The sequence below is a fragment of the Perca flavescens genome, chromosome 1 (genome assembly GCF_004354835.1).
Source record: "Perca flavescens isolate YP-PL-M2 chromosome 1, PFLA_1.0, whole genome shotgun sequence".
In the NCBI taxonomy this organism is placed as follows: domain Eukaryota; kingdom Metazoa; phylum Chordata; class Actinopteri; order Perciformes; family Percidae; genus Perca; species Perca flavescens.
The window spans coordinates 38421422-38526829 of NC_041331.1; the positions used below are offsets into that span (position 1 = coordinate 38421422).

Below are 105408 nucleotides of genomic sequence, written 5' to 3' on the forward strand. Positions count from 1 at the left end.
TGAAGTCTCTTTTATATAGACCTTAGTGGTCCCCTAATACTGTATCTGAAGTCTCTTTTATATAGACCTTAGTGGTCCCCTAATACTGTATCTGAAGTCTCTTTTATATAGACCTTAGTGGTCCCCTAATACTGTATCTGAAGTCTCTTTTATATAGACCTTAGTGGTCCCCTAATACTGTATCTGAAGTCTCTTTTTTATAGACCTTAGTGGTCCCCTAATACTGTATCTGAAGTCTCTTTTATATAGACCTTAGTGGTCCCTTAATACTGTATCTGAAGTCTCTTTTATATAGACCTTAGTGGTCCCCTAATACTGTATCTGAAGTCTCTTTTATATAGACCTTAGTGGTCCCCTAATTCAGCCTTGGTGCAGAATTACAGCCACTAGAGCCAGTCCCATAATGAGCTTTCCTTAGGATGTGCCATTTCTGTGTCTGTACGTATTGAGGAGGAGAGAGGGGGGGGGCAAGGTGGAGGGTGGGGGTGTGGTCTTGACCAACTGCCACTTTGCTCGTTTGAAAGCCATGATCTCTCTCTCTCTCTCATGGGTGGGCCAAATTCTCTGGGCGGGCAAAGCAGAGAAAGGGGAGGTAACCTTGCTCCTTATGACCTCATAAGGAGAGGATTCCAGATCGGCCCATCTGAGCTTTCATTTTCTCAGAGGCAGAGCAGGATACCCAGGGCTCGGTTTACACATATCGCCATTTCTAGCCACTGGGGGACAGTAGGAAGGCTGGGGGAACTCCTATTAATGTTAAAAAACCTCATAAAGTGACATTTTCATGCCATGGGACCTTTTAAACGATGCAGTCAAATCATTGTGTATGTATTGTTCGATTTCCTTGTGATTTGCTTCTTTGTCTTTCTCTCATCATCAGACTCAGGGATTAGGAACAGCGCTAAAGATTTTGTTTTCAGAGCGCCAGATTGAAGCTCTGCCTACGTCCAGCAGCAAGCGACCCAGTTTTCAGCTCAGCCGACAGGAGATCTCCTCCCTGCTCAACGCCTTTGGAAGGTGATACATTTCACACGATATCCTCCGACAAAACAGCCGGTAACGGCAGTGAGCATATATACCGGAGCCTCTAATTACATTTCTGTTACTGTACTCTTTGTATATAACATGTTTTCGTACACCCCAGGAGATACTGTAACTCTTTTCTGCCTGAATCGTCCCGCAGGATTTCCACAAGCATCCGAGAGCTGAAGAACTTCAGATCGCTGCTCGCAGAGGAGCGGTGATGATGGAGAGACCGAATCTGTCCTGCCTCACTTCTGATAAAATGTCTTTTAAACTTCCATCAGGGTTTAACATGAAGATCAGCTTTCAAGGTGAAGCAGTGGTGGAGGAACAATGAAAATACTCCATTCCAAGTAAAAGTTCTGCATTCAAAATCTTACTCAAGTAAAAATCAGCATCAGGTTTGGTATAGGAGAAGGCTTCTTGTAAACTTTTGTATACTTTATGAGAGTAACGTTAACGTTACCGATAGGTTTTTAAAACTTTTTGATAATAGCATATTTTAGCACATTTTCCTCATATCGTGCAGCCAACTGTCAGTAACGTTATTTGTCAGTTTTTTTTCGGTGTTTAAAGCACAGTTTGGTTCATGGAGCACAGCTCATACTCCTATTCAAGATCCTACTCAAGTAAAAGTCCAAAGGAATCAGCATCAAAATACTTAAAGCACCAAAAGTAAAAATATTCATTATGAAGAATGGCGCATTTCAGAATATATTATATTACTGGATTATGATTATTGATGCGTTAATGTGTTCATCGCTTTAATGTTGCAGCTGGTAAAGGTGGAGCTCATTGTTATTACTTTATCCCTTGTGTTGTCTTTCTGGGTCAAAATTGAAAATGAACACTGTTTTTTGACATCTTTGCTGTTTTTTATCGTTTATTTTGCTGTTTTTAAAAAAATATTTTTGTAACATTGTTCGACATTTTAAGTGTTTTTTTACCTACTACCACCAGTACTAACTTGGAATTTCTGGTCACTAAACCTGATATAGCCTATGAAATTATATCTAACTTTTGAGTTAAAAAAGCAGAAAGTATGAATTATTTTAAATAATATTTAAGATCAGAGGATGTTGATGGATAATCGCAGACTGTCAAAGTTTATTCAGAATAATGCTATAAAATTAAATAAAACACCCAAGAGTCACTGATAGTAGTGAACTGATCCTTAATCAGTCCTTCCGGAAAAACGCGATTATGCGATTGCATAATTCAATTGATTTTGTTATGTCACTGAAAAACCAATAAACAAATGTTTAAAAAAAATAATAATAATAATATGTGGGGCTTGCATGATTTCATAATCCCTGCATTTTTGTTGCAAATATATCTTAGCAGAAAGTTGAAAAATGTTGCTGCCATCTCAGTCTTTAAGCATCATCCATATTTACAAAATCAATATCTGTTTATGTCTTACTAGACAAGCATCACGCTGTTCACAGTAAAAAGGACCATGTAGGAAACAAAAAGCTAACTCATGTTCTATATCATTTAAATTACACATCGGACACTTTTCTTCTTCTATATTAAGATATCGTCCAGTTTCAATATATAATTTATTTGTGGATTATATTTCTGTTAATAAGTCTGAATCTGCAGAGTAATTAAAGCTGTAAAATAAATGTAGTGCAGTAAAAAGTACAAGATTTGTCTCTGAAATGTAGTGGAGCACAAGTAAAAAAGTAGCATCAAATGAAAATACTTAAGTACAATACAAGTACCTCCAAATAGTACTTGAGCACAACATAAATGTAGCCTTCTTTGTTACATTCCACCACTGCTGAGTGGAGACTCTGAGTTTTGTGTTTTTGGAAAGAATATAGTCAGTATTCTAAAATTAGATTTGAAGTCTCGAACTTCTGATAATATTTAATACATACAATTATATGAATGTGGCTTAAAGTATTTGTTGAGTGAAACTGTAAAAAAGTCAGCGATTTAGAAAAAACTGATTTTTTTTATATGGAAATGTGCTTTAAGTGGCCAGTTGCGCAGTGTTTTTGTGATTGTGCTGGTGTCCTGAGGATGGCGCTGTTTATAAAGCAAACTGATTTTTGATGAATATATATATATGTAATAGCTTTGCAAAATCTTCTTTTAATTTAAACAAGAAACATTTGTGTTAAGGTAAGGAAAAGTTTGAGAATGAAAATAATATATTTTTATCTATGTGTGTGTGTGTGTGTGTGTGTGTGTGTGTGTGTGTGTGTGTGTGTGTGTGTGTGTGTGTGTGTGTGTGTGTGTGTGTTTAACCCAGTTATATCAGTAGGTCTGTGTTAATGGTGCCTTCAGGTACACTTCGAGAACTCATTCCTCCATGTTTAGTTTGTTGGTGGACATGTATTCAAGATTTCTTTCCTACGAATAATACCAAAACTTGTTTGTGTGCTGGTGGTAAATTTTTTGAAATGTGACGGATACACAGATCACAAAAACCTTTGTCTAAATTAATATAATAAACAGTTTTGACACAGATTGTTGTTTGCGTTATAGATAGCTGGCCAATTTTCATAAGTAAATACACATAAATATTGTTTTAAATAATATAAACTATACTCTTTTTTGGTCTGGAGGTAAACAAAGTTAAGTTTTCCTACCGATTTAACAAGCCAATTTATCATACAAGCATATGATGATATCGGTTTGTGAAATAAATTTATTTTGAAATATCAACCTTTTAATAATATTGTTAACTATACTATGTTTGGTTTGGAGGTATAAAGGTATTTTTCTATTTATTTTCTATGTATTTTCTATTTATTTATTTCAAGCTTATTAACAGGCATGAGATGAAATGGTTTGTAAAATAAAATTCTTCCGTTTTTCAAATCCAAGTTTGTAAATATGTCAAGATTATGTGTGTTTTGTTTGTACAATTTTAAAATTAAATTTGTCTTACATGAAAAACAATAAATTTGCTTTTAAAATACATCTATTTTTTAAATATCCACAATTATTAATATATAATTAACTACCATTAGTCTTTGTTTGGACTGGAGATAAAGAGATATAACGTTTTTTGTTGGTTGGTTTCTTTTTCTTTTTGGACTATTTACAATTGAATTAATCTGACAGGGTTTTCCACTAGTCTATTAAGATTGTTTTTAACTGTAGGCCTACTGTACGTAGGTACAGTAAAGGGAGATTTTTATTTTTTATTATTATTTTTTTAGTTGATAAGAATTCTCATTCATGTATTAAATGAATTCATCGCTATGCTCATGTGAGGAGATGGATGTTTTTTCCAACATGTAGTAGCGGTTTTCCCGACAGCCCTTTAAGGCAGCATAAAGCCGGGCAGCAAACAGTGAAGGGTTAAACTGTGTAATAGGATGAATGGATATTGTGGCGAGCAGCATCTGATTACACAGACACGCCAGTAGGCATCGGAGGGGGGAAGACACTGTTTATCCACCAGCCGAAACTGTTCCTCAGTCCCCTCCGAAGAAGAAACACTTTTTATTTTTTTAAATTTCACTCCGGAACTTTACTTTTTAACCGAGGAGAGAAACCCCGAAGCCACGGTTATCTAGTGGTACATTTTTCGGATCTTCCCACCGTAAAAATGGCTGAGGGGGGACCGACGGGTGACTGCGGAGTAAACTTGAAAGATGTCGCAGTTTGTGGAGGTTTGAAAGAGGACTAGCTAAACGTTGTGTTTTTTAACGAGGAAATCCATCAGGAGAGGCGGTCAGACCCGGAGAAGAGAGCGGCTGCAGCTCCGAGAGGATTTTGGTTTGCTCCTCGGAGAGAAACAGGTAAGAGACCTCACCTGTTTGCACACAGCACATGCTGACACTGCGGTCACATAATCCTGTTTTATATGTACTAAAAAAAAAAAAAATATAAATATAAATAATAAATATAAATATATATATATATATATATATATATATATATATATATATATATATATATATATATATATATATATATATATATATTAGGGCTGTCAATCGATTAAAAAAATTAACTAATTAATTGCACAATTTGCTGTAATTAATCGCGATTAATCGCTTTTTTTAAATTGAGACTGAAGCTTGTAATAATGGATATTTAAATGCTAAATCACTTAACTTTGCAAATATGAAGAAAAAAACAAACAAGGAAAGGTTCTGCTAAGTTCAGAATGTTTAATATCTTTCAGAACAACAGCAGCAACAATTTGGCTTATTTAGTCCTGCTGAAGGCTGCTGGAAACGGCTAGAAACTGTCTGACTTGAGAGCAGATTTTTGTCACCGCCCCCGGCTGCTGTCGCCTGCTCTCGTCTACTTTACAGGCGAGGAGCAGTTCATCTCCAACGAGCCGAGAGTTCAGTCGGCGGCAGGGCAGTCGGGACTCACCCGAAAATGGCGAGCGGAATGAGGTGACTAGTCTCTCAAAATCTGACCAAAATCTTCTAAACTGACCTTTGTTGAGCTGAAATGAAGACAGATTCAGCAACTGCACGGCATATTTCTCGCTTAAAATCTTTTCAGAAACATGTTTCAGTGAACTATTTTAGTACAATATGAGATCGTATTCTGAACGGCCGCCATGACAGTCTGGCTTTGGATTTCCGGAGAAAACAAACCCATGTGACGCATTCGTCCAATCAGCTGCCGGTTTTCATTACTTGGGCAACAATACAGAGTAGCGCCGCCTGGTGTTATGGAAACATATTACGTTTCTCAGCCACCACATGGAGTAAACAAACACAGCTGCGTTAATTTCGTTAATTTTTTTTAATGAGTTAAATATTAAAAAATTAACGCAAAATTAACGTGTTAATTTTGACAGCCCTAATATATATATATATATATATATATATATATATATATATATATATATATATATATATATATATATATATAAACATAAACATATATATATAAACATATATAAACATACATGTATTAACCAAACTGTGTTTTTAAAAGGGTAGCTAGCTAACATTATCGAAAACTGACATAGCTAGCTGTTATTGACAGTTGACTGCATGATATAAGGAAAATAAAATCTCTAAAAACCTAGCTAGCTATCAGTTACGTTACTCTTATAAAGTATACAAAGGTTTACAGGGATAATTCTTCTTCACCAAACAGTCTAAACTCACATTTTAAAGCTGAATTAAATGGTTTTTGACCAGTAGGGGGCAGAAAATCTAAAAGACATCGTTAATTTATCAAGTTGTTATTGCTGACATGTTGGCCGACAGTTGTCTGTTTACAAATCCAGCAGACATGGAACAACATCTTTGAAGCTCAGGGGTTGCTAATGCTAGTGTAGTACCTGCACTAAGTGTTAGCTAGCTTTAAAGATGCTGCTGCTAGCTTAGCTTAGTCGAAGATACTAAGTTGCTCCAATGCCATTAACTTTCTATTATCAAAATACGCCCAAATATGGACACACTAATAATAATAATAATAATAATAATAATGATAATACATTTTATTTGTACTTGCATAAAGTAAACACTAGTTTGCAAGGGTCATTCTCCTTTACCTAGTTTCTAAGTTTTTTTACCAGTAGGGGGGCAGAAAAACTAAAAGATATCGTTAGCTTATCAGGTTGTTTGCTAACATGTTAGCCGACAGTGGTCTGTTCACAGATACAGCAGACACGGAGCAATATTATTTTAGCCAGGTGTTGCTAATGCTAATAACATTACCAGCACATTGTTATTAGGCCAACATATGGACACATCAGTACTCAAATAAATTATTTAAAACAATTACAGGGATATTCATTCTCATTTTTCAGATGTTGGATTTACTAAACTTTTAAGTCTTGTTGTTTTTTGTTTTTTTTTAAAGCTGCTTTAAGTACATTTGATCAGTAGAAAACACAAAACAAACTGACACAGCATACTGTTATCTTAACAAGTTGTTATGGCTAATTGCTCGGCACTGGGATGATAATGTTCTGTGTCTGTCTGCTTGGCAATATTCACCCTCATCTTAGCTCTGTTTTGGTCTCCACCAACTCCTGAGCAAAAAAACCATCTGACTCATCAGCTGCTGGATGATTACTTCACCAGCTGGTCACTAGATGTGTCATTCTGCTGCAGGGTGCTGTGGAGCCAACAGTCAACTTGTTTGTTTGTTTGCATCATGCAAATAATCATGCAAATAAACACACAGCACCCAAGTCGACTGTATGAAAACCGAAAATGTGAATAGTCTAAACAACCTTGAAACAGGTTATAACAAAATAAAGGAGTAATACAGAATCAATAGCCTAAATGTAGTGACATATTTAAGAAGCCAAGAGGCTTTTCATGTGGCTCCCTTTTGAATACACATATAATGTACAAACAATGTGCAGAACATATACTGCAGTACTAGATGTCAATTTTTTTTTTTAAGATGTTTTTTTTAAAGGTAGTAGTACTTGACTTTCAGATAAAAGGATATCTGAAGTTGTGTTTTTGAAATAAAAAATGTATACACTAACAAACTGGAGTTTATGTGGGAAATATTAAGAATGGCAGAACTTAAAATGTGCCATAATTTACCAAAACATTGAGTCGAAAGAGGCTGAAAAGCTTTCTAGAGTTGAAGGGAATCAGAAGATTTGTCATTGTGCAAAATGAGCAATAAAATTTTTAGCAGCAGTTCACCCAGTATTATAAATCTAAATCTGAAAGACAAGAAATAAATAGTAAAACAACAAATTAGAAAGAAATATACACAGTAGAAGTACTGGTTATTGGTTATTGCACGTGGTCCGTATGTGTGTGCGTGCGTGCTAGTGAGTGTGTGTGTTCAGTGTGGTGGCTCGTGGAAAGAAGCTGTTGGGTGATAATTCTGTTTGACACTACAAGTTTTTTTTTTACAGACCTTAAACCTAAAAATGTTTTTAAAATGCTTTGTGACTCTGACACCTCATGATGGTTAAGGAGTGAGTGTTGAGTGGACACATTCTCTTCTAAATAATTTCTACCCACTAAAGGTTTCATCAGATGAGACCAGTAGTCAGGTGGTTAATAGAAAGCCATGTATGGGGGTTTGGGGAATCCCTGACAGGCAGCAGTATTATAGTAGGATCCACGGAGGGGTGGGACAGGCAGGCTGAAACTTTCCCCAAGCTTCAGGCTGCAAATCCTGCCAAGCAATTGGAATTCCATGGAGACATGAATTATGTCAATGCAGAACGTGAACTCCCACCCAGTCTGTAAGCTCTCTTCTGATTGGCTCCCTTATGTGCTCGTTTTTTAAAACTTAAAGTGACGCAAGAAGTCCAAAACTGAAGAGTGCAGGTCAGGGCAATGTCACTTTTGAGTTTCTGTTTAAATTTCATCACATATAGACACATTTTAAACAAAACAGACTCCATGTTAGCTTTGTTCCCCATCTGTTAAACAACAGTATAAAGTATTAATTATTTCTCTTTAGGCAGGTCTTAAGGACATAAAAGATTACCTAAATAAAAAGGTCAAAAGGAATAAATAAAAAGCAAAGACAACTAGAATGAAACAAACAAGTTTTAAAAAGTTAGTAGTCTTTTTTTTCAGCCGCCTTTTTAATTTGGGCTACTGATTTTTTTTCTATTAATGATTAGCCTGACCTATTCATTTGTCAACATAGTCGCCGATTGTCAGCTCTATTTTTAATTAACCTGCAGTCAGGGTCTTTTCATTAAAGCAGTATTTTTGTCAGAGAATTTAAGTCCTGCCCCGTTCTGTGTGGAATTTTCTAGACAGCGAGGCTTCATACAGTCGCACTGAAGTCAAATGTGAACAGCGGGCAAAGCAGGTTCTTCTTAAATCTTTGCAACATGCAACCGATTGTGCCAAGCCAGCCCCAGCCAGCATCCTGGCGCTCGCAGGCTTGTTGCAGAGCTAAAAGGGAGCTGGCATGGAAACGGTTCCGGCCCAGCATGGCCTCACTGATGTGGTTCTGGTTAGAAATAAGCTGGGAGAGTGTGTGTGTGTGTGTGTGTGTGTGTGTGTGTGTGTGTGTGTGTGTGTGTGTGTGTGTGTGTGTGTGTGTGTGTGTGTGTGTGTGTGTGTGTGTGTGTGTGTGTGTGTGTGTGTGTGTGTGGAGTCCAGCATACTTGTGGGGCCAAAATGCTGGACCCCACAAGTTTAAAGGGCTGTTTGATGGTTAAGACTTGGTTTTAGGATTAGGGATATAATTAGGTTATGGTTAGGGTGAGGATAGGGTTAAGGTTAGCATTCAGTTGTGATGGTTAGGGTAAGGGGCTAGGGAATGCTTTATGTGAATGACGGGTCCCCACAAAGAGTGTGTGTGTGTGGCTGAGTTGTCCTTTTCTTTCAGTCTGCTGTACTCCGCCTCACTGAGATCCGCTTTCGTTGAGTTTTCTGCCCTGGCCTCGACCAGAGAGCCGTGACGTGGTTTGTTGTGAGTTCCTCGCAGAGCCTCGGACTGTCGGACGTTAACAGGAATGAGATCACCACATGCGCGGGGGTGTGAAATGTTGAATTAATTGCTTAAAAGACCTCCAATTACATTTGATTCCCAACTTGGAGATCAAATGTTGCTGCATTGTTTCATAAACATGAGAAAAGTTCAGGGACAATTACGTGTTGATATCACAGGATATTGACATGGATTTTTTTTTTTTTTTTTTTCAATATTTCCCTGCGAACTGTCCCTGTCCCAAACCCACAACAAAATTTCTCTCTCAACCTTGGCCGTATTACAACAATAAAAAAAAAAAGCACAGTATCACAGTAGCAGCGCTCCTATATCTTCTCCTTTTTACAAACCGGTCAAATGGCCTTCAGATTTTCTCTAAATATTTCTCTCCGTGGACATACATTGCGCCATATTTTTGATCAAAGCACCAATTGTAGGTGCCTCCATTTTCTCAAGACACTTTACAGATAGAGTATGTCTAGACCACACTATAATTTACAAAGACCCAACAATTCCAGTAATTCAAGAGCAAGCATTCAGTGCTACAGTGGCGAGGAAAAACTCCCTCTCAGGAAGAAACCTGGGACAGACCCAGGCTCTTGGTAGGCGGTGTCCGTTGGTGCCGGTTGGGGGTGTGATGAACAGTGGTGATAATAGTCACAATAAAGATAATGGATCAGTGACTAGAAATAGTAGTCGTAGTAGTTCATGGCATAGCAGGGCACTGCAGGGCATTACAGGATGTAGCAGAGCACTGCAGAGCGTAGCAGGGTGTAACAGGGCACAGCAGGGCGTGCAGCAGGACCACGGCAACAGGCTGCAACCATGATTTAGGGGCCCACTCCCTAACTATAGGCTTTATCGAAGAGGAGAGTTTTAAGTTTACTCTTAAATGTGATGAGGGTGTCTACCCCCCGGACCCAGACTGGGAACTGGTTCCACAGGAGAGGAGCCTGATAGCTAAAGGCTCTGGCTCCCATTCTACTTCTAGTTTGAGCTTTTATTTAAATTGACATATTGTTTAATTTTGAAGCAAGAATCATGAATCACCAGCATTTACAAAGCATTCAAATGAAGTTCTGCTTTTGGTTCTCTTGGAACAGGTCTGTCTTTGTCTGCACCTCCCGCTGCTCTCTAATATCTCGTGTCATGAAGCAGCTTGTACTGTATGTGGTTTTGCATTGTTTGATCTTTGTTGCTAACCATTGGCATTCCTTGTTTGTGTTCTGGGGAAAGAGGGTGGGGCTCTGGCTTGTGGAACATTCAAAAGTGAAACTGGTGTCAAATTAGAACAGTTATGCACATTGCCTAACCTAAAACCGAAGTGATATATACAGTGGGGGAAATAAGTATTTGACCCCTTGCTGATTTTGCAGGTTTGCCCACTTACAAAGAATGCAAAAATCTACAATTGTAATCATATGTACATTCTAACAGTGAAAGACAGAATCCCAAAGAAAATTACAGAAAATCACATCATATGAATTTATTAAAATTGATAACCATCTGATGAGGAAAAACAAGTATTTGACCCCCTGGACAAACAGCAAGTATTCTGGCTCCTACAAGCCAGTTAGTCTTTCTTTAAGACACAGCCCCAATCCGAACCAATTATCTACATCAAATACACCTGCCTCACCTCGTTACCTGTATAAAAGACACCTGTCAACACCCAAACAACCAGCATCCAACATCACCACCATGGGCAAGACCAAAGAGCTTTCTATGGACATCAGGGACAAGATTGTTGATCTGCACAAGGCTGGGATGGGCTACAAGAGAATCGGAAAGCAACTTGAGAGAAAAGATCAACTGTCGGTGCAGTTATCAGGAAATGGAAGAAGCACCACACCACCGCCAACCTCCCTCGGTCTGGGCCTCCACACAAGATCTTGCCTCGTGGGGTGTCCCTGATCATGCGAACGGTGAGGAATCATCCCAAAACCACAAGGGGGGAACTGATGAATCAACTGAAGGCAGCTGGGACCACAGTTACAAAAGAAACGGTTGGTAACACACTACGCCGTCATGGATTGAAATCCTGCAGCGCAGGCAAGGTCCCCCTGCTCAAGAAGAAACATGTACAGGCCCGCATGAAGTTCGCCATTCACCACCTGGACGACTCAGAAGAGGCCTGGAAGAAGGTGATGTGGTCAGATGAGACCAAAATAGAACTTTTTGGCCTCAACTCAACTCGTCGTGTTTGGAGGGCAAAGAACACCATCCCCACCGTCAAGCATGGTGGTGGCAACATCATGCTTTGGGGGTGCTTTTCAGCCAAGGGGACGGGACAACTCCATCGTATTGAGGGGAGGATGGACGGGGCCATGTATCGTGGAATTCTGGACCGACATCTCCTTCCCTCAGTGAGAGAGCTGAAGATGGGTCGAGGATGGGTGTTTCAGCACGACAACGACCCTAAGCACACCGCCAAAGCAACAAAAGAGTGGCTGAAGAAGAAGCACATCAAGGTTCTGGAGTGGCCTAGCCAGTCTCCAGACCTGAATCCGATTGAAAATCTTTGGAGGGAGCTTAAAATTCGAGTTGCCAGGCGACAACCTCGGAACCTGAATGATTTGGAGGCTGTCTGCAGGGAGGAGTGGGCCAACATCCCTGCTGAAATGTGCACAAACCTTGTCACCAACTATAAAAACCGTTTGACATCTGTGCTGGCCAATAATGGCTTTTCTACAAAATATTAACATGCTGTTTGTCCAGGGGGTCAAATACTTGTTTTTCCTCATCAGATGGTTATCAATTTTAATAAATTCATATGATGTGATTTTCTGTAATTTTCTTTGGGATTCTGTCTTTCACTGTTATTATGTACATATGATTAAAATTGTAGATTTTTGCATTCTTTGTAAGTGGGCAAACCTGCAAAATCAGCAAGGGGTCAAATACTTATTTCCCCCACTGTATCCCAACCAAATTCTTCATCCTGATGGTAAGGCGAGACTGCCTTTGTACATGAATATCTGAAAAAAAAACTTTATTTCAGTAGTTGTAAATTTAAATATAGTATATTGTTTCTGTTGGACAAAAACCTTGTATGCCCAAAACGGTTACTTTTCAGGAAATGAAAAAGGCTCATTTGAAAACACAATATTGAGCTATTTACTTTCAGCAAAGTCCGATGAAATCGCCTCGTCACTGTTTAGATATTTGTAAAACCCAAAGACAGACGTAAAGGGTGACCAACCGAGTGGAATTATGGTAAGAAATCAAAATGACGAAATATAGAGAGACAAGGTTTCTGCCCGACAGCAACAACTAAGTCTGGATCACTACCAAAACAAGTGCTCCTCAAACCAAAGTTTATTTTCACGTTAAGGCTTTTTTTATTTTATTTTATGTGTCAATATTCTTTTACAATATGATGTAGGCCGATCATATTTTGCATCATCATGACTGTGTTGTACATTTTTGAAACATGTATAACAATCAGAAGTATACTGCTACTACAACTACTGAGATTAAAAAAGTAAGTGAAGAAATTTGAGACAAAAGAGGAATACGCCTTTTTCTTTGATTTACTTCTTAGTTGCGTGCCGATGTTAATGTTGATTCAGGTTCCCAAGATATGAAAGACCAATTTAAAGAAAACTGTTGTTATGCACATTTTAGTCCTGTTTACTGCAAACACTTCAACCAAGGCTTGAACTACAGTTGAATACAATGGTACTGATATTGGTTTTACCCCAAACTGAAATAAAAGTTAAATTACCTTGCAGAGACTTTAAAGTGCTCATATTATGCTTTTGGGCTTTTCCCCTTTCCTTTATTGTGTTATATATCTTTTTGTGCACGTTATAGGTTTACAAAGTGAAAAAGCCCAAAGTCCCCCCCCAAAGGGACTTACCATCTCCAACAGAAAACACTGTTCACCAACTGCTCCAAACAGCTCTATTGTAGTCCAGCCTTTACTTCAGAGACCAACGTGGTCACTTTGTAACACACGTTATAATGCTCGCCTAGCTGCTAGCGTAGCACGCCCTCATACTCTGCTTCTGACTGGCTAGTAGTCCTTACCTAGGTACTGCACATGTGCGACTCCCAACAACTCTGTAGCTAAAACAGAGAGCTCAACACACAGGGTGAAAAGAGGAGCTGCAGCAATGTGCTGTACAACAAATACATGGTGTTTTCTGAAAATTAAACCACATAAACCTATTCTGATATAACCTCTAAATACAGTTAGGAACCTGAAAATGAGCATAATATGAGCACTTTAAACTTATTGGAAATGGGTAAATCATTGTTAAAGTTACCTTATCATTGTGTGGCAATGTAGTTGTAGTAGGGACTCGTTTGAAAGCTTTTCCCCTAAAGGAAGATTTAAATGCCTAAATAAATAAAAATAAATCAAACGAGAAAAAACACTTAGATAATTGTGTCATAATTCAATAAAAATATGTCAAAAGAACAGGTATTTAGCTAAAAAGAAATAAAAACATAATTGTGTGTATTATATTTCATCTTCTAATCTGAAACAAAACTTCACAATGAAAGCAGATATGAGGCTTACTCTGATAGATGACCTATATTAAAAATGTTTTTGAGTCTGTGCAAGGGGGGGGGGACATTCAGTAATCTTTAAAAAAAACCACAATATGTCTGAATATGATCAGAAGTACTTCAAAGTGATTTGTAGTAAATCGGTTAATGAAAATTCCTGGTGTGGTCTTTTTTAAAAACCTGACACTCCCTTCCCAACTCCTTGCAATGCCCAGGCAGGTAATTTTAGAGGTGTGATCTAACTGCTGTGACCTCCTCTTATGGGGGGCCGGTGCTCCTCTGGCTGTTTCATTATCCGTCCACTACAGGCTCCATGTGTGGCATTTCACCGCGACCCCCAGAATGTGCCACCTTCCAGCCAGCACCGAGCCATATAACGGCCCGCGCATCCAGCCCCGTCTGAACGCTGCTGGGATCTAACCGCATGCTGCTCCGCTGACTAACAAACCTCTCTGTGTCTTTTCCCTTTGCTATCGCATCTGCTTCTGAGGGATCTTCCTCTCTCCGTCTGTCCCCTTTTTTTGTCTCTCAGGCCCGCGGAGACAAAGACTGTCTTCTGTTTGGACGTCTGTCCATCTATATATTCATCTCTGATAAGGTAAGTCCTGCTGTCACTCTGGACTCTATGCTTCAACAGTGCCTGCATTGTTTGGGTCCAGTACATCATGTTGTTGGTGTTCTGTTTCTGTTCATAATCATGCTTATTGTGCTCCTGTCATCAGTGGTTGAAAGTAACTAAGTACATTTACTCTCTTTACTTGAATATAATGATACTTTTTACTTCTAATCCACTACATATCAGAGGGAAATGAGACTAAGATTAGAAGATTGACACCTCTTTCATGTCGGTATGGTAAAATGAAGCTACCGCTTGCTGCCAGTTAGCTTAGCTTAGAATAAAGACTTGAAACAGGATGAAATACTGTTTCACAACCGCCCTGTAGAGCCAAAACATTTTCTTTTTACACCTTGTTTGTTTTTTTACGGATTATGAGGTGCTGGTAGGTGAATTTTGTTACCTTAGACGGAAGTGTCAAACTCAGTTTCCCAGAGGGCCACACCGGAAAATGAGAATCCCATCAAGGGCCAGACATGTAGATTATGGACATGCTTTTATTTAAGAGAAAAAGTCAAATATTTTGACTGTATTATTGCATGTCTCATATACTGTAGTCTTCTCACTTACATTTTGGGCCTAATAAAGCCCCAAACAAGTTCCTCAGCCAGCTACAAATACGTTGAAAAAAGCTTGAAAATTGTCTGGAAAAAGTGACAAAAATATCAGAAAGTGACAAAAATTTCCATAAAAGTGGCAAAACATTGAGTAAAGCGTCGAAAACGTTAAATCAAAGTGCCTAAAGCATTGAAAAAAATGCATAAACCGCCGGAAAAAGCAACAAAAATGTAAAAAAGAAAAGAAAAAAAGCACCAACATTTTTTGAAAAAGCGACAAAAACAACGTAGGCCTGAATTTATTGTGAACCTAAATTGAAATGCGGGCCGGATCAAAACCTGCGAGGGTTAACAGTTGTGACGGCACTGAGGCCAGAGGAGCAGTGAGAATCAAGTAATCCTGTAACATGGAAACTAGGCTAATAAAACAGCCTGCGGGCAAGCTCATCCAAGAAGTCATTCACTCCAAAACACTACATTTACAAACTTCAGTTGCCACGTCAAGTGAGGGACAGTGCAGCATGCAGGCTTTCAAACAAACCCATAATGTGCTTTAGTTTTTGCCAACATCATTTTGTAATCATCGTGAGCTTGGTTATCATTTTCTTCCTTTAAACAGTGAGTCTCTCATTTGGTAAAGAGACACAGCAGTGCTCTGGCACACCGCTGTTGCTGTTGGCAGAGTAGCTGGAGCAAAAAAAAAAAAAAAAAAAAAAAGTATCTGTAAACGCTTCTGTTTTTTTTTTTTTTTTTTTATAGATGTTTTGAAGCCTCCGGGCCCTGATGTGTGTTCCTCCCGATGTGTACCTACAGTACATACACTCGCAAACTCTGCTGGAATGCAGACATAGCAGAGGAGCTTATAGACTAACACTCGTACAGGCCTCCAAGTGCTCGATGTGTAGAAGCATATAGGCAGAGCCTGGCTGCAGGGAAACTGTTGGTGTGTACATTAATCAGATTAATGGCCGTGAGTTTTTCCAGTGGAGCTTATGAGGTCTGGACCTGCTTCTCTATCCGTCACTCCCTCATCCCTCCCTCAGCTGGTCTCTCCCCTCCTCCTCCTCTTCACTGGCCTGACCCATTTCTCTATAAACCAACAACTAGAATCCTCTTTCTCTCTCTCTCTCTCTCTCTCTCTCTCTCTCTCTCTCTCTGCTACCATCACCCACCTCTTTAGCAGGCCTGTATAGATGCAGATATCTCCATATTGTCTATTGAATGACACAGTTGACAGGATTCCATGTCTCTGATCCTCTTTGTGCTTCTGAACTGAGAAAAGAAATTGAACTAAGATATCAGTAGTGAAGTAAATCGTACTGCGCTTTGAATGGGAAATGCCTGAACCAGCTTGTGTTTTTGACAGGTTTATTGTAATTTAACTGACAGGAGATCAATCCAGCCAGTGGCTTTTTAGTGTATTAGGAACAGAAATAGTGGTGTTTGCTGTGGTAGTTTGGGCTACAGATCTGCAGCTGTAAAGGTCTTTTTAAAAAGTGTCTTCACTTCACAAAATGTTTTTTGCAATCAGAACTCTGATGCAAAACCACAGATGACAAATGCAAACCACAACATTTAAAGGAATACTGCAAAAATATATCTTTGGAGTATCAAAACTCTCATTCTGTAGGCGTTAAAGGTGGTCATGAAAGTTTTGTGTCTTGTCAGCTTTGCTGCCAACAAAGCATCACGACTTCAATAGAAACTTCTCAAACCACTCCTGCAGCATAATCCACTTCTCCAATGTTCAACTGTATGTTCCCTGACTTTTCATCTAGTGCCGAGCCTGGTTGACACCAGACCCACTCTCAGTTGTATATACAGTACATATTATTTCTACAAGTAAAGTTTTGTAAATCAACTTGTCCAGCTGCTTGCCATTTTCGTAGCACTTTTTTCTGTCCACATTTTTCTAGCGAAGATGGAACTTGGAAGATTATGTCTTTTATGTTTTTTATCCCGCCTTTAAGGCTCTGATTTGCTCAATTGTTTTTCCCAACCGGGAGAAATTTGAAGCAGTGATCAGAGGTCTGGAACCAGGATAAATGATACTCTAAAGACAGATTTCTTTGCGAGTATGTCCTTAAAATACAAACGTACACGATAAAATGACTGTTTAAGTCTTTGTGGTGAGGCAGCCACACCTTAGCATCACACAAGCACAAAGGGAAGTAGAGGTGTAGAATTCCGTTGTTTATGTCATTTGATACGTGATTAATGTATTTGGTTGCATCTGTAGTAAGTGCGCACTTTTCCTTCGTTTATTTGAGCTCGACAAACCAGCTCCACATGTCCTTTTATGCTGTTGCTGTGTTACAGAAACCGCGTGAGAAGATGCTTGTGTGTTGCTGTGTTATAAGACCTGCTCTTTCTTTTCCTCACTCTGTCTCTTAGGCTTGTAAATGTTTCTATTTCACGTTCCTTTTTCCACACAGCGGTGGCAAGCAACACTTATCTCATCCCGGACAGAGTTTGTTTTCTCCTGCACTTCCCTCGTCTCATCGCTTGTACGTCGCCAGCTTCGCTCTCTCATTGCTCTCGTCTTTCAGCGTTCCTTCCATCTCTCTTGCCCTCTTTCAACGGCACTCCTGTTCTCTGTCGGTCAGGCCTGACACTCTGCTGTCCAGATTTGGATCAAAGACCAACCTGTAGCTTTTGGATGGCTTCAGGATGGTTAATGGAGTGAATGAAAATTAAACCAGGGGCTAAATTGACACAAACATTCTTGAGACAAAAACAGAGCTGTGATGGATGACAGTTTTTTTAAGTTTTTAATGATTCCTGGGTATTTCCGTAAGATCATAGAAATCCCCATAAGTTGTAACAAGAAAACGGGTCTTATAAAACAGCTTGCGGGCCTCAGTCACTATTTCAAGTGACAGCTTTTATGTATAATCCAAACAGTACGTTTTGTTTATGTCTCGAGGAGAGAGATGATTTATAACCTGGGTGGTTGAAAACCTGGTATGCAGATGCTTTTAAAGGAAAAGTTCAATATTTTGTAAAGTATAGTGGCTTTCTTTGAGATGGTTATATGAAAAGATTGATATTACTAACCAGGTTTAGGTCTTTAACCTAACGTAAGTGAAAGTGTTGAAATATGAAAACATCAAACATGCATTTAATATAAATGAGATGAGAGTATGTCACGTTATCCCTCACCACTGTTTGCTCAGCCCTGTTAAATTGTATGTAAGGGAGGCTTGGGGTTTTCTACCCGGAAGTTATGGTAACAAACATTGTGATTGGGTCTATAGTAAAGGGAAAAAAACTATGTGGAACTATGCAACAGTGCAATACTTAATCATCAAGGGGTCATCTGTGAGTTTTTAGAAATGATGGCCTGTCAAACAGACGCGTCATCTTCCAGATCGCTGATAATTGATCGCCTTTAGATCATCACATTGGCTCTAATGGTGACAATGGTCTGGTACATAGTCTCCTACAGCTACCACGCTCTGCCTTCTGACTATACTTATCTACAGCTCCAGCTGGTCCCTGGCCTCCAGAATGGTCGAGTGTGTGTAAGGCTGAGTTGTCCTTTTCTTTCAGTCTGCTGTACTCCGCCTCGCTGTGATCCGCTTTTCCGCCGAGTTTTCTGCCCTGGCCTCGACCAGAGAGCCGTGACGTGGTTTGTTGTGAGTTCCTCTCAGAGCCTCGGGCTGTCGGACGTTAACAGGAGTGAGATCACCACATGCGCGGGGGTGTGAAATGTTGAATTAATTGCTTAAAAGACCTCCAATTACATTTGATTCCCAACTTGGAGATCAAATGTTGCTGCATTGTTTCATGGACATGAGAAAAGTTTTCAGTATGTCATACTTTAGTGACAGTTACGTGTTGATATCACAGGATATTGACAAGGAGTTTTTTCGAACAATGTTTTTATTATTTCCTTGTGACCCCGTCCCAAACCCACAACAAAATTTCTCTCTCAACCTCGGCCGTATTACAACAATCAAAAAAACAAAAAGCTTATGATATGACAGTATTACAGTAGCAGCGCTCCTATGTCTTCTCCTTTTACAAACCGGTCAAACGGCCTTCAGATTTTATCATACACCCTCTAAATATGTCAGTCTCTCCGTGGACATACATTGCGCCATATTTTTGATTGTAGGTGCCTCCATTTTCTTCCAAATGAGAGCGATAGTCCTTTGTGTAAACTGAGGGGATTGAACCCAAGTTTAGGCTCAGGGGTCGAGGAATGTAAACATCCTCAAGGAACACGCACGCACGCACAGAGAAAACTCCCCAGAAATACCGTACGGTTTAAACCGTGTGAAATGCTCGCTGTTTAGTTAGGTTTTTGGCATCTAAAGTACTTGGTTAAGTTTAGAATAACATCCTGGTTAGTTTGAGAAACCTGAGACCGCCATCTCGATGTAATTGCTCCTAACTTCTATCATCCCTCTGATACTTTTTTAGTTGCTTATCTCATTTAAGTATTCATTTATGTATGTACTTTGGTTGTTATTCTGGACTCTTCTACGTTGATACTAATAAATAAACTATGGAGGAAAAAACAGAAAAACATCGTGGTTAGGGTTAAAATCATGGACGTTTGTTACGTTACTTCACCGGTTTCGTACGTGACGTAATTCCGCCTCCAGAACGCTGCGCAGGCGCGCCCGGGGGAAAATAGGGGTTATCCTTCATCCCCTTACTTTCTTTGCTCCCGTCAGAATTAATGCAGCCGCTAGAGGGCGGCGCCACTATAAAAGTCAATATGAGTCATATTTGTTGCTTGAACAAACGACTTATGGGAGCGTTTTTCAGGGGAGGAGAGGCTCAGAGGACTTCATTTTGATGATTTGATACTATAAATAAAATGTAATTGAATTTGATTTAGAAATTACCCCCCCACGTCTGTGTTGCGCGCGGCGCATTTACATGGGATAAGTGAAGTCTGTTTTTTTTACTCAAATTTACCGACATCCCTCGGTTTGAGGTGAAGTCTCTGTCAAAACTTTTATTTTCAATCGTCAAAACAGCCAGTACAAACCCAAATCACAGAGATGCTACTTGTACTGGACTAATATTGTCACACAACCTGGCGAAATATGCCAGGTAATTATTACAAATTACTAGAGGTCCCCAGGTAATACAAGTCCCATGCAAATAGGGCTTTAGTGATTTTATATATATATATATATATATATATATATATATATATATATATATATATATATATATATATATATATATATATATATATATATATATGGAGCTGCTCCCCCCGCGACCCGACACCGGATAAGCGGACGAAGATGGATGGATGTGTATATATATATATATATATATATATATATCTCTATCTATCCAGAGATAATATCTTGGTAACGAACATGAACCTAGATCAGTGTGCAGTCTTGTGGTCACTCTACCCCTCTCAATCACTACTTTAGTTATCCAGAGCCAGCTGAGTCATGCCAGTCTAGTAAAGTGTGGCGGGTACACTTAAACTTAAACTATACACGTCACAGTTTATGGGACTGTCGTGACTCAAGACAAGTCATGTATCATGTAGTATGTGTTACTATTTACTTGGAGCTCTGTGTGTACGTTGTTACAACTCAGTTTATCAGGCAGAAACAAGGCCAGAGCTGGCCTCTCTTTACACTTTACCCATTTCTGATCCTGAGTTTTGTGCCAGGTAGAGAGGTGGGTCAGTACCGTGTTACTATGGAATCCACGCAACTTCTAGGCAAGACACGACAAGACGATTTGTACAGGTCCTATCCCCTGACCAATCAGCTATCCTAACCTTAGCCACTCGAGGTAAATTCCTAACCCCAAACAATCGAGCTGCTTCATAGGGCGGGACTTGCCTAGAAGTTACGTTGGGTCCATAATAGACCAGGACCAGGATAGTTTATCTTGGCTTGTACACCTGCGCCAAGGCAGATCCTGCTTTATGCTAATAAAGTGCTATGTGTCGGTGTGAAAACTAAAGCACCAGATACAATTAAAAAGTCTGGGCCCTTCCAGTCCTTCCCAACCTTCCAACTGTATTGTAAACAAACATAAAAGCATTAACATAAAAGGGGCTTTGTCTCTCTCTCGTTTTAGAAACTAATTGATGAAAAACGATAATGCCGGTCTTAAATACAGCTGTAGTTTTTGTTAGAATGAGGCCCCGGCTCTTGTAACAGAGATCGATTTGTGTTTGAATGTTGCGTATGGGAAATTCATGGCTGAGTGGCTGTTTTTCTATGAAGGGAACGTGTTGCATTAAGTTCTTTTGTGGTGAATGGTAACTCGCTGTTGACATTTTAACAGTTGTATTTATTCTGACAGCAGGTATAGTTAATAATACAAGTGCAAGCAGCCAAACCTCCTTGCTTTCCATGAGCCGCACCCTGATACTCACACTCACGCACGCGCGCAAACAAACACCCTTCTGTCCTGTAGGATATAGGAGCAGTAATTAGCAATCCATGGCAAAGTCATTTTTCTCATACTCACTCATGTTCCAGCATGCTGGTGGCAGATACCTCCGCTGCTAGCATACTTACCATTCACCTGTGACACACACACAAACACACACACGCGCTCGGCCGACCTTCTGTTGCCTCCACCTGTGCTGCACAGTCTCTACAGTGTGGAGAGAAAATTATAACTCCGCTGTATCGTCTGGGAGTTGTGATGTTTGATTTTGTGTTGTTAAACGTCTTAGCGTTTGGCTAATCTTGAATGCCACTTGTCTCCTTAGACACAACACACACACACCTACAGATGCATATTAAATCTTTTATTAAAGGCTCAGCCGGGTGTAAGCACGTCACACGAGTAAGTACAAGTCCTTGTTCTGTCGTTGCAGTCTAATAGTCTGGGCTAACTGTAGATTTACTTATTTAGACTCCCTCCCACATTGTTCCCTGCGGAGCTCACCAAGGCTACTGTTGTACACTGCATCTAATTTAGCACCAGCCTGCTGCCAGTGCACATCTACATCCACTGCTGTTATTCTGGGAGTCAACTAGTCATTTACATTGAGAGAGAAAGTTGTGAAGTACAGGGAGGTGGAAAAATAACCAGGAACGTCTCACAGTCTTGTCAAGTTGAGCCTGTTGTTGGAGAGCAACAACAACCGTTTATAACATATAGTTATAGTATATAGAGAGACTATAGTTATAGAGCATAGTCTACTCTGTTTGACACTCTTCTACAGTAATAACATAATTAAATAAACCCTCTTGGTGTGTTTTTGATCACTTAAATCACATAGTATATTCACAAAGTAATCAGTTTAGATTTGAGATTTTGACTTATAGATGCAAATAAACATTACTGGTCATAAAAGGAAATGCTGTATACAGCAGTTGTTCCAGTTGATCTACAACATTGACGTTAATGTCAAGTTTGGGGGTCAAATACATAAAAATCTATCCCATACAACATTAATATACTGCAAATTTGTTTTGCACATATGCCAACATAATCAAAAAGTGTGTGGGGCTTTTATTGACTTCAACTTACAGGAGAACTAGACCTTTATTTTGAAACAAGCTCTTATTAGAGACCTTTTATTTTTTAAATTTAAAAGTTTAAAAATATAGTAATTTTATTATTTTTAAGTGAGACGTATCCCTGTTTTCCAATCTGCCCTCACTAATTGTGTTAATTTTGAACTTTTTAACTTAACATTTCCTCAATCTGTTTCAAATTAAAAGCCTCCCAGCATTTCAGGGGACAGAAAAGCTGCAGGAATGTTTTGGTCATCGAGAAAGCATGGCTAAGTAGAGTAGAGAATCATTAATTTATCACAGTCAATCAATGAGTAAAAACAGTATTTGTGCTAAAAATAGAAACTCAGAGCAACACAGAGGGCCCTATCTTGCACCCGGCACAGTGCGGCGCCAGGCCCGACGCAAGTGTCTTTGCTATTTTAAGACCGTCCGGCGCCCACGTCGTTTAAATAGCAAATGCACCTGTGCCCATCTCTGCGCCCATGGGCGTGCTGGTCTTACAGGGAGGTGTGTTCAGGTGCATTCTCAACGTATTGCTATCTTGAGGCAGCAGGAAGTGAATGCGCCATTGACTAACAAAAACCTGGTCTAAAGTCAATAGCGCAGCATTTCGTTGTTATTTTAACAGTAAAATGTGCCTAGGCACAGCGCGCACACACTATGCTTGTTAAACACACAGGGTGAGTCAGCGCTTGGCTTTTAAAGGGAATGGGAGATGACATGTTACATCCAAAACACACCTATGAATTAATTAAGAAAACTAAGTACAACCCTTTTGAACCATGCGCCTGGCGCACAGACCCTTTTTTTTTCTGCCGTCAAACTAGCAAAAGTGGATTTGGACTCACCCCAAACACAACTGCGCCGTGCGCTTCTGGCCTTGAGACAGGGTTTTGTCCAATGGGAGCACAGCATGGAGGAAGGCAATGTATAGAGAAGTCAGGTCACAGTGAACTGTTGACAGGGTTCATCGGCAGAGTCCCTGCAGAGCTGAAGAAGTCCTCTCAGGTCATGTTGGAGTGCAGTAGCCAGAAGGGAGAAATTTATATTAAACTGATATGTTTTAGTTTAATGACCATGGCCTCTTTCTGTGCAGTTGGTTATCGCTCTGTAGAATTTCTTTGCTTATAGGTAATCTGTAAAACTTTACTTTAATTCCCCCCCAGACTAAGAAAAGAACTAAGAAAGGTTAGAAATACTAATCATAATTTTGTCCAACATAAATATTTGTATTTATTTTTCATCTTGCGACCACTTAGATTTATCTCGGGAACCCCTCCTTTATTTAAAAACATATCATTAATATTATGAATGTGTTAATAATGATTTCTTGTTGGAGTGTGACTTTAAAGGTTACCTGTGGAGTTTTTATTTTATATTTTTTTTACCTCTAGTAGCACTATGGATCTGATTTTCTTCTTTTTTTAAAGATTATTTTTGGGGCATTTTAGGCCTTTATTTGACAGGACAGCTGAAGACATGAAAGGGGAAAGAGAGGGGGAATGTCATCCAGCAAAGGGCCACAGGTCGGAGTCTAACCCGGGCCCGCTGCATCAAGAAGTTAACCTCTATATATGGGTGCCCGCTCTACCAACTGAGCTATCTGGGCGCCCATGGAGCTGATTTTTTTTTTTGAACATTTTTATTTAAGTAAATGCACATCTTAATTGACTTTTGTTTTTTACAAACATAGAAGAACAATGGCACACTCGGCAGTGTCTTACACAAAAAAAAAAAAAAAAAATTAAGTAATCATAAAATGTCAATGGGTATCTAAAGTAACAATTACATCTTTTCAGCAGTATTCTTTATCTACATATTATTGCAAAGAATTATCTGACAATTGTGTCTGAATGAGATTATATAAATTTGAAACTGTTTTTTTCTGTGATATTTTTGATCAAATAGGATTCCATTAAGGTAGGCAATTTTTTCAAAGCTTCCCATTCCCCACTCGACCTTATATAGTCCCGTATCTGCAAATATCTGACCATTTTTTGGGGGGAAAGTCCATGTTTGTCTTGTAATTGTTTGAAGGATTTTAGGATTTCCCCATCAAACATCTGGTGTACAGTTATCAGTCCCTTCCCTGCCCAATTCAAGAAACCAGGATCTGTTTTACTTGGAGGAAAGTCACTCAATTTGGCTATTTGAAGTGCACGTGAAGTTGTTAGAGGAATACCCAATCTCTTCCTCAACATTGACCCTATACGATGAGTACAGGCAATCCATTCATTTTGTATTTTAAGTTCTCTCCATTTCTTTTGTTCCAAAAATAATGCCGTCTCCAAGGGAACCAATGGGCTCGAGAAGTTCTCCAACCACAACCAATTTGTATCCACATCCTGAATCACCCATTCTACTATTGCTCGTAACTGTGCTTCCCCATAATACAGCTTAAAATTGGATAGACTCAAGCCACCAACTCCCTTAGAGCTGCACAGTAATCTCTTCCGGATCCTGGGTTTTTTCCCCTGCCACACAAATGTAGAAATCCTCTTATCCAGATTTTTAAACACAGATGTAGGTATCCATATAGGCAAGGCCTGGAAAAGATACCAGAGACGAGGGAAAATGTTCATCTTTATCACTTCTATTCTGCCTATTAAAGACAGGGGGAGAATATCCCAACGCCCCACATCTGCTTTGATTTTGGACATTAGTTTACCATAATTCTCATTATACAATTGGGAAGCATGAGGCGTAATAACCACACCCAAATATCTGAAGCCCCGGGTGGGCCAGTTAAATGGAGCCATTTTGTCCAATTCATTTGGTTTGTCCCCTACCAACCACAAAGCTTGTGACTTGGTTTCATTGACCTTTATAGCCCGAAACTAATCCAAATTCTCTCAGAAGTCAATGGGTTAGAAATATATAAAATAACGTCATCGGCATACGGTGACAGTTTGAACTCTGTGTCTCCGACAGTTACTCCTTGTACTCTATGATCTTCCCTAATCAACTCTGCCAATGGTTCTATACTAATTGCAAACAACAGGGGACTGAGCGGACAACCCTGCCTGGTTCCTCTTTTAAGCACAAATTTGTCCGAGATATAGCCATTCACCCTAACTTTGGAGGTAGGATTCAAATACATCACCCCAATCCAGTTGATAAATTTAGAATGGAATCCCAATTTCTTTTAAAGTATACTCTAAAAACAACCAGTCCACCCTATCGAATGCTTTCTCAGCATCAAGGCTGAGAAGTATTGATGGGTCTGTTTTTTTCCTAGCTATTGTCATTATATTTAATGTTCTCCTAATGTTATTAATTCCCAATCGACCTGGTATGAAGCCAGTTTGGTCAGTACCAATTACATGTTTTATACACTCCTGTTCAATTGATGAACAAATCTTTATAAACTTCCAGAAAACCAGTGGTTAGCCCTTGAAATAAGAACAACTGAAGAACAAGTAAAGGGCATCCCACTCCCGGTGTCCATTGGGCAGAGAGCACTTGCTCTCCTGGTAAAGTGCACATTGTGCAGTGGAGACGATCTTCCAGGCAAACCTGTGGTTGCATTCAGACCGTCCCAAGGCCAAGATCAAATACACGCCCACCCCCCATCCAGACAGACCCAGTACCAATGTACTTCAGTGCAAAAATGTTAAGCCTAACCTGTCCAGTTTTAATCATCTACGTCCCTTCCATAAATGAACTACCTTATATCTGATGTCTTCAGGTGTTGCCGTTTTTTTTCCCTCCCGTTGGGCTGCGTTGTCCAGGCTTCATGCGCCCTCTCCATCTCAAGGACATCTCTGTCCTCCAAGGCGATGTCCACCCTCAAATCTTTCAGTGTAGGTTGTGCTTCAAGCAATGTTGCAAAAATGCGGGTACCTGATTCCAGGGAAACCTTCAGCTGGGCAGGGTACAGTGTCTGGGCCTTGATGTTCTTCTCTTTGAGCTTTTTTATCGCCTGCCGGACCTTTTTCCTCTTCCTCTGCACTTCAGACGAATAATCGTGGTCAAAATAGATTGTGTGGCCTTCAAACTGGACATTGCGTTGTTTCCATGCTTGTTGTAGCACTGTCTGCTTCACCTGAAAGTCCAAAAAGCGGACTATGATAGACCGTGGCGGTGCCGCGCCTCGGGGTTTTGGCCCAAGGGCTCGGTGTGCTCTTTCCACTTTAGGTTCAAGACCCTCTGGCAGTTTCACCATAATCCTCAGAAAGTGTATCATAAAGTCAACCATGCCATCTTTCTCTGATTCCTCCGGGATCCCATATAAACGGATATTGTTGCGGCGCAGTCGGTTCTCCATATAGTCGCATTTACTCGTGAGATCAGCTTCCCTGCGCAACCGGTATCTTGGCACCCTCCCGTGTTTAACATGACTGTCTTCTGTAACACTCTGTTCTCAGCTTCGGTCATTCTTTGTTCCAAGTCGTCTGTGCGTGTTGCTATCTCGGTCAACTTGGTCTCCATTCTGGTGAGAGAGGATTTTAGATCTCGAAACGAGTCCGTGTTTTTTTGTCGGAGTTTTCGTAACTCCGCTAGCGCATCGTTCGCCCCCGTGTTAGCCATGTTGTTAGCATCCCCGCTGGTTTTCACTGGAGTAGCTTCAGCTAACGTTAGCTGTTTGGGGCCTGGTCTTCCCTCCTCCATTTTACTCCCTTTTCCTACTTCTTTCCTGCTCGGATTTTGGATCGGCATATCCACTGAGTTTTCTCTTTCACGTAGTCTCGTATTCATTTATCAATAAACTCTTTTAATGGCTATTTTTAATGGTAATTTTATCTAGTTTCTCCTTTTGGCTGTTTGAGTCTTAGTTTTGTTGAGCATGACGAGGCAGAGACATAACACACTTAAATATGATTTTGTATTTGAGTTATTATCAGAGACGAGTCTGTACAAATGTTTGTGCGTCTTCTTTCCGATGAGTGAGAGCCATTGTGGACGAACGGGACTGGCTGACAGATTCCTGCCTCAGTAACTGTGTGTGTGTGTGTGTGTGTGTGTGTGTGTGTGTGTGTGTGTGTGTGTGTGAGAGAGAGAGAGAGAGAGACACACACAGTTGTGTGTGTGTAGAAGAAAAAAATTGGGCAGCGGTGTGGAGAAATTAGGCAGTGACGATGAAAACTCTGATACTCGAAACGGAGGACGTGTATTCTTTTACAGATGTCTTTTATGGAAATCATAAAAGCCTCCTGACCCCTCGACATACAGTGCATTATTTATATTTTATTTTGCGTTTATTAATTCTATTGTTTCACTCTTTTTAGTTATGTTAAAATTTTCAGTTTCAATCAGTTTGGAGACCTTTGAACTACACCTAACTGTGTAAAAGTTGCTATGAAACCAATGTGATTGGTAGATGTCTTGATTTTTGTGTCCTCTATGTGTTGAGATAAGTCTGATTTGATAAATACAAAATTGTACGATTGTCAATGAGTAACTAGGCTGATGACCTAGCTTGTGAAACCTGATACCATCTCTCTCTCTCTCTCTCTCTCTCTCTCTCTCTCTCTCTCTCTCTCTCTCTCTCTCTCTCTCTCTCTCTCTCTGTGTGTGTGTGTGCAGTCTTTTCTGTAGCCGCAACCATTCTGTGCTGTAAGGCCAACCCCAATATGTCTTCCAATGGAGACCTCAGCGACCTGGGGAGCTCGGACAGCTTCTGGGAGGTACAGTGGGAACACACACACACACACACACACTTCATACATGCAGACTTATTACTAACGTTAGGAGAAAACTCTAATGGGAGGGATGAATTATTAAATTATGCACTGGACTGGTAGTGCTTGCTCACACAATGTTCACACACCCAGTGATCTACCATGGTGCTAAGCTGCAACATTCTGGTAGCAATTAGGGGTTTAGGATCTTACCCAAGGAAGCTTCGACGTGTGGGCAGGAGGAGCTGGGGAAAATGAACCACCAGCCCTGTGATTACAGGACAACCCGGGTTCGGTTTACTGAGCCACAGAATTACAAAATCAGTTACTTAGTTAACAAACAGCAGACATTACGATCTTTGCATGTGAATTATTACACCAGCACAGGTACAGTATTAGTCAATAGTAGGCTACCCTCACTATATTTTGTACTGGTCCGGAAACGATACTACTATACCACCATGTGTTGCGTACTTGTTGAGGCTATTGGAGCAGCTGAGAGGAGCAGCCGTAGGTGGTGTTTAGATAGAGACACAGACACATAATGAGTCCCTGCTGACTGACTGCCAGCTTCACAGCCCTCCATCTGGAAAAACCACATACCTTCCACTCACTCTCTGTTCGGTCTGTCCTCTTTCACTATTAGCAGTTTGTATGTATTTTAGTCTGTGTACATCATCGCTAGTCTACTAAGTATTGAACTGACAAGACCAACTGATAGAACCGTAGAGAAGCATTTCAATGCCCAAGTTCAGTCTTGTTTCTGTTTCCTCACTTACTGTGTGTGTGTGTGTGTGTGTGTGTGTGTGTGTGTGTGTGTGTGTGTGTGTGTGTGTGTCCCTCCCTCTGCAGCCTGGAAACTACAAAAGGACAGTGAAGCGGATAGACGATGGCCACCGGCTGTGTAATGAAATAGTCAGTTGCTTCCAGGAGAGGGCAAAGATAGAGAAGAGTTACTCTCTGCAGCTGAGCGACTGGGCCAAGAGGTGGAGGGGTGTCGTGGAGAAAGGTGAGTCAAAAAACCCAGATCATATGGGCTTGCAGGCTGCAGCAGACAATGAAAAATGAAAAAAAGCATTGCTAGGAATACCCAACTATGTCATGGCAGGTGTAATGTAACCTGACTCCGCCAGATGGATTGCTTCCCATTTTCTCGGCATATCCATCTGGGAACTTTCCGTTGGAGAACTTTTGGGAAGGGGCGGAATACTGGTTATTTGATTGGATGAACCATCTGTCTATCACCTATGTTGGTGATAGACGGGCCAAATCAACCAATCAGATCCACGAAGAGTATGAAAATACAACCACAAGCCCGCCCCTGCTGCTGCAGGCAAAGCATAGCTCGTAAGCTCAGCATGCAAGCAACATGTCGGTAAAGGAGATTTGCCATTTGTGTAACGAGAATTTAGGAATAAAAGGCACCATTTCAGGTTCCTGGACCATATTCCAAAAGAAGGATCCAAGAGAAAAAAAGCATTAGCGAGCGGCTAACAGAATTAGGGCTACCGCTGGTTGATAATACTGGTTAGCTGATTGGATAAACCATCTGTCTATCACCACCTAACCCACCTCAAAACCAACGCCGATTGGCCCGGTCATTTCGGCTAACGGCTCCAAATTTTGTCTGCCTCAAGATGCCAGACTGATCTGCGAGTGGAAAACTGGAGCTCGCGAGATCAGGACGGTCTCACGAGGCTAGGTGTAATGCTCAGGACCCAAGAAAGCACAGTGTTGAGTGTGAAGTTACTTGGATGAGCCGATTCTTGAGAAAGCTTGAGCAGTTGGTCCATCCCAAACAAGCACATTTTGAACGGGCATTGCAATAGTTAAACATTTCAGTGAGTCAGTTCACGTTCTTGACGTTATATACACAAACGAGCCAACCAACAAGAGCGATTGGTCGGTCTCTCTTTTTTTTTTTTTCTTCCGTTTCAAGCTAAATGGGATGGTAAGAGTGTGTCTCCTCTCCCCACTCTCGCCCCTCAGGTCCTCAGTATGGTACGCTGGAGAAAGCGTGGCACGCCTTCATGCAGGCGGCAGACCGACTCAGTGAGATGCATCTGGAGATGCGGGAACGGCTGGCGGGCGAGGACAGCGAGAAGGTGCGCATCTGGCAGAAGGATGCCTTCCACAAGCAGATGATCGGAGGCTTCAGGGAGACCAAGGATGCAGATGACGGCTTCCGCAAAGCACAGAAACCCTGGGTCCGCAAACTGAAAGAGGTGAGGGCTGTCTGAGTGGTTTGTTTTTTATAACACTAGACGCCTGTGTTGTATATGATCAGGCGATTGATATTCCCCGGTAGTAACTGTGTTTACATTCTTTCATTTACTTTATGATACAGAGTGACTGTGAGCTACACACAGAGATTTATAGCAGTTTATAACATAATTTTGCTCTATCTCATTCCCGAATAGGAGACTACCACCTTGCAACTGATGTGTTTACATTCATTCATTCATTCATACATACAGAGCGGTGAATGCGGTGGGCAGGAGGTCTGCAGTGTAATTGCTTTTTTCGATGCTTGTTACTGTAAAGAAGAAGACTTCTGACAATATTTCTTTAACTTCTTTAATGTCGTCTTCACTCTCAACAAATTCCATCAGCATCAGAAACATGTAGGGGAAAACACAAGCAGCCAATCGCAGTTCTTTCCATACTTACATGGTATCTCCACTGTCGGCGTATTCCTGACCTGCGCAGTTACATTTTACATTAGCTTGGTGCACAAACCTTGGAGCATTTCAAAAGGTCTTTTTTTTTTTTTTTTTTTTTTACCTCTTCAGAACTCTTCAGATTGTTTAAAACAGGACGTAAAGATTATTAAATTGTAGCAAGATCAAACGCTGAAAATTTGTTGATGACATTTCTAGGAGGAGATTGCAAGAGCACTTACTCATTTAACCTCCAACTTACAGTTACAGTGGCATTTTACCATATATTTAATAATCTAATATGTTAATGTTATGTTTGTACAAATAAAATTTAACATAATTGTTGTATCTGACCTTGTTCACTATCATCATTTTTCTCTGCACTGCAAAGTATGAGATAGCTTTGTGATTGGGAAGAGATGCTACTTTGAGAGGAGCCACTTTGTTCAAGGCTCTTTATTATCATGCGCTCAACAATAACCGAAGTAGTCGTTGGCAATGAAAGTCTTTAGTCTCAGGCACCGCCACTAATGCTTGTTTAATAACTAAAAGAAAATCACACAACTAAAAGCAAAATCTGTATCTAAGACCAAACGAAATAGGGCAAGTTAAGATATAGTGTCATCTAAACAAAAAATATAAATGAAATAATACAACTTGCAGACAGCATTGCCAAATTAATAAAACAATGTGAAAAGAAAAGTAAAAAGGAATGTAGTAATGTGTATATGCAAAATTAGGAGAGAATTAAAAAACTATATTATGTACATACATATATCCATGTATATACATACATATACAGTACAGGCCAAAAGTTTGGACACACCTTCTCATTCAATGTTTCTTTATTTTCAACATTGTAGATTCTCACTGAAGGCATCAAAACTATGAATGAACACATACGGAATTATGTACTTAACAAAATAACTGAAGAAGAAGAAGATTTATTTATTTATATTAGGACAATGCACATTAATCAACATTTCTGTCAATGCGCCAGTGTTAGCCAGTCGGCTAATTTTCAACTGTAGTCCTAGTTGCATGCATGTCTTTATGGTGGGAAGAAACCGGAGCACCCGGAGGAAACCCACACAAGCACGGGGAGAACATGCAAACTCCACACAGAAAGGCCTGGGACAACCTGGGTTCGAACCCAGAATCTTCTTCCTGTGAAGCAGAAGTGCTAACCACTGAGCTTCCTCAAAGTAGCCACCTTTTGCTTTTTTTGATAACTCTGCAAACCCTTGGTGTTCTCTCAATGAGCTTCATGAGGTAGTCACCTGAAATGGTTTTACCTTCACAGGTGTGCCTTGTCAGGGTTAATTAGTGGAATTTTTTCCTTTATTAATAAAAAAGCAAAGGGTGGCTACTTTGAAGAATCTAAAATATAAGACATGTTTTCAGTTATTTCACACTTTTTTGTTAAGAACATAATTCCATATGTGTTCATTCATAGTTTTGATGCCTTCAGTGAGAATCTACAATGTAAATAGTCATGAAAATAAAAAGGAAACGCATTGAATGAGAAGGTGTGTCCAAACTTTTGGCCTGTACTGTATGTATAAAAGCTAATTATATTTGACATTATGAGTGTCGACGGTGAGTGAGTCATGTTTGTAATGTTCGACTATTCAAATGTGTCAATGAGGAAACAAGACTGCATTTTGAGAAACATAATAAGATGTGGTGAATGTCATCAGAGCTCTATTGATTGCAACAGCAAATCAAAGTGTGTGTGTGTGTGTGTGTGTGTGTGTGTGTGTGTGTGTGTGTGTGTGTGTGTGTGTGTGTGTGTGTGTGTGTGTGTGTGTGTGTGTGTGTGTGTGTGTGTGTGTGTGTGTGTGTGTGTGTGTGTGTGTGTGTGTGTGTGTGTGTGTTAAGGTGGAGGTCTGTAAGAAGAGCTACCATCAGGCCAGGAAGGAGGAGTGGACGGCGTTTACCAGGGAAACGCACGCCAAGGCCGACCCGACCAAGTCGCAGGAGGAAGTCCGCAAATACACGACCCGGGCGGAGCGCTGCACCGAGGAGGCTGAGAAGGTACAAAACGCATACAGTACATGCATATAGTCCCATGTGTAGCTCCACTTGTACCAGTCTGGGTGTGTCAGTGAGTCCAGAAAAAAACATACCCGTGTGTGTTTTTGAGTTATGAAACGTGACCGGGCTTGTCTCCACTGTTCTCTGCTCAAAAAAAAAAAAAAAAAAAAAAAAAACAGCAGAGAAAAAACTCCAGGTCCCGAAAAGGGAAATTGTCAATAGAAAACAGGGAAATCCTGAGACAAATTCAAGGTCAGCAAGTACACAAAGAGCTGCGTCAGAAACGTTTCTGACTTCTGTCATTAAATGTCATTTGGTTTTTGTCATGACAAGTTGACATTGTTTGGGTTGTCTTGATTATGACAACTTCACATTAATCAAAGTGACATTACCAGAAGTTGTCTTAGTCATGACAAGTTGACATTAAATATGTTTGGGATGTCTTTGTAATGACAACTTGACATTAACCAGGATGACATTACTAGAGGATGTCTTGGTCATGACATCTTGACATAATGTCATCCTGTTTACTGTCAAGTTGTTTTAATAAGGACACTCCAAAGAAATGTAATGTCGAGTTGTCGTGATCTTCTGGCAGTGTGGTACAAGTGTCCCAATCCTGAAAAGGGATAATATGTTTCTTAGGTACTTGGCATCAAGCATTCTTTTTGAAACTTACAGGAGTTGAGAGGATTGACACATGAAAAACTGAAAACTGAAAAAAAGCTGTAACTTTGGAAGAAAACCAACTTCATTTGTCTAACTCAAACTGCTCAAGTTTTCTCATTTTAGCTACAGCTGAACTTTTAGGATGAATTTTTACACCGAACAAAGATGGGTGATATTGTCCACCATCACTTACTTTTGAAATCACCCAAGTAAGGAACTCTTCATGGTCAGCTATAATTGGGGGGAGGGAGGGGGGTGATTACAGTGAACAAAACTGATTTGTACGGATAGTATTGTTTGTACGACGATTATGCATCTAAATACTTTACATTAAACATTCTTTTTAAAATTTACAGGAGTTGAGAGGAGTAAAACAAAATAAAACATTTGTCTCACTGAGAAGGAGATTGGTCTGGACTTGGGTTGGGTTGAAATTATTTTTTATTTTGAATACTTTTGTATTAAAGGAAAGGTACATGTTGTTCTTTAACATTATTGTGGTTTGGAGAAGGCGTCGGCCCACGTGGACAAGCAGGAGCACATATGCAAAAAATGCAGTTTTCTTCCTATATGAAACATTTAGCAAAGAGTCGTGCTAAATACTAAGATATTAATTCCTCATATTCAACACCTCACAGCTGAAGACCATTCCATACAGTAGATACAGCCACAGCTTCTCACCAGCAATAGACCTGAACTAAGTGTGTACGCTGCCCGCGTAGCTCAGTGTGTGCTCTGTGTGTGTTTCAGGGGAAGGAGCGCTACACGAAGGCCCTGGAGGAGCTGAACCGCTGTAACCCTCGCTACATGGAGGACATGGAGCAGGTGTTCGACCTCACCCAGGAGGCCGAGCGCAAGAGGCTACGCTTCTTTAAAGACGTCCTGCAGGACATCCACACACACCTCGACCTGTCCGTGAAAGAAGGGTAGGAGAGACACACACACACACACACACACACACACACACACACACACACAGTGATTAGGTGATGGTGAAGGCATGCAGAACGTCAAGGTTTGAATGTGTGTGTGACCATGTGTCTATGTACACAGGGCTTAATAGAAAACTCATGGAGTTGTCCATTAACTATTGACCTCTCATTCTATTTGAACAAGCCAGTGTTACCACGGTAACCACGATTGGTAAAGTCCGACCAGATCTTTGTTCAAATATTGAACAAAAACTTCATCCTTAATTAACTCTTTGAACAGGAAGTGATGAGATTTGATAGGAATGTACTTGGAAAAAGACTTGTTTGTCTTTTGTTTCTTACAGGTTTACATTACAGTAAAATGTTGAAAATCAAAGTCAACCGTAAAGTTGAAATATAGAAGAGACTGTTCAGGTTCCTAATGAAAGACCACCTGTTCTCCTAGAGTGACCTCGGTCTAAACCCAAACTCCAGACTCACAGACTGAGCTCTGTCATTACCTGAAGTGAATTACGAGGGCACTTATGAGCGGTGGTTCCCAACCTTTTTAGTTTGTGATGCCAGTGGCCAGAGGCCTTATGTTTTTGGGTTGTCCGTCTGTCCCAATACAAGAAAAAGTCAAAATTCCTCAACTGTGAAGCATACAGTTAGTGGAATATTGAGTTTGAAGGTTTTGACCCTGGAGTAGTTTGACAAAGAACTGAGCCGTCACAATTTACAAAATTCATCCACTTGGAAGTTTGTGAGATGTGGCTGAAAGCTCCACATAAAAAGCTAGTGAGTGGACCTTAATGAGGTAAAAAAAACAATTGGTGGAATATTTCTATAAACTTGCAATTTTACTCTTAGATTTGCATTTGGACAAACTATTCATATAACTTCCAGACCGGCCTGTTTTCTGTTGAATACAGTCAACAGGCTTTAAGAGGAAGTCCAGTCATCAGTCATTTACCTGCAGCTCCTGGGAAGGTTGGATGTAGATGAATAGATGCAAGTTTTTCCTTTATATCACCTCTGAGTGTAAACAAGCCAGCAAGGAGCTGATACGTCGGACTAGAAAATATGCACATACAATAGCCTTATCTGGAATTCCACCTTTTTAAATAGAGGCTTGAGGATTTTAAAGGCCCAGCCCCCGGAATACACAGTATAATCAGTAACGCTAACATTCAGTGTAATTGTGTGTACAGTACAGTGTATTCCTGGTATACTGCATATTTTGCTTTGTTTGCATTCTACATGCCACATTTTGGCCAAATCAGTACGTTCTGCTAATATAGTAGGTGGTCTTGAATACAGCCATTGTCTTGGTTTTACAGCAACCTAATTGTTTTGATTCACTCTCTGTGGTCTCATCAAACTTGATTTCAGCAGTAGCATGCAGCTGTTTTTAGAAAAAAACATTCTGATAAACCCACTGAACATTACCTGCTCAGCAGCAAACAGCAGACAGACCCAGTTAGAGACGAGCTGGTGAACATAGTACATTTTTAGCAGCTTTTACCAGCTAAAGAGACCTCAGGAGTTGGGAGGAGACCAAAACTGCTGAGCTAAAGCTAAAAGTAGAATGAACATTGAACTCCCATTCGTCAGATGGACAGAAACAAATTAATGTTAATTTTGCTCTGTGTCTGCTGATGTGTAAATAAGGGCTGCAACTAATTAATCACACTATAATTTTCTCGATTTAATCGTTTAGCCTATAATATGACGGAAAATAGTGAATAAAGTGCCCAACAATTTATGTAAGGTCTGAGATGAAGTCATCAAATGTCTTGTTTTGTCAAACCAACAATCCAAAACTCAATTACATTCAGTTTACTATCATATAAGACAGGGAAAATCAGCTTTAAATTAGTTGGGGAACATACTGTAGTGGAGCATTTAATAGCTATAGAAAGAGCTGTGTCCCTTAGAAGTTAATGGATACCATTGAGAATATTGGACTTCATCATCACATTCCTCAAGTGAACACAAACGTGACTTCACAATAATGCTAATGTTGCTCCATGTCAGTCTAATGTGTAAATGAAATGCGTTCAATACAACCATACACCTCTCCAAAAGAGGATAATATGTCAATGTTGTTTACAGCTTGTTCTGCTGCCACAAAGTGACCAAAAAATCAATGAATGCAGCTTTTAACTAAATAACACAGCAGTCACGTTGATGAGATAACCAAAGGCTGAACTGTTCTCTACTAGTGGCTCTGTCAGTAATTTTTAGATACCATCTGTGTTTTTTGGCCACTTAGGGGCAGAGGAAAGTAGTAAACGCAACACTGACATTTTGTCACCTTGATAAACTTGTTGGCAAACAGTTTTCCTATTTACACTGTCAACAGTGCACCTGATGGGCGCCCGGAAAGCTCATTTGGTAGAGCGAGCGCCCCTATATATAGAGGTTTACTCCTCATCACAGCGGGTCCGGGTTCGACTCTGACCTGCGGCCCTTTGCTGGATGTCATTCCCCCCCTCTCTCTCCCCTTTCATGTCTTCCGCTGTCCTGTAAAAATAAAGGCTGAAATTGCCCCAAAAAATGATCTTTTATCTTTTTTTTTGCTCTCTACCAACTCCTCAGGGAAATATCTGTCACTTAAGCTGCTTAATACGACACTACAGTTTGTTCACAAGCTCGTCTATAACTGTGTCTGGTATTTGCTAGTCTATAGCCTTCGTGTTCCACTTCCGGGATTGCTCCGGTGCTGCAGGAAATTCCACCAGATGCATGTATTTTCCGTTTCCTTCCGCTTTCTTTGTGTTGGAATTTCAAATTTGGTGGATTTCTGAGTACTACTGTTGACTGCTTCTCATATCGCTGAATGGTGAATTGAGACCGCTAGCTAGACTATCTGTCCAATGTACGACTATTTCGCAGCGGCTCTGTGTAGAGTTTAACACCACCCATGACGATTCTGATTGGTTTATAGAAATGCCATTAAACCAGAGCACGTTTTCCCTCCCATCCCCAAATGCAGTGTGGAGTAGCCAGACCCTTTGCTCATGCAGGTATTGTGTACGGTGTGTGTTTGGAGCGTTTTTGACGCTATGAGAGCAATGAGGGTGAACCAGAACAATTAAGTTGCAACCAGTCAGATAAACAAAAGCTGAAACTATAAATCTCCATAAAGCCGAGGGAAGCTGCCGATTCAGGTGATTATTCTTTGTATCTTCATCACGGTGAGCGAACCCTTTCACATTGTTGCATTATCTGATAATTCATCAGGGAAATTAAAATGTGACCCATTGAATTTTTAAAGCCCAGTTCAGTCGAGACTATATATATATATATATATATATGTAGTGATGAAACCGCCAAAATCTGATTTACTGCTTTGGTCTAACACCGCTCCCTCTCTTCAGTCTTGCTCACATTCGCTGAGCCTCCACCCAAAACTATGCCAATTTCGATCAGGTGAGAGTTTGTAACGGACTTGACCAGCTGACTTCGCTGTGAGTTGATTGGCTGTCGAAACAAGTGATGTCCCACACGCTGTAAAACCAGCCACTGGCCATCAGCTGCCTTGAATCGAGCTGGTTCAGACCGCTGCAACTTTTCGTTATAAAACGGTTTTGTCTCGTCGTGAATCTTTGGTCTGAACTGCGCTTAAGACCCCAAAAAAGTTATTTAAAAGATCTACATGAAAGAACTAGTTGATTCCTAATTTAAACAAGAGTGATTAGAAAAAATCATCATGACAAACTTTATAGGACACCAAGTCCGACAAAAGAATGTTAAACTTGAATTTAAAATCTCTATTGACAGAACTAAATGAGGAGGAGGAGGAGGAGGAGGAGGGGTTACAGTAGATGTGATGATTGACAGTCCCTTTGCCCAATAGGTTCAAAGGCCTGCACCGAGACCTGGGTCAGACCATCCAAGCAGCCAATGACACCGAAGATCTCAGATGGTGGAGGAACACCCACGGACCGGGCATGAGCATGAACTGGCCACAGTTTGAGGTGTGGAGACACGCACACACACTCACACACACTCACACACACACACACACACACACACACACACACTCACACTCACACTCACACACACACACACACACACACACACACACACACACACACACTCACACTCACACGCATACACTCACTCACACACACACTCTCACACTCACACACACTCTTTAATTCACTCTTGGGATTATTCATACAACTTCATTCATTGATTTAGTTTTTCTTCAAACATCTAGTACTGCACAGTACTAACTATCGTTGTGTGTGTGTCCGAGAGACCAACTGAATATTAAACAGGCTACCAGTGAAAGCCTTGTTGTGTGACTGAGACCTCTGAGTGGGGTCAGGAATGTCTGAACACACACACGCAGATATATTTCATGTAGATGTTTGTGGAAATCTACAGATTTTACTACAGTTCTGCAGACCTGCAGGCCACCGAGGACAAACAAATATTTACAGATAAGACAAAACAGAAGTACAAATGACTGTTTCTTCACAGACTTTAAAGGAACAGTTCTACATTTTGAGATAGACGCTGGTTTGCTTTTGATTAAACCACTCTCATATCTGCACATTAGGTTAAATATGAAGCCGCACTTGCGTAAATTACTTGCCACAAAATCAGCCTTCCAACTCCAGTAAAGCTCAATAACTGACATGTTATATCTCATTTGTTTAATCTGTACGTAACTAAAGCGTAAAACATCTTACGTAACTAAAGCGTAAAAAACATCTTATTCTTGTATGTACATCTCGACAGAGCCAGGCTACGTTATGCTAAGCTAAGAAAACAATTTCAAATATACCTTTAGCACAGTTTTAAGCGAATACTTCAAATCTATTGGGGTTACTTTTGCTTTCAAGAAGCCCTTTTAATCCCAAAGTAAAAACTGGAAGAAAGTCTCAGTTTTTTTATTTCCTGAGAGGTTTTGTGAATTCCGCCTGAGGATGAAATAACAGATTGTAAGTTACACACAGGTTTTTACCACACCCTCTTCACTCTTTGTTTCTGATTCACAATGACTGAATCGTTGTATTGTCCTATTTTCTGTCTGCAGACTTAATTGTCAAGTCATAATAGAGATACAATCATCAGGATTCCTGCCCTCCACTTTAACTTTGGCAGCGCCACACTGACTGTGTGTGTGCGTGTGTGCGCTGTCCACACCTGGATCCTTTTCAATTTCGAATCATACAAAAGAGTTGACATATAACACTCAAAAATGCAGCAGCTGGACCCCCAGAAAGTCTGTTTGAAGGTTTCAGATTTCAGTTTTCAAATCCATTTTGTCTGTTCTCAGCATGTAATGTGTGTGAGTAAAGATTACTTTGGCCATGTTCAAACTAAGCCTGTCAAGTGGTCGCACGATGCTGAACAAAATTCTGTCAGTTCAGAGCCTGCAGTGTTGTTCATTTATGCTTACAAAGAAGTACATAAAATAAGAGTAATATTATTAAAAGATGGTAAAATAAAAATAAAAAACAAAGTACATAAAAACAGTGTGCAAACTAGAGATGTACTTTCAGAATTTAAAGTGTAGTAGGAATAGAGTGCAAGTTTTAGAGCTCAATCATAGGCGCATGGAAAGACAAATGTTTTTAACTTTTTTTCATTTCATTTGCTACATTTGGCTCACATGTAAGTTTTTCTTTGTTCTATATGCATGCGGCATAACAGCCAAATGCTGCTTCACCATGTTTAGTTTAGACTAGTGCTGTCAAACGATTAAAATATTTAATCGCGATTAATCGCATTAATATCATAGTTAACTCGCAATTAATCGCACATTTTTATCTATTCTAAATGTCCCTTGATTTTTTTTTGTCCAATTATTTATTTATTTATTTTTTTCATTTTAATGCTCTCATCAACATGGAAAAGTGGATCGGCTTGCTTTGTGCTTTTGCCGCCTGGCTTTGACGAGGGGGCGGAGAATTGGCATCAGCTGTGTGCTCGGCCATCAGCTGTGTGCTCGGCCATCAGCTGTGTGCTCGGCCATCAGCTGTGTGCTCGGCCATCAGCTGTGTGCTCGGCCATCAGCTGTGTGCTCGGCCATCAGCTGTGTGCTCGGCCATCAGCTGTGTGCTCGGCCATCAGCTGTGTGCTCGGCCATCAGCTGTGTGCTCGGCCATCGAGTGGTATTTCAGACTGGACGTGCTGCGATGACAGCTCAGTTCACAACGACAAAACGCACAGATCACTTTGCTCTTGTCAAAGGAACCATTTGACAACTTTTTAAAAGTAAACTTTCCATTCAGAATCTTATTGGCATCCATTTTGGCGTCTCGCGCTCGCCATCCACTCAAAACGTAACGTTAGCATCCTGCTCTTTGGCCGGCTCACAAGCTCAAACAAGTGTGTGCAGCGTGCCTGTTGTTGTGTTTCCGGTCTAGCTAGATCCGGTGTGGTGTTGTAGTTTTTCTAACGTTGTTGCAACAGCATGTGAAAAAAAACTGTGTTTAACTGACAGCACTAGTTTAGACTCTTGGCTGTTGTCCTGAACCAGCTCAAATGTATGACAAAAAATGGACACCACACATAATTACGGATTCAATTAACTATTAACTAAACGTGTATTTCAGTTTAATCAGTGTTTTAGTGGGTGTAGGGGATTTTGTGGAAAGCAAAGCTAATAGAACTCAAAGGGCAAACAAACCAAAACCAGTCCTTGCTGGCTGTGAGGACAGAGAGAGAGAACTGCATATCCAGCCCTCTTCTGTAGGAATCAGGAGGAGTGGATTCCAGTGTGGCTCATCCTCCTGCCACACCTCCGCCACTCGGACTGCCTCCTAAACAGCTGACTGGGAAAATACCAGGCCCCCGCGAACAGCTCTCGGCCTTTCCGCTGATTTTGTCCAGTGGCCACTGGCGGTAATGCAACGAGGATTTTCCCCACAGGCCACCTTTGTAAAAGAGACATAAAACTGCTGCTAGGAAACCTCAAACTGCAAACGGGGACGGTCACGGTTATGACTCTTTTTTTATTCTGAATTTTTAAATCCATGGACTTTTTATATTTGAAAAGTGGGCCGGACGGAAGGAAACTTAGCTTTTTTGTTGAATAGGAATAGAAATGAACGAGGCTTCGCCGTGAATGTTGTATCCAGGTCTTATAATACATCCATGGAAAATACCAAAGAGACACCCACAGAGTTGGTCATCACAGCTGTACTTGTTGACCTGAGTCCATGGCTCTAAGAGCCCTACTTGGTTTGTATTCTTTTAGCTTATCACATACATTCTCTGGGCGCAAACCACTGAGTGATTTATAGATTAGTAGCAGCACTTTAATATAGTTTATTTAACCAGAAGAAACTTTTATTATTGGTCACACACAATCGTACAGTACAATGTAGTGAAATTCTGAGCCATGCCATCCTAAGCATTAGGAGCAGCGGACAGCCACATAGCGTCCGGGGAGGAACTTCAGGTTCAGTCTCTTGTGGAACCGCCAACCTTGTGGTTGAGGGCCGACCCTCTCTACCTCGGAGTCACAGCCAGCTAACTGTGAGCCAGTGCAAAGACCTCAGAAGTGGAGTAATGTGCTCGGTTTTTCCTGGTTAAAATTCTAGCAGCAGAATTCTAAACGAGCTGTAGCTGCTAATGGTTTCTTTGAGGAGACCAGTTAAGAGAAAGTAGTCCACCCTACTGGAAATATAAGCATGGATGAGCTTCTCTCGGTCATGTTTGGACATCCAAACCCATACTTCTTGCTAAAACCCTTGATTCTGGCTATATTTTAAGATGATAGAATGCTGTTTTAGTAATTGCTTCGATAAGGCTGGTGCAAGGGAGATCGGAGTCTATTAGAACGCCAAGATTTTGGACTTGGTCTTTGGTGTGTCATGTGCTGTTTTACACTTGTTTTTTCTTGAGTAACATTAGCCGATTCAGGGCTGCAGGAAATTGTTATTGAAATGTTATATGGACTTTCCCCAGCTTCAAAGTGTTTTAATGTGGTGGTTGCATTATGCCATATCACTCGGTCTGATTGGCCACATTGTAAGCACACGTGTACATTGACCTGTGTGTGTGTGTGTGTGTGTGTGTGTGTGTGTGTGTGTGTGTGTGTGTGTGTGTGTGTGTGTGTGTGTGTGTGTGTGTGTGTGTGTGTGTGTGTGTGTGTGTGTGTGTGTGTGTGTGTGTGTGTGTGTGTGTGTGTGTGTGTGTGTGTGTGTGTGTGTGTGTGTGTGTGTGTGTCAGTCTGATCTTTGCCTTCAGTAATCTATAAGCTGATTTGAAAAGTTTCTTAATGAATCTTAGAATCAGTAACTGGTAACCCTACTCCTCAGTTTTCCCCTTTTAACACACTATTATGTAGTTTGCAAGCAGTTATAAGGAAATGTTTTTTAGTGTTCATTAATGTACTGTATTTGTCAACATTCATAACTATTTAGCTTCCACAGGTTTTCCAAAATTGAAAAATAAGAGTAGAGAAAGAAAGGGGGAGATGTTGGCAGAAAGAAATGAGTCTCTTCTGTTCTCTGAGGAATCTCCTGGCATTCCCACAGCGCTGCTCACACGCAAACAGAGAGCCATTGTCCCAACACATACACTTGTCTTTCTGTACTTCTGTACTTTCTGTTAACTACATTCATTCATAACTCCAACCTGAACTCCTCTGCTGCATACTTATACCTTCAAAATGTAAGGCTTTTAAAGAGAGAGGAGCAGTAAAATGACCTCACTTTGTCTCCTCTTTGTGTGTGGTGTCATTTTATGCTTGTGAGGCCATTTGGTACACACACACACCCACACACATATAAGCGCAAACCTCCTGTAGTGCTGATAGCTTGGAGGTTGTTCTGTGTTCCACTGAGACTGTAAATAACAGTAACTGTATCCCAGCCACCTACTTGTGTCAGCAGCCTGTTATTATGGCCAAAGTCTGTGTGTGTGTGTGTGTGTGTGTGTGTGTGTGTGTGTGTGTGTGTGTTTGTTTTGTTTTTGTTTTTGTTTTTGTTTTTGTTTTTGTTTTTGTTTGGCTGTGATCCAATCAGACTCCATTGATTATCTACCACAGGACAGGAGTGATCATTAAATGGCCAATAAGACAGAAAAACACGTGGATGCAAATTCACTTTTTTGCTAACTCCGGCATTCTATTTTATACTGACGGATGTTCATTAATCATTCATTGCTCTACCCCTATCAAATAAATAAATAAATAAATATTCTTATTGTATTTGCAACATATTTTGTCACAGCAGGTGTTTTTGTTTTGTTGTCATTGTAATTTTAATTTATCATTTTTCAATAATAAGCTTAATGTATATCCGATTATTTTCTTCTATATTAGAAAATGTTGCAGTGTACAATATGATTATAAATCCTCTGAATGGAATATAAATTAAACTAAACCAACTACAACTGGCTACTAGCTGTAACATATCACGATATTTATCAATCGACAGTGTTTAACTCTTCTCTTGTCTCTGTACGTTTATGTAGTAACTTGTTCAACTCGCGCAGTCGTGTCTTTCCATTCACTTTATATGCAATCACGCTGCATCTGTCTGTACATGCAGTTAAAAAATGTATATGGCCTATTGTAATTAATTGATAGGACAGCTAGGTGAGTAAAGGGAGAGAGAGGGGGAAGACATACAGGAAATCGTCATAGGTCGGATTCAAACCCTGGACCTCTGCGTCGAGGCATAAACCTCTCAGTATATGTGCGCCTGCTCTACCCACTGAGCCAACCCGGCCACGGGTCAAAATTTTAAAACAAAACTACACAGCTGAACAGCAGCAAAATCCCTGAGAGTATTCAATTGAGCAATGTTTCATTTTATTGTGTGTGTAGGAGTGGTCTCCGGAGGCGAGTCGCTCCATCAGCAGGAAGGAGCGAGGCGGACAGTCTGAGGACAGCGTGGTCACCCTCACCAACATCGTCTCCTCGGGTGGAACTGAGGTCCCGCCGAGTCCCATCACCCTGGACAGCCGGTAGGAGGACATCTCCACGTCCGCCGCAGACTATAACCCTCATTATTTCATTATTGGATTCGATCCAACACCTAGTTTTATTTGCTCTGTTTATCGGAGTAAGCCGTGAAGTATAAACCTGAGCTGTATCACCCTTTCCCAGTGTACATACACACACACAGATGTACAATATATACATGTGGGTTTGAGTCTGTGTGTGTGTTACAGACGGATATAGAGGCAGGGTTTAGCATATAGAGCATGTAGTTTAGTTTGTTTGTCGTCACCCTGAGGAGTTACATCCTGTACATAATGCACTCTAATTAGCAGCTAGAAAGGTGTGGGTGTGTTGTGTGTTAGAGACTTTGTTACTGGATTTAGCCTCCGTACAAACTCACATCCCAGCAGTACGTTTTCTCAAAAGCAAAAGATATTTGACAGGAAGTCATCGGCTCTACTTCTTCATCTAATCCCATCACGCTGCTGCTGGCGGTGCTCCATGAACACACCGTCCTTCAACTGTAGCAAATCTCTAAAAAGTCTTAGAAAACATCCACATTTTGAATTTTAAAGACTGGAAGAATGGGAGTAGGAGTCTCAAATAACCTGGGGGGGGGCCACTGGACTGGTTGTCTCGGGGGCGGGGGGGGGGGGGGCAACCTAAACCCGCTGCAAAGCTGCCATACCGGTTCATATGTGTGTGTTCTTGGAAAACAACAGGTTTCTTTTGCGATTGTGGCAGGAAGCAATCACATTAAACTCAGAATAAATAGAAATAATGGAGGTGTGACGAGATCTCATCCCATGACATCTATTGTGACTTTCTGTGCCGCCATTAGCAGCTTCCTGCTCGTCGGTTATTTTGTCCTGGTTTCCAGACTAAGACTGGTCTTCCTCTGTGAGCTCGCTGTCGTTCCATAAACTCACTGTGGTGCCTGAACGTCTACCACTCAGACGTTTTCACACACTCGCTTCTCCGCGGGACATCCGTGATGACAACGGCTGTGGTTGCCAGGAGATGTGTGACGTCGCTACAGAGCCTCTCTTAGTTTATTTACAACACCTCAGTTGGGGCACGTTGAGTTTAAAGGGGTACACGTGATGCACGGTAACCCAGGGAGATGGTCGAGGAACTAAAAACCTGAGAAAACCATGCTGCAGCCAAACTAATTTAACTTTTATTATATGTTGTGCTTAAAAAGAGTGTATAGAATATACTTTATAGTCATTGCACAAGCTTGTTTACAATGACATTTGCTGTGCCCTACCTGAATATAAAAGTAATAAATATACACAAAAATACTCATTCACAACATAAACTCATTCACAGTCCTCCCAATCAATAAATACATGAATAAGCATTTTAAAAGCATGGAAACAGTATTGCACGCCTAGTTCATGACACAAAGGTGGGGAAGTGTTTGATTTTCTTCACTTCAGTGATGGCTCTTAGATAAAAACTGTTCCTCAGTCTGGAGGTGTGAGCTTTGAGTGCACCATGTGTTGAGCAATGATTGTATGTTTCTCTAACTTGTGATGCTGCATTCAGGTGCTGGTGAAACCGGGAACAACATGATTTTTATGTCATAGAAACGTAACTAACATTTGGCAGAAATTTCGGACTCTGTGTCTTTGCGTCTGCCTGACTTTGTGTGACTCCTCTCTCAGGGTGAAAGATTATTCGTCGGACTGGTCAGACGAGGAGATTCCTAAGAAGGGGCTGGCGCAGAACGGCGTGGGGGAGGCGGAGGACGAGGAGGATCAGGTAGAGGCGGTGCGAGTCAGAGCGCTCTATGATTACGTGGGCCAGGAGGCCGATGAGCTCAGCTTTAAAGCAGGTATTAACACTTACTAATGCTTATAGAAGGGGAGGCATCACAGCGGGGGTTTTTGATTTTTGGTTTTAGTGTTATGACGTCTGTGTTATGACTTCTGTCGTTTCATTAAATGTGCAAAGCGAAAAGTTTTTTAGCTGCATTAAAAAACCATGAAGGATAAAACTTGCTAAAATGTGATGGAAGAAGTATTCAGATGTTTTGCTTAAGTAAAACTAGCAATACCACTGAGTAGAAATACTCTGCTACAAGTAAAAGTTCAACATGCAATACTTGAGTAAAAGACGAAAAGTACGGACATCAAAATATACTTAATGTACTAAAAGAACTCACAGACAGTAGTCTGTGTCTTTGATGTTTTACAGAAGCAGCGAGGGTTGTAGTAGGATATTGACTAGGCCCATTATCTCAATATCACAACTTAATCACAAGATAGGGATTTGATATGGTAAGATAAAGAGATAAAAAAACTTCAAACTATCACAAAAACGTTATACTAAAAGTTATGATCTGGTGAAAACATGTTACGTAGTCATAATGAGATGATTCAGTTGTGATCTTGAGTTAAAATAAAAAACATACAGCAATAAAATTCACTACAATACCTCTTAAAACAAGTGCAAACATTACAGGCCATTTAAAAGTCAATTTAGTATCTATTAAAGGGTTACTATATTGTGTCTACCCCCACACCCGAAACATTTAATGTCAAAACATCTTTTTCTCATTGACTAAGTAGTTTGTTTTCCCCTAAAGATGGCCCAAAGATATTTATTGGAGTTAAATGCGAAAATGAATTCCTTTTATCTATCAACCTTAAAGGACAATTCCGGCGCAAAACGAACCTAGGGGTGAATGACACGTGTACCGAGTCGACCGTTCTCTGGGATCTGTTTTCATGCTAATCAAATGTGTCTCTAGCTTGAAACTTGCATTCAGGGCCCTGGGAAAGTAAAAAGAAATCACTATTTCTATACCACTAACAAGGCTCAAAATAGCACCACACTTCAATGGTGGCATAATGAGGGTCCCTACATGGAAACCAAGAACGTTTGGCATTTTTCCATACATTTTTACATGGTACCTGCTCGACTCACCTCGACTCGTGTCTGTTTTCCATTACAGATTTTAGTTCGGCCTCCGCGTGGCTGGTCATCATAGCGGCGCCGCAGTAAACTGCCGTGACCTAACGCAGCACACACACACACACACACACACACACACACACAGAACGTCGAAGGTGTGTTGTTGTTGCCACAGCCAGAAGACACATTTTGTTTCAAAAGAAAAACCCAGCTGGCTAAACTATTTAAAAATGGCGGGTTTGTTCTGGACTTGTATACAGGCAGGCGCCATCTTGGGACAACAGTCATGACCAGTAGAACCCCGAACGCCTTCTAACCAGTAACTGAGCTCAAGTAGGGCTTTCAATTAGCATGAAAACATGTCCCAGAGAACCGGCGACTGGGTACACGTGTTATCAACCCCTAGGTTCATTTTGCGTCAGAATATTCCTTTAACAACTGATTTGCAGATGTTCATTAAATTACATCTTCACGAACATAAATGCGTTTACGTCCCTAGTAGAAAAATAAGTTTATATTTTAGAGCCTGAAAATGTCCGAAAAGATACTTCTTAATTTTTTCTAATTTCTTTTTGTTCACCTGTGATGCCTCTCGTCTTGACACATACGCACGCACGCACACACACACACACACACACACACACACACACACACACACACACACACACACACACACACACACACGCACACACACACACGCACACACGCACACACTCATGTCAAACACATTGTTTCAGACATGAGTGCTGATGATCAGATGCAGTAAAGCTATGATGTGGTTGGGGACAGCGTTTACATCTTTCCTCTGCATGTCAGTCAGCGCTGTGACCGGTCGAGTTCATGGATCTGGCTTTTAATGATTCTGAGTCACAGAAACGTCTCATCTTTGGTAAACGAAATATAAAAAAAAAATTGAAGTAAAACTTTGAACGTTGCAGCTGTAGTGGATTAATACAAAGTTTTTGAAAAAGCTGGACATGAAAGCTGATTCGTCATTGGCCTGCCGTCTGTGTTTAGTGTGACAAGAAATGGAGAAAAAAAAAAACTTCTTGTCATGAAACAAGTTTGACTTTTTTGAACACAAGACAAAAGTTCTCATCTTATGAAAATATATTTCATAATTAAGACATGAAACTGTCTTATTTCTGCGATCGGATTGGATCATTTTTATTTTAAGTTTCAAATGAAGTTTCACTTCTTTGAACACAAAGTATTTCTCTTCATCTCTAAATGATATATCATTTTTCATAATTAAGATAGACAATTTATTTTTTCTGTGACTTCAAAAGTATCATTATTGGCAACGTTTCAAATGTAAAGTGGCTGATAACCGGAGAACTGTGTGTTTCTGCTGTAACTCTCTGCATGATGTGTGACAGATGTGAAGCGTGAGCAGCTTCACATCATCTGGTCGGTTCTGGAGGAAAAAAAAATCATTTTATAACGTGTTTCAGAACCGACAGTCAGAGCGTTAATGCTTTTATTTTGATGGAACAATCTGCTGCTCTAGTTTTCTCTTTTAGTGTGGAATGAAAAAACTAAAGCTTTATTAAATACTCACACAGGTGTTCTTGTTGGAAAGAAACCCTTCTCGGAGAGGTTTTCTCTTCCTGATCCACTGGATGGTTGATATATCAAGAACGCTAATTGAATGCTAATATAATAAAGAAACAAGTGTTCAAAAGGAAGAAAGTTTGGTGAAAACACACACATCAACTCTTCTTTGTTGTTTGATGAATCGGTGTCATCAGACATACAGTATTCACCATGTAGACATGAAAGTATTAACAGTCAAATATGCAGATTTGTTTTTCTTTTCAGAGCAAATGAGCTCTTTTAGCAAAAGATCTTTATGACAACCGTTTCTCTGTGTGTACTGTGTTTTTCTGATGCTTGGAAGATTATTATTCCCATATTCTCCTATACTCCACACAGCTGCCTTTTGGCAAAGTTCCATACAACATACAGTACAGGCCAAAAGTTTGGACACACCTTCTCATTCAATGTGTTTCTTTATTTTCATGACTATTTACATTGTAGATTCTCACTGAAGGCATCAAAACTATGAATGAACACATATGGAATTATGTATTTAACAAAAAAGTGTGAAATAACTGAAAACATGTCTTATATTTTAGATTCTTCAAAGTAGCCACCCTTTGCTTTTTTTTGGTAACTCTGCAAACCCTTGGTGTTCTCTCAATGATCTTCATGAGGTAGTCACCTGAAATGGTTTTCACTTCACAGGTGTTCCTTGTCAGGGTTAATTAGTGGAATTTTGTCCCTTATTAATAAAAAAGCAAAGGGTGGCTACTTTGAAGAATCTAAAATATTAGACATGTTTTCAGTTATTTCACACTTTTTTGTTAAGTACATAATTCCATATGTGTTCCTTCATAGTTTTGATGCCTTCAGTGAGAATCTACAATGTAAATAGTCATGAAAATAAAAAAACGGGAAAAAAGAAACTCATTGAATGAGAAAGGGTGTCCAAACTTTTGGCCTGTACTGTATATGAACCATATTGTGCTGTAAAACGATAAACATTTAGCTGAAAGAGGCTAAAGGCTAAAACTCTCAGGTCTTTAGAGGGGTGGGGGGGGGTGTCTGAGGGACACTGAGGTAATGAAAGCTGATGGGACCACAGAGGGGGAGACCTTAGTTTGGAAAAGCTTACCCGAGCTCAGCTAGCTTATCCTGAACCAGGACCAGGTCACTGATGAACTGAGACAGTTTAGTTCTACTTTATCTTTTTGGTTTGTGTACCGGTCTAAAGACTGAGGGTAGGACTTGACAAGCCTAGACTTTTTCCCCAAACCTTTTCCGAACGGGTCTAGTGTGTGTTATGTTGATTTTTTTTAATATTTTTTTACTGTTTATTCTTTTATTAATTTCTTTTAAACCCTTGTGTTGTCTTCAACCATGGAAAAAATAGACCCGGTCTGTTTTGCCTGTTTTATTAAGCATAAAGTATAAATTATCACCGAATTCTGTGTTTACATCCTCTTAGCCAACTTCATTCCAACTTATCACTGCTAGTTTTACTTTTTTTTTTTTTTTTTTTTTTTTTTTTTTTGGAAGTCATGGTCAAAAAAACTAATTTATATTAAATTCTGCCTACATTTTTTGTTAAAAAGAAATAATGAATTATTTTAGCTACTAGTTAAGATCAGACGAAATGTTGATGCATAATTACTGGCCGTTTCGTGTACGGAATTATCCGTGTTATTTTTGGGCAATTTGGTTGAAAGAAACCCATATTTTTGATGTAGACAATTTGAAAAGGGATCAAAATTGGCCCGAGGACAACACATGGGTTAAAGCGTGTGTTCAAAATAAAGGTGAAGAGAGAGATAACGGATAGTTTTCATAGGTATTTATCACAAATGAATGCTTCCTCTCACTTCCAGTGTTTTAATAATTTAAACCATTGCTTTGATTTAACGTTGGTGGCCACCATCTTCCCTCCAGGCGAGGAGCTGCTGAAGATGGGTGAGGAAGATGAGCAGGGCTGGTGTAAAGGACAGCTGTGCAACGGCAAAGTGGGCCTCTACCCCGCCAACTACGTCCAGGCCGTGGCATCCTGATGGCCCGCCCTCTCTGCTGGTCACCCAGCCAACGGTACAACTCCACTCAAGATGCCAGGACCAATCAAAAGCTATTAGTGCTGACATGTAGACCGTGAACCCAGACCGTTTTTGAACTCGTCACTGAGTTAGATTTTATTTAGTTTTTTTTTTTGTTGTTGTTGTTTTGAGCTGCATTTTTTGGAACTCAGCCAAGTGGGGAAAAGTCCACTGGTTGTGAAAGGCTGTCGACTCAGCATGAGGTCAACGACATTGTTGTTTGAAAGAAGCTCTACGGGCGAAGAGAAGTCTGTCGGAGGCCGGCCAACACGAACAGACGCCGTAGAGAAACATGGATCCAAGTTCTCTGACGGGACGTTTGATCAGAAACTCTGGATTTTTGGTTTTCTGCTCGCTGCCATCAGTTTCAGTTACTAGTCAGAAAATCCACATTTAATCAAAGAGGACAAAAACCTGGGCGATGCAGCAGTGAGAGCAACCACGACGGCTGGCTGTGATTGGCTGAAACATCTGTCAATCAATCACAACTTTTTTTTCTTCTTTTTTTTGGCTTCTTTTTATTATAGACAATTGTTTGACATTTTGGGAAATAGGCATATTCATTTTCTTGCATAGTTGGATGAGAAGATGCATGCAACTCTCATATCTCATATTAGGGTAAGACTAGCAGCCTCTTAGCTTAGCATAACGACCGGGAGTTTTACAGACTTTCTTTTGGAGGTAAAAGTCCCATTGGTTTTGTTTTTTCGCACAGACAACGTTAACGTGAGCTGTTTCCAGTTGTTATGCTAAGCTAACCTAACCGGCTGTAGCCTTCTATGAGATATGATAGAGGTTTTGATCTTCACATGTAACTCTGGGCAGAGAGAGAGCGAAAGAAAGAAAGAAATTTGTTTCCCAAAATGTCAAACTATTATTACGAAAGCCTTAGTATTCTCATCATTGAATAAAATCAACTTCTTGTGGGGTGAAACAAATATTTGAATAGATAATTGGGCACTTTTATTTCCAGTAGAAGTCAGTGCAGTCTTTGATCCAGCATTTAGTGGTTGTTAGAGGAACTGCAGCTGGATAAATCGAAATATAATAATAATAAATCTAACAAAAGACTGTCGGTGCCTTAGTCAGCGAGGCCAGAAACGTAGAAACCAGTAGAATGTCCTGTTACCTTTAAAACCTTTTAACTTCTGATTGGATCATTTAGCTCCACAACGGTATGCTTCGGTTACTTTGTAGTTTTTATTTTTTATTTTAGGTGCAACACTGAATTAACTTTCTTTCCTTTTATTGATTTCTTTTTTTTTTATGTGATAGCTGTATGTTCGTGTTAAGTCAACTGATTTTGACTATGGACGGTGTAAACTGCTACCGGTTTCTTTTTTAAGAGTAGCATTTTTACAGTCGACTTATGTACTTTCTAATTTATTCTTCTCTTTAACTTAGCAATCATTCTTCATGGTTGGGCAGACTCCAGGCGGGGGAGAGTACGGTCGACTGTTTAGATTTGGGTCATTTAACCTGCAGAAGGTGGCGTGTTGCTAGTTTTCTGTCGCTGTGCTGTGATCATGAAGCATGCGCACCTCAAACACCTGAAATAAGTGTCAGCGTTTTAGGTTTTTTGTTTTAAGTTTGCGGTTAGTGTGTGAGGGAGCCTCCTCTGTCTCTGCTGAGCATCGCTTCAGCTAACCCACGTATGAATCTGAATAATAATCTGAGCGATAATAGAGATGATTAATACTTCTGTGCTGCTGCTTTTGTTCTTTCCCTTTCTTTCCAGAATTATAACATGTACAGAACATAAAGTGGGAAGCAACAATAAAGCACTTTCTGCAGTTGGAGGTTTAACAGACTCTTTTATCCTCTCGCTTTCATACTGTGCAATGGTAATTAATGTAGTATCTGTAGAGATTACAGGTAAGAACATTATAGAGATGGTAACTGGGAGGAAATATTTTAGTCGCCATTTGTTCTGGAAGGGTTAGGGAACGCCCTAACCCATTCAGTTTTTTCCACAGAGAGTGCTACGTTACTCACCGTTGGAGCACTTCTACGGCTCGGAACGGCAATAAACTTGCACGGTGGAATCATCAGATTAACAACTGTGCTCTAAAATATTCTATAATCTGACTTTAAAGTGCTCATATTATGCTTTTTGTCTTTTTATCTTATCTTTTTTTGTGCACGTTTATAGGGTTACAAAGTGAAAAAGCCCAAAGGGACTTATATGGAGCTAAATCAGGGCCAAATGTTTTGTTCATTTGAAAAAAATATATATAGTTGAAAAAATAAAGCTTGAAATTGAAAATTTAAGTTTTGGTCAAAACTTGGAAAAAATAAAACCATGTATTCAAACTTAAAATAATTGTACCAATTTTTCTTTCAGTTTGAATAAAATATAGATTAAATTCTGGAATTATTTTGAATAAATTATAAATTTTCATTTTTCACTTTAATATTTGTTTTCAGTTCCACATTTCATGTTTTCAGATTCAAAACTTATTTTTTTTACGCCTTCAAATCTTTTTTTTTTCGGTTTCAAATCTTTTTTTTTCGTTTTCAGATCTGTTTTTCACTTTCAGATAATTTTTTTCGGTTTCAGACTTTTGGCCCTGATTTTGCGTAGGGGCGTGGCTTCAACTCAGAGGGGCGTGGTATTATGAGTGACAGCCTAACAACGAAGGCAGAAGACTCCTCTGTCATGTTGACTTCAGGAAATGGTGTACTGTGTGAGAACTATGACTGAATGCTTTCTATCCACTATATACATGTGATGTTTACTTAATAAACTGATGCAAGTGACAAAGTTCCATTTAAAAAATTGTATTGGACAACACATGGTACCAATTACATTATAAGAGCAATAAACTGATTGTGCAGTTCGGCAGGAACAATGACTTCTCCCACTTCCATGTATGACATTGAATGTAGCACCACAGTATTCACTCGTCAGTCAGCATAGCGTCCGCTCCGCCAAGGCAACCTGCTGGCGCAGCCCACAGGTAAGACATGTGAAAGATATTAGCCTTTTTGAATAAATACTTTGGGACATTATCCCCGCAGTGGCATTTTTTTTGTCATTAACACATAAAGGGAAAATAGGTGGACAGCTGGAAATGAAGCATCGCTAGCACAAAAGTTAGCATTAACTAACGTTAGCTTCACACTAGCTGGTGTTTTTACACCAATTTTAGTGTCCAGCTCAAGTTTTTTGACTTTAACGTGTAGTGGTATTTGTTAACCTCTGTTTGTCAGAATGACCATAACTCGACAGTGGCTGCCTGCAGCCGTACAGCATTATAAATGTAAAACATTATAGATAACTAACATTGCTAGTGTTACCTTTTCATGGTTAGTTTAAACAACATAACTTGTCCTGGTCCGCTTTGTTAATCAATCAATCAATCAAAGCTTTTATTACGGACACACACCGTCCAGAAAACAGACAGTAAGACATACAAATACAAAAAGACAAGTTAGTGTATTGTGATACATCAGTTAGGCTGTGGTAGAAGCCTTCAAAGTTTGCCCACTTGGCATATTTTCTAAGGCATAACTGTCATGCTGTTACATGTAACGTTATAGTGTAAAACGTAATTTATCAGGCCAGAGCATTAATGTAAAGTTTTATTTGTCTACTCTATAAAAGGAGACCTTCTTCACTGCAGCCAGTGTCAAGTTATGGTCATTCTGACAAACGGAGGTTAACAAAGACCAATACACGTTAAAGTAAAAAAAACTTGAGCTGGACACTGAAATTAGTGTAAAAACACCAGCTAGTGTGAAGCTAACGTTAGTTAATGCTAACTTTAGTGCTAGCGATGCTTGATTGCCAGCTTTGTCCAGCTGTCCACCTATTTTCCTTTTATGTGTTAATCACAAAAAAAATGCCACTGAGGGGATAACGTCGCAAAGTATCTATTAAAAAATGCTAATATCTTTCACATGTCCTACCTGTGGGCTGGTGCCAGTGAATACTGTGGTGCTATAAGTCATACATGGAAGTGGGAGAAGTCATTGTTCCTGCTGAACTGCACAATCTGGCACAGTTTACTGCTCTTATAATGTAATTGGTACCATTTGTTGTCCAAAACATTTTTTTAAATGGAACTTTGTCACTGGCATCAGTTTAAGTAAAAATCACATGTATATAGTGGATAGAAAGCATTCAGTCATAGTTCTCACAGTAACACCATTTCCTGAAGTCAACATGACAGAGGAGTCTTCTGCCTTCTTTGATAGGCTGTCACTCATAATACCACGCCCTCTGAGTTGAAGCCACGCCCCCACGCCAAATCAGGGCCAAAAGTCTCAAACCGAAAAAAAAAATATCTGAAAGTGAAAAACAGATCTGAAACCGAAAAAAAAGATTTGAAGCCGTAAAAAAAGATTTGAAGCCGTAAAAAAATAACTTTTGAATCTGAAAACATGAAATGTGGAACTGAAAACAAATATAAAAGTGAAAAATGAAAATTTATAATTTATTCAAAATAATTCCAGAATTGAATCTATATTTTATTCAAACTGAAAGAAAAATTGGTACACTTATTTTTAGTTCAAATACATGGTTTTATTTTTTCCAAGTTTTGACCAAAACTTAAATTTTCAATTTCAAGCTTTATTTTTTCAACTATATATATTTTTTTCGAATGAACAAAACATTTGGCCCCGATTTAGCTCCATAGACTTACCATCTCCAACAGAAAACACTGTTCACCAACTGCTCCAAACAGCTCTGTTGTAGTCCAGCCTTTACTTCAGAGACCAACGTGGTCACTTTGGAACACACGTTATAATCAGGGTCAGCACTTTCAAGGTCCATTTTAAAGCTTTTTCCAGCACCTTACACCACTGTAAATTACATACCAATACATAGTAAAACTTATTTAGTGTTTTTAATCACATTAAGAGATAATGCTATAAACAGCCAAAATTGTGTTTGTATAAATTGTTTATTCTCAGTAAAATGCTGAAAATGATAGTTGTCAGTTAACTATGTTGCTTTATAAATCCTGAATTTGACTCTGGCTGCAAATTGCATTTGCTCCCGCTAGGGTGCGTCTAGATCACCTCTAACCATGCTCTGTATTTTCCGACCCACGGTATCGGCGTATATGAAATAGTTACAATTTCAAGCATTTTATCCAAAATGTAAGCACTTTTCAAACCTTGAAAACGCATCAAAATTCAAGAATTTAAGGATTTCAAGTATCCGTACGAACCCTGTATAATGCACACCAAGCTGCTAGCGTGGCACGCCCTCATACTCTGCTTCTGACTGGCTAGTAGTCCTTACCTAGCTACTGCAGCATGTGTGACTCCCAACAAAGATGGCACAGAAGTGAGATGTCTCACTCTGTAGCTAAAACGGAGAGCTCAACACACAGGGTGAACAGAGGAGCGGCAGCAATGTGCAGTACAACAAAAATGTGTTTTTTGAAAATGAAGCCACGTAAACCTATCCTGATATAACCTCTAAATACAATTATGAACCTGAAAATGAGCATAATATGAGCACTTTAAATTTAACACGTAACCATGGGGCGAATGTCATAATTTGATACTGAAAAGGGAGCTTTGAAAGGTTAAAACTCAGTGTTTGAACACTTGAAATGTAATAAACCCCTGGGGGGCGGGGGGAATCACTGGTTTAGTGTGATGAGGTGACCCCCTGGTCCAGACAGTTTCCCATCTTCTTAGTGCCATCTGGTGGTTCAACCTGCACTCTGATAACAGCATATGCTGGTTTTACCATTTTCACCCCCTCTAAAACTTATTTAACAGCAGGCGTGGAAGAAGTACTCCCATGTTTTACTTAAGTAAAAGTGGCCGCAATACTACAGTAGAAATACTGTTGAAAATCTGTTGTCTTGCACTCAAAATGTAACAAGTAAAATATAATTTAAGTATCAAAAGTAAAAGTACTCAATATGCAAAATGGCACTTTTTCAGAATAACAAATATTAGATTATCATCATTGTGTTCATTACTTTAATGTTGCAGCTGGTAAATGTGGAGCTCATTGTGTGTATATAAATTTAGCACAGAAAGTAAGTACATTTGTGTTTGGTAGATTATTTCTGTGGTAACAATGCTTTTTGGCAATAAATCCTATACCGCCTTAAAGCCTGTTTAGTTTCCTTACAAATGGTGCCCCATTCGTAAGGAACATGAATTTGTGGGATGAGCAGCAGCGCTGAGTATTGTTGCGCCCATGAAAAATTTGCCAAATCTTTGCCAATGCCAAACTTCATCTTCCACATTGAGGCTCCTGTTTGTGAAATCAATAAATTGTTATATTGCCAAAAAGCATAGTTACCACAGAGAAATAATCTAATACAAATATCCTTACTTTTTGTGCCAAGTTTATATAATGTGTTATCTTACTCTATATTACATCATTTATTTGATTAGATTATCTGCAATGGAAGTAGTAACTAAATTTAGCAAAGAAACTTAGTGAAGTAAAATGTTTAATATATGGAGTAGTTTAATGGAGTAGAAATATAAAAGGAGCAAAAAATGGAATTACAAGTAAATTGAAAGTACCAAATAAATATACTTTGACCACTGTCAAATAGTTTTTTTTAATAAATAGAGCAGCATGAAAACTGATTAACCTAAGTAAGAGGACATGAATATTTAAAAATTAAAAAAAAAACGCCGGTTGAGCCAAAGATATGAAAACCTGCAGACAGTTTTATTAAATTGACAATTTTTTTTTTCTGTACAGCAAAATCAAACTTCACAATGATAAATCTGTTACGTCTTCATATTACATGGCATAATGTTAACAGGAAAATAAACTGCGCACGGATAAAGTTGAGTTCACGTTGAGACTTCACGTACAAAACTGGTTAGGATGAGCTTTAGTTCCCGCTGCGTCGCTCCGATTCAACACGAGACGTCCGACTTCCAAAAGCTCAAAGCAGCGAGCGGTTGCTTTTCTGTCTGACAGTCGATCGGCATCGGGTAGAGCAGGTTCTCAACCTGGGGTTCGGGGGTCGGGGGGTCTCAAGATAATCTTGTGTACATGCTGCACACACACACACTCATCTGTATGATAACTTCTGTTTTTAAATCATTCACAAATATACAACCAAAAGCTGCAAAACATTTGCTAAAAAGAAAGCTAAGGTTACTTTTTAGAAATGTTATTTATTTATTTTTTACAAATGAAAGATGAAATGAGGCTCTGGTCCAGTGACGTCAGCGCGCTTGCAGATGGGACGGGCGTTTAGAGTTGGTTGCAAAATGAAATATTTCGTCAATCGGGGAAAGAAATTAAAATGTAAAACAACGTTTGCATCTCTTGAGTTACAATTAAAGTTAAACTGAAGTTGATCTACGGTTTGTGTACATGTAGGAGTGTAAATGCACATTAAACAAAAAAAAAAAAAAAAAAAAAAAAAAAAGTAGAAAACTAAAACTTAAATCATGGCAAAAGGTTTTTAGAAGTGGGCCCAAAGGCCTGCAGAGTAAACGAGTCCGAGGGGAAATCATGTGCAGGTTTAATAATCAAGTCTGACCTACAGTAAAAAAAAATAAAGGAGCTTTGTATGCAGAGATCAGTTACACAAGTTACAGAAAAAAAAAAAACTGCTCATGTTTGTGCCCAGGCAGGTCCAGTTAAATAATGCAGAAGATGAAGCCTCTGTGTGTTATGCGACAGATTGCGTTCATTCAAGGCAACCGAGAACAGGCGACGCCACAGATCATGGTGAGAATATCCACGAGGATCCAAGACTTGGTGCAGAGAGCCGTACCTGGCGAGCTGGACGTGATCCTGTACACGAGTGACGAGGAACGGGACTTCATGGTTTAGAAGAAAAGCAACAGGAACGTCTCAAAGAATTCAACCCCAAAAGTTTTGAGTTTTCCGGGTGCGATTCAGGCAGCCACAGTCACTTCGAAAAAAAAAAATAATAATCCAACGTCCTGTTGCTCTACATGCTCCAGTCTCCGTTTAATATCACAAAAAAAAAAAAAAAAAAAAAAAGCATCAGGACTCAGCGAGTGGAAAGCAAACTGAAAAGATGCCGAAGATATCCCGTCCAACCCCAAACAACATCCTCGGCAAAAGCAGATTTATGTGGAGGGAGGGGGGGAGAAATACGATCATCGTGGCAAAAATCGCTCCAATCAGACGATCAGTTTGAAGATGCCCAAATGGAGGGAATTTAAGCTTTTCGTGAGAGTCGTGGGGACCACTTTGCATTTTGATGCAAATATTCAGCAGCAGCCAATAAACAGAGGAGTTCCAATTGTGGGCACTGGCGTTGGCACTGTGCATCTGAGAGACGAAGAGGAGGAGGAGGAAGAAGAAGAGGAGGAGGAGGAAGGTGCGAGGAGTCAGTCTTTTGTTAGAGCGCTCTGGTCCTCTACCGGTCCTTCAGTTCCCTCGTCACTCGCTTGGTGATCCGCCCACACAGCAGACCCACCAGGAAGAGGACGCACACGCTCAGCGCGATCATGAGCAGGATGTAGTCCTTGGAAGGCGAGGTCATCACCTGCACGGCCAGGTCTGAGAAGCCCTCTGCTGGCGCCACCTGGGAGGACGGACGCAAAGACGAAAAGTCAGCCAAGATGGTCAACGCCGGCCGGTTAGCGTACGGACATTAGCACTCAGCTCAAAGACCAAACCGAGGACCTGCAAGGATTTCTCTTTAGGTGGCAAGGAAAGGTTTTAACACACCACTTCCTCTAAAACCACAACTCATTTCAAAAGAGAACAAATGATATGCGATGTGCGAGTTGTTGTAGTGAATAAGTTGGTAAGCATATTTGTTAAACTTTCTAAGCCAGGTTAGCTTTTCCCCGTTTCCAGTTATTATGCTAAGCTAAGAATACCGAATAAGTACAATTTCCAAAAAGTCAAATATATTCCTTTAAAAAGGTATGTCACTTTGAAGTTTTTTAACAATATGATTTCCCCCAGCCTGCCTATGGTCCCCCAGTGGCTAGAAATGGTGATAGGTGTAAACCAAGTCCACCTTGCCCCCCCCCTCTCCTCCTCAATAGCTACAGATGCAGAAATGGCACATCTTAAGGAAAACTCATTGTGGGACTGGCTCTAGTGGCTGTAATTCTGCACCAAGGCTGAATTTTGGGAAAGAGACTTCAGATACAGTATTAGGGGACCACTAAGGTCTATATAAAAGAGACTTCAGATACAGTATTAGGGGACCACTAAGGTCTATATAAAAGAGACTTCAGATACAGTATTAGGGGACCACTAAGGTCTATATAAAAGAGACTTTAGATACAGTATTAGGGGACCACTAAGGTCTATATAAAAGACTTTAGATACAGTATTAGGGGACCACAATTAAAGAATGAAATGAAAGTAAAAACATAAAGATGAGGTGAGGTGAAGCAACCCCACCACACCCCCCCGCCCCCACTCCTGGTGTTGCACCTTGGCAGCATAGCTCCACATGTCGATGCGGTCTTGAAGTCTTTTCTTACACTCTGGCTGCAGACGAACTCTCTTGTCCTGTAACGCCTCAATCAGACACGACATCTCTGGACGGAGAGAGAGAGCAACCAGTTTTCATACAAACACACAATCAACCCCCCCCAAACCAACAACATGTTCTGTACAAATCCCAAACTATTGGGTGAAAGCACCCACGTCGTCCTCTGCCGGGCGTGATGGCAGCACAGTGGTGTTTGAGGTCCAGAGCGCAGGCTGTGTGGAGGACCGGGTCCACAAAGATGTCCGCCTTGCTCTCCTTCAGCATGTTCAGGACTTCCTGCAACACAGAAAAAAGGAGGAAGAGGAGTTTCTGCACCAACGTCTAATCCATTCACACCATATTTTGAATCATCTAAATGAGATTTAGCAAAAAAGTAGTTTAAAAGAAAGTTAAAAGCAGAAGAAAAAACAAACACATTTAAAGACATTTTAAACCTTTTCCAACAAAAGTCCACGCATGCTTTACAAACTTGTTTGTTTTCTGAAGCAAAACACCAGTTTCTTGGTTAATTAATGCTTTTTTCCTACAGTCCACAGATGCCTGAACACACCAACAGGAGGACATTTAAAAAAATAAAATAAAAAAAATAGTCCCTGTAGAAACAGTCACTGCATTACCACATTCACAATAATACCAATGTAACTTAATTTGAATCAGTGATGTTAACTAACTCAAGTATTTGGATACAAGATGACCTGAAACTGACTGTTTTGGAAAGTTTATGCATCAACACAAAGTCTTTTGAGACTTTTTGAGAAATTTACAAAACAATAGTTCAGCTCCAATCATTTCCACCCATCCACACACTTTGAGGATTTGTTAATAAATATCAAGACACACAAAAAGATAGTCAAGACTATTTTGGGCCAAATAATTCTAAATTAGTGCACCGGGCAAAACAATAATAGTAAATAATACTTACCCTTTTACAAGCTTCCAGTTTGATTTTCAGCAAATTGACTTTCAGACACTCTTCCACCTGACCGGTCTGCTCCTGAGCTGCTGCCTCCTCTGCACACAACCTGGAGATCTGAGGGGGGGGGGAGGAGATGGAGAGAGGAGAGGAGGAAAGGAACAGGAGACGAGAGGAAACCGGAGAGAGGGGAGGAAATAGGAGATAAGAGGAGAAAGGAGATACGAGAAAAGGAGAGGAAACAGGACAGGAGAGCAGAGAAAAGGAAATGAGAGAAGAGGAAACCGAGTAGAGGAAAAAGGAAAGGAGGAGAGGAGGGGACAAAGGAAAGGAAATAGGACAAAGGAGAGGGAAAGGTAAGGAGAGGATGATGTAGAGAAAAAAAAAAAAGAAACAGGACAAAAACAATGAGGGAAGTAATTGAGGAAAAGAAGTTGGTTCAATGCAAAGAAAGGGATCCAAAATGGACCGTGTGTGTGTGTGTGTGTGTGTGTGTGTGTGTGTGTGTGTGTGTGTGTGTGTGTGTACGTGTGTGTGTGTGTGTGTGTACCTCATCTGTGCAGTGCATCTGTAGCTGTGGGTCGAGTCTGTAGTCGAGCGCAGACTCCTGGAGAATCACTCGGATCTGGTCTTCACAGTCTGAAGACAGTTTCTGAACCAAAGCCCAGCCACAAAACACACTAATTAAGACAAGAACCATCCGTGATCCAAAAATCACTTTTTTTTCCCTGTCGTCATTTTACCAGTGCTATTAAAAGATGTACACGTTTAAAACGGGTCATGAAAAAGAAACGGTATACCTTATAGTAGAAACCATGTACAGTACCTGTCATTGCCAACGCAACTTTTTAGGATTCAACTTCAACCTACCCGTACCTTCACGCAGTATTTCTTGCTGGTTTGATTTTAGCCTTATCTTTTTATTTGAAGTTTGATTGCTTGTCTAAATGTTTCTGTAATAGTTCGATATGACCGGACTCTCCACCAGGAGGTTTTAGGAAGCCGATCGGGATGTGGTTGTGTTCTGACCTGGTCAGCGTATTTGAGTTTGAGGCAGGCGATGACCTGGCCCTCCAGCTCGCTGTCGTCGCTCGCCTTGTTCAGGATGGGCTGGCAGAACTTTGGGATGTCGGCTCGACAAGCTTTTCTTAACAGCGGGTTCAACCTGTAGTCTGGAGGAGGGAGAAGAAGAAGAGGAGGAGGAGGAGGAGGAGGAGGAGGCGGCGTCAGATCAGGCTCGCTACATCTCCCCGGTAATATTCCTAAACCTTTGACTGACCCGTGTTCTGCGTGATCTGTCTCTTGGTGATCATCTGTTTACACTTGGGATCCATCAGCTCGCTGTTCTTGTTCTGTTTCAGACACTGGAGGACGTTTCTGGCATCCGCTTCGGTACAGAACCGCTGCAGGAGACAAGTTTCCGTCAACAACCGATACACCTGAAGGCTCGTTACGTCATTTTATTACAGCTTACAGAGATCTGGGAATAGGGATGGGCAACGTTTTGATTTTAAAAATGTGGTTTGAATTGGGTTACATGCTTATTTAACAGATGAGAGGAAAACACGTTTGAGTCAAGGGCGATTTACAGTTTCACCGGGCTTTTTCAGCGTAAAATGAAGTCACGCTTTAGAGCGCCGCTGACTGCCGCCTGGAAGTACGTTGGTTGCTACGGAAACTAGAACTTTTGTATTCAATTTGGAACAGATGATCGGGTTCGCAACCAAATTTTCCAAAACGATTCCAATGAAACAAGATTCCACTGGAATCGTTTATTTTTATATATATATATAACACTGGAACACGGTTTGTGTGTGTGTGTGTGTGTGTGTGTGTGTGTGTGTGTGTGTGTGTGTGTGTGTGTGTGTGTGTATGTATGTATGTATGTATGTATGTATATATATATATATAATACAAACTTACACAAACCGTGTTCCAGTGTTCAGCCAATAAGGATGGGGGGGGTTTAGTGCGCTGAAGCACAGAAGGGAGGGAACAAGATGAGCGAGTAGTCTTCGTTTTGTTTGAAAATACTTTCAACGTCAACAAGAAGTAACGTCACCAACATCAACATCGCTTAGAGCACCTTTAAGTAACAAAACAATCGGGTCAGTAGGAATTGGACATCCCATCACATCAGATATTATTGATGTTTTATTCCAGATCTCATGCACCGGTTCACACTCCCAGACCATGTGCAGGAAAGTTCCAGTTTGTTCAGGTTGACAGAACGTGCAATAGGGAGTAAGAATGGCTTTAGGGACTCATCTCTTCTGAGGCATCCAATATGTCCTATGACATATGTTGAAGTGGCTCTGCTGGTGATTTGTAATGGAATTGTAATTTTGGAAACGATTCCATGTTGGAACCAGCTCTCGATGCCCAAAACGCGGTGGCGTTGCTACAGCAACCGTTGAGCCAGATTATCTACACCTTCACATGCTGCCCAAACAATCTAACTGTAAAACTAAAGTGTAGCCGATAGTCCCTCGCTGCAACGGAAAACGGCGTGCGCGCGGTCAACGTCCGTGGCGCTCGTCACCTTGATCATCTGCTTGCAGACTCTCATCAGCTGGTAGTCGAGCTCGGGGTCGGTCATCTCCACCTCCTGCAGCCTGAAGATCCGCTGGTGGCAGCGAGGACTCAGCTGCTTCTTCTGCTCCTTCAGACACTCGATCATCTGAGGAGCAGCAGAGGGAGAGAGAGACAGAGAGGAAGAGTAAAACACCAGAAACACTTACAAAATGGTATCTTTCAGCCGTTTCTTCTGCGTCTGACGCTCCTCACCTGAGCGTTACCGAAGGCCACGTTGGGACACAGGCGACTGATGTCGGACTTGCAGGGATCGTACAACTCCGGCTCCAGCCGGATGTCCTCCGACTGAGAGGGGAGGAGAGAGGAGAACTACACTGGGAGTGGGATCTGACAAATGTGTTTGGCTGCAAAGTTTTACAGTTCAGTTGAGTTTATTTTGCTCGCATAAATACACATGGATGCACTTTGGTCTCATGCTTGTAACTTTGGGTTTTTAAGTCTTTCAACCCTTGTGTTGTTGTGGTCTTCCCGTCACCCATGCAACGTTTTGTTTTTCTGGGTCAAAATTTTGTTCTTTTTTCGACACTCACTTTCCAAACTTTTTTCCATGTCTATTTTTTTTCCTGCGTTTTTGAAGCTTTTTCAGACATTTGTCACTTTATTTCAATTTTTAGCTGGAAAATTTACCAGTAATGCCAGGGCATCACGCACCAAGGTGTGTGTGTGTGTCAGGAAACTACAGACTTGAATGTTCAAAAAAAAGTCAAAAACTGGTAATTACAGTAACTGAATGAGTCATTAGGGGCTGGGTAATACATTTTGTGCGTGCGTGTGTGTTCCTGTGTGTGTGTACCATCTCCAGCTCCTCCACACGTAGCTGTTTACGACATTTGAGTGAAACCCGCTGCTCCCTGGCCTCCTGCAGCGTGTCGTTCTTCACCGTGGAGCTGAGACAGAGGACGACGTCCACCCTGCGGCGCGACGGACAAGGAAAGTGTCCATTAGGTTTATTTAAAAGTTGATCAACTGGACGCAGAAAATAATTTGAACTTCCTGGCTCACAGAGGACAAAACAAAAAAAAGGGAAATTTTTCCATTTTATGGACGTTTTCATGGAAATCAAACTCACTTTTTCTTGATGTTTGGACACAAGCGGAGAACGTCCTCCTTACAGGCCATCTTGAACTTATAGGAGAACCGGAAATCCTTCATTTGAACCTGAAAGTTGGGATTTCACAATACAAAAACACACCTCGCATGTTTTTAGGATATCAACCGGACTGAAAACCTTGTTGGCAGAAGCAACAAAAAGGGTCATGAGACAGTATGATCATTTGGGGTCTCCTCAATTAACTCAATATGAAAACTTTTCAATTTACGTTTCATTTGAGTAATGGAAGTGGAACCAGAAAAAAAGTTAAGTAACAGAGCAGACAAGTAAAGAGAAGCAGACGTTGACATGGTAACTGACCAGCTGGAAGTGTGTAACGCCGACTGTACACTTGTCGTTCATCTCCTTCTGGTGTTTGTTCTGAACCAAACACTCCATCAGATCACCTGTATCGATCTGGTTATCTGCTACATCCTGCACACACAGTTATTTACATATAACATAAGGAAACAAACCATAAACACACTCAAAATCTGAAGCATTCAGCAATGTATTTTATAGCAATCTGGCGGCCATTATGAGATCTTAGAAGTTGACCCAGCATAATGTCTGCATTAGAAGGGAGCAAATTTAGTTTTTTTTGATTTTTGTCCCAATGTTTCCTTGAGAAATACAATTAAGAATCAAAGGGGTTAAAAAAAATGACTGCAGTGTTAAGTCAAAACCTTCACCTGACCACTTCAACATGGTGAGCTTAATGATTTTGCATATTGTACTTATTCTTTATTCCCTCAACATTTGCACTTTTCATCCTCTTAATTTTAAACACTGTACAGCGCTTCTCATTTTCAAAAACAGATCATTTCACATATATTTAATACCTTTTTCATATGTCTTATTGTAACTTCCTATTTTATATTTATGACTCTTGACTTTTGCAGTACAATACATTTTTATTTTACTTTCTCTTACTAAGTTTACTGTCCCGGCTGCGCACCAAAACGGCAAATCTCTTTTTGTATGTGAAGACCTGCCGAGCGACAAATCTATTTTTGCCAATTTTCACATAATTCGGATTCATTGCAAATTGCACGGCTACAGTGTATGCTTTCATTAGATTACCAGGTGTTTTGTTCCCCCCCTCCCAGTACACGCATAGGAAAGTGCAGTACTCACATGGCAGTAGGCCTGAGCGACAGGCTCACAGGCTTTGATGAGCAGAGCGTCAATCTGGATGTCCTGCAGACAAAGAAACACTCGTGTATCAACACATGAGCTGCTCAGGTGAACAATAATTCTGATTTCCACTTAATATGTATGACCTCTGACTCCAGCTCGGTCAGGTTGCCCACGACCTCCCTGCAAGCCGACACCAGGTCCTCCAAATGATCCTGAAGACACTCCAGCTCCTACACACACACACACACACTTTAAATGGCTACAACATGCAAAACCTTCCTGTAAGGGGCTTTAAATGGTTTGCTTACTTTAAGGTTCCTGAGGAATTGTCATTGTAAACAAACACAATTGGGTGTAAAAAGAGACCTTGTGATGAACCATAAGAGTGTTATTGTAAGCAAACTATACAAAGATGGCCGCCCCGTCACCACTTCCTCCCACTGTACAAAAGTTAAGCCAAAATGTCCCGGGTACGGGCGCTGCCATCTTGTAATTTTGGAGCCAGAGTCTGCGCAGTAGGAATCTGGCGGTGGAAGTGCGGGATCCAGGTCCCGCCCAACCAACCAATCGCAAATCAATCACAGCTGTCAATCATGACGTTCCACCCAGTTTTTATAGCATCAAATAACTAATACAACCCAAACTCATCAGAAGAATGGACAACTAAAATGACAAACCATCTTTGGAAAAAAAATGTATTTGACGTGCACTTGTGTTTGGCCGTGTGTATATTCCTGAAAATAAGGAGTTTAGGGAAATGTTAATGTGCCCGGTCCTGCTTTGTATTTGGTTTGTGGAAGTTTACACTGCATCCAGCCCTGTGATGAACCAACAGAGGGCGCTCAGACATCCATCACTGGGTTAAAGTGAAGCTGTAGTGACAGAAATCAGCAGTTGTGTGTGAATGTGTGTGTCCGTCCGTCTCACCTGTCCAGTGTCGGTCTTCTCGCTGCACCACTTGCCGAGGTCGGTCATGCAGCGTCTCTGCAGATCAGGGTCCAACTTCACATCCAGCGCCCTCTGGCGGAGAATCCTCTGAACCTCCATCTTACAGTCCCGAGATAACTGCACACACACACACACACACACACACACACAAAATGTATTACCCAGCCCCTAACGACGCATTCAGTTACTGTAATTACCAGTTTCTGACTTTTAACATCCAAGTTTGTAGTTTCCCGTCATATTGTAGTTATGACAGGACAACTCTTTATGAACACTCTGATTTATCTGAAGTAAGCAAATACGTACAGCTGAAACGAGTAGTCAATTGACAGAAAATTTAATCGGCAACTGTTTTGATAATAATTTTTCAAGCATACTTTATTTCTTCCTGGCATAAAGCAAAAATTGACTTAACCCTTGTGTTGACTTCGGGTCAAATTGACCAGTTTTCAATTTTTGTTTTATATCAGAAAATATGGGACGTAGAAATAAGCACTGAAAATGTAAATAAGAAAAATTTTACAAATTTAAAAATGTTAGAAAAAGCAAAAACGGAAACAAAAAAGGCGTAAACATTTTTTTTTTTTTTCAAGGTTGACGGGAAGACAACACAAGGGTTAATTTAACAACTTACACCCAGTGACAGTTTTGACAAACCAAGTCTTAAATAGCTCTTTGAAGAAGTGTGAACCAACTAAAAAGTTCCAACTCTGAAGGTCTGAAACCCACCATATAAAAACACACCATATAATCAAATCAAGCTGTCCGGGGTCTTCTCACTGATGTGTAATTACCTAAAGCAGGGCCAAGAGGTCCTTCCTACTGAGACACTGATTACAGGGATACCAGGGCCAGACCGGTTCATTACATTCACGCTTTTGTTTAAAATGCACCCATTTGAAACAAACAGCTAAAATGATGCTCAGCATAAGTACTCGTACACACCTGAGGAAGGCCAAATTGTGGGCTGAAACGTTGTGTGCCTTATTTGCACTATTAAAAAGTATTTTTCCGGAGCATTAAGCTGTTGTGCGGACTACCTTCTTTGAACAGTAGAAGTACTTGGACCTTGTCTGCTTCTTTTCAAAATGATAAGAGGCTGTTCAGGGGTGGAGTACAAAAAGGCGGGCCGATTCCATGATTATTTTGAACGGTTTATTTTTCTTCCCACCGCTTTTTAAACATATTTGAATAATTTCAGAGGTGTCAAGTAACGAAGTACAAATACTTCGTTACCTTACTTAAGTAGAAATTTTGGGTATCTATACTTTACTGGAGTAATTATTTTACAGCATACTTTTTACTTCTACTCCTTACATTTTCACGCAATTATCTGTACTTTCTACTCCCTACATTTTAAAAATAGCCTTGTTACTCATATTTCAGTTCGGCTTGTTTTCATTCCAGCTCGTCCGTCATCGTTCAAAAAAAACACACACACAAAAACCCCTATCCAAATCGCTCCATCCGGAGAGAGTGAATGTGATTGTGGTTGGATGAGAAGTATAAACATAGCTATTCCGACACCCTATTGGTTTGTACGCGATCCATAACACCTGTACAGACCCGGTGCTAATACGACACCGGGGCCTTATCGACCGTTATCTACCGGACCGAATAGCAACGCTGATTTCGGTGCCTTAGGTGCCTGCGCGATGCTCCGAAAACGGACGTTAGAGGGAACTGAACATCGCCGCACGGGACGCTAGTCAACACTACAGTTGGAAGCAGGTTAGCCTAGCGTTAGCTAGAAGATGGAGTAAACATGATAAAATGCTGAGAGCTAAACGGTGTAAAAGTGTGTCAGAGTATAGAGTATAACATGAAAAATTACATTTATGGTCTATTCAATTTCCCGCTAAATTAAATTAGTGATTTAAGTTGCTGTTGTGGCAGACAGAGCGACAAACTGCTTGTGGAGCAGGAAGTCACAAACACACCCCATCACCCCGGCCTGGCAGGGAGTGAGAGACATTGATTAAATCTTTGCCTTCGTCATCATCATCAATTTAGCCCCATTACCAGCATCAATACCGACTGATTTAGGTGAAACACGTACCTGCTCGGTTGAATTTACCTGTTAAATTAAAAAAAAACACCAGTTACACCTGCTGATCCTGCTGTCAGAGAGTGAGAGTTCACGTGATCAAATGAAGCCAATACATTAAAACCTCTCGCTGGCATTAGCACTGCAAAGATTAGCCTAATCGATTAGTTGTCAACTATTAGATTAATCATCAACTACAGTACCAGTCAAAAGGTTTTGGTGATCAATTAATCCGTTTGAGTAATTTTTTATGAAAATAAATTTCTGATTCCAGCTTCTTAAAAAAGGTGTCCTGCCACATGTATTTCATTACTTTGTGGTTCTACCATGGACTAAAAAAATTTTGTGGAAAAAATGCCTTGGTTACCTTGTTTCAAGCCATTCTAGCGTGGTATAGAAAGCCTACAGGAAGACTCAGCTCGATTTGTGCCAGTTCTCAATGATATTCAAAGAGCTAAGCTGCTTGACTCTGATTGGCTAACAGCTAGCCAATGAGAGCCTGGCTATCAGCATCCTTTACCCAGCCCAACTGGGCGAGCTCATAAATGGTAATGAGCTCAGGCAACACCACGTCAGACTGACCAGCTTTTGTAATTGGCCTGATTTCTCTGCTTATTTCTTTTCAGTGGCTAGAGCTGACAGAGGAGGAAGCAGTTCATTTTCACATTCATGACATAACAAACACATATGGACCGAACATATTTCAAAAAATACAAGTAAAAACGGTTGTGTGGCAGGGCACCTTTAAATGTGAATATTTTCTAGTTTCTTCACTCCTCTATGACATTTAGTCGAATATCTTTGAGTTGTGGACAAAACAAGACATTTGAGGACGGGGCTTTGGGAAACATTGATCTCTATTTTCTGACATTTTATAGACCAAAAAGTAATAGACAGATTAATCGACCATGAAGTTGCAGCCCTAGCTGGCATCACATTTAAAAGGCCAGAGAGTTTTCCAGCATTAGAAAAAAAAAAAAAAAAAATTATAAAAATAAAGAGTGCGTTTCTAGTCGTACCCGGCGTCCCTGCTCCTCGGAGCGGTAGGCGTGGCGGTACAGGCAGGAGAAGACGGCGCCCGGCGGCATCAGCTCGCTGGTCTCGTTCCAGCCGTGTGTGTGGCAGAGGCGAGCAGCGTCACCCTGACACTTCTTATACAGGGTGGGGTCCAGTCTGAAAGACAAACAGAGGGACTTTATCCGCGTTATCCCACGACTTTTGTTCTCCGTGTTAAAGAAAAAGCGTTAGACTAGTAGTAGACTAGGGTTGAGTACCAAAACCCGGTTCCACTATGGAACCAGTTCCATAAAATCTCACACTCTGTAGTCTACTGTTAGCTAGCTACCGTAAATGTAGGCTACTTTTAAAATGCCACATTATCCCTCTGGGCTCACCAAAACAGACATAAAAGCATATTAACCATACACTGCACATGATCGCAAGTAAACATTACATCTTCATTACATCTACATGTCATTTTTCAGTTTTTCAAAAATCGCTTTAGGAATCTGAATCGTTTTAAAAAGTACCGGTTTGGCATCGGAATCGTAAAAATCCAAACGATACCCAACCCTATAGTAGGCTGGACTAGTCCTAGTTTGGGGATTCAGATTTAGATTTCTGAAGGAGAAAAAAAATTCAGAGATTAAACTCTGAGGAAACAATATTTGAAGAGTTAATGTCCAAAAAATATAAAACATCATTCTTGAAAATTAATAAAGTGACACCATAGACATCTGAGATATCTGTTGAACCCTCCATTTTTCCTTTCTCTCTCTCTTTTGACATTTTAAGACATCACATTTTAATCTCATGACTCAAATGTTGATGAAGACTCCAGAAAAAGCAAGTAAGTGGAACTTGAGTTAAGATCATTTTGTCAAACTATTTCCAAATTCAAGAATTAACTTTTTCTTTTAAAACTGTTTTGTTGTATCTGTGGGATATTAATAGTCATATCAATAATGTTAAAAGGTGAAGAGCAGAAGAGGTTTGTGGATGCAGACTCACTTCCAGTCTCTGGATATGAAATACTGCAGCTCCAACAGCCGGTGCTCACAGTCCTCCACCATCTTCTCTGTGTACAGGTGCTCCATCAGGCACGACAGGATCCTAGATAGAGAATACACAATGATGATACAAATGATCAGTTTTGACATAAGGTAGTAATATGCGCACAGTGGGTGTGTGCATAAGCAGCTCACATTGGGTCTCCAGTGCGGATGTGTTTGCAGGCGGTCTGGATGACAGACTCGCAGGCCTCGTTGAGCGCTCGGTCGATCCTGTAGTCGGCTACGGGGTCGGTAGCCTGGATCAGAGTCTGCAGCTGCAGCGGAAACAAAGAGTAGGAAAACATCTAATGTCAGCAGCTGGATTTTATCTAGAGGTCTAGATTTTATTTATTGATAAACAACCTATCAAACCCCCAGTGATACACAATACTGCCTGATATGTGAGAATTTTAAAACATTTTAGTTTATATGATATAGTTTGTACAACAAGATTTTTTATTGTCATTTTCAAAACTTTTCTTGCAGAATATCCCATAAAACACCGGTATAACTACTTTGCTACAAAGCAGCAGGTCCAGTTTGGAAATCTCTGGAATTGTTTTTACACAAATGTGAAATAAGTCAAACAGAAAAAAGCGCTTTAAGTTTTAAACTAAGTTTTTGGAGGACTTCGCACAGCGGTTATAAAAACAGACGTTAGTGTATTAAATCTATCAGTTGAGCCTGACAACTGGAAGCTGGAACACTGAATGATTTATGCCGATGTATGGGAATTATTTCCCATACATCGGCAGTAAGCTTGGTCAGAGCACACACAAAAAGCAAAGCCCGATAATAACTCCAGTTATTAGTCAGTGACCCCTCCAGCTGCAGTGCTGCCTCTCAGCTGTTTGTATATCTCTGTAACGATGAAGCATCACGGTAACTGCGGCGGTCTTACGGCGCTCTGGCAGATGCCGTCGACCGCGGTGCTGCGGTCGCCGCGTCCGATCTTCATCAGGCAGTGCAGCGTGCGGCCTTTGCGGTGCAAGCCGGAGCAGTGAGCCTCGATCTCCGTGCGGCAGTGCAGCACGATCTCCGGACTCAGGGAGAAATCCTCCATCAGCATCCGCCGGTAGTCCAGCATCTCCCCCTGACACTCGCCGCTGACCGGACGACCTGCACAGCACGAGATCAAACCATTACAGACACAGCTGATCCCTGATCACACAAGGGGAGGAAAGTCATTTCAAACCATATTTGGCATGCATTTACATTGTATTAGTCTAGATCCACGACGATCCAATGCCGGGATTGTGCCGCCCAGAAATTCTGCCGGATGTCTTTCATTTCGGCTGAATGTCCGTTACCTTCCGCTTTCTTTGTGATGTAATTCTAACCTCCGGTGGATTTGTGAGGACTATGGTTAACTGCTCCTCAGATCTCTGCAGGGTAAATCCAGACAGCTAGCTAGACTATCTGTCCAATCTGAGTTTTCTGTTGCACGACTAAAACTACTTTTGAACGTACACGTTCCACCAAAACAAGTTCCTTCCGAGGCTGTTTTGCAGATGCCAAATGTCAATAAACCAGAGCATGTTTTTTCTCCCGTCCCGGAATGCTGTGTGGACTAGCCAGACCCTCCACCGCAGCGCTGTGGAGGAAGGTCTGGCAATGCGAGACTAACATTGTATTAACATAATAAACAACCACTTGCGGGCACCATTTAAATATTATCCCTACTACTACTACTACACTGTTCTGTCTATCAGAGGAGGTCATTTATGGAACAGCATCCCAATGAACATTAGATAATGTCCAACTTACTGCACATTTAAAAAGCACTTTAAACTATCTCTTAAAAGTTCCCAGTTATGTCATCATTTTGACTAATTTTACTGATGTAATGTAATCTGTCTGAATGCGTGCTAATGTGTTTCTTGATATCATATATTGTCACTTTTGTTTTGCATTATTTTGTATGTTTTCCTGCCTCGGGACTACAGGTGAAAATTAGCATTTATGCTATAACCTGGCTCATTTACAGTCTGTATAGAAATGTTAGATTGTTCATTAATGTGCACTGTCCCAAATAAATAAAATAAATTCTCTTTTTTCCCCCCACAAGTGGATATTGCTATTGTCCGAGTCTTTCTACACATCCAGCAGATATAGAACATTAGTATTCAAGTGGAGTCACGTTTGTGTCCACCAGATGAATGCTAGGTCCAGTAACTACTGAACTTTGAGCTCCGTTTTGGTCTCCACCAACTCCAGAAAAAGAAATATCTGGCTCTTCAGCCGCTTAATTCTTTGCTGCTAGTTTTTTGCCCAAGGTTGTTCGCTAAAAAAAAAAAAAAAAAAAAAAAAAAAGCAGCTGCCGGCTGCTGCTGTAGATGAAGTTTGCCAGGAAACAGACCTCCCATCCTCCCCCACTCACCGCGGTGCACTGCAGCCTCCAGACACAGTAGCAGGTAGGACAGCCGGGCCTCACGCGCTCGCGGCAGGCTGGCGTCCAGGTTACAGCGGTGCTTCCTCAGTTCCACCTTACAGGCTTTAACCAGAGTATAACTGACTTTGTAGTCCTGAGAGATCAGCTTCTGGCGGGTGGTCAGAGCGTCACGGCACTGTCGAGGGAGAGGCGAGTATTAGTGAGCGAAACAAGTTCACTATAAAGATCCCAAAAACACAAGTGTGCTGGCCGTACCTTCTCTGACATCGCCTCCTCAAACTTGTGATTGAACAGACACTTGTAGACTCTCCCTTCCCCTGCCGGAGTCTGTGAGGAGGAAGAAAAGAGATGACATCATATCATAACAGCTAATTAACTAGCGAACAAACCTGAATACATGTTTTTATGGAATTTGGTGGAAGGTTTTCCGATTGGGAATTTTGGTTAAGGATTTCTTAACACTGAAACAAAGGAGATTTTTTTTGATATTTGAACTACCTGAACGCAACTTAAAAAGGGAAATCTGTCTGTTACGGTGTATTTTGAATGCATTTTGCATTCAAATTTTGAATTGCAGATTTCAAACATTTTCCCATAATTGGAATTAGATTGATTGCCAAGTACATTAGCACATTCAGGGAATTTGCATTACAGTTTTGGTGAGAAAAAATAAAAAGCAAGTATGGTAAAATTTATTTATTTATTTATATATATATATATATATATATATATATATATATATATATATATATATATATATATATATATATATATATATATATATATATATATATATATATATATATATATATATATATAGTTAAAGAATAGAAACATGTGAATACTATAAAAATATGTACAATATCAGTTTTTAAATAGGAGACCTGTAAGGATTATTATTAGAATAACAAATGCAAACAATTGCAGACTCTGAGCACTTCTTAGTTTAATTTTAACAGCCAGAAGTTAGCGTTAATACTTGGTTCGACTAAATTGTAATAAACTTTATAAAGAATAAATAAAGAAAGTGTTTTTGGAAAGGTTTCTGATTAGTCAACTTTTGTAAGAATTTTACAGTATACAGAAAGAGCTATACAGTATATTCTTCAGAATAACAAATTCAAACGACTGCAGACTGAGCACTTTCTAATTTGTCTTTTTAACAGCCAGAAGTTAGTGTGAATACTTTGTTTGAGTTAATTGTAATAAAGTCTCCATTCCCCCGTTGTATTTGTGTTTTGATTGATTCTAATTTGTGTAACCCTTGTGTTGTCTTCCCGTTAACCTTGAAACCTTCAACGTTTTTGACACCTTTTTTCCACAGTTTGTAAAGATTTTCTTCTACACATTTTCAGCGCTTATTTCTACGTTCCATATTTTCTGATATAAAACAAAAATTTTAAAATGGGTCAATGCAACCCAAAGTCAACACAAGGGTTAAACATTTTGGATGGAAACCAATCTGCAGATGATTCTTAATATCATTTCAACATGATCTGAATGTAGAAACCGTTGTTCTCAGACAGGTTGCTGTAAAGCATATCACTCCACCCAAGTACTATATTCTTCCGCCTGAGAATATAGTTCCCGGTTTGTTTACGTACGTTCCGACAGAATCTCTCGCGGTCAGCTCTGCAGGAGAAGTAAAGATGTCGGTCGAGGTGAAAGTCGTCCGACGACAGCTCCGCTACCCGCAGGATGGCCCTCTTGCACTCCTCTTTGATTGGATAACTGTGATCCTGCTGCTCCGCCTCCCGAACCAGCGCCTTCTCCAGACAGGAGATGACCTCGCCCTGAGAGTGGACATCCTGACGAGGAACGGCGGGAAATCAGGATGATTAAGTAAGTTAGATAGAAAACTTAAAAATGGCTCAATCACAACTCCAGTGTTTCCCACACAGACAAAAACAATCAATACCGGCCGCCACATATTGCATTTCATTATTAATTTATTTTTTTAAACCCCTTTTAAAACATGTAGCGTATTCGTTCAGCTGCATTTCCTTTCCCTGCTCTCCGTCTGTAATGGATTACAAAAAGCTAACTGGGGATAATAAAGTACATCATACATAAAAAGGAGAAGTAATACATTGGAGGACAAAAATTGGAATACTGTCAGCTTTGTTCTGGAGGATATTGAGGATAACGTCACCGTAAACTCGTCTTTTCTATATTTAGTTTTTTTTGTTAAGGATTAAACAAACAAGACATAAGGTGTTAATTTGAGAGCTTTCGAGGTCCTGTTAGGCAGATTTCTTTTATCCTTTGGACAGAGCTATTTCCTCTCTGCTTTTAATCCTACACTGAGCTAACCGTCTTCGGTCTTGATGAAGACAGTGCGATGCGGTTGAAAGCTACCAGAATTAGGGCCGCAGGATATGGAGGAAAATGTCAAATTGCGATTATTTTGACTTATGTTGCGATACGATTCACAATATTGGAGCGAATGATAAGTTTTTTGGATCATCATTCTCATAGAAACAAATAAAAATTTACTATAGTCATTTAGTGTGATTTGAGTATCCGTACTAAACAAAGAGGTTTTCCTTTAGTGTGTAGGATAGGATTTGTAGGGGCTGCAGAGATGTCCTGTCTCTGCAGCCCCACAATACTTCATTCAGAATGGATAGACACATATTTTGCCTTTAACAAGTATTGCGCCTCCCCCCTGCGATTTGGATAAAATTGCGATTAATTGTGCAGCCCTAACCAGAATAACTGGCAGCTGGAGCTTTTCAAGTTAAAGAATGATCTTTCATGCTCAGACCCTAAAATGTGGACCCAAACACCACTTCTTTGTTGTTGTTCCTTCTCCGTAGAGAGTAGCTTTGCTCACCTTTTGTCCCACGTTGATGCTGCCGCAGCGCAGGCTGTTGATGTCTTCTTTACATTTGTCCATGAAGCCGCAGATCAGTCTGTAGTCGCTGAAGATGATGCTGGTCATCTTGGTGATGTACTGGTTGCACTGGTACTCGCTGACGTTGGCACGGTGATCCACCAGACAGGACACCAGGTAGCCCCTCCCTCGCTCCTCCTCGTTACACTCCTTTATCTGAAGGCATCGAACAGACCGTATTTAACTTCTACTTGAATTAAACTAGAAATACAAAGTTAAAGCGGTTTGTCTCGGTGAAGATCTTGAACATTCATCTTTAGTAAGGAGATAAAGTTTAAGAGATAAAGCTTAAAAGGAGGTAGATTTGCTTTGATGTTCAACTCGACAGGAAATTGAACCCCGAGCCTTGTCCGTGGTGCACATTGACCCAGTGGTGTAGTCTAATGTATTGTAGTGGGTATACTGTACCACTTTTTTTCCTGGCTCAGAATGGGCCTTTTTGGAGGGGGGGGGAGGCATATAAAAATGTGGGCTCTGGGTGACCTCCCCAGGGTTATTTTGAGCATCAAAGACTAATATCCTGCATTCTGATACATTTATGCAACAATTTATGGTGGTAATATGTTTATTTATCCAATGAGAAGGGAAATAAAAATGACATTCAAAATATAATGGGATATAAAGCAGTAAGGGGGCTTTCATATCAGGGACCCGAGCCTGGATCACAAAAGTTGACCCCAAAGCAACGAGGACAAAATAAAATAGGCTACTTATATTAGTCTTACATGTGCGGTGAAGCGAGGATACTGGCACACACACACACACACACACACACACACTAGATGAGAAAAGTCTCTCTGCATGTTCTGCAGTGTTAAGTGTAGTTTGCGGTCACATTACTTGACCCCATATTTGTGAATACAAATATCTGAAGTGAAATTTCTGTCACAAAACTATGTTGCTGCGTATCATTGCACATTTTTAAGTGGGTATATGGAAATCCTGGAGATTTCTTAGTGGGTATACTGAGTATCCCGTAGACTACACCACTGCACTGACCTCACTGATGGTGCTCTTGCAGACCTCCATGGCCACCGACTCAAACTTTGGATCTGTGGTCAGATTGAGTTTATAGTTCCACAGAAGCTGAGAGCGAGAGAGAGAAAATATTAAAATTTCATACATATATACATAGACATTCAGTTTATTTATAAATTACAAATAAACCTAGGACCCATCTAGAGACAAAAAGCTGGTCACCACAAGGCTAACCATTAAATCAGCATTGAGGGAATTTGCACAACAAATTGAGAGTAAGGAGTCTGAAAGACAAAATTATGAAAAGATGATTTTATTTACCAAGCAAGAGGGGTCTAATGATTATAAGCGGTTGAGTTGCATTATGGAAATGATAGATTCCGGCATTTATGGAGCTTGACCGACACTAGGGACTGCGGTTCAGCACATCTCGGCCCATGGCTGCTGCTTCCATTAGGATTGTACAACCGAGAGGTTAAGAGGTTATAACCGAGAGGTTAAGAGGTTATAACCGCCGCGCCACACCCCGCCACACACACACGAGAAAACGAGCCGCCTATCACCTGATTGTTGATAGCAATGTGCTTTGAGTGGCCAAAGCATTACATTTTTAGATTGTTTCCAGTTTCTAAAATGTGAGGATTTTTCTGCGTTGAGTACTTGACTCAAGGATCTGAATACTTCTTCCACCACTGTCGTTTGGTTAGTGCAAAAAACCTCACCTCCGCCACTTGCTGCATGCCGGTTTATACAGACATGTATACGTCGCCATGGCAATAGTACACATTTTTTTGCTACCTTGATTTGAATGGGAATGGCCTTTCTATCCATTTTATTCCTGTGGTACCCCAACAGTGACCCTGCAGATCAGCTCACAGCATCCCTTAACCTCATCAACTTAGATTTCTTAAATGGAGTAATAAAAAAAGAAGTTCCAAGATGTCTTGTGTCTTTAGATTCTCTTCTGTCTTTTTAGATTCATGAGTTCATTGATTTCCTGTCAGCCAGGCTCCAGCTGCAGCAGCTGAAAGATAACAGCTACTGACGGCCAGAAAATAACACCAAAACGCGAGCGTGCGCGTTTATTGCAGCCAGTGCTTTCCAGTGCCGTAATGAAGACAGTCTAAGTGGTCCATTAACCTTTTCATAAACCTGTCTGCCATTTACTGCAGTGAACTCTGAACACGTTAGTTGTATCATCCAGCAGACACTGAGAAGAGCTTCATGGACCTCAACAAAAAAGAAAGAAACCTCAGACTGAAAGTTTAAGGTCCGTTATGGTCTTACCGTCAGTGGTGGAAAAAGTATTTAGGGTTAGGGTCCATTTATGTCAGTAAAAGTACCAATATCACACTGTAAGAATACTCCGTTACAAGTACAAGTCCTGCATTGAAAATTATGACTTAAGTAAAAGCATTGGCATTACAAATTACAACTTAAAAGTACCAAAAGTAAAAGTACTCATTACGCAGAAAAATCCTCACATTTTAGAAACTGGAAACGATCCAAACAGTTTAACGGTCTAATCATTCCAGCTGGACTTGTAGGCCATTATATTGTTGGGTAGTTCAATTTATAATAAAACATGGTATTTTATAAACTATGTGTTTTGTATGTAAAATCCTAATTTTTAAACTAAAGCTGTCAGATGAATATAGTGGAGTAAAAAGTACAATATTTCTCTCTGGAATGTAACGGAATAGAAGTAGAAAGTGGCATGAAAAGCAAAGACATGCAACATTTAAAGTAAAGTACAAGTAGCTCAAATGTGTACTTAAGTACAGTACTGGGGTAAATGTACATTTGTACACATAGGTTACATTCCACCACTGCGTACTATACGTAAAATGAGGATTGTTAAAGCTCTTTTACTTTTTAGACGGCGAACAGAGATTATTGAGAAGAGACGGAGAAAAAGTACTCAGGTCTTTTACTTAAGTAAAAGTAGCAATACCACAGTGTAGAAATACTCTGTTACAAGTAAAAGTCCTACACTCAAAATTCTTGCTTAAGAAAAAAAGTATTGGCATTAAAAATGACAACTTAAAAGAACCAAAAGTCATTATGCAGAAAGGCACATTTCAGAATGTGTGTGTGTTTTGTAGGAAATACTTACATGGTTACAGTCAGGAGCAATCTCCGATTCCTGCAGAAAAACAAAGGACAGAAGTCAAAGGCTGTTTCCTTCAGGTGAAATGAAATATTTATGAACGAAAAAAAATAAAAAAAAATAAGGAAATGGAAACGCTTGAGATGCGTTATATCTTATATCTGACAGTTAAACCCAGCGTATTAAAAAGGATTAGTTCACTTTTTGTTCTGCAAGTCGGTTGAGAAGATTAAAGCCACTCTCATGTCTGTGCGTTAAACAACCAAAGATAACCTGACTGACTCTGTCCAAAGTGAAAAGAAACACACCTACACACAGCTAAAGCTCAGCAGTTAAGATATTACTTTATTATATATACATATTGAAAATGAGAAGTATACAAACATGATCATTCCCTCCAATATCGTGAATCCTATCGCAATCCGAGTCAAAATAATGGCAATTGAATATTTTCAGTCTTAGTATACAGTACACGTACATACTGCATAAAACAGTTCTGAAGAATCAAGTGCTTTGTGTGCCTATGACACATCCTCCCACAAAATAAAAAATGTCACTTCCAATATTTAAAGCCAAAGTTAATATGAACAAAGCAGCAGCTCTTCAAGAGACTCTCCCACAACATCCTTGACTATCGCACGAAACACAGCAGGAGAAGCTTTTGTTACAGCTTCATGTTATTTTGCAGTCAAAAAGACATGAAAGCGCTTCATGTTAAAGCTGCCTTGGCTCACGGGAACAGAGACAAAAGCTCCTTCTTTAAACCCTCATTTCCACTCAATGTTTCAAAGACAGAACGAGGAAACGGACCCTCAGTGGCCTCCAAGATTAGAAGTACCAATTAGTTAAACCAGGAGTTATTAATTAATGAAGGAGCCGTTCCATTCACATCAAAGGCTTCTGAAACAAGCCCAGATTAATCAACTGGACTGATCAACCCGAAGTGGTAACAGAGGCTAATTGTGTCTGGGTGAAGGGAGGGGAGTAATGTGACCAAACTCCCTTTATATCACAGAAAACCTTATGAGCCACTGAGACGTTCAGTGTGAAACCAACCTCTGTACGTTAAAGCCAACAGAAGCTTTATTGTAAGACTTACACAATCACTTGAACAGATTTACTTTGTGCTCTGCAGCACCAGACTGTACCAGGTTTCTTTCATCTGTTAATAAAAGTGACTGAAGTGATTAACACAGAGAATGATCTACTATTATCTATGTTTAGCGTCTTTTAGATCATCTTTTCGGTTTTTACGGCACATTTACGGTTCGGTTCAGCCTCAGCCCTGTGATAAACCCACCATACACTTCCTGCTCAGCACCACACCGCAGACAGACACAGTGAGAGACGAGCTGGGGAACAAATAGTGGAACATTTAACAGCTAATAGGACAGATATTTAGTTGGAGAACGGAGAACAAAAAAAAAAGAAAAAAGAAAATCTACTTCCTTACACCCTGTCAGTCCACGGTTGATCTGTGCCAGACGGACTCAATGACCACGGTTGGAAATGTCTGTGATGGCCACAGGCCTGTTTGTGCCGCGGTGAAGTGTCTTCCAGTCCAGCAGTTCGTTTATCACTGCTGTGCCGTTTCTCAGACGTCTCTCAACTGTCAGATTTTCAGGGCTTAATCCACCACAAATAACTACTCAAACTGAACTGTAACCAAACTGTGCTGTTAGGCGGTGTGTGTGTGTGTGTGTATTGGGGGTGGCATTCTCTGGAGAAGAGGCAGATTTATAAGAGCCATTTACCTCTTCAGGAGGCCACAGCTGTTAGAGTTGAAGCAACGTAATTATCACTGTAAAGAGGACATTACTCAGGAAGGAGGGGGTGTGGTGTGTGTGTGTGTGTGTGTGTGTGTGTGTGTGTGTGTGTGAGAGAGACGTCAGCATAGTGGAGCTGTGGAGGGGTGACGTCAACAGGGACACGAGTTTTTCACAGACATCTACATCCATTTGATACGTTTACTTTAACACTGCAGCCTGTAAATAAAAAGAATAAGTTAAAGTTGCTCAAATTCTGATCCAAACATTAAAGTCAACCAACATTCAAAAGCCGATCTGAGAATCCTTCCTTGTATTTTAGACAGGTTGTACTTTTGGATACTATGACTAAATTAATCAAATAAAATACATAATATAAATCATAAAATGATGTCTGAATTGAACCACTCCCATTTGAGAAACCTGATTTAATTTTACTTGACTTTAATGTTTGAATGTTTATTATTAATAAATAAAATATTTCAGTGCTATGAATTCTGTGACATTTAAATTTCAACATTAAGAAGTGGTTACATTTCAAAATGAGGTAGTTCTCTAGGACTCAAATTATTATGGCAATTATTTGCCTGTAGTAGGGCAGTGCAATTAATCGAAATGTAATCGTGATTATGATTTTGGTTCCCAATGATCACAAAAACAAAATAATTGAGAAAAATAATTTAGCTCATTAAGTTTTGCAAGTTAACGCTTATTTTCTCGTGTTCTGAATGAAAAAATTAACTTTAAATAGGAAGAGTATGAAGCCAAATTTCATAGTTATGGTTTTATCTGTTGATTTATTTAACTTCTTCCACTGCTTTTTTAAGTTCAATAATTGCAACATCTTTCCAGAAGTCAACGAGTAATCGTCTTAAATTATCGTGATTTCAATATTGACCGAAATAATTGTGATTATATATTTCTTTCCCCCATAATCGAGCAGCCCTAGCCTGTAGACATAGATGTTTGGTAGCATTGACTAAAGATTCAGTTAGCTTCACAGAATAGTTGGTTTTGTTTCCTTTTTGACGTAGGTGTGTGTAGGTAGGTGTGTGTGGGTAGGTGTGTGTGTGTGTGTGGGGGGGTATGTGTGTGTAGGTGTGTGTTTGTGTGTGTTAGTGAGAGAGAGAGAGAGAGAGAGAGAGAGAGAGAGAGAGAGAGAGAGAGAGAGAGAGAGAGAGAGAGAGAGAGAGAGAGAGAGAGAGAGAGAGAGAGAGAGAGAGAGAGAGAGAGAGAGAGAGAGAGAGAGAGAGAGAGAGAACTGGACAGATTAAATTGGGTCACCAGACTTGCCAACATCACATCTGAGTCCAAAACTCTGAAGGGAGTAGAGAAAACAGATGTTCAACAGAATATCACTATATGATTATTTGTTGACTCTAGGGGTGCAGCTAAAAATTCTTTTCATTATCAATTAATCTGGAAAAATATTTTCTCAATTAATAGATCAACTTTCGGTCTTTAAAATGTCAGAAAATAGTGAAAAACAATCAGGACAAGTTCCTAAAGCTCATCAAGCTGCTGGTTTTATACAACAACTGGAACCAGCATTTTTGCTTAAGAAATGACAAACAATTCAACAATTATCAAATTATCTCACACAACAAAAGAATGTGGCAAGAAAACATCCCCCACACCATTACACCACCACCACCCTGCCCAATGGTAACAAGGCAAGACGGATCATGTTCTCATTCTGTTTACGCCAAATTCTGACTTTACCATCTGAATGTCTCAACAGAAATCGAGAGTCATCAGACCAGGCAACATTTTTACGTTCAACTGTCCAATTTTGGTGAGCTCGTGCAAATTGTAGCCTCATTTTCCTATTTTCAGTGGAGAGGTATCATTTTCGCCCCCCAGGACTGAAGCATCCTGGATGTTTTTCCTTTTTCAGACCATTCTTTGTAAACCCTAGAAATGGTTGTGCGTGAAAACCCCAGTAACTGAGCAGATTGTGAAATACTCAGACCAGCCCGTCTGTCACCAACAACCATGCCACGCTCAAAGTTGATTAGATCACCTTTCGTTCCCATTCTGACATTCAGTTTGGAGTTCAGGAGATTGTCTTGACCAGGACCACACCCCTAAATGGATTGAAGAAACTGCCATGTGATTGGTTGGTTGATTAGATAATTGCATTAACAAGAAATTTAACACGTGTTCCTAATAATCCTTTAGGTAAGTGTATAACGGCATCGGGGGTGGGGGGGTCCACAAACCCAAATGGGGGAGGACTGAAATTAATGACCCCAGCTTTAACCTCAGGAAGAGCAACACAGGAGGAATCCCTCTTTAAGGACTTGTGTGTGTTCAGAATCAACCAACATAGCTAAAACACAATATGGAAAATCAGGGTGGAAATATTTTGGATTATCAGAGAGTGAAAAGCCAAGATATCCGTGATAATCAGCACTGTGAAGGGTTCCCTTCCTGCGACACAAAAACTCAAAACAAGTGGACTCCCAAACAATTTATGCAACAACAAAAAAAAACAATCCTCACATTCACTTCCCCAAAAAAAAAAAAAAAAAAAAAAAAAAGTAGCACAGGATAATCGGTGCTTGTAGACGGCAAATCTAGAAACGGATTGTAATGAAAAATATATATTTGTATTTTTCATCACAAAGAGAGAAAAGAGAAGCAGGCAGAGTCTGTGTGGTTTAACTTCACCCTTTAGGTCAGCTGACTGCACACACATGCAATCACTTTACACCTCACTCAGGTTGATAATTACCTCATTGAGGTCACAGTCGGCAGCTGTAGCCTACTGTGGAGTGTGCACATCAACACTTTCCCTTAAGACAAATAGCTTGCAGTTGCACAGGTGGGGAGTACATTTAACAAACATACAAACACCCAAATGAGGATTCAAAACCAGCAACTTCCAACGATTTTCATTAGGCTATGGATTATAAAATGTCAGAAAATAGTGACAAATGTGACAATCACAAGATCCCAGAGGCCAAGGTGCAGTCTTCAAACCGCTTGTTTTGTTCGACCAACAGTCCAAAATCAAGACATTCAATTCATGTTGATATATAAAAAAAACAGAAAAAGCAGCCAAATCGTCACATTTAAAAAAGGAGCTGCAACCATACTTAAGACGATTCCCACATTGTCGAATAATTTTCGGTCCAGTGACTAATCAATTAATTGTTTCTCTACCTGGTTTTTATCCTGACCGTGTGTAAACGACTTTGAAACGGCCTTAAGTCCTTTATTTTGTACACCTAATGTAATTAAACGGTTAACTGCTGCTTAAATAAACAAAATATTTTGGTGGCATGGGGGCTACTACTATTCACAGTAGTAGTATGTGAATATAGGCTACCTCTAATTTATGGGCTACACAAAAATGTTGATTTGACTCCAATAACGCATCATTTATTGTAGCGTTTTCTTCAAGTTAAAGCCAAGTCTGTTAAAGTGTACGCACAGTTAACTCCACCATAATCTTGCGCAATTAGTTTGGGGTAAAAATATTTTTAGTTTCTGGAGGTATAACATCAGAAGGAAAACATGGCTTTCTATTGTCCAAAATGAACCTGGTTGCTTGCTTGCATGTGCGCGCGGCTACTCGGACACTGACGCAGGTGTAGATGTTTATCAGCCGGTGTGGATCCAAACCACCGGGACGACACACCCAGCAGATGCCCATCACCTAACGGGGACGGGTGTACACCCTTGCTAGCTCTACCGGGAGTCGCTCACCTCTCTGCGGTCCTGCAGGCACTCCAGCACGGCTAGGTTGTTGGACCAGGTGTGTTTGGGGCAGAGGCGGGACAGGTCCTCTTGGCAGGCCGCCTCCTCCGACAGCTTCCAACTGGTCGCCCTTCGAGGCTGAGAGGCCCCAGCAGCGGCAGCAGCGGCGGCAGGTGCATCCTTGGCCGGGGGATTAACCGCTCTGAGGACGGGCGGGTTTGGCGGGTTGGGCAACTCGGCCGGGCCGCTGACAGGCTTCAAGCCGAGGACGGAGCCGAAACCGCAGAGACACACGCATGATAACAGCAGCGGCAGCAGCTGAGGGTATCTGTACGCCGCCATCTTCACACCACTGTCAAGCTAGTCGTTATGAGACTGCGTAAGTTCCGGTCAGCTTGTTCACAATAAAAGCATTTTGACCAGCCTAAATGCACAATTTCCGGTAATTTTATCAAAAATAAAAGCTTTTCGGAATGTATTTTTTAATTAAACAAATCAGCCATAGTTTGCTGCTTGTGTAGCTATAGCATTTGTATGACCATAACAATAAAATAAGACATTTTAAAAATGACTTACATGACTTGGGAGAAGTAGGCTACTCATATCTTGTATAATGAGTTAACCGTATAGAAATAGCCTAGGCTACTTTGTTGCAAGCTTTCAATATTCAATTTCTTGAATACAATACAAGAAAGTAGTAGTAGCATAGTAGTTTATTTTGAACATATAAAAACAAAAATAATAATAAAAAAATAATATATATATATATATATATAATAAAAATAACTAAGGACATGTACATTTCAGCACAATCTTTAACAATTATTGTAAGTGATTCAAATAAGAAATTCCCATGTTCAAAAAGGAGTAGGAAGAAGAAACAACCTTTTCTGGTCCTACCCCCTTTTTCTATTGTTATCCTTTAGTTAAACAAAACAATTTGATGCTTCACTTATTCATACATGTTTACATTTACATACACCTTATATCCACCTACCTACACTCACATAAACGCATGCATACACAATGACAGATGCATACATACAATTACAAAATAATTAGCATCAACATGTAATTAAAGTACCAAATGCAAAGTGTGTGTGTGTGTGTGTGTGTGTGTGTGTGTGTGTGTGTGTGTGTGTGTGTGTGTGTGTGTGTGTGTGTCCGTCCTTCCCTGCCAGTGTGTTTGAGCAGCTGGGTATAATGGGAACCAGTCAGAGCAATAAATCCTCCCAGTTTAGAGCTGACAGCTGCGGGGAGGCTTGTTCTGGTTCACCACCAGCAGTCCTGCTCCCAGAGTTAGTTGTTTTATTTTGAAGGTAATCCTGGATTCACACACTTCTCTTATTAAGTTACATTTGGGTTTTGATATATTAAGTTATATCAGAAGAACATGTCTTTCCACAAACATCTTTGAAAGCTCTTCAATGGAAGTGTAATGGAAGAAGCATATTGTGACTTAAGACCAAATAAAAAAAATGAAAAGTCAGACCGGTAGATGGTTTCATTTGGTAAACAATATCTTTAATTGCCTGTGGGAGTTTTTTAATCTTCATTTTAACTTGTGGATATACCTCCAAACGGCTATCTTTTTTTTATCACTCTCAGCTGGCTTCTTTCAATTTGTTCTTTTATATTATGAAAAAGGGCCTATATATAATTCTTCTTATTTTACAAATTTCAAATTCCTCCCTGAGATAAATAAAGTAGGCTATATAAATAATATCTATCTATTTACTGCTTTGTCATCTCTCTTTACATTAAGCACATCTTTCTTTTACAATAGAAAACTTGATTACAATATACTTTTATTGTAAAGCTTGACTTTACACAAGCCCCTATCCATATTTGTCTTTGTATTTATTCAGAATAATTCTCGGCTCAGTTCCCATTACGGTCTGTGAAATACTGTAGCAGAAATGACACAAACAGACAGATGAAAGGAGAAGTCAGCTGTTGTACAGCTGAGCTGACTCGGAGGTAACCAAGGACAGCAGGGAAATCCCTCCACAGTTTAGGAAACTGAGCTTTCATTGTCTTTGTAGAAGATCATCTATTCAAATATCACAGACGGTTCTCTATAAATATCCGACTTTGTCTCCTGAAGGCAGACTTCAGCGATGAATCATAATCTGTCTACTGGCTGAATTATTTAATCAAGCCACTTACAGTTCCCTCTTAACTTTTTACTCAGACTTTTTTACAAATGCAAAGACCAAAATGTGTTAGCCCGTCCCTCGATACTTACCAAATTCCTCTGTCTGTGCCACTCAGCATAAATCCCATTGGTTACTGCTGAAGATGTAAATCTTCATATAGGCCTATAGTTTCATGTGCATATACATTTAAAAAAAGTCTCAAAGTAATTTCCTAAAACAGCTGTTCTCTGTAGTTTTATCAAACAAACTGAAGGAATTTGTTGGGGACTATTTACAGCAGAGGATTAATCCACATTTGGTGCTTTAGGTAGTAGTTGTGGCAGCAGGACGGTGTGTGGGATTGAGTCAAAATAAGCCACAGTGTGTGTGTGTGTGTTCATGGTAATGAAGGAACTCGTCAGCCGGTGCAACAGTGTGGATCACTGATAAGTAATAGTAATAATAGTTTTTGGACAACAATGGAGCTCTATGGCACAGAGGAAGAAGATGTATCTTTGTCTTTGGATATACACATCTTTTGGTTAGATTTGTTGATAATAAGAAAACTATAGAACATCACCAGCCTTATCATTTAATTTGAGATCTTTTAGGGTAAACCTAACCCTTACAATCTGAACCAATTCTGTGTAGAGTCCTCATCATGGTCCCACATTGTCTGAAGATGCTTACAGAAGAAAGAAAAAAATCCTAAAAGCATTTGTTCCGGGCTCAGCTGCCGCCGTCGACCCCTCTGTCTGGAATTTAACCAGGAGGCTTCTGAAGACAACTGGTCCGCACACACACACACACACACACACACACACACACACACACACACACACTGAACCAACACTTATAAAGAGACTGGAAAGCTGAGCTGCGGTATTTTCCTTCATCTTTCAGGGAATCAGCTGCAGTCAGGATGGCAGAGTAAGTCCTGGTCTGAACTCAGGAGACTTTTTCAAAATCTACAAAGCTCCAGAATCCCTATTAATCATCTTCCTTCTTCTTCCTTTTTCTGTTTTCTCTAAAGGAAAAAGATGTCGTTGAGCCGGAGGAATCAGCTCAAGGTAGAGTCAGATGGTGCTGATATTTTCCTGAAGTTTCTTTTTTTTTCCAAAGTTTTTAAATTTTGTGAGGCAGTGTTTTTAATCATCGCAATCATATATTGTCATAGGCAATTACCTACAGTACTGTCAAAGCCGTTTTAATAATACGTGTTTTATGGGAAAATAAAACAATAATACAGTATAATTGCTTGATGTAAAATTATATCACCCGTTTTGTTTGCACACACAAATGCACTATATTAACGTAAGGAGAGCTGACTGACAACCAGTGCATTGTGGATATGCATTCACTAAGAATTCTCAAGAGTTTTGTGTGACTAACCCGACCTTTCCTCAAATATGAACAATCTACTGGGATGGCTCCTTAAAGTTGAATGATTACAAATCATACTCCCCCCACAAATCAGCCCTTCCCATTTTAAGACTCTGAGAAGCTGGACTTGCTTTTCTCTGATTTCTATTTTATTGAACCCTCGTGTCGTCTGCCCGTCGACCATGCAACTTTTAGTTTTTCTGGGTCAAAATTTTAACTTTTTTTCAACGTTTTGGATGTCTTTTTCGACCCTTTTGTTGCTTTTCCACCAATGTTTTTGTCACTTTTTCCCAACGTTTTTTTTCTGCACCTTTTGACGTTTTTGTGCCCCCCTCCCCCCTCACCCCCCAACTTTTTGAAGCTTTTCCCAACGTTTTTGTTACGTTCTTTTATTCAATTTTTTTTCAAATGCTATGAAATTTAATAAAACTTGTGAAGAGCCATCCACGTTATTTCTTTTGAAAATTCCATTGAAAGAAACCCAAATTTCTGATATAGAAACTTTTTGAAAATGGGTCAAATTCGACCCGAGGACAACAGGAGGGTTAAAACTGAGGTTTTGGACATTTGGGGACAGGAAAATGTGTCGGGTATGCTTGAATATCTTCTGACATTTTACAGACCTAACAATGAATTTATTAATTGTATGGTATAAAAATAACCAACAGATTACCTGATAATGAAGATTTTAGACATTACAGTAGCTGCACTGGGGCGGGGTTTGAACCATAGACTGTTAATATTAATATATACAGTCTATGGTTTGAACCCGACCTGCGGCTCTTTGCTGCTTGTCATCCTCTCTCTCTCTCTCTCTCTCTCTCTCTCTCTCTCTCTCTCTCTCTCCCCTTTCCTGTCTATGCACTGTCACTATTGAATAAAGGGAAAAGCTCCCAAAAAGTAATCTAAAAAAAAAAGGGTAGCTGCTCTACAGTAGAAGCAATGGAATAATGGTATTTATGTTCTGTGAATAACAAACTAAAGCCCCTGACACACCAACCTGACTGCTGACCATCGGCAGCAAAGGCAGTCGGACTGATGAGTCGGCTCCCCGAGGTCCAAAAAGTGCCTCGGAACACACCGAAGCGACGCTGTCTTGAGCGTACATTCTGCGAGTGCCCAAGACGTAATACAAAAAACGAAACTCTGGAAATGACAGCGCGTCACGTGAGTCTGGCTTCTCCAGCCGATAGTAATGGCGGCTTGTTCAAAATACGATCTCGTATTTTTTACGAAAAGTAAAAAAAAAAGTGTTTCTGAAAACATTTTAAGTGAGAAATAGGCCGAGCAGTTGCTGAATCTGTCTTCATTTCAGATCAACAAAGGTCAGTTTAAAAGATTATAATGTCGTGGACAGTCCCCTTTAATTAACTGTACAGCTTTAGCCTCTATGGCTAATTTCCAGCTGTAGTCCCCGGCCAGTTGACAATAGGCATCCTAAAATACAATGGTTAAAAAAATTCAAATAAAATAAATACCATTACACCTATAATGGCTGCATGCCTAAGCAAAAGGGAGTAAGACACACAAACAAGTGGCACACAATTAACTTTAACTTGAACTAATCATGGTGCTCCTACAGCCTGTTGCCGTGGTGCTCTCTCCTCCTCTTCCTCCTCTCCCTCTCCCTCTCAGGGCTTGCTGCTGCTGATCGGTCAGGTGTGGCTGGAGCAGGAGGCCAAGGATGTCGAGGAGGAGAAGATGAAGCACATGGAGGAGAACTGCCCCCCCCTCTCCATCCCAGGATGCATGCAGGAGCTTCAGGTAAACGTCCTCCATCACCTTAACTTAGATGCGCTGGGTGGAGGCCAGAAACAAACAGGACCGACATGACAGATGCTAGTCTTAGCAGGTTAATAGGACTGTACTGTAGAGGCTGTAGAGCTAAATGGGTATGTATTGTTGCACTTGCCCACAACTAGGGTTGGGCATCGTTTTGATTTTAACGATTCTGATTCCAAATGCGATTCTTCCTTTCGATTCCGGTTCTTATCGATTCTCGATACCGAGTCTTTGAAGGGCGGAGTTGAAACGGGTCCACGCTTATTTTACAGATAAGAGGAACATTTTATTTTGATTTGATTTTTGTTTTAATCTTTTACCGGGCTTTTTTAACGTAAAATAAAGCCACACTAGAGCTTACTGTGCTCCACAGCTGCAACACAACAAGCCCCTGGCCGCTATGGAAACCCAAACTTGCGCGTGTTAAATTTGGAACCGATGATCGGATTTGAGACCAAATCTTCCAAACGATTCCAATAAAGAAACGCAGACCAGTAAAATCCACTGGAGAGATACATTTCTCTGTTTGTTCATCTCACTTCAATGTTATTGCTGCAAAATGGGATTGTCAAGCAGACAAACTGACCAACACATATATAATAATAGATTACAACAGACAGCTGTCACGGCCAAGAGAGAACTCAGTAACTCATCTGAGGTTTGCTCATTTGGACGTGCCACAAGTATTACATTATGGGCAGCAGGGAGGGCATAAATCCCATATCTCTACTTCCTCCTCCTGGGCTTTATCATGCCTCCTATCCTGTATATGCCTTTGAAAAAGAAAAGAATCATTTAAACGTTTATTTCCATGTGACAATAAATAAGCCAAACCCAAGGCATACATATTTGTGATTATTGATTTAAAGCTGCATTCATTCATTTTTAATGTCTATTACAACAATAAGGAGCTGTGCCGGAAACTTCACAAGCAGATTGATTTGGTGGACGACGAGCGATACGACATGGAGCTCAAAGTAAACAAGACCAACAAGGAGGTAGATTTGTATTTTTTGAAAGTTTGACTTCCTGCCACAGTTAATTTATTAACTAATGTTGTTGTTTTTAATTTACATATGATATTTTATTTATGTGTCATGCCACTAACTGACCCATCCCGCACGGAATTACATGACACCAATACATGGGTAATTTCCTCCACAGCTTTCAGTCCAATGTCCACACACAACATTCTCTACTTTGCACAAAATTTAAAGAATCAAAAGAACGTATTACAGCAAACACAACCCATCAATTGTCCAACTAGAATTAAACATTTTGTACATATAACTAAATTACAGCCACTGAAAAATAATTAAATTACTGGGAATGTCACTTCCAGACAGAGAATCATAGATGCAAAGCAGCAAAAAGTCTGCAAATTGTTACAAAAAAAACCTGACAGATAGTTATCCTGCCTCATCTCTTTTACTTCAAATTTGTTAAATAATTCTAATCTTAAGTCATGATAATATGGACAATCCATAATAATTAATAACCACTACATCATATTTTCTACGTACTGGGCTATTCCTTTAAATGTAATCCCTTTAATCAGAGGCAACAATTATTGTCTCATTTTTTTATTTGACCTCTGTCATTGTCCACAGAAACAATGCACAATAGCAAATATTGTAAACAAGTTTATATGCATCTTCAAGACAACCCACACCAAACACTTTCCATTGAAACAGAATGTAGATTTTTAAATATAGACAAACCACACTTCCAGAAGGTCTGAGTGACTGTCATCTCTGTCAGATTGAGGACCTGAAGATGAAGGTTCAGGATCTGAATGGGAAGTTTAAGAAGCCGGCCCTGAAGAAGGTGCGGATGTCGGCCGACGCCTTGCTGGCCGCTCTGCTGGGCTCCAAACATAAAGTGTCCATGGACCTGAGGGCCAACCTGAAGCAGGTTAAGAAGGAAGTCAAAGAGGAGGTGCGTGCTTTGGATTTTAACATTAGACACTCAAGGACAGTATACAGCACAATTACATTTAATTTTGGTATAATTGAATCCTCTTGCTCCTCTGATTTCTGTGGTTTCATCTTCAAACTTTAGCTCACCCAGCAAAATAATACAACATAGAGGACTTTAGATCAGGGGTCTTCAATGTTTTATAAGCCAAGGAACACTTAACTGAGAGAGACGGAGCAGGGACCCCCTACTACAGCACATACAGTATATTGTATAAAATTAAGTTGCATATTAAACTGAGCCTACAATAACGTGAGGGTGGCCTTAAGCCTTTATACTTACCTTTTTAGTGCATAGAATACTAAGCTATTAAAATAATAATTGCTGGCATGATTTTATAAATCTTGTTTTAATGTTAAAAAATACATGTAGCACAGTGAATCCTTAACTGTATCTGTGGATGGCTACCACTACCTTACCTATTGTCTACCTTAGACATGATTTGAATCTGTGTGCTGCTGCTCTTTGCATGTGTTTCCTTGCAGGAGAAGCAAACAGGCGACTGGAGGAAGAACGTGGAAGACAAGGCTGGGATGGGTGGCAGGAAGAAGATGTTCGAGACAGAGGCTTAAACAGCCGTGTGTTGCTCTTCTTTTTACTATAATTATTCATTTCTTGTATCATGTGACTCCATTTTGTTGGAACAGTGTATTAAGAAAAAGAAACATGTGGTGCTCTTGTGTGTTTCATGGCAATAATTTAATAAATCATGAAATATAAATGTGCTACATTGTCTAGTCTGGCATTTTGTGTTTGTTGTCTTTTTCATATGGGTTGGGTGTGTTTCTAAGTTTGTTTGTAGACGTTACTTTTTTTGTGTGTGATGAAAAGTGCTCATATTATGCTTTTTGGCTTTTCCCCTTTCCTTTAATGTGTTATATATCTTTTTTGTGCACGTTTTAGGTTTACAAAGTGAAAAAGCCCAAAGTCCCCCCCAAAGGGACTTACCATCTCCAACAGAAAACACTGTTCACAAACTGCTCCAAACAGCTCTACTGTAGTCCAGCCTTTACTTCAGAGACCAACGTGGTCACTTTGGAACACACGTTATAATGCTCGCCTAGCTGCTAGCGTGGCACACCCTCAAACTTCTGACTGGCTAGTAGTCCTTACCTAGGTACTGTGCATGAGCGACTCCCAACAAAGATGGAACAGAAGTGCGATGCCTCACTCTGTAGCTAAAACAGAGAGCTCAACACACAGGGTGAAAAGAGGAGCTGCAGCAATGTGCTGTACAACAAAAATATGGTGTTTTTTGAAAATTAAACCTATTCTGATATAACCTCTAAATACAATTATGAACCTGAAAATGAGCATAATATGAGCACTTTAAATAATAAGTGTGATGCTTATGTGAAAAGAAGATCTTGTTGGAGGCAGTGGCCAAGTTGGGCCACTGCCTTAAAACTCTGTTTAAGTAGAGAAAAACAAGCCAAAAAATGTATTTAATATTGTCATTATCATTTAGTTATTTATTTATTTTTTTCTAAAAATGTAAATATTAGATATTCCAGTTGGTGGCGGTAATGCACCAAATCTATTGAATAAACATTTAAAGAAGAAGAAGAGGAGACGTCATGTGATACGCTAGCCAGCTGGTGGAAGCAGAATGAACTAGCTAGTGTCCCAACAACTATACCATCAGGCTGCGATTATTAGCATTTAAAGGCAAACATCTGTAAACCACCTTTTAAAGGAATAAGACAAGGCGCTGCTGGCCGCTAATTGCCCACACAAAGAGACAAAAATGACGGCGGCGGTATTTTTCGGCTGCACCTTCATCGCCTTCGGCCCAGCCATCTCCTTGTTCCTGTTTACAATCGCCCGGGATCCACTGAGGGTCATTTTCCTCATAGCAGGGTGAGACTTAATCTATATTTATCAAAGATGGAGGTTAGTTAACGTATCTTCATCATAGCAGGGGGGTTACTGTCGTGTTTAATTAGATAAAACACAGGATTTACCAGAGCTAGCTTGCTAGCTAACAGACAGACCGCTTTATGAGCTAGCTGCTACTATTAGCTTCCATTTTCGGACATCTTGCTAGTTTCTTTCTTATTCTTCATACATTAAGTAAATACTAGACTGTTTTTCAGGCTTGTTCTCACACATATACACTAATAAATAACAGAAATATCGTCACCTTCCTAAAATAATTTCAGAAAACACAAACTGAACCAAATACTGAATATATATTTATTAATAATTTAACTCAAATGTTATGACAATAGATGACTATTGACATACTAATAACAATATGTCAGTTATGCAACAAGAGGGATAAATGCCTTTGTGACTTAAGCAATTTTAAACCTTCAGCTCTGTCAACAATCAGTTTGTTTACATGCACAGAAACCTCATCCCTCATCTATCGGGGACAAGCCCTGAATCCTGGACATAACTTCAGTGATAGAGTGGTAGATTCTTGTTCTTCTTGAAGCGGCTGCCATTTTGAAAAGCTTGTAAAATTGCCTAAGTCGCATTGTCTTTTGTCTTAGGCTAAATAAAACGGCCTAAGTCACACTCTTGACATAGACCATTACATTAAAGGTGTAGAATCACATGACCTGTTCAGCTGAGGATGTAGTCCATTTTACCAGAGGTGGCCAGCACCATGAGGAGATGATTTAGCCAAGAAAATCATTTTTGCCCAAAAATGACAGGCCATTATTTTAAGAATGTGACGATACGATAAGGTGGCTGTTCCCTTTCCTTTATTGTGTTATATATCTTTTTTTGTGCACGTTATAGGTTTACAAAGTGAAAAAGCCCAAAGTCCCCCCCCAAAGGGACTTACCATCTCCAACAGAAAACACTGTTCACCAACTGCTCCAAACAGCTCTATTGTAGTCCAGCCTTTACTTCAGAGACAAACATGGTCACTTTGTAACACACGTTATAATGCTCGCCTAGCTGCTAGGGTGGCACGCCCTCATACTCTGCTTCTGACTGGCTAGTAGTCCTTACCTAAGTACTGCACATGTGCGACTCCCAACAAAGATGGAACAGAAGTGCGATGTCTCACTCTGTAGCTAAAACAGAGAGCTCAACACACAGCGTGAAAAGAGGAGCTGCAGCAATGTGTAGTACAACAAAAATATGGTGTTTTTTGAAAATTACTTTAAAATTGGGTATTGAATGACGAGGCATTTTTCGATACTAAGGCGGCAATTCGGTCGGTGCCTAAAAAGTATTGAATTCAGTACCCAGCCCTGTTCAGTTGCCATAATTAACTTAGTGTCACACCTGCACGTTACAGAGCTTTTTAATTCTTATAAGTAACTGTGAATCTGTTTATTTTTCATCTCAGAGCGTTTTTCTGGCTGGTGTCTCTGCTGCTGGCCTCTCTCGTGTGGTTCATCTCGGTTCAGATCAGTAATAAGGACAGCGCGACACAGCAGAAAGGTCTCCTCATCTTCGGCGTGGTGCTCTCCGTCCTGCTGCAGGAAACCTTCCGCTTCGCCTACTACAAGCTGCTGAAGTAAGTCGCTGCCACGTAGTACCCAGCCTGAGTCTGATGTTCTCGACACAGTCTTTGTTATAACACGGACAGTCTCACGCTGATTATATTCAGTGTGACTCATTTCAACTGGTCCGGAGCCTTTTACCGTTATGATTGTTCAGATTTCCATCTCATTCTTCATTGTAACAGTAGAGGTGTAACAATTCCAAATTTTGCTCTACAATGAATTGTCTCAGAAATAATTGCAATCAACAATATAATTGTCTCTTTCAGTCAAAAAAAAAAAAGATTTACCTTTGAACAAATTAAAGTTGTCCCTGTCATGTGACCCAGATAAAGTAATAACACAAATACACAGCCTCCTTATTAACATCAAACATTTTTCCTAACTGTATCCCCTCTTGTCATTTTTGTTATTTTGAACGTGTATAGGGCCAAGTGCCAACAACTAACAATTGAAATAGTAATATAGTCCGAACAATAATCCCTTGTATATATTTATTTGTTATTTTAATTTGGCATATCTAAACAAAATCACCATTAATTGTGGTTAAACAAAGAAACCGTGATTTATGGAGAATTTTCTTTTTTTTTTTTTTTTACAATTATGTAATAATTGTTCTAGGCCTACGTAAGACTTTTAAATGTTGGCATACATTTACTTTTCATTTGATTATTTAGTATCTTCAGTCAGCACTGGATTTTTACTGCTTGTGAAGTTTAAAGGAGGGGAGGAAATTGTAAACATAATCCTGTACTAGATCAGCTAAGATCAAATAATTGCTGTGCCCAAAGTCCATACTACTTTATTTATTTTATTTAATTTTTTTTTACAATTTTGTAGTTATTGGTATAGAACAAATGAAAATACTTAATGCATTCGGAAGTCAATCAAACGGCAACTTAAAATTTCCACTGCCAAATACCAGCTGTCTTTCCTTTGTGCATTCCATCAATAGTGTCCATGAACAGGCAGCACACTCAAAAATGAAGTGTATTTTAATGTGAACACTGACTTTTTTGAGATTACTCAATTTTCTCCCACAATGCTTAGAGTTAACTTTTTGATATTAATGAACTTCTGTTACATTCAAGCCATTACCAAATGAGTTGCTAAAAAGCTAATTAAGACTATCAGCTCCACACAACTCTCTCTGGATTTCTCAGTATGGCTATGTTCAGAAGAATGTGTCGTCCGGTGACTTTCGCGCGCAGAAGCTCAAGTGAAGAAGGCTTGTATCATGTGGACACTAGTGATGGTCAAATGAAGCTTCGCGAACCAGTGTCTTTACTTTCTGAGCTCCCTAGATGGTGCTGTCTGTTCAACAAAGGGTTTGAAAACCCATTGAATTGCCATTCATTTAACCTTTTTTTTTAACAGAGAGCCCCATCTAGTGAGCTCAGAAAGTAAAGACACTGGTTCGCGAAGCTTCATTTGACCATCACTAGTGGACACACCGACAGTGTTGTTGTTATTACTTAGAATTCCTCATGGGGGCGACAGAAACTACCCACAATAGCTTTAACATGTAGTTGGAAATTGGGACATAGCTACTGTAATGTTAATGCTAATGAACAGTGAACACCAGCAGCCACTAGAGGCCACTGTAGTTTCTTTTTAATTAAAGCAACAGTATCTTGACTACTGGTCTATGAAAGATGTTCATGCTGTAGTGAAATAGATGGCAACCAGGGGCAATTGGAAAAACATTCCAAAATATAAAAAAGTACGACATTCTTTCTGAAATGGTCAATGTTAGTAGAAAGTGCACAATATGTGATTCTGTTGAACAAATAAATGTGGAGTTGTTTCTGCATGAAAATGACACAAAATGACAAAAAAATAGACAAAGAACAGAATGTCTTCCTTTTTTAATACCTCACATATATTTTGCCGTTTTGAAGTGGAACTCTAGCTTCGTGGCAAAGCTCAAATATCTGACGTACACAAGGACCCAATGTCAGGACTCTTTAGTTTGAGACTTTTGTTGTAATCAGTAGTTTTTTGTAAAAGAAAGAAAAGACAAAACAACAAATAGCCGTTAACACAAGTTTATAAGAAAACCGAGAATGATATAAAATCATATAGATAAACAAACAAATCTGACAGACTAGGTAAAAGAAAATGAACAGTAGACAATAGTTTGAGACTTTTTTTTTTTTTTTTTTTTTTTTAACGTGAAGTAAACTTTCAACTTGTGTAGAAAACCTCTGCACTTTTATCACCATCGTTTCTCACCTTTTTGTCTTTTTCTATTATAAAGGTTCATTGTTGCAGCACATATTATCCTCCTCTAACTAACATACATATTTACTTCTTGGTGTTCTTGTTTACAGCAGCGCACAGTGAAACTACGAGCTAAAACGCTGATTGATGTGTGTGTTTGTTTGTGTGTGTTTCCTTCAGGAAAGCTAATGAAGGCCTCCTCACTCTCAGTCAGGAGGAAACCATGCCAATCTCCATTCGGCAGCTGGCCTACGGTACAGTTAGTCTGCACTTCACTTCACATCCCTATCTGTCTTTATATTTTTATTTTACTCAACACTGACTTTGGATAAAGTGTCATTCCTGCTTCCCCACTGCGGAACAACACCTGATAACTATTTAGAGAAATTTAGAGCCCTGCTCGGGCTTAAAATCTAGGCCCTAGCCCGGCCCTGGCCCGAGATGCTCGTGCCCTAGCCCGGCCCTTGTCCGACAGCTTATTAGAATTCTTGGCCCAAGCCCGACTGGAGCCCGTTCTTTTTTTTTCTTCTTTTTTTTCCCCCCATAACACAACTACTATTGCGGGCTCTGTTAAAATAGTTCAGTTTTGTTTTTAATGGCAAAGTGGTTATATTTCTTTTCGCTTCTTTGTGAAGTTAATTTAGAAAAATGTTTGTTTGTTAGTGCCCGTATGACTATTTTAGAAAAAGTTAATGAATTAAAAAGTCCACATGGGATTTGCTTTACACGCTCTGGATTTAGCCAATGGTCGAACTTCCACCTACCAATGAAACGAGTTCTAGTCAATCAGAGGCAAATTAGGGCGGGTCTTTGCAGAAAAGCGAGAGTGTGGTGTGGTCTCCGTGGTAATGCGGTTAAAAAAAAAAAAAAAAAAAAAAAAGGGAGGCAAAATTTATCAAACTTGGAGCATGAAGATACAGCTTTAGTTGAGAAAGGAGTTCAAGGAAGACACTGGACGGCAGCAGCGGTAAGACAGTGTTGGTAGTCATTAGATGCTAGTCACAAAGCTTCGGTCCGCGCACTCTGTCGTACGAGTACGTTACCGGCAACGACGGCTACCGCTACGACTGCGCCTTCACTGACCGACCGTGTTTGTGATACAAACAATACGTGTGTGCACGTTCATATGTTTCATGAATGTACTAATTTGCTTTTTTTGATGATGACCTGGCCAAAGTAATGATGCATTTTTTTTGATACTAAGGAGGCAATTTGGTCGGTGCCTAAAAAGTATTTAATTCAGTACTCAGCCAGGGATCTCAAAGGTGACAAATGCAAAGTAAAAACCAAAAACAGAACGCACATGGGTGTGCAAAGCAGAAAAAGAGAAGAAAACTGAAGTGTGACTAAATGTGCATTTACAAATTTACTGGATTTTTTCCCTCCACAAAAACATAGACGTTGAAAAAATGTTTAGCCATCGGATAATCCAAATTTGCTTTTCTGATGGCATACTTGTGTTCGGAGACGATGTAAAAGCAGCCACATATACAAGATAAACGGCACACAACAGATGTAGTGTTACAGTTAATACATGTTTTGATGTCATACACCTTATGAGTTCTGATGTCTGAATTTCTTGCACTTTATATCAGCACAAGGGTTGCAAAGGCCCCATTTATAAGGACCTTGAAATGGTTGATGAAGCCAGTTTCCCCTCTTATTCTAAACACTCTTCCGTCTTTGTCGTTTGGCCTCAGTGTCTGGACTCGGCTTCGGCTTCATGAGCGGAGCGTTCTCGGTGGTGAACATCCTGGCGGACTCTGTGGGACCGGGGACTGTCGGGATCCACGGGGACTCGCAGCACTACTTCCTGTCCTCAGGTACCAATGCACGCAGACATTTCCAGTTTTTGGACGAAACCAAATTCAACCGCTGTCAGCTACAGTGTGTCCTAGGGCTGCACGATTTGAGGAAAATATGCAATATGCGATAGCGTTGAATATTGCGATAACAACATTAATTGCAATAAATAAACGGATATTCAAGTGTACTCAGTTCTGAATTTCTGCTGTTTTCAGTATTCTGCTAAAATACAACAAATTGCTTGGTGAGTTTAAAGCAAACATAAAGGAAATAATTTCCAACATTCTTTTATTTCACAAATTTAACATTGAATATAAAAGGAACCACTAAAGAAGAATGATCATTACATTTTAAAGTGCAGTTCTCTACTGATGTTTTCTTTCAACTAAACACAAAAACTCTCTTTAGCATCTTTCGTGATATGTCGCAGCCTTTTGCGTTAATGTTTATTGCGACAGTTGATATCGCGATGACGATAACCCCCTAGTGTTTACTTTTCTTGGTGTGTGTGTCTGTGTGTCTGTGTGTCTGTGTCCCACCCAAACATCAATGTATTTAGTCTGTAAAGTTGTTCCCGCCTCTTCCCTCTGAAGTTAAAGAAAAGTGGGTGCCTTACTGATATTCATTTGAGGTATAGTTTAGTTGTTTATGCAGTCCCGCACGTAACCCTTTTCCTTTTTCAGCCTTCATGACCCTGGCCATCATCCTGCTTCACATGTTCTGGGGTGTCGTCTTCTTTGACGCCTGCGAGAAGCAGCGCTGGTGGGCGGTGGCTGCTGTCGTCATCAGCCACCTCACCGTTTCCTGTCTGGTGAGTGTTGCTGGGGTGGGTTGAGGGTTGATGAGGGCTGGGTGAGCTCTGGGGCTTTCTTTCTTTCTTTCTTTCCATTTGTGCTGCCAAAAAGATTGGAAGCTTGGGGGCTTTAATCAGAGCAAACACCGTGAGATCTGGTGGCTTTTAAAAGCTATAGCAGCCCTTCCAAACTCGGGGCAAAGCACTCCAAATTATTAGAATTGTTTTAGTCTCAAATGTGTGCAATAAAAGAAGTCTGCGTGGATCCGTAATAATGGTAGAAGTGTTGCATTAAATGTAGACTAGGGTTGGGTACCGGACCCTGTATTTTTACCGTTACCGACCGAATCACGTCATTATTACCGAGTATTTGTTCGCGTAAAAACAAACGGTGCCAAATTTCAGTACCTGAGAGCGCGAAAGCCCAAGCTTATCTGTCCTCTCTGCATGTTGACTGAGAGCGGCGCTCCGACGCACACACGCACCCATCATCACATACCCTTCACCATACCTACAGATTGGCATGGTTTTATGTCGGTTAGCCTAATAACTGGTTTGATTTGCATTGAGAGATGATCTCATGGCGAAGTCCCCCATGCCAATCTCTAGGTATGGTGAAGGGTATGTGATGATGTGGGGCTATTTTAATTCCAAAGGCCAAGGGAACTTCATCAGGATACATAGTATCCTGGATCCATGAAATAACTGGCCTTCAAAAATAAAAATCTGCCTGCCTCTATGGGAATTTAACATAGGGGTGTAGTGACTTATGCCCCCGGTATTTTAAGGAAGAACATTTATTTATTTATTTACGATACATTATTCATTCACAAAGAAAATTGGTGTCCTGAAAGGTTGGATTTTTCCTCATTCATTCCTCATTTTTATTAAGGCATTAAGATCAAAATTTTTATATATTCCTCTTTTTAGTCAACTTTAGCATGGGTGTATTCACTTATGCTGAGCACTGTATGTATTGTTTTTAATGTCTATGTCCGTTTCTCATCTTCTCGCACAGACCTTCCAGAACCCCGAGTACGTCGGCAGCCTGGTTCCCACCTACGTCATCTTGTTCCTGATGGGCGTCTGGGCCTTTTACTCGGCCGGCGGCTCCCTCAGGAACCTCAAACTCTGCATCACCTGCAAAGACAGGGACTTCCTGCTCGCCAACCACCGGCCCAGATAACGCAGCACGCCCTGGCAGTGTGCAGGACTCTCTATCCAAAGATCACCGAGTTCAGACACACACACACACACACACACACACACACACACACACACATACAGCGAACACCGCAAAGAAGCAGTGTTAATCTGCTGTTTCACGTAAGAGGCATTTCATCTTAAATCTAAAAAAAACATGAAAGTAAAAGCAGTGGAAGTTCCTTGAAGGAAAGGAAAAAGAAAAAAAAGATGATTTAGATTCCATCTCCGAGGCTTACGGTGCAGATCCACTTGTCCGTGCCCACTCTATTCCTATGGGTGACGTCAAGCGACTTCAACGCGCACGCAAAGCACTCCGGGAAGGTCATGCGTCAAAAAGGCATCAGCCAGCTTTATGCAAATGAATCTGTTGAACGCGACGCGACTATCCAGTAGAAGTAGACGAAAATCTTTCAAACTGACCTTTGTCGATCTGAAATGAAGACCGATTTAGCAAATGCACGGGCTATTTCTCGCTTAAAATGTTTTCAGAAACACGTTTCGGTGAACTATTTTTTTGTAAAATACGAGATTGTATTCTCAACGAGCTGCCCATGACACTCTGTTGAAATTCTCGAGTAGCCACACCCACGTCACACATTCGTCCAATCAGCTGCAGGTCAGGGGCGTGGAGCATCAACCATGGCTGTATGACATCGCGACACCACGCAACAGTCGTGTCGCAAAAGTGGATCTGTACCGTTAGTTTGATTGTATGATGAGGTTCTATCCCAAAAATCCAGTATGTGATATCTGGCTGATAAGTGTTCCCAGTTTGTTGCCCGATGCTCTAAAAGAAACAACATACCTACAAATGGTATTTAAAGTTGGCGTCACTCTTTACATTCTGTACATATTCCGATGTTTTCCACTTTTCTCACGGCTATCTTCCTTTCAAATGACGTGTCAAATCTTTCAAAGGGTGGGTTTATCGTTTGTTAACAAAAACTTTGTGTAAATATTTATGCATTTTTAATTCCCTGGTGTGTAGATAGTGAGACGTTTTAACCCCCTTTTTTCATGATGTGATCACTTTAGTCCGTGTAAGAACTTGCCTTTTGATTTGAAATGAAAACCGAATGAATGATCTACGGAAGCTGAGAGGGGACACACGGACTGGCTGGATTAGTTGTTTTATGCCAGTTGTCTTGAGGTCACGACTTAATTACTTCTGTTGGAAATATGTATTAAGTCACCGTGACTTCCTTTAGTTGTTTGATTCCACGCTTGAGTATTTTGCTCTTCATCAAAGATACCGGCTACTAATTTAAAGGCTAAACGCACAAACATTTCATTTAACCCTAGTGTTGTCTTCCCGTGGACCATACAACTTTTAGTTTCCCTGGGTCAAAATTTAAAATTAAAACATTTTTTTTTTTTTTTTTTTTTTTTTTTTTTTTAGCATTTTGGATATCTTTTTCGAAAAAATTGTATCACTTGCCTTCACATTTTTTTTTGTCACTTTTTCCGATTTGTCTCTGTTGATTTTTTTTTTTTCTGCACTTTTTTTGACATTTGTTTAGTTATTTTAGCTTCTTTTTTTTTCAAATGCTATAAAATTGAATAAAACACCCTAATTCAATGAAAGTAGTGACCTGATCATTTATTTTACTTGTGAAGAGCGTTGTATGGAACAATCCACCTAATTTTTTTTTTTTTTTTTTTTATTTGGTTGAAAGAAACCCAAATTTCTGATTTCTTTTTGAAAATGGGTCAAATTTGACCCAAGGACATCCGGAGGGTTAAACAAAATTAATTAGCATGGTTGTATGGTCATTTATTATTTTTCCTCTTGTTATCACAAATCGCTCTTAAAATATCACAAGTTTTTGTCCCGCAGGAATTAGAACATTTTAATCGGTACCAGCAGCTGTCGGCAACCTGAGAAGAAAAATCTTTAATATCACCAAGTACCACGATACTAAAGTCCTTCTCTGAAGGGAACGGGAGTCAAATAAAAACTCTCAGCTTCTAAATAGATTAGCAGACGGCTCATGTACTTTATTTCTCACTCTTCTGTGTACACAAACCCACGCTAAATTCATAAATACGCCCATGAACATGTGGAAGTGTTGCCTCTGGGATCTTTGAATGTTGAAATTGTTTTTATGTTCGTAACCAAGTGCAGGAGCTACAGCAAAATGTCTCCGATACGTTCCAAACACAAAATAAATTTATGGTGCGCTGACCAAATGGCTATTGAATGTTCAAATTTTTGCCAGCCACTCAACAGAAAGATGATTTATTTATTTTTTTGTCTGGAGAGTGAAGCAAAGCCACCAAATATATATTTGGCTGTTCGATGGTGGATTTGTATAGCCTGGTTGACTCCAGGATCGTGATATTTTCCGTGGCAATGCTGTATAAATACACGTCAAGTATCAATCTTTTATTATATACATTTCGTTACTAGAATAATAAAATCAAATGTTAAATGAACCAAAAGAGAAAGGTATCTGTTTTAGATAAAAACAGATTTTGACAAAGTTTGCCTTTGGGGACATAATTTGAAATTGGGTGTGGGGGAGAAGGTATTAAATTGCAATATATCACACAATGTCACAATATGTTTAAAATTGTCATTGTGATATTATCACAATGACAAAAGTATGGTCCTAATATCTTATCATGGAGCCTCTGGTGATTCCCACCCTTACTAACATGGTAAACATTATAAATGTAATTAATAAAAGTAATTGTGTGCACATCCCACCTTCTGGCAGGTGCAGGACAAATGAAAGTACGATGAGTGAAAAAAAATGTAATGTCCTAGGGTCGAAACGTTGCATTTATATTAAATTTGGGAGTTTAAAGCAGTGCTGCGGACATTACATTTTTTTTTGTTTAAACCTTATAAACGTACCTGCTAAACATCAGCATGTTCTGTTAATGTCAGCGTTATGGGCATCAAGTAGGGCCTTACAGAGCAGCTAGAGCTGGACTCGGGTTGAACATTTACATCTTCTGAAGAGTCTGGGAACGAGTGGCGCAAACGGGTTAGAGACGTGAGGAACTAATGAGATAAAAAAAATAACATCAGATGTAGTCTTCATCTCCTGCCACAACAGAAAGACTTACAGTAAATCTCCAGGAAACAATCAGTCATTTCATGGGACCTTTTTAATGAGCAGTCTGCAGGGCACAAAGGAGGCGCCGTGTGTGTGTGTGTGTGTGTGTGTGTGTGTGTAGATGGGGCAAACGCCTTGTATGTTTCGGAAGGTATCTAGGTTGCTTAAGCAGCTGTAGGTTAGGAGTGTGTGAGACTAATCGCACAAACAAATTTCAAAATGTTTCCGTTTTTTTTTTTTTTTAAATGTTGCTTCTTAAAACCCAGTTTCACTCTGTCCCCCAGTTCTCTATTTCTTTCTCTCTTTCTCTCCTGGTCCTGTTTCCATTTATGAAAGCAGACACCTCCTGGCTGGGCGACACAAAGCCTGTTGGGGTCTCTGAGGGCTCCAGTCAGTCAAAGGCCTTTTTTTTTTTTACCCAGACAGCAGGCAGACAGACAGACGGAGGAAACATTTCCTCTGCTGAAAATCCAAATTTCACATCCTAATACTTGTCTGAGCAGCTGGTGACCCTGAGGTCACCAGCTGCAATATTAAAGGTGTGTGTTTCCTGTCGGGTGGTAGGAGGTTGTGTGTTCA

At 40.1% G+C, this 105408-nt stretch overlaps 5 protein-coding genes across 9 annotated transcripts in view; 4 read left to right on the forward strand and 1 right to left on the reverse strand.

The window, feature by feature from the left end:
* Positions 1-2113, forward strand: part of ero1a (endoplasmic reticulum oxidoreductase 1 alpha) — a 13438-nt gene extending 11325 nt beyond the window's left edge. The window contains exons 14-15 of the mRNA XM_028579548.1: positions 881-1017; positions 1184-2113. Coding sequence (XP_028435349.1) covers positions 881-1017; positions 1184-1244 — 198 coding nt within the window. The 3' untranslated portion in view covers positions 1245-2113. The remainder of the gene's footprint in view (positions 1-880; positions 1018-1183) is intronic.
* Positions 2114-4356: 2243 nt separating this feature from the next.
* On the forward strand, positions 4357-52718 carry pacsin3 (protein kinase C and casein kinase substrate in neurons 3). 4 transcript variants are annotated; one of them, XM_028582644.1, is made up of 11 exons: positions 4357-4787; positions 14444-14509; positions 28083-28183; positions 29030-29186; positions 30167-30402; positions 32719-32874; positions 34294-34469; positions 38317-38437; positions 44257-44396; positions 46044-46213; positions 50767-52718. In XM_028582644.1, exons 3-11 carry the CDS (start codon positions 28130-28132, stop codon positions 50880-50882), a joined length of 1326 nt encoding a protein of 441 aa, XP_028438445.1. In that variant the 5' UTR covers positions 4357-4787; positions 14444-14509; positions 28083-28129; the 3' UTR covers positions 50883-52718. The 4 variants fall into 4 exon arrangements, with proteins under 4 accessions (XP_028438445.1, XP_028438469.1, XP_028438461.1 ...); XM_028582668.1 differs by lacking the exon at positions 14444-14509; XM_028582660.1 differs by lacking the exons at positions 4357-4787; positions 14444-14509 and adding an exon at positions 26728-26865.
* Positions 52719-58868: 6150 nt separating this feature from the next.
* Positions 58869-85355, reverse strand: LOC114558390 (Golgi apparatus protein 1). Of its 2 annotated transcripts, XM_028582366.1 has the most exons (27): positions 84999-85355; positions 79525-79554; positions 77430-77516; positions 76371-76586; positions 75139-75342; positions 73790-73861; positions 73523-73709; positions 72044-72261; positions 71296-71417; positions 71102-71203; positions 70111-70264; positions 69104-69121; positions 67024-67161; positions 66240-66326; positions 66094-66156; positions 65278-65391; positions 64936-65024; positions 64660-64777; positions 64059-64151; positions 63814-63951; positions 62551-62674; positions 62301-62443; positions 61822-61923; positions 61281-61388; positions 60514-60634; positions 60298-60404; positions 58869-59428 (listed from the first exon to the last, which is right to left on the reverse strand). In XM_028582366.1, the coding sequence occupies exons 1-27, from the start codon at positions 85329-85331 to the stop codon at positions 59261-59263; spliced, it is 3456 nt and encodes a 1151-aa protein (XP_028438167.1). In that variant the 5' UTR covers positions 85332-85355; the 3' UTR covers positions 58869-59260. The 2 variants fall into 2 exon arrangements, with proteins under 2 accessions (XP_028438167.1, XP_028438175.1); XM_028582374.1 differs by lacking the exon at positions 69104-69121.
* Positions 85356-87999: 2644 nt separating this feature from the next.
* Positions 88000-92994, forward strand: LOC114556577 (troponin I, fast skeletal muscle). The gene is made up of 6 exons (XM_028579573.1): positions 88000-88057; positions 88161-88197; positions 90146-90274; positions 91201-91290; positions 92054-92230; positions 92755-92994. The coding sequence occupies exons 1-6, from the start codon at positions 88050-88052 to the stop codon at positions 92839-92841; spliced, it is 528 nt and encodes a 175-aa protein (XP_028435374.1). The 5' UTR covers positions 88000-88049; the 3' UTR covers positions 92842-92994.
* An 849-nt stretch (positions 92995-93843) lies between these two features.
* On the forward strand, positions 93844-102181 carry aph1b (aph-1B gamma-secretase subunit). The gene is made up of 6 exons (XM_028582327.1): positions 93844-94129; positions 95580-95750; positions 98140-98213; positions 99660-99782; positions 100449-100576; positions 101577-102181. The coding sequence occupies exons 1-6, from the start codon at positions 94017-94019 to the stop codon at positions 101742-101744; spliced, it is 777 nt and encodes a 258-aa protein (XP_028438128.1). The 5' UTR covers positions 93844-94016; the 3' UTR covers positions 101745-102181.
* Positions 102182-105408: the final 3227 nt, after the last annotated feature.

What these genes read in the sequence shown, in the direction of transcription:
- aph1b (XM_028582327.1), top strand. Translation starts at nt 94,017, where the DNA reads ATGACGGCGGCGGTATTTTTCGGCTGCACCTTCATCGCCTTCGGCCCA. An exon ending in GTCATTTTCCTCATAGCAGG is followed by an intron (nt 94,130 to 95,579) that starts GTGAGACTTAAT and finishes TTTTCATCTCAG; the next exon opens with AGCGTTTTTCTGGCTGGTGT. An exon ending in ACCTCACCGTTTCCTGTCTG is followed by an intron (nt 100,577 to 101,576) that starts GTGAGTGTTGCT and finishes CTTCTCGCACAG; the next exon opens with ACCTTCCAGAACCCCGAGTA.
- LOC114558390 (XM_028582366.1), bottom strand. Translation starts at nt 85,331, where the DNA reads ATGGCGGCGTACAGATACCCTCAGCTGCTGCCGCTGCTGTTATCATGC. An exon ending in TTCATATCCAGAGACTGGAA is followed by an intron (nt 70,265 to 71,101) that starts GTGAGTCTGCAT and finishes TTTGTCTTTCAG; the next exon opens with ACTGGACCCCACCCTGTATA. An exon ending in AGATGCACTGCACAGATGAG is followed by an intron (nt 61,389 to 61,821) that starts GTACACACACAC and finishes CCCCCCCCTCAG; the next exon opens with ATCTCCAGGTTGTGTGCAGA.
- pacsin3 (XM_028582644.1), top strand. Translation starts at nt 28,130, where the DNA reads ATGTCTTCCAATGGAGACCTCAGCGACCTGGGGAGCTCGGACAGCTTC. An exon ending in GCTCGGACAGCTTCTGGGAG is followed by an intron (nt 28,184 to 29,029) that starts GTACAGTGGGAA and finishes CTCCCTCTGCAG; the next exon opens with CCTGGAAACTACAAAAGGAC. An exon ending in GGGTCCGCAAACTGAAAGAG is followed by an intron (nt 30,403 to 32,718) that starts GTGAGGGCTGTC and finishes GTGTGTGTTAAG; the next exon opens with GTGGAGGTCTGTAAGAAGAG.
- LOC114556577 (XM_028579573.1), top strand. An exon ending in GCCGGAGGAATCAGCTCAAG is followed by an intron (nt 88,198 to 90,145) that starts GTAGAGTCAGAT and finishes TCTCCCTCTCAG; the next exon opens with GGCTTGCTGCTGCTGATCGG. An exon ending in GATGCATGCAGGAGCTTCAG is followed by an intron (nt 90,275 to 91,200) that starts GTAAACGTCCTC and finishes TACAACAATAAG; the next exon opens with GAGCTGTGCCGGAAACTTCA.